The sequence below is a fragment of the Gopherus evgoodei genome, chromosome 1 (assembly GCF_007399415.2).
Source record: "Gopherus evgoodei ecotype Sinaloan lineage chromosome 1, rGopEvg1_v1.p, whole genome shotgun sequence".
NCBI lineage: Eukaryota > Metazoa > Chordata > Testudines > Testudinidae > Gopherus > Gopherus evgoodei.
Genome location: NC_044322.1, coordinates 157,491,981 through 157,636,159, shown reverse-complemented (window position 1 = coordinate 157,636,159; position 144,179 = coordinate 157,491,981). Strand labels below are relative to the sequence as shown.

Sequence of the window (144,179 nt, the reverse complement as noted above, 5' to 3'; positions counted from 1 at the left end):
ACAAAATACTCTAAATAAAAAACACTCTGTGCTCTGAAAACATGACTTTTCTTGCTTTGAGTTTTGAAAATTCAGTCTTAGTGCTGTGCCATATTGCCAGATGATCCAGTAAAGGTAGTATCGTCACAAATTTCAATTAAGGCATCATAAATGTTTCCAAGTTCATAGTGAAGAGGCTTCAAAGCATCAATGAGACTCTCCCATCTTCTCTGACTAAGTGGTTTCACAGTCAGAGAATTCACATGGCAAGTCAGAATCTCCCAATGGTGTGTTGAGCCTGAGAAAAACACACAAACACATTACAAAAACTGCTTGCTTCCAAACAGCATCTAGCAGCATCATTGACAACCAAATTCAGAGAATGCACACTGCAAGGAACAAACAAGGCCCTAGGATTGATTTCCATCATTCTCCTTTGCACACCATTGTCTTTACCCTTCATATTACTCCCATTAGCATAGTGTTGGCCACGTAAATTTTCAACAGATTATGACGTTGTTTCAAGCTCTTGTAGAATAGTTTCAGTCATAAATACTCCAGTCATTTCCTTCAGTGATACAAAACCAAAAAAATGTTCCTTTATGAGCACTTCAACATTATCTTCATCTGCAGATTTTTCCATATCCACCAAATGAATGATCATCCTCATTTGTTCAACATGACTCACATCTGGTGTACAGTCCAGTATTATTGGAAAGTATTTTGCAGAATGGGGAGCATCTACAATTTTCTTTTTAATAGCATTTGCTTGGATTTGAATCAGTTCATTCTGCATATTTTTTCCTAAGTAATGAACCTGTGTTTCATGATCAGTTATTTTACATAGATGCTCCTTCATGACTGGATCAAACAAAGCTAGGTATTCAACAAATTTTAAAAAATTTCCATTACCTGGAGTGTATAATTTTTCACTTTCACTTCTAATTTTTCAATTCTTCATTTTCCCAATATCACATTTTCATTGATAGTGTTTCCTTTTTTCAATCCTAATTCAAGTTCTTTCCAATTTTGAAAACTTCCAAATGTTCTGTGCTTCTTTCATGTGAAGAAAGAATTGAAGATATGTTTTTCCCAGTCCTTCAAATCATTTTCAGTAAGTGATGTACCAATTGCTTGATTTCTAAACAGCTTGCAGCAATAGCAAAACAAAAAGTCCTTTAACACTGAATATTGTAACCAGTTTCAATGAATTTCTTCCCCATTAATGAGTTTCCTCTTGTAATCCTGAGCAGAGAATTTTCTTTTATTTCTATCCTTAGGGAAGGGAAATTCATGAACTTGGTGGGTCCATGTTCCATGAGAATTTGCCACACACTGTCATCACATCTGGGCCATGAAGCTGTGTCCCCATACTGTAACTTGTTTAGGATGACCAGATTACATGAACAAAATATTGGGACACATGGGGGGGAGCAGGTCCGGAGCGCCGCCAAAACCAAAAAAAAAGGCCCAAGCCAGAATATCGAAACAAATGGCATCCCGAACATACATCTGTCAGGATGTGGGACAAACGACTGAATATCGTGACGGTCCCAATTTTATCAGGATGTCTGGTCACCCTGAACTTGTTTGTAACTTCCTCATCCTTTCTTCTTTCTACTTAATTTACTTCAATTTCTGCATTTGTCTCTAAAGGTGAATACATTTTCTCCACTTCCATATCAGTCTGATGCTACGTAAATTTCCATCATCTTGATGTTCCAAACTGCTTCCATGCGGTTGTGAGCTAACCTCCTCTCCAAGTAAAATTCTTTTATCCGGATGCTGTGAACTGCTTCCATCTTTATTTCAGGATATTTCAGGAAGGATCCTGCTGTTTTGCTTGGTCCTTTTCCTTCTCAGCCTTTTGTTTACAATACTCAGCTCCTGAGGGTTTTCTTTTTCCTCTTTCTGCCATGGGGCAATTGAATATTGTTATGTACTGTGCTCCCGACTGCAAGCATTATAGCGTTAAGGATGGCTGACACACCCACCACATGGGATTGGCAATATAAACCACATTGCAGCCATCCCAGCACGTCTTTTCACTTCTTAAAGGTTCAATTATTAGTAACATACACACACTAACTAAAACAGTTAGTTACAGCATTTACACAGAAACAAAATGACCTTTTTCAATGTTACAACCCGACACCAGTTGCTTGGAAAGTAATCCCCTTCCTCACAGCTACCTGCTTGGAGTGTGATGTCATCACTTTTGTAGTCTATTAAGTGTTAATGCTGTTACTTTTCTTTTATGTGAACCAGTTATAATAAAGAAAAGTTCATAATTATACAGCCCAACAATAACACTTAAAGATACTCACGTTTTGGATTTATAATGCTGAAAGACATTATTCTTTGACACCAAGAAACACAATTTTCCACAGTATTTGTTCAATTTTTTAACCATCTACCTGCAACGTGTGTTAAAATGACAGTTTGACATGTGTCAACTTGCTATATCTCCACTCTACTTGAATTTCCGGCTATGCAACCTTGTATATTCGAGTTAGGTGTCATTAGCATTGCAGCTCTCGCTGCTGGTGGATGTCTTTCATTGTGGCTGAGTTACTGCTTATCAAAATTGCGGAGTGGGTCATCTTGACCCTATGTCACAAACTGAAGAAAAAATTAGCTAAAATATTAATTATTTTTGCAGTAAATAAAAGATTTAACATACTAATTCTCAGAAATGTAGAGAAATTAATTATAATTCATATTCCATCCATACGCACACGGGAATTGAAATAATGACATCTTCATTATTTTACTTGTATTTTTTCATCTTTTTCTTTTTTTTTATTTGATTTTTTTCCTAGAATTTTGTGCCCCATTTAACTTGGCACCTTAGGCAACCACCCAGTTCTCCTATATGGGTGGGCCTCCTCTGAATCTTATCCTCCAAACCACTTTGCAATCCCTCCCAGCTTGGTATCTTCCACAGACTTTATAAGTGTACTCTCTATGCCATTATCTAAATCACTGATGAAGACATTGAACAGAACTGGACCCAGAACTGATCCCTGTGGGACCCCATTTGATATACCCTTTCACCTTGACTGTGAACCACTGATAACTACTCTCTGGGAACAGTTTTCTAACCAGTTATGCGCACATCTTATAGTAGCTCCATCTAGATTGTATTTCCCTAGTTTGTTTATGAGAAGGTCATGCGAGACAGTATCAAAAGCCTTACTAAAGTCAAGATATACCACATCTACCACTCCCCACCATCTGCATGGCTTATTAACCAGATCAAAGAAAGCTATTAGGTTGGTTTAACAAAATTGGTTCTTGACAAATCCATGCTGACTGTTATTTATTACCTTATTATCTTCTAGATGTTTGCAAATTGATTGCTTAATTATTTGCTCCATTATCTTTCTGTGTACTGAAGTTAAGCTGACTGGTCTGTAATTTCCCGGGTTGTCTTTATTTCTCTTTTTATAGATGGGCACTATATTTGCCCTTTTCCAGTCCTCTGGAATCTCTCCCCTCTTCCATGACTTTTCAAAGATAATTGCTAATGACTCAGAAATCTTCTCAGTCAGCACTTTGAGTATTCTAGGATGTATTTCATCAGCCCCTGGTGACCTGAAGACATCTAACTTGTCTAAGTAATTTTTAACTTGTTCTTTCCCTGTTTTAGCCTCTGATCCTATCTCATTTTCACTAGCATTTCTTGTTAGATGTCCAATCGCTATTAAGCTTTGTGGTGAAAACTGAAACAAAAAAGTCATTTAGCACTTCTGACATTTCCACATTTTCTGTTGTTTTTTCCCCACTTATTTAGTAACGGACCTCACCTGTCCTTGGTCTTCCTCTTGCCTCTAATGTATTTGTAGAATGTTTTCTTGTTACCCTTTATGTCTCTAGCTAGTATAATCTCATTTTCTGCCTTGGCCTTTCTAATTTTGTCCCTACATACGTGTGTCATTTGTTTATATGCATCTTTCGGATTTTAACATAGTTTCCACTTTTTGTAGGACTCTCTCTCTCTCTCTCTTTTTTTTTTTTTTTTTTTGGATTTCAGATCATTGAAGATTTCCTGGTTAAGCCAAGATTCATATGAGAAATTTAGCGTTGCCAGTTACTGTGATGTAACACGAGTCTCATGATAATTGATATCATTTTTTAAAAGCCCAGATTTTGAAGGCTTGTGAATACAAGAGAATCTCAGCTTTCATTTCTGAAACGGTATGTTTCTAGCCCTCTTGTATTTTTCCTATATACAATGTATGCTTGACCTTTTTTAAACAATTATATTTGAAAACTTATTTTAAAGCAGGGATAGAGGGTGACTTTACTTTAGTGGAGGAAGGCAATTGAATTTCTCTATCCTGATCCTAGTAAATCCTGACAGCAAGTAGCTGCCTTGCTGCAGTCTCTCCCAATAGCTGGCCATGTAGTCAACAATAACAAATGAGACCGTTCATTAGTTGGATGTTTCTGCTAAACTGATCAGCTGTGAAATAGTTAATGCTGACATTTAAACAATAAGCTATAATTAGGCAGTCATTCATGTGGCTATGCAAACTCATTGTACCTGGGGCCAATGCCAACAGCAGAAATGAAATTTTTTCGGAGGCCTTTGTACCAGAAGCAGGAGGGTATTTGAAGAATAGGTTTCAGGAGGGTGTTCTATCCATAGGAACAACATAGAAGAAGTCATCAAAATGAGAGCAGAAGAAAATGAGGGAAGAGTCAAGACTCTCTTTGGTGGAATGGAGAACATGTGAAAATGACCAGGGGTGAGACCCTGACCCTTGCTATGGCCCCTTTATGCCAAGTAAAAGGGCTGGATCACAGTGAAGGGCTCCGTAATACTCTAGTTCCAGCTGTGGTATTCCCCTGGTGAAGGCATTGTGGAGGACAGCCTACCTTCCAAGGACCTTCTTGCAATGTGTGGCATGGGGGCATGCTGGGGCAGGACTAGTGTGTAGCACACAGCACTGTGAAGATTACAGGCAGTGCTATGTGACATAGGGTAACCCAGAGAGGCTGTCTTAATTTAGACAGGATTATAAATCATGAGGTGCTAGCTGTCCAATCTTATCTTTTCAATGGTTACTAAAAGACAAATTTCTTCTTCGAGTTCTGGTCCCTATATTTGTTCCACATGTGGCATGTGTGCACCTGAGTCATAGAATCATAGAATATCAGGGTTAGAAGGGACCTCAGAAGGTCATCTAGTCCAACCCCCTGCTCAAAGCAAGACCAATTCCCAACTAAATCATACCAGACCAGGCTTTATCAAGCCTGACCTTAAAAACCTCTAAGGAAGGAGATTCAACCACCTCCCTAGGTAACCTATTCCAGTATTTCACCACCTTTCTAGTGAAGAAGTTTTTCCTAATATTGAACCTAAACCTCCCCCACTGAACTTGAGACCATTACTCCTTGTTCTGTCATCTGGTACCACTGAGAACATCTAAATCCATCCTCTTTGGAACCCCCTTTCAGGTAGTTGAAAGCAGCTACCAAATCCCCCCTCATTCTTCTCTTCTGCAGACTAAACAATCCCAATTCCCTCAGCCTCTCCTCATAAGTCATGTGCTGCAGCCCCCTAATCATTTTTGTTGCCCTCTGCTGGACTTTCTTCAAATTTCCCTCATCCTTCTTGTAGTGTGGGGCCCCAAACTGGACATAGAACTCCAGAGGGGGTCTCACCAATGTCGAATAGAGGGGAATGATCACGTCCTTCGATCTGCTGGCAATGCCCCTACTTATACAGTCCAAAATGCCATTAGCCTTCTTGGCAACAAGGGCACACTATTGACTCATATCCAGCTTCTCGTCCACTGTAACCCCTAGATCCTTTTCTGCAGAACTGCTGTCTAGCCACTCGGTCCCTTATCTGTAGCGGTGCATGGGATTCTTCTGTCCTAAGTGCAGGACTCTGCACTTGTCCTTGTTGAACCTCATCAGGTTTCTTTTGGCCCAATCCTCTAATTTATGTAAGACCCTCTGTATCTTATCCCTACCTGGAGTCTGGAGATTTTAACAAGCAGTGTCTGTTGGCCTGCACATGTGCAGGAGCTCTCCTTATGCTCCAAAGTGAGAGTATAAGCAGCAGTGCAGGCCAACTGCCTCTCAGTTCCTTCGTACTGCGGCATGCCTGAGTCGGAATCAAGTGTCCTCTCTTGCTTCAGCCTTTCAAAAAACCTGCAAATAAGATTGTAAATAGTTATTCTTTAGCTTAGTTCAATTAATTTTTAGTGTAGTTTGTTTCCACAGACCAGGGACTCCCTCCCCACCTTTGAGAACAATGCCCAGACTCCCAGCTTCAAAAACAGCATCTCCTGCCCTTGATCCTTCTCTTTCAGTGATGAACATCATTGCTGCAGCATTTGTTGCTTGTTTCCATTGAGAACTTGCAAAGCTTGTGACCTTCGTTTTAATGGAGAAGGCTACAAAGGCCCTCTTCAATCTGGGCCAAGAAGCCCCCCCCAACACACACACATCAGCCTCACCAAATGAACAGCGCCCCTCCGAGCACATGCTTAGGAGTAGAGCCCCACTTTTCTAAACTCAAAGACTCTTCCTCCAGGTCTTCCCATGAGAGTAAGAGACACTCTTATGGGCACAAGGACAGATCCCAATTGAGGACTATCCATAAGAAATGTGCTCCTTCCCCAAGCCCATTGATGTCAGGTGAGCCCTTATGCACAAAGTCTAAGGAACAGGCTCCACAAAAAAACCCAGGTTGGAGGGTGAAGTGCATAAGAAGAAGGATCCGCTGGTGCCATCGGTGATTCCGGTACCAGAGCACAAGGATCATTATCCACTGGTTCCATCCACAAGTGCAGCTCCAGACTCTGAAGGATCAACATGTCTGCCCAAAGAATGCATTACAGAGGTGCGCTGTTTCTGTCGCTGCTGAGCACTGGAACTCCCCACACACTGGGGTGCACAGAGGTATGCTCCAATGCAACACTGGAGCATATCTTCCTTCCCAACTACAGACTCCCCTTTTCTCTGACCCTGCCCTCCTAAGAGCCATTACTACATTGGAAGATGATACTACTTCAGTGTCCCAGTAACCATCTCAATTACAAGTGTCGGGCAGGATTTCCCTGGTACCAACGGTGCCACCATTACAGGAGCAATTTTCAGATTCACGCTAATCTGGTGAGCTGGTCTGTCCTTCAGCCCCATGGAAAGGGCCAAGCAAAGATAGGTGGGCTGGGACTTACAATCACTATCCTTATGAACATAACCCCCTAGAGACCGATGGCTTCCCGTCGGGTACCCCTCAAACTGTTGTCCCCTCTTTCTGGTCCAATTGGAGACTGTGAGATTCCTATACCAGACGTCTGAGACCCACACAGGAGTCTTTTCACTCCTCCACCTTGTGCCAACAACTGGTTCTATCAGTATATAAGGAGGAGAAAGATGTTGAACAGGAACCACAGGTACCAACTGTTCCAATGGGAATCTCCTCCTGTTCCCCAGATGTGGGAGTCTCTCTTTCTTCCCCATCCCCACTAGATGACCATAAGTAATACCAGGACTTACTACAAAGAGTGACTAGTGATCTCCACATATCTCTGAAGGAAGTTCAAGATCCACACCACCAACTGTTGGACATTCTGCAGGCTCATGGCCTGTGTAAAGTGGTTCCCAGTTAATGAGGACATATTGGAGCCGGTGAGATTGGTCTGGCACACCCCAGCATCCTATGTCCCCACACATAAGTGGGCTAAGGAGTGCTATTTCATTCCAACAAAGGGAGCTGAATTCCTGTTCTTACATCCTGCTCCCAACTCACTTGTGATGCAGGCTGCTACCGAATGTAATAGGTTTCAATCCCCGAGCCCTGTCAAACAAGGGCTACATGACTCCTGACCTTCTGAGGAGAAAGACCATGTCCTCTGCAGGCTTGCAGTTCTACACTGCCTGTTACCAGGGGTCTGCTAGCCAAGTGTCACTTTAATAACTACACTAGGCTGGTGGCCTTTCAGGACAAACTTTCCTCTGAGAACAGGGCCCAGTTCCTCTCCTTATAGTGGAGGGCAAGCTGGTAGCAAACATGGCTCTTTAGGCTGCAGGTGATGCATCAGATATTTCAGCGGTTCTCAACTGGGGGGGGGGGTCCATGAGCCGTTTCTGGGAGGCTTCAAGTCCCAAGCCCCACTCTAGCACTATGAGCTAAAGCCCTGAGCACCCCAGCCCCACAGGATGAAATCCTGGTGCCCCGTGGGGCAGAAGCCCCGAGCAGCCAGCCCTGGGGAGCAGAAGCCCCGGATTCCCCGCCTCTGGTAGCTGAAGCCCAAAGGCCCCCTCCCTGCTAGGCTCTGGAATTTTTATAGCATGTTGTGAGTGGGGAGGCTGAAAGAAAAATGTTGAGAACCCTTGATACAGCCTCCACAAGCTTAGCTGCTGGTATTGTCATGAGGAGGGGGCTGTTGTTGCAATCCTCGGTCTTCACCAGGAAGGTGCAGAATACTGTAAAAGACATTTTTTTTTAGTCCAACTTCTTTTATGAGAAGACTGATGTTCTCTACTCATTAAAGGACCCAGGGTCTACCCTCCTCCTCCTGGGGATCTAAACACCAGCCCCAACGAGAAAGCACCAGGACAGACCTTTAAATGAACACCACTGCTGCCACCACCGCCACCTCCTCATGTGTTCTACCCCCAGTGTTCTGCTGAGCCTCCCTGCAAGCAACAGAAGACTCAGAGGCCCCACTTTTTGGCCCCTTCAATGTGACCCATTCCCAGTTTACTGCTAGGAGCCACTTTTGATGTTTTATCTCTTTATCTGCTTATCTCTGATGCCACTTGCCCCTTCTTCTGTCACTTTTGGAGGCCGTCTCACTCTATTTCCCCAGCACTGGGAGCTCATCCTAATAGACCATTGAGCCTTGGAGATTATTCATCAGCAATACTCCATAGAGTTCATCCCCACCCAGGTCCCCCTTCGGGGAACCATGCTAATGAGGTAATTCTTCAATAGGAAGCCTCTTTTACACATAGAGGCAATAGAGTACGTTCAACCTCAGTATCAAGGAAGAGGATTCTATTCTCTGTATTTCCTAGTTCCCAAAAAAGGTAGAGGGTGGAGACCCTTTCTGGATCTTTGGCAACTCAATATCTTCTTTCAGAAGTCAAAATTCAGGATGGTCGTGTTGGCGTCAATAATCCCCTCTCTTCATAAAGAATGGAGTCCATGGCTCTCAGCATGAAGGACATATAGACATTCACCTCTCCCACAGGACGTTCCTCTAGTTTATGGTGTACTGGGAGTACTTCCAATTCTGAGTCCTCCCTTTTGAACTAGTGAAAGCACCCAGAGTGTTTACAAAAGCTTTCTCCTCAGTGGCAGCCCAGATAAGGTGTCAGGACCACACAGTCCTTCCATATCTTGAAGACTGGCTCCTGGTAAATCGCTCTCAACAGTAGGTGAGATCAACTATTCAATACCTCATTCAAAGTCTCACAACTCTGGGAATTTGCATGAACAGAGAAAAGTCCATTTTATCCCCTATGAGGCAATTAGCTTTATCAGGACAATGATGGGCTCTGTTTCTGCAAGAGCCTTCATCCCTGGAGAAAGGTTTCAAACAATGCACAACCTAATTTCTTTAATTTCTGGCAGACCAAACACTACGGTGTGGATGTACCTATCATTGCTAGGTCATATGGCAAAGTATACTTATGTAACACCTTCTGCCAGGCTTCATCTACGATGCACGGCGGCCTAGCTCATTTCGGTTTATTTGACCAGCAAAGACTGCATCAACTCCAGGATGACTGTCCCCACCAGGTTCATCACCTCCTTCATCATCACCTAAACAAGATACAGGTGGGACTTCCTTTCTCCACTCCCACTGCCACTAATGTAACAGATGTGGCCCTTCTGGGGTGGAGGCCCACCTGAACAATCATACTGCACAGGACACATGGACCACAAATCAACATCCTGGAGCTGCGGGCAATTCACCTTGCATGCAGGGCCTTCCTCTCATTCATTCACTCCTTCCACATCCAAGTGATGTCAGACAATATCATCACTGTGGCCTACATAAAAAATAGGGAGGAGTGAGATCCATCCCACTTTGTCTGGAGACAGTTAGACTTTGGAACTGGTACATCAGGCACAACATCAGCATCCAGGCAGCATACCTCCTAGGTATCCACAGATCCTTAGTAGACATCTTCATCAGGCATTTCTCAGAGGACCACGAATGGGAAATCTATCACTCCATTCTGACAGACATCGTCATGCTTTGGGGGGACACCTCTATGGAACCCAAACGAACAAGAAATTCTCCCTATATAGTTCTAGGGGAGCCAGAGGCTATGACTCTCAAGGTGACGCTCTCTTACTGTCGTAGATGAGTGGTTTCAGGTGTGCCTTTGCTCCCATCCCCCTGCTTCTCCAGTCCTGAAATAGATATGTTGCAACAAGGCAAGTGTCATTCTTCTAGCACCATACTGGCCCAGGCAGTTTTGGTTCCCAGAGAATCTGTCAGTGTCAGCCCACCCTCCAATCAAGATCCACCCCTTTCCAGAACTCCTGAGACAGGATAGGGGCAGGGGAAAACATCCCAACCTGTCCTTTTTCCAAAATCCCATGCTTCTCCTGAAGAGCAAAGACTTCACTCACTGGGCGGATAGTATTAGCTGACATAAAAAAATAGTACTGGGTGGCCATAGTTACCAATATTTCATTCTTCTAGAAGAGGTTAGAACGGATGTAAGGAGAGACGGTGCATATGGATATCTGATGGCATGTTATTAAATAAATGATGATTTTTTTATCATATTATTGAAAGGATTGCAGTGTGATTCAAATGGCAGCTGTCTTCTCTCTGAGCCAAAAAGAGAAGGAAGGTTCAAGTGTCAAATTCGCTCTCATGCAGAGGTGAAAGTAATCCAGTATGGTCTGGTACGGCATACTGGCAAGAGCCAGTACACTGTGTCGGACTGCACCGGCTTCTGCAGTGGAGATTTAAAGGGCTCTGGGCTCCCTGCAGCTGCGGGTAGCCCAGAGCCCTTTGAATCCCTCCTGAGGCTCCGGTGGGTGGCCAGGCTGGGGCTGGGATTTAAAGGGCTCAGAGCTCCCCTGGCTGCGGGCAGCCCAGAACCCTTTAAATCTTACCCGCAGCTCCGGCGGCCGGACTGGGACTGGATTTAAAGGGCTCAGAGCTCCAGCGGCTGCAGGCAGCCCAGAGCCCTTTAAATCCCACCTATGGCTCCGATGGCCGGGCTGGAGCCAGGATTTAAAGGGCTCAGAGCTCCCCACAGTGGCAGGAGCTCCAGGCCCTTTAAATCCCAGCCCCAGCCCGGCAAGGCGCGGGGCAGTGGGGATTTAAAGGGCCCAGAGCTCCACGGCAGCTGGAGCCAGGGCCCTTTAATTTGCCCCTGAGCCCCGGGTTGACTGAAAGGCCCTGGGGTTCCCAGCCACAGCCAATGCCCCAGGGCCTTTAAATCACGAGAGGCCACGCCTCTTCCTGTTGAGGCCATTCCTCTTCTGAATGAGGCCATGCCCTCTCAGGACTCTGGCAGTACCGGTAAGTCCTGTAAGTTACTTTCACGCCTGCTGTCATACCATTTTTATAGCGATGCTTGTGAGACATATGTTGGGTCCATTCCCACGTGGCATTCTCTTTTGTGGCCCCAACTCTAATTCAGTTTCTGAACTGAAGATGAGCCACAGTATGAAACTTTATCAGATATGTACTTTGAATAGACTTCATCTATTGGGCATTGACTCCTTAGAGCTGAAATGGACAATGGCTGTCAACAGTCAGTCAACAGCCTTGGGGTGTATTTGCACCTTGTTTGATTCAGATTCCTATTCTAAAGGTTACAGGGGCTGTGAAGTGAATGGGGTAGGGGCTTGGGGACAAAGAGAAGCTAACAAAAAAAAAAATCTGAAAATGTGGACTTAAATAGCACCTTGCTCCTGGCCGGCTATTTTCAGTTCAGTTTAATCAACTTACATTGGTTACACAGACAATTACACATACTGAACCGAATTCAGCAAAGCTGTCATCGGGTACAAGGAGAACCAGCATTGCTCCTTGTGCCCAGGGGAGACTCTCCTTTGTGGAGGGAAGGCAGTTTAAACTCCATGTTTCTGCCCCTACCATGAGTGAGTTTTCTGCTTACGTGTGGAGAGCTGGCAGCTTTAACTCCCAGTAGGACACCATAGAAGCTCCACTGGTGGCTGATTCCCAAAAGAGGGAGAGGCAGCTAGAGGGTTCCTGGAAACTGCAGTTCCCAACATGCCCTGAGGGAACGAGAGAGTAGGCACAGAAAACTTCATGTAAGCCTGTGTCATAACTTTAGTCCCAGATTTGGACCTTAGCGTCCAAAATATGGGGGTTAGCCTGAAAACCTCCAAGCTTAGTTACCAGCTTGGACCTGGTACTTGCTGCCACCACCCAAAAAATTAGAGTGTTTTGGGGCACTCTGGTCCCCCTGAAAAACCTTCCCTGGAGACCCCAAGACCCAAATCCCTTGAGTCTCACAACAAAGGGAAATAATCCTTTTTCCCTTCCCCCCTCCAGGTGCTCCTGGAGAGATACACAGACACAAGCTCTGTGAATCCAAACAGAGTGACTCCCCACCACCGTTCCCAGTCCTGGAAACAAAAGCACTTTCCTCTTCACCCAGAGGGAATGCAAATCAGGCTAGCAAATCCAACACACACAGATCTCCCCCTGATTTCTTTCTCCCACCAATTCCCTGGTGAGTACAGACTCAATTTTCCTGAAATTTCCCAGTAAAGAAAACTTTAACAGGTTTTAAAAAGAAAGCTTTATATAAAAAAGAAAGAAAAATACATACAAATGGTCTCTCTGTATTAAGGTGACAAATACAGGGTTAATTGCTTAAAAGAAATATGAATAAACAGCCTTATTCAAAAAGAATACAAATCAAAGCACTCCAGCACTTATATTCATGCAAATACCAAAGAAAAAAAACCATATAATTTACTATCTGATCTCTTTGTCCTTACACTTAGAAACAGAAGATTAGAAAGCAGAAACTACTTCTTCAAAGCTCAGAGAAAGCAGGCAGGCAGACAAAGACCTCAGACACAAAATTCCCTCCACCCAAAGTTGAAAAAAAATCCGGTTTCCTGATTGGTCCTCTGGTCAGGTGCTTCAGGTGAAAGAGACATTAACCCTTAGCTATCTGTTTATGACAGCCTGGGACTGAGCATCAGGCTGTTTCTCCCTTTGGATCCCTGGGCTCAGAGCTGGGGGAATATCTGGGCCAGAGAGGTACCATGGTTGGGCTCTGGTCAGGGGAATGGGATGTGAGTATCTGGGCTGGGGGGCCTCCGTGGCTGGGCTCTGGGGAGGAGGAGGTTTGCGTGTATTGGCGGGAGGGTGCACAGATCGGCTCGGGGGGGGAGGGGTTGTAGGTATCTGGCCCCTAGGCTGGACTCTTGGGGCATGTGGGGGAGGGAGGGGAGCAGAGAAACAGGAACTGGGTTGTCAAAGGGGTTTCTTTAACTCTCGACTCCTGGGGAAATGTTGTGTGTGTGTTTGTATTATTATACTTACTGACAGGGATTTTGAAATAAACTACCAAAATAATTGAAACTGGTGTGATTATGTAGTGTTATTTTGACAAATAAAATCTGCAAAATATTGCAGAATTTAAAAATATCATGCACAGAATTTTTAATGTTTTGGTGCAGAATGCCCCAGGAGTAATATCTGCCACTGCATGCAACAATGAGAGATAAGTATAGTACCTTGTTGTTTCTGCTGAAATGCTCAACAGTGGAAATAGATAATGTTGACATTTAAATGACCATAATTAGGCATCAAAACTAATACTCTGCTGAGATGAATGGGAGCAGTTTACAATCATTGTTAGTGTTATTATTTTAGGCTGTCTGCAGACTTGAGCAATCTTCACTGCATCGGTTTATATTCAGTTCACATTTGGAAGGTTAGCTTCATAATCATAAAGTTTTGTATCTACAGTATTACATAAATGAAAGCTTAGATTCCGGTGCATAAACATGCAATAACATTTTAAAAATCAGCAATTACATATCTACTTACATGGCTGCATAGGCACATTTTACATGGATGGAACTGCTAGTGTGATCCTTGTTATAAGCTAATGTTTCCCAGCTTTTTGCTGGTAGAGTCCTCTTTTGCAGAGATTGGTAGATGGCACCCATGTCCCTGGTGTCCCTTTAGGCAGTACCCGAGCACAGTTGCTATCACCTTTCTTTCTGTCCACTTTCTCTCTGTGCCTCTCTTCTTTTTTCCTTATCTTGTTTTCTTCAACTCCGTTTTTATGCTTCCTATTTTTTATTCTTTTCTTCTCATTTTGTGGCTCCCTTTGCCTGTTTTCCACTCGGGAAAAGGATACTTGGCCTGAGGATGTCCATTGGTGGACCTTTACGGGGCTCAGTCACATATGTTTTGGGGCCTTAGGCCTTGTCTACATGAGGAAACTTACCAATGTTACTATACCTGTATAAATATACCACTATTGCTTCGCTGGTATAACTCCCCATGTTAACATTGTTATTCAGAATACTAATGGTCTTTTTCAGTTTAGCTTATGTTGAAAAGCATTTCATAATTATTCCTTACAGCATTTCTGTAAGATATGTGAGTATTCTCCCTCACCTTACAGATGGCTAAAGTGAGGCACAGAGAGTTTAAATGACTTACCCGAAGTCACTCAGCAAGAGTGTTTCAGTCAGGAATAAAGCCTAGATCACACGTATTTTTTTTTATAGACAATACTTCTTCCAATGTTTTGTGTCTTATTTAGCACTAACCCACATTTTAAGACTCTTTTAGTATATATTATCTTGAATGATCTTCACATGCTCTCATGTGGCATTTCCCAGAACACTGCAAAGATACTACAGAAATCTTCTTACATGCTTTTATGAACACACAAAATCTAAGCCCACTGTAGTGTACAAGTATGATATAATGAGCTACATTTATCCCTGGTGTAACTCCACTGACTTTAATGGAGTGAAACCTGGGTCTAGTTTAGCCCACTACATCTAAGTAAAATAATATAGGTTTCAAAACCAAATTTTCAACACATGCATTTTCCACAATGGAAACAGTAACACCTTTGTTCACTAAGGCCACGTCCAGACTAGGTATTAAAATCGATTTTAGATACGCAACTTCAGCTACGGGAATAACGTAGCTGAAGTCGAATTTCTAAAATCAAGGTACTCACCAGTCTGGACGGCGCGGCATCGATGTCCGCGGCTCTCCGTGTCGATTCCGGAACTCCGTTCGGTTTGATGGAGTTCCGGAATCGATGTAAGCGCGCTCGGGGATCGATACACCGCGTCCAGACTACACGCGATATATCGATCCCCGAGCAATCGATTTTAACCCACCGATGCCGCGGGTTAGTCTGGACATGGGCTAAATTACAGCACTTGAATGAAATAAAAACACAAACAGTTTGCGTGCAATGAGGATAGTAAGTGGTAAACTACCCACAGATTTGACGGAAGAGTGTTTGTTACAGCTGAGGAAGATGGTCTAGCCCTTCAAAAGAACAATTTAGTAACCTATTAAATTGATCAAAGAAATTAAATAAAGCAAATAGTGAGCATCACTGCATAAATTAAAAGCATCAGTGAAGATAAGGTTCAATTAAATGAAACTCCATTCCAATTCTTCCTTCCCTCTTCCTTAGTTTCTCACAGGATAGGATAATATTCAAACATATTCCTATTGTTTTAGTCCTGGATTGGATCCAAATCTCAGACCTTGTTTTCAAATCCAGTTCAGATATGCATCAAGATATAAAAAAAATCTCCTGTGAACAGCTGTTCTCATGAGATCTCAGATCAAGGTGGCAGAAATCTCATAAGAAACACAGGCATTATGAGATTTCCACCTTTCAAAACTAGTGAACTTTGAGGCCAAAATGTTCACTCTGGTTTTTCATGTTTTGCTTGAGACTTTATAAATAACGACACTATCTTCAATTTGGCATAATAAAACTGACATGATGCTAACTTGACATAACAAAATTGTAATTGCTCTGGTCCAATCTTTAGGCTGTTTTCTCTATCCACTAAGTATAATTATTTGTTTACACATTCATTTCTGTTTGGCTTGAGACATGATATTGTAAATGAAATATTAAATGTATCAGAGCTGTGCAGTAGAATTTTATTTGTACTTTATGTGATCTATTATGAACTGTAAAAGCAAAACAAATCAGTAAATGTATATAATTCCTCAATTTAAACACATAATGGAAAATAAGGTAAATAAAAACATACTTGACAGTAAATATGTCCACTGGGAACACTCCCTTGTGTTTTACTTTATAGCAGCTAAACATTAAGTCAGACCCTTAACTTGATTTTAATGTATTAATGCAATAACAATCAAGCACAAGGCATTTCCTGGGAATTAATGACCGACTGGGAGAGTTGAAGGAGCAAAGTGAAGCCAAGGGCTATTAACCTCAGCTAGTCATTAATTCCCCAGAAGATGCCCTGTGCTGAGGTTGTTATTGCTGTTTATAATCGTCCCATATATTAAAAAATATAAACTTTTTCCCTGCTGTCCCAGCATTTCAAAAAGCTCCATGGGAAGGAGGCATTCACTGCAGCATTAGGCTTTTCTGAGAAATTAAAAATGATTAGCAAAATTAAAAAGAACCAAACACACACTACTTTAGTAGTAGGATCTGAGTTCCGTGAATAAACACTGTCATTTGAGAACTTCAGTTCAATAATTTACGCATTCTGGGGCAACATACATCTACTGCTGATATCATACTATTGCCCCTTTATCAAGCATTAGCGTATATATCAAGGTCCTTCCAGGTTAATTTCCCTCTTAGAACAGATATCAGTGACAAAGAATCAGGTATCTTTGGTGGATTTTTCCCACAAAGGGTTTATTTATTTGGTACTCACCAAGAAATCCCTATGGATAACTACCACAATATTAAATAAACTCTGATTGGAAGGACAGTAATTGTTGGCTGATAGATTCATGGGGCCAGATTGTCTGCTGGCCCATGGATTTTAAACCAGAAAGAACCATTATGATCCTCTTATCTGGGTTTAGTTCATAGGTACCCTATACATGTACTCCTGTGTCTATATCTTAACAAACCCACCATCATATGTTTACTATTGGTTTGTTTTAAAGGTCATCCTCTCATTTTGGATGGTTGATTAATTATGTTTATTACACAGACCAGGGGTCGGCAATGTTTGGCATCTGGCCTGTCAGAGTAAAACTGCTGGTGGGCCAGGCCAGTTTGTTTACCTGGAGTGTCCGCAGGCACGGAGCCCCGCAGCTTCCAGTGGCCACAGTTCGCCATTCTCGGCCAATGGGAGCTGTGGGAAGCATTGGCTAGCATGTCCCTCGGCCCACACCACTTCGCGCAGCTCTCATTGAACATGAAAGGCAAACTGTGGCCAGTAGGAGCTGCGGGGCTCTGTGCCTGCAGATGCTCCAGATAAACAACCGGCCTGGTCTGCCAGTGGCTTTACCCTGTCGTGCAGGGTGCCAAAGGTTGCCAACCCCCGAGCTAGTCCCTTGTAACTTGGCCAACCAGTTTTCAGTAATTGTTCCATTTTGTCTTATAATTCCACTTCTTACTGAAGCTTGTTTAAAAATTACTCATTGCTAATAACAAATGAAAACTCAGCATGTGGAAATATATGAAAAGGACGTTGAACCATGTATTGGGGTATGTAGTGGCCATGATATTTTTGTGCATCTGTGAAGTACTTTAACATATGAATCCTTGATGAAATGAAGACAGTAAAGTGTTTTCAACCCAACTGTTGACCTCCCTATAAAATTACTATAATCTAGTGAAGAATATCCTCTGGATTAATATATTTAAAATATAACCCTCCAGCACTGATCAAAAAAGCCACCATTTATGAAGGGCCTACACAAATTTAGAGCTCTGTTAACACAGAGCCTGACAGCCAGTGATTTATCCTTAGTTAACTAACATGCTCTTTTCCATGAACCATGCCTATATCATCTTTGAGTCAAGGAAGGAAATGAAACAGAACCATTGTTTCACATGACACATAACAAAGCAGGAAACAAATCAGTTTTTGACTGGGAATTGTAAAGGACAAAACTAGATAAAAGCCTAAACCTAAGCCCCAGATTCAAGCATCACCAGACTTTGGGAGAATTTTGATCAAATCATGATCTGATCCTCATGGCTGATGCCTTCTGATCTTAAAAGGCCAAACATCTCCAGACATAACTGAAAGGGAAAAAATGCTATTTGCAAATATATTAAGAGAGTATGATAAACAACAGAGAACGAAAACAACATAAAACTATGAAAATGTTCTTCAGTGCCTATTTGACATGTCTATTAACCCAAAATGAGTTTCATGAAAGTGATGTATTTTATAATTTGAACTGCCATGCTCAACTATTATAGTTCAACATTCTATTAGATCATCTTGATTTAGTGTTTTATATTCTTTCCTACCACACAGTCTCATCAAGTTTACATCACTTTGAAAATGTCTATGGAAAACACGAGTGTTAAATTCAAAAATATTAGTCATTGTTTGAGTATTGTCATTAATAATTTTCACACTTTGGAAACTCAGGGAAAATCCCAGAAAGAATTTTGAGGGCTTTATTTATATCAAATTGAGCAATGATGAATTTCTAATAATGCTAACATAATATTTGGGATTTATGTAGTATCTGCCCTGCCAGGATCTCTAGAACTTTACAAGCACGGATTAGTTAGTTAAGCACCCCATTACCCATAGTATTTAGGTCATTATTACTAGCCAGTAGTAGTGTCATCAGAAACAGAATGTGCAAGAGTCTCAACTTCTAAACACTAGAGAACACATTCAGTCAATTAGTAGAATAGCATAGTATAGTTTTAAATTATCATGGCTGAAGAGGTGGCAAAAGAGAGTTAGGATTAGGGATTCTAAACAATTTCCTTCCCAGTCAGAGGGGTTACAGAAGAAGTGAAGACAGCACACAGCGGGAGATGTTTTAAAGAACTATAGTGATTCATTATAATGTTGGCAGTTAAATATTTAGTATGTAGGAAAGTATATAGAGAATTAATGTGGAACATAGTTTTCAGACATGCACACTATCTCCATTACTATTACTGTGAATGGTAATCATAGCAGTGTAGGGCTTGAAGGGACCGTGAGAGAACATCTAGTCATGTTCCCTGTGCTGAGGCAGGACCAAGTAAACCTAGATAATCTCTGACAGGTGTTTATACAACCTGTTCTTAGAAACCACTTGGGATGAGGACTCCACAACATTCATTGGAAGTCTATTTCAGAGCTTAACTACCCTTATAATTAGAAAGTTTTTCCTAATATGTAACCTAAATGGCCCTTGCCGCAACTTAAGCCCATTACTTCTTGTCCTACCTTCAGTAGACATGGAGAGCAATTGATCACAGTCCTCTTTATAACAGGCCTCAACATATTTGAAGACTATTATAAGGTTCCCCACTCAGTCTTTTTTCCCTTGAGACTAAACATGTCCTTTTTTTTCTTTAACTTTGCCTCACAGGTCTTAAGATATGGGTATACCAGGAAAATGCACTGCATTAGAAAAACATGTTAATTAACGCAAAGTTAAACACAGCTCTTAGTGTGGCCTAAGACAGCAACATTTCAAAATGTATTAGCTGGTCATAGAATCATAGAATATCAGGGTTGGAAGAGACCTCAGGAGGTCATCTAGTCCAATCCCCTGCTCAGAGCAGGATCAACACCAACTAAATCATCCCAGCCAAGGCTTTGTCAAGCTGGGCCTTAAAAAACTCTAAGGATGGAGATTCCACCACCTGCCTAGGTAACCCATTCCAGTGCTTCACCACCCTCCTAATGAAATAGTGTTTCCTAATATCCAGTCTAGACCTCTCCCACTGCAACTTGAGATCATTGCTTCTGGTTCTGTCATCTACCACCACTGAGAACAGCCTAGCTCCATCCTCTTTGGAACGCCCCCTTCAGGTAGTTGAAGGCTGCTATCAAATCCCCCCTCACTCTTCTCTTGTTCCCTCATCTTCTCATAAATTATGTGCCCCAGCCCCCTAATTATTTTCGTTGCCCTCTGCTAGACTCTCTCCAATTTGTCCACATCCCTTCTGTAGTGGGGGGACCAAAACTGGATGCAATACTCCAGGTGTGGCCTCACCAGTGTCGAGTAGAGGGGAATAATCACTTCCCTTGATCTGCTGGCAATGCTCCTACTAATACAGCCCAATATGCTATTGGTCTTCTTGGCAACAAGGGCACACTGCTGACTCGTATCCGGCTTCTCGTCCACTGTAATCCCCAGGTCCTTTTCTGCAGAACTATTGCTTAACCACTCGGTCCCCAGCCTGTAGCGGTGCATGGGATTCTTCCTTCCTAAGTGCAGGACTCTGCACTTGTCCTTTTTGAACCTCATCAGATTTCTTTTGGCTCAATCCTCCAATTTATATAGGTCATTCTGGACCCTATCCCTACCCTCCAGCGTATCTACCTCTCCCCACATCTTAGTGTAATCGGCGAACTTGCTGAGGGTGCAATTAATCCCATCATCCAGATCATTAATAAAGAGGTTGAACAAAACTGGCCTCAGAACCGACCCCTGGGGCCCTCTGCCTGATACCAGCTGCCAACTAGACATTGAGCCATTGATCACTACCCGTTGAGCCCGACAATCTTGCCAGCTTTCTATCCAGTTTATAGTCCATTTATGCAATCCATAGTTTTTTAACTTGCTGGCAAGAATACTGTGGGAGACTGTATCAAAAGCTTTGCTAAAGTCAAGCTATATCACATCCTCCACTTTCCCCATATCCACAGAGCCAGTTATCTCATCATAGAAAGCAATCAGGTTGGTCAGGCATGACTTGCCCTTGGTGAATCCATGTTGACTGTTCCTGATCATCTTCCTCTCCTCCAAGTACTTCAAAATGGATTCGTTGAGTACCTGCTCCATGATTTTGCTGGGGACTGAAGTGAGGCTGACCATTCTGTAGTTCCCCGGGTTCTCTTTCTTCCCTTTTTAAAATATAGGCACTATATTTGCCTTTTTCCAATTGTCTGGGGCCTCCCCTGATTGCCACGAATTTTCAAAGATAATGGCCAATGGCTCTGCAATCACATCAGCCAACTCCCTCAGCACCCTTAGATGCATTAGATCTGGACCCATGGACATGTGCATGTCCAGCTTCTCTAAATAGTCCTTAACCTGTTCTTTCACTACTGAGGGCTGCTCATCTCCTCCCTACACTGTGTTGCCCAGTGCAGCAGTCTGGGAGCTGACCTTGTTTGTGAAGACCAATGCAAAAAAGTATTGAATACTTCAGCTTTTTCCACATCATCTGTCATTATGTTACCTCCCCCATTCAATAAGGGTCCCACACTTTCCCTGAACTACTTCTTGTTGCTAACATAGCTGTAGAAACCCTTCTTGTTACCCTTCACATCCTTGCTAGCTGCAACTCCAATTGTGCCTTGGCCTTCTTGATTACACCCCTGAATGCTCTAGAAATATTTTTACTCCTCCCTAGTCATCTGTCCACATTTCCACTTTTTGTAAGCTTCCTTTCTGAGTTTAAGCTCACCAAAGATTTCACTGTTAAGTCAAGCTGGTTGCCTGCCATATTTGCTATTTTTTCTGCACTTCAGGATGGTTTGTTCCTGTGCCCTCAATAAGGCTTCATGGCTAATCCCAGTGTCCTCCAGAACAAGGTAGCATGTCAACCTGTAGCTAACCACAACCAGCTAACATGTTTGTGTAGATTAATACACAAAGAATGCAGCTTCCATTTAAATGTATAACAAGACAGGAGACTTACAACTTTGTTGTAAGGTAAGCTCTCTTTTATTTTGTAGGAAAAAACATTTCTTTTAAAAACAATGGTAGTGTATTAAAAATGATGTATAGTGTGGAATGAATACAAAAATTTAATTTTTTAAGTCATTTGGCTATTGAGATGACATCTTGCGTCTTCTGGATGCTCCAAAAACTAAATGGCAATGTTGTCTGCACTTTTCAGCATATGTGCAACATGCCTCAGGTGGCACACGACCAGGATTCATCACCAAATTTTGGTCCACTGTTTGGATCATTAGCTCCCCTGGTCTGGGCTGGGTACTAACGGGAAGTGGGAAGTTCACACTGATCCAGGCCCCCCTTGTCTGCACTAAAAAGTTATTTAGGCTCTGCTGAGATCTACTGATTGAAGAGTATTGTGAAGTGATTGGGCAGACTATGATAGAAGGCCATAAACTACTGAAAACATTCTAAATAAGCATTTAATTTAGAAGCCAGAATAATTAAAAACCTGCCATATATGTTCCACAGGCAGAGATTTTAATGGCCAAGAGTTGAATTAGAACAATATTATTAAACAGTGTGTCTTTCTTGAATTGGTACTCTCTCTTGATATTGGATGAAATGCAATCGCTGTTGGTATGCTCATATCAATTATGCAAGGATGATTATTTGGACTATAATGGAATGAAGAGATCAGAAACATTGAGCAATAATAATAAAAAAAAAAACCAGAAAATTAAAAAAAGCAGAAGGGGAGTAAGGAGAATAATTTTCCTCTCTTCCTTGAAATATGACTGGTGTGTTGAAATCTTTGAAACAATATCTTTAGAAGGATTATAGTTTAAAACCAAACAGACAATTTCACTGAAGTCTAGTCTTTTAACATTCTGGTCTAGTTTCTGAACTTATAACTAAATATGTAACTCACATACTTGGTTTTAAAAAAAAAAAGAATAATAAGGCTTGAAAGATCCTATTAATAGAAGAGTAAAAATTTGACCTGAGAGGAAATATGCAGCCTGTGATGATATCAGGTGTTATAGGCAACTGTTAATTTGTCTGAGGGATTTCAGATCAATGAAATCCTTTGAGGGGGAACTTGATCTGTGGAAGCTGATCATTCTTCTTCTACATGGTTGTGTAGCCTCAGAGTGGAGCACAGGCCCTGTACTACACTTTGTTAATATCTTATAATGTAAATATGTCCTCTTTCTTCCACCTCTACCCAGGAGTGGCCATTTCTCCCATCGTTACCCACACAGTGCCCTCCCAGTTGCCACTAATTCATATCCTACTTCTGAATTTTGTGTTGAGGGACTTGACCTGTTATTGACCTATGCAATTCACTGAGATGAATTTTCACTCTTCATGCAGGAACAAATTAGTGGTTCTAAATATTAGATATTTAGATGTTAGAAGAAAATTAATGGTTTTTAACGAAAGCATTATTTTTACTTTGGACTGGTATAGTTATCTTCCTTTTCTTTAACCATCATCTCTGTGCTCGTTCTGGCAACTTAACTGACTACAAAAGTGGAAGCTTTATTAGGGGATTCAAAAATATAAATGTATCCTCTTCAGATTATGTTGATTTTCACAGTGAATAGCAAAAAGAGCCAAGGTGATTGTTTGGAATTAGGACTATTTTTGAGCTGCTCACAAAGGATATGATGATATATAGTCCATAAGAGTTATGTAATGTAGCTTTCTTATTACCATCGTAGCATCATACTTCTGAATTTTCAATATTTTATACATTCTTTCTATAGTAGCTAACTGGCAATAAGTAAAATGACTTCCCAATAAAGAATTGTATAATTTAATTTACTTGTAAATTTTTTTTCTTACTTTAATCCTATTACTCATGATTATACTTCCATAGGGTGCCCTAAATTTCTCTCTGTCTTTGGTGTGTAAGCTTTTCAAATAGTTCTAAAAATTAACGGCCATCACTATCTTTCCCCAGTCTTTGTTTAACTTTATTGTGCCAAATTCTGCTTTCACAGTGGTATAAACTGACTTAAATGGAGTGGAGTTTGTCTCATTACATGTGCTTAGGAACTTGTACAGGAATTTGGGATGCAGAACTTGTGCTGGAATTTGGAGTAAAGAAAGCAGCAAATAATTTCTCTAAGTAGTAATTTCTAAATTCTACATGTAATTATAATTTGCTGCACAAGTATTTGGGGAATCAGAGCCCTTTGTATTTTGGAATGAGAACTGTAGGAAATAAAAGGTCTAAAGTAAAGGCTGAGAGGTATAATATACATGGCAGACAGCAAATATCCTGCTAGGTATATTTATCTGGAGATACAGACAGAGGCAGCAAGGGACAATTGAAGCAGGAACTGAGGAAACAGAAAAGGAAAAATAGAATGACTGGAGACACTGATATTGTTGAGGCTTGGCTGAAAAATGAGAAGGCTGTCCAAGCTGGAGAGAAGAGGAAGAGGGACAGATTTAAGATGTTCTGAATCTTCAATATTTTTGGGAAGTAAGCAGAATTAGCCTATAGAGGGTGACTGGAAAAGGAAATCAATCTAGGAAAGCCAAAACCAATCTAATTAAAAAGAAGAGAAAAGAAAAGAAGGTCTAACTGCATCTGTCTCCACATGGGCAAGAACTGGGATAGAGTTTCTCAGTAGGAAAAGTGGGGATTGTAGTGAAAGTCAAAATGAAGAGCAAATTAGCTTAAACAGTCTTTGAGATGATGAGAACATTATTTGGGCTAATTCCTCTAATTCCTAGAGGTTGCTTGTGGATCAGATGTTAATATGTGAGAATGAAGAAGAGAAACTGAAAACAAGGTGAATGCTGCAATAGACTAGATAAGGAATCACTGGGTTGGTTGCACTGAATAGGTTTTGGGGGAAGGAATTACTGTCCTGATTTAACACTGTACAAAGTAAATGGATGCTGAGGTGGAGACATTATATCAGTAGGAGTGTTGAATCACAACCCATTGTCTGGAAAACTGAAAATTTTCACCCCTGAAGAAACTAAACAATTGCAGTATAGATTCTGGTGGGATTGGTAAAAGCAGAAAGGAGCCTTTTTTGGTGCAAATATGAAGAAAGTGGAATTAACTACTTGGTTTTTTGTTTTTGCCTACACTATGACTCCCTCCCAGATTTAGAAGAAGAATGGTATTTTATCTGACTTCTCATTTTGGTTCTGAATTATTTTAGCAACATCATTCATTCTTTCTTTCAAATCTGAAATGCTGGTAAGAAGCAATGCTATCTGAAAGAAACATGATATTCTTTGCACAGACTTGATTTTATACAATTTTCTGTAGCTCAAGAACTCCAGGCAAATAGGGTAGTGTTGGATTAGTAATGAAGTGGCCAAATGCTTGTTTACTTTATTTAAGAATCAGAATAAAGATGGAACCTCCACCTGGTTTCACTTAAAATATCTAGATTTTTAGGGAGGCTTCATGTAAGACCTGAACGACTGTTGACTTTTTATAAGGAAGGTAAAACCTGGGCAGATAACATGGTTCAGTGAAAGAACTTGCTTCTACAGATTCACTGCATTTGTAGCAATCAGAACTATGATGCTTTCAGACAAAGCAATATATATATATAGTGGACTGAATGGAAAATGGCCTAATACTTCTGGAGTGGAGACACGTCTGTACTGTCACTACTCTATAGCTTTTGGTTAAAGAGATGCAGCTTAGCAAGACAAAATGAAGACACTGACAGACCTAACTTCAGGTAATTATTGAATTTCCAAATGGTACTCATTAGTTAATAAAAAATGTAATAACACAATAAGATTTTAGTAAAAATTCAGTTGGAGAGGAAAATTGGAAAACCTGTCCTATTTGGGACACATTGGATGGTTTTATAATTTTATGTAGATACATTGACAAGAGGTCAAACTTTAAGTCTAAAGTCAAGCCCCTTCAGATTTTTTTTATTATTTATTTGAATTTTAAAATTATGATATATTTTGAAACAATTACTTTTGTAAGCAGAATTATAAACTCAAAACTGAATGATGGTCATATTATCTTCTAAAATATTGTACCATTAAACAGTCAGGTTGTTGCATCCTGAGAATGAAAGATCAAAAGGATTTGCCTGGTAGGAGTAGGGTAGAAATGTTATTTCAAAGTGTGCAAATCAGTTACTGTCCTTTTCTCAATAAGCCTATTCAAATATTTTCCTTGAAAAGATGCTTTATTTGGCTTTGATTTTTCCCATTTAAAACATGCTGTAGATATGCTTACAGCTTGTTTTTTTTTAAAGGAAACAAATACATGTTTACACTATACCAATATTTATTTGTATCTATGGATAAATGTTTGAAAGATAATAGAAAAGATTCTAGTTTTATGAAGCCAAGGTTTTTTAAAATGGCTTTCAAATAAACGAAATTGCTACATTCCATATTAAGAAGCATTATTATTTTATGCACATGCTACATACAGTCTTCGAAAAATAAATACTTCTTATCCAGTATTCATCTTTTTTAGAATAACAAGGTTAACAGCAATTTTTGGAGTTCACTTCTCAGGCTAAAGAAGAGTACCCAAAAACTAGGTGAATGTTCAGCAGACTAGACAAGGGTCAAAGGGTTAACAGTGATCCTTTTAGCATGCTTCACAGTATAAATAGACTGTAGCTTGATTTGTAAGAATGTATGGATTTTTGTTTTCAGATACATTGGTTTTAAAAAATATAAATCCTAAAATACAGGATTAGAGTAAAAGGTTGGTAAAACATAATTTTATCAAACAAAAAACCCTGCCCTTGCAAAACTTGAATGTATAGTTGGGACGGATATTAAAATCATGGATTTTTATTTTATAAAGCCAAAAAATAAATTCCATATTACTCAGTACAAACCTATAATTATGCAGTAAAAAGAATTCTTGTAACCCACTTGGACTGCTGGGTCATGCAAATATATTATTTTGAAGTCAGTTTCACAGTGGATGAAATCTGATCTATAGGAAACAAAGACAAATAATTTAACTAAAATAAATACATCATTTATTTCCAAAATTTTAAACAACATACAAAAACCATATCAGTGAACTATTATTTAATAAGACAGAGGGGCAGATCCTGAGCCAGTGTATAAAGTATGAAAATTTATCCCTGAGGTTCTCCTCCATTCTCCACCTATAATTACAGTAATTTTTTTCCTAGATTTGTTTCCAAATGTTAAAAAAAAAGTCCATTTAGTTAAGTGGGTAAACATTGTGTAAAATCTGATGACTTGCAGCTATGGCATCTTCCACCATCAGATGCCTGAATGTAATCAAACACTGGACTTTGAGCATGTTCCTAAAAGCTATGTACATGATTTTTTTAAAAAATGCGCTAAGTCCACTTGTTTCTTTTAATTACATTTCAGACATGCATTCCCAGGTCCTGAAGTGCCTTCCAAAACACAGCGGTTCCTGTCGGGTTTTCGTTGTTGCTTTAACGATCTAAAGATCTCTGAGGACAGAAAGATGGGGAGTTAATGTATACATTTAACTTATTTCATCTTTTGGATTCGTTTGCCTTGTCTGCCGAGCCGGAGAGTGGCTGTGCTGCTGGCCAACAGACCCTGGGAGCCAACGACCACTATCTTCTGACTGGTCAGTGAAAAGCCACCAGTACCTGTACTGGGGAGCATACAGAACTCAACTTCCTCTGCTTTGGCAGGGACAATCTCTGCTGCTCTCAGTGCCCCTTTGCGGGGTGGTGGTGTGGGGGGAGAGGGGGAGTAGCTGTGCTGCGCGGAAAATGTGTCAGGGGCGGGGGGGGGTGAGTCTCCCCGCAGCAGGGCTGTGGGTGGCTGCCTTGGCACGGGCAGGTGGGCTGGCCGCGGGCGAGGAAGGGGAAGGGGAAGAGGCGCGCAGCGGTGAGTCAGGTGACCCTGAGTGTGGCAGGTTGGGCGGCGGGGGCGGACACGCTGCGGGCGGGCGGCAGTAGCAGCCGGGCTGGCGAGCGGGCTGCGCCCCAAGCCGTGGCGGAGGCGCCGGAGCAGGGACTGGGCCATGTGATGCAGGGGAGGCCGGCGAAAGGAAGAGGAGGTGGGGGAGGAGCAGGCGGGTAGGTGCTGCTCGCTATAGAGTCGCTGGGGCTCCGCAGCCGCTGTTGGGAGCTGAGCCGGGCACCAGCAGCAGCAGCCGCTGCCGCCGCGGGAGAACGTGCCAGCGAGCCGGGCTGGGGCAGAGCCGCCGCCGTCCGTCCCTCCCTCCCTAGGAATCCCAAGCGGCCGGAGGGTGGAGCCGCGGCCCCCGGAGCGAGCTGCTCCCCCTGGCTGTGTGGCGCGGGGAGGAGGAAAGGCAGCGGCGGCAGCAGCAGGGAGCCCGCGCTGCAAGGAGTCGCCGCCGCTGCTTCATCCTGCGGCACCGGGAGGCAGCGAGGAGCCCGGGCGTGCGCAGGTGGGCAGCCCCCTGCCCTGGGGCGCGCCGGCTGCTGCAGGGCAGCCGCGTGGCTCCAGCGTCCCCCAACCCTTTGGCGGGTCTCTGGTTGCATGCGTGACCCTCCCCTATCTCCCGGGGTGGGGTCTCAGACACAGGGTCACCTAGTGCTGAGCGTGTCTGTTCCCAGCTGGAAATAGGGGTGTGTGTGAGAGAGACGCATCATCTCGTAATTTCAGTTAAATCTTTTTTAGATCTTCAGATTCATCCCATGTGTATGTGCCTTCCAGACAACGTGTGTGTGAGTGACATAGATTGGAGTAGTTTCCTTGTATTGCTTACTTGCCATTTAGTTATTTATCCTACTTGCATGAAGGAATTGATAAAGCCAAGCTGTGCAGTAAGGTTGCCGAAGGTGGCTGCATTTGTACGTTTTGACAGCGGAACGATTGGCTTTTTTAGTGAGCAATGTGGAAAACGCAATTCCCTTTGAGGTGAAATTTTGGCTAGTAACTTCAAGCGAGGCAGAGCTTAGGTGCAGTCAAGGATTTACCTGGCTTTTCCTCATATGCTCTGCACGACACAATAAAGCACCATCAGTCTTCTTTGTTTTAGAGAAATTTGCTGGCAAATCATGTTTAATCTCTGTTTGGGATAAATATGTTTCTCTTCAAGTTTGTGATTTTGTTTAGATGTTTTGATCATATGCAACACAAAAAGCTTTTATGATTTCAGATTTCAAATATGAGGACAACCGTTGTCATGCATGTGCTGCAGTGGCATGAGGAAATGATTTAGTTTCAGATAGTTAATGACTTGATAGCATTTTTCCAGGTAGAGAAGCACTAGAGAGAGGGCTCCTACAGTTACTTGTAGACAGAATATCAAAAATTAATAAGTGGAGCCAAGAGAGGGTGTGCACATGCAAAAAACCATGATCTTTCAAAAGCTGATTTCCCCTTGAAACTCAGTCAGTTGCTGAATGAAACAAATATGCTAAATACAAATAGACATTTGCTTTTACAAGTAAAATATTCTTTTCCACCCAGAATATATGATGACTGAGGTCTTTGAATACCCAGCATGCATTTTTGTTTGACCGATGTGTAAATGCTTGAATCTGGAGAATGTGGCATTTTGGAGTAAAAGTTATTTTCTAATTTATTACAGTAAATTTTAAATTGACTTTTTTATGCAATAAGAAAATTATAGGGTTCAACCTAATTTATTTTTAATAAGACATTTAATTATTTCATGTTGTCATTAATTTTTTGTGCATATCATTACGAATTATGAGTTAACCAAGTTATCCTTGAAAAGTACATTTTTGTAAAATGGTGATGTTTAAATGGAAGTTGGGATAGAAAACTAAGTACAGATATTTCTCTGTGCCTGAAAAAGTTATAGTGTTGGCTTTCAGGGTTATAAAGTATCCATTAAACAACACAGAAGGAGCTGGTGGGATACAAGGTTGTTGTTTTTTGAAGAGTCTTTAAATATTCTATTGAATTAAATTATGTTGGAATCATGTATTTCCTTACCAAGAAGTTTACACATAACACAATATGAGTATTTTAAGTATCCTGGCACAGATGGGAACATTTCACTAGTATGGTTGTGTAGTAAAATAAACTAGATGAAATATTTTGTGATGGTAGGCTTTACAGGATAATACATGACTAATTTCTCCTATATAACTACAGGTGGCAGTGTAGAAGCCAAGAACAAAAACTGACAGAAGTTACTATTCTCTATAAGAAAATGAAGAGAGAGTATACATGACTAAGCACAGGAACCTGAAAAACCACAGGTATGTGACATAATTAATCTAACTGCCTATGATACTCCGAATATTTACTGTATCCTGATTTTACTGATTCTTTAGATATTTTTGGACCAAAGTTCATTTGAGTTATCTGAAGCATTCAAATCAAGATCCTAATCCAGATGGCAGAAAAATCATATGCAATAACTAAAGTAGAAAAATGATCTGAGGTGGTTGTAAGGGAAAGGGAGTATTTCAACATCTTTCCCCAGTTTATTTTAGCTATTTGAACACGGTATACTTTAAATAACTTGATTTCTTAAATAAGTACATGGTCTCACATTGGTCATACTGTCATCTTTCCTAAACCAAATATGACTTCTTTTAACTAAAACAGACAAATTTCAGTTACAATAGGAAGTTTCAATTTCTAGATGTTCTAGGAGTCTTATTAATACTTTTAAAATTTGTGCAGAGTCAAAAGCTTTAGACGTGAGATAGAGGAACTTCAAAGATGTTTGTCCTCAAACTGTCCAGAAGTGGTGTTAATCTTTTAGTTAAATATAGTATTTTAATCTTTTTAAATAAAAATAAAAGTGTGTACTAATACTGACAGATGACAGTTCAATAAAGAAATCAGTGAAGAGATTCCAAATACATGTAGTACTCAGTAATAAAATAACATCACTAATCTTCCATGATAAGGTTATAATAAAATACCAAATCAACAAATATCTAAAAATAAGCAGTCTTAGTAGAGGTGCTGCATGGAATCTTTTTGTGTATTATAATAAGGGGGGAAATCAGAGTAATTAGCAGTGAATTCTGGTTGGTTAACAAAAATGGAATAAAGCATATAGCCTTTCCACAAGGCTACCCCTGGGTCTTCAGTACCTATAGAAACTATTTCCTGGGACCAAATGATCTGACTATTTTGAGGCTGAAAGAATGTACAGACCTGTTGCTTGAACATGTGTTATTTAGGGCAATTTGTAATGTAAGGTGTGAATTTATATCACTCTAGTTATACACATATAACTCCCACATGGATACTCTTATTTTCATCTAAGAGGGCCTTCTTTTTTTTAGTTTATGTTGCTTTGAAACTAAGCTGAAAAAAATCCAGTCTTATTCCAGAGTAAGAGGTCCACATGGAAAGCTAAAGTAATTTAACTGTACTAGCATAATTGTACCAGGATAACTTCCCATGTAGAGGAGTCTTTTGATTGTAAGCTTTTTGAGGTAAGGACAATTTTTTTGTTGGTGGAGTGCCTAATACCATCAGATCCTGCTTCATAAGTGGGGCTTCTTGGTGCTATCGTAATATATGTAATTAATAATATCCTACACCTGTGATAATTCTGTAGAATACATATAACCCACATAAAAATATTAAAACAAACGAATCTAGAACTTAAGAAGAGTTATGCTGGAGAGGACAGTTCTCTCAATTATTTTCATGGGATAGCCAGGCTAACCCTGGCCACCTTTTGAGTCAGCAGTTTGCCAGTCACCTCCACCCCAAAGGGAGCATTTAACCTGTAGCTTATAAGAAAAGGGAAATTAGCTAAATAAGATGAAAATCAACACAACAATAAGTATTGTGATCCTGATTTAGCAAAGCAGGTAAGCACATGAGTGCGTTAAGTACTTTAGTAGCCCTATTTCAAAGCAAATGGGACTACTTGCGGGCTTCATGTTAAGCACATGTTTAAGTGCTTTGCTGAAATCATTAATTCAATCTGGTACCAACATGTGTAGATGAGAAAATGGAAATAAATATTTATATTCGTGTCAGGAATGTAAAATTCTAGTAGGTTATTCTATTATAGTAAGTAGTCACAAAAATTAAGCATAATTTATAATGTAAGAAGAGCAGTAACTAAGCAGAGTGCTGTAGTTAAAGATTCATATTACAGAGTTTTTGCTATGTGCACCTAGTACTGTACACTATGAAGTATTATTAATAAACTAAATTATAATTGTAAAATTATCAAAGTATATTTTATGGTATTTAACCATTGCTTTTTGTGTATGAGAATTCACAAAATTCAGCAAATTGTAATGAGTCAGTCTGCCACTAGTGCAAATTGGTGAGGATCAGCTGTATTTGCACTGCATTGGGCTATCTAAATTGGATTTGATAGTGGCAAATAGTGCAATCTGATATAAAATGAAAATGAATAAAGCCTTCACTATGAATCAGTTAAGCAGTATATGGCTTCCTTCCCTTTTCTGTACACCTCTCACTGCAAGATAAAGTAATCATGATTCTTTATCATTCTCTATAAATACTGCAAGAGAAACAGATGAAAACTTTAACATGTCTTTTGTTGTTTCATGTTGTATACAATATAACTAATAAAGAATAACTTAGTTCTGACATTTAAAAGCTACAGTTGTAGTGTTAGATTTAATTTAACTTAGATTTATGATTGATATGGTATAAATCAGAATGTCTTGGTAATAATAAAATATATAGAAATGTTTGCTTTAATGGGAATTACCCCTATAAATCCATCATATGTCAATGGCACAATAAATCTCAAATCTTTGTAGCAGGGAGAACCATCTCATGATACCATGTGTTTTAACTGAAAATTCATTGCTGTCCATGCATTCTTTCTTCTTGTCATAAGTGTCTGCACAATGAATCATTTGATGGCTATCATAAAGATAGTTAAAGTCAGCATTACAACTGCTATGGAATCATGCTAGTATGAAATAAATGTAGTCATCTGTTATGGTACTGTGGTTTTGTACAATAACATCCTATATTCTCTGTGTTGCTAGAACTTTTATGAGATTGCCTTGGAAGTCTTACACGGGGAGTGGGAGAAAAGATGAGCTTTGTGGGTCATTGTTAATGAACAGTGCAGTTGAGCCAGTATAATTGCTGACATTCAGGAAGCCTAGCTGAACGGTGGAGAAAAGATTGCAGATAGGCATTTTGGAGAGAGTATGGTGCCTAGACCATAAGTTTCAACCAGTGAAGGGCCACTACTTCAGTTAAGAAGCATAAACTTAAATATAGACTGGTTATCAAGGATCAAAGGCAGTTTTATGTGAGACATGTAGAATGTCTTCGTTTCTACAAGAGCATGAGGGCTTGAGCTGAAGTCTCTGGCAAGTGAAAATTCCAGATGGAATAGACAAAGAGTAAGAAGATGGAGGCATATAAGATGGAATTGAAGAGTGTGTTTGGAGACATACAACTGGACACCCTGGTCAAGGTTATCCTGGGACAGCTGGAGCCCTACTCAGAAGAAGAGAAAATAAAATGTGTATCCATTTCAATTCTGTGCATAGGTCACCAATGCTAATTTAATGGGATGGCTATTCCATGTGAAGGGCCCACCTGTTGTGGGAGATGGTCATTCCAGTGCCCAACTTGTAGTACAAGTTCCTGAAGTAGGCACTAAAGCAGAAGGAAGAATACAGCCTTCAGCCATGACATAGCACTGAGAAGTATTCTTACTTAATGAACATATGTAAAGCTATAGCAAGTTAAAGTGCACCACCTAAAATTTTGACCTAGAGACATCCTGGTAGATAATGGAATGATCAGTGAAGAAACAGAAAGTACTGAAAGGGACAAGAGGCAAGTGATCCTGATCAGGGAGTCCTTGGTGACAGCCTGACAGAGCCATACCCTCAGAACGGGAGAATCTGCTCTTTTCCTTATGCGTGTTCAAGCTTACAGATTTGACAAACAAAGACCAAATAGTGTCCTGAAAAAGTCTGAGAAATTTCCTTTTATTGTAGCTGCTTATTTACTAGAACTAATCACAGTTTTTCAGCCATCAAGATTTTTGTCAAAAAATGTTTTCTGAAAATAGATTTTTTTGCAACATATCGTACGTCTATACTTTTTTAATGAAACTGCTCACTATTTTTTATGTTGATAATTTTTCTTTTCCCTTACCACCTTCTCTCCTTTCTTGCTTTCTCCCACTGCCTCCCAAATCATATTTGAAAATTGAGGTTTTATTTTGAAAATGACTGGAGGGGTGAGGAGTAAAGGAAGAGAACCTGAAAAATGGGAGAAGAGAGGGAATCAATGATTTACTGGTGAAATATTTCAAAAACACCAAAAGCTAGTCCATTTTGAATCCTGTCAAATGAGAACAACTTCAAAATTTTCACAAAATTTTTTCTATGTTTGACAATCTCTATTTACTTTTCCGGAAAAAAAATTACAGTATTCCATTAAGTGTGGTGTCTTTCAGGATGTCCTAGCCTTCTTCCACATGTATCAGCCTTTTCAAACTTAAAGTTAGGCACCCAAATCCATACTTTTAGGGTATGTCTACACTACAATCTAAGCCCAGGGTTAGTAGGTCCCAAGTTAGGGTCCTGGGTTAGCACAATTGCAGCGTAGACACAAGGAAGGTTGGGAGTGAGGCCAGACTCAAGCGCAGGCTTACATTGCAATGTAGATGTACTGTAAGGCACCTGAAAAAGTGACTTGATGTTTCACAGCCCATCTGTAGGTTTCATTCTACAATCTCTCAATGTAAACTGTAAGGCCAATAAATGGCAAGTATATCTTGAAGTGGACTGTTCAAAGATTTTATAGTGAAAACAAAACATATATTGGAAAAGCAACAAAAATAGTGTGATATGGTAATGAAATAAAAACAAGTATGTTTTTTAACAGATGCATTGCATCATGGACTGGAGAGGTGGTAGTTTATGTAAGGCCCTGGGGACATCATGTCTCTAAATAGGATATCTCCATTAATGTATCTATCTCCTAGAACTGGAAGGGACTTTGAAAGGTCATCGAGTCCAGCCCCCTGCCTTCACTAGCAGGACTAAGTACTGATTTTGCCCCAGGTGCTTAAGTGGCCCCCTCAAGGATTGAATTCACAACCCTGGGTTTAGCAAGCCAATGCTCAAACCATTGAGCTATCCCTCCCTCGTAATGCTCCCCCTACACCTAGAATATTGCATATCATTCTAGGTACCTCATGCCCAAAATTGTTTTTTGAAAGGAATGCTGAGAAAAACTGTGAAAATTACTAAAATAGAAAGCTATTTTATTCTTAAATCAATCTAAGTATGTTCTGGCTAACTGATGATTGAGTTGGTAGATATGAAAATCATGTAGAAGTATTTGCAGAGTATAAATGTTAAGAAGGGAGAAGAATTGTTCATAGTGGTTCAAGAAACTAATGAATGAAGTTAAGGAAAGGAAAATGTAATCTAGCTAGGAGGAAAAATGTCCCAACTGTGAAGTTTTTTTAGATTATAGAGTAGTGTGACAATGGAAGCACCTTTGTTAGTCATCTAGATGACTAGACCAAACAGTATAGAATATACTGGAGGGAATGAAGCGGACTTTGCTAAATGTCTTAAGTTATTCTTCGACTTCTGAAGGCAATATTAGCTAAGTGAGTTTTCAAAGTTTGCATAAAGGAGAACTGGATACCTAAATTCAGTCAGTCCCACTGAGCCATTCAAGAACAAATGTTTTGAGAACTACAGCATGTACACCTCTTAACTTTTGTAAGGAAGTTAAGAGTTTTATTGTAACGTTGCATCACAAATTCTTCTTTTAATGATGAAAGAAACTCTTTTTACAGTGTAGAGGGATTATGTAGAGTTCTCTGAATGGGAACTGCCAATGTGGATTGTTTTTTGTTTGAAATAAGAAACTAATCTTGTAACTCACGGTACGTCCAAACTATCCCTTGCTTCAGTGGAAGAGCAGCGTGCATAAGGAATGGGGGCTCAGGCCCCAAACAACTAGCCTGATTTAGAGCCAGATGATGGTCCTGTGATGGTTCTCGATAACCCAGGGCTTTGAATCACCTTGTTACTCTCCTGCCTCCATCAAGAGGATGCTTAACTGTGTGTCAGCTCCCTGAGACCACGAGTTTGTTAGCCACCTAAACAATCTCCTATGAGGTAAGCCACCCCTTCCTTTTCCTTGAAGATTAACAATAGGTGTACACTTGTCCCCCAGCCCTTAGCAGTGTTCCTATGTAGGGTCCAGCCCCTTATCCACAAAACACTTGCAGAAAACCTGGTATTTCTGCTTTCCCCAAAGGAACAGTGTGCACATCAGCTCAAATGATTCATCTCAGTATCAGCTCCTTGTGTAATACCACAGCACTGAGATTTATTTGTAGTGTAAACAACAAGTTTATAATCAAAGGTTCAAGAGATACAGAGAGAGGATAATGAAAACAAAAGAGCTACATATAAAACAAAATCATAAAATGATTTCTAAATACTAAACTTAACAGACTAACCTTGTCTATAAAGAAATTTACTTCACCCAAATGTCCTTTGCAGCATTTCAGCCAAGGTTGGTTGTGATAGCAATGCCTGATTACTTCCTAGGGGCAGGATAAAAGGGTGTCTTCCTTGTCTTCTCCTTGTATTCCCCAAAGTTCATTGTTTGTAGCCAGAATCAGGATATCCTCTGCATTAGTCTCTGATGTGCTCCCCCCTGTTGATTTTTATATCCCCTGCCACACTGTGTATGTAAATGGGGCTTCTCTTGTTTTGGCTTACAATACTTAATTTACATGTCTACATAGAGACAGGTGAATACACATCTTTGGCAGAAAATCTGTTTGTCAACTCTGTCTTGGCATAGACCTTAGGAACATATTTTCGGTATACATACATAACTCCTTACATAGTATCTGTACATACATTTCGTAATGATTTAATGACCTGTATGACCCTGGCTTTCATTTAAGACCTCACATGATATTATTTGGTGAAACAGAATGTACATAGCAGAATCAGGATTTTCTTGTGACCCCAATTGCCAAATGGCATTGAAGAGTTCTTAGAATCACAAGTCCCCTTGAGTGCTTTGAGAGGGTTGCCATTGATTTTAGTGGGGCCAGGATTTATGCTTAAAAGACGAGTCCATGTTTTAAAAAAAAAAAAAAAAAAGGTAAAGATTTAAAATGAAATATTATTTTGAATAAAAGCACAAGAAAAGAATATTCATGAAATTTCTTGTCAAAAATTGAAAGAACTAACTTATCTGTTAAGAGGTTAGGGTTTCACACTTATTTGAAACCTCTCAGCATCGTTGGGCCCACATGCACCAGCCAAATGCATCTCTGCAGAATTTCTCCTAATATTGTGCCAATTAAGTAACAGACATTGGTATCCATTGTCATTAGATGAAATTCAGCTCCTTGGGAGATATACCTATTAAGCAGACTTCCTAATTAAAAATGTCTTGATTAAATGGAATGGTCTGTACTATATTAAGCTTCTAAGCTTCTGTGTGTGCGCTAAATCTTTCTTAAGATCCATAGGCTTACTGTGTTTCATTTATTTTTTAGATATACTAAAATGTTCTCACTAGGCAAGTAGCTTGTTTTATCAACATTGTTTTTGTCTCTGAACTGTGTTTGTCCATTATAGCTCATTATAAGAAGGTTGCTTAATACCAAAAAAAAAAAAATCTCCATTTTGAAATCCGAGTGAAATTCTATTGCTATTCATTACTCAAAACTTGTTTAAGTTGTCTTTGCTTGAATATATAATTGTAAGAAACTTCACTAATTGTAATTTAAAATAGTACCCAGAGCTCAAAAATCTTAGCAGTACCTGCTAAACCAAGGGTGAAGAATACTTGCGATGCCACACACACCTATGCCATGCCCTGTACCTGCCACCCTCAAGAGTCCCCCACATGCAATTCAAATTATTAAAAATATTGTGCACTGCTTTTCTAACTTATTTACCTCCTCCTCTTTCTTCTGTTTTTCTGTTTCTATGTTGTTTTCTACCTTTTCCTCAGATCCTGAACAGACACAGGCTTTGGAACTCTTACCAGTACAATAGACCTAACATCTACTCCATCCCTCCCTTCCACTCCCTTCTGCACAATTTCTAATGAGAATTACTATTTAACTAATTATAGAACCGGGCAAGTCACTGGCTTCATCACTTACCAGCTCTGGTCTTCCTCTGAAGTTTCCGGAAGGTTATCTTGTTTATTCACATGGATTATGAAATTGTTAAGATGTAAACTCCTGTTAACCAGGTGTGCAACACTTCTGAACAGGACAGTCTTCGTTTACTAAGGCTGTAGTGCAACTGCCATTGCTACTAGGATGCCACAACAGTTTATCTAGATTTGGGATCAGCTGAAAATGTAGCATGTTTATTCTGTACCAGGCACCTTGATCAGTCTTGACAGCATGTGATTTTGAGGTGCAGCTAAGTCCAGGAACAAAAGCTGGTTTTGGCTAATGTATTTCCTCATCAAGTTCTAATTTGATTAAATTCTCGGAAGACCCTCAGTTGTCCAAGCACCACAGTTCGAGTACTGTGGGTCTAGCTTGGGGTTCCATTCCCAGCTCTGCCACAAACTTCACATGAGATTGTGGGCAAGTCTCTTAATTTCTCTTGCCCAGGGGCTGCTCCAGGTACCAGCGCAGCAAGCGTGTTCCTGGGGCGGGAAGCCGCGGGGGGGTGATGTGTCGGTCGCTGTGAGGGCAGGAGTCAGGTGGCCTTTGGTGGCATTTCTGCAGGAGGTCCACCAGTCCTGCGGCTTCGGCAGCAATTCAGTGGAGCGTGCCAAAGGCGCGGGACTGTCGGATCACCCGCAGGAAATGCCACCGAATCCATGTCACCAGCAGACCGCTCGCAGAAACGCCGCCGAAGACTGCCTGACTGCCGTGCTTAGGGTGGAAAAAACATAGAGCCATCTCTGCTCTTGCCTCATTTACTACCACTAAAAAATGGGAGTTATTTACTTCACTAAGTAATGGTTATGAATTACAGATAATAAGAAAAGATAAGAATAAAACTGCTGACTCCTAACCTTGCGCACATTCTCCTAGGCCAGTGGTTTTCAATCTTCTTTCATTTGCAGACCCCTAAAAATTTTTGAATGTAGGTGCAGAGTCCTTTGGAAATCTTACATACAGTCTTAGGCCCCCAGGTTGAAAACCAGTGTCCTAGACCATGGAGGCATTGCAGAGGGAGGCATCAGAAAAATTGTGATCTCTTATTTCTGGAAAGTTTTGGAACGTTGTCCAGGCTAGCACAGAGAAATTCAAGGGACTAGGCAATTCACTGTGAAGCTACGTAAGTACTGCATACATACATAGAACACCATTTCTTAGGTGCACATTTAGGTCTGAACCTGCAAAGTTCTACACTCATTTAACTTAATGCATTTGAGTTTTACCATTGAACTCAGTGGGATGTGATAATTCACATGTTTAAAGATAAAAATGTGCATAGGTTTTTGCAGAATTGGGTCCTTGAACTATACTGCATGTGTTCACTATGTGATTGTTTTAAACACCCAGGAGTCAGGTTTTGGTTTGACAGTTTCCTCTGGACTAACTATGTTGCCTTATCACTGAGGACTTCTTCTTTGCCAGGTTGTAACTTTCAAACCTCAGCTGCTGGATTGTACCAAAAAACCAAAACTAAACCACCTTCAAGAACTTCTTAAAATGGGGAAGATTGTGGGTCTTTTTCTTCCCTTAGTTCCTCATCTCAATAAAATAATTTTGGGGGGGATGAGGGGAAGGTTTGAGCGATCATCACTGAGTAGAGACAATGCCTGGAAAATTTTAGCCCTAAAAGTGACTGCTTCACAGTTAAGAACATCTGAAAAAAAAATTGGTTCTGGTGTTTCCTAATTACAGTTTTGAGACTTGATGTAGCAGTCACTCCAGGGAGACTGATGTAAGCCTTGATTCAGTGAAGTACTTTACTCTGAAGCCAGTGAGAACTTGGAAGTCAGTTGGACTACTGATGTGTTAAATGCTTTGCTGATTTGGTCATAATACCTGATTATTTGAAATAAAATCAAACTCAAAGTAATTATTTAACAGTTTGTTAGGAGGAGATATTGACAAAGGTCCCACAGGGGTATCTTCTTGGTTCAGTTCTAGTTATTAATTCATTTAGTATCTTGGAATACAGTGAAGAATGTACGCTAATCGACTTCTGGATGGTACAGAACTAGAAAGGATTGCAGATATATAGGAGGCTAGGATGAAAATACAGTATGGTTGCGATGCCTTGGGAAATGGCCTGATGTAAATAATATAGGGTTCAGTAAAGAAAAACAAAGTGGTTCAGTTACTGTAGGAGGGAATAATCAAATTTACAAATATTGGGTGACAGAATAGAGAGAGGTAAGTAGTGGTGTCCCCCCAAGGTCTATACTGGGACCAATGCTATTTAACATAATCATAAATGATCTGGACAAAGGGGTAAATGGTGAGGTGGCAAAATTTGCAGATGATACAAAACTACTCAAGATAGTTAAGCAGACTATGAAGAGTTACAAAAGGATCTCTCAAAACTGGGTGACTGTGCAACAAAATGGCGGATGAAATTCAATGTTGATAAATGCAAAGTAATGCACATTGGAAAATATAATCCCAACTCTACAGGTAAAACAATAGGGTCTAAATTAGCTGTTACCACTCAAGAAAGAGATCTCTGAAAACATCCACTCAGTGTGCAGCAGCAGTCAAGCAAACAGAATGTTGGGAATCATTAAGAAAGGGATAGATAAGAAGACAGATAATATCATACTGCCTCTATATAAAGCCATGGTACGCCCACATCTTGAATACTGTGTGCAGATATTGTCGCCCCATCTTAAAAAAGATATATTGGCATTAGAAAAGGGCAACAAAAATGATTAGGGGTATGGAACAGCTTCCGTATGAGGAGAGATTAGTAAGACTGGGACTTTTCAGCTTGGAAAAGAGACAACTAAGGGGGGAATTGATAGAGAACTATAAAATCATGACTGGTGTGGAGAAAGTAAAGAAGGAAAAGTTATTTACTCCTCAGAACACAAGAACTAGGGGTCACCAAATGAAAGTAATAGGCAGCAGGTTTAAAACAAACCAAAGGAAATATTTTTTCACACAACACACAGTTAACCTGTGGAATTCCTTGCCAGAGGATATTGTTAAGGCCAAGACTACAACAGGGTTCAAAAAAGAACTAGATAAATTCATGGAGGATAGATCCATCAATGGCTATTAGCCAGGATGGGCTGGGATGGTGTCCCTAGCCTCTGTTTGCCAGAAGCTGGGAATGGACAACAGTGGATGGATCACTAGATGATTACCTGTTCGGTTCATTCCCTCTGGGGCACCTGGCACTGACCACTGGTGGAAGACAGGATACTGGGCTAGATGGACCTTTGGTCTGACCCAGAATGGCTGTTCTTAGTGGCTAGACAGTAGTACCACAGGCATGTGTCTGGAGGTTGTAGTGAAGGTTAAATTGTGTGGGAAGAGGGAAGCAGATGCCTTATTGAGTTGTATTAACAGGTGTTTCATGAGTAACAGAATAAAATTGTAATTTGTAATTATTGTAATAATCACTGTAATTATTGCACTATATTCGTGACTGGGTAGGTCACACTCAGAGTCCTGTTTTCTGTTCTGGCCACTACATTCCAAAAAGACAAACAGATTGGATTGAGATCAAAAGGTCAGAAATGCTAAAAGATTTAGAAAATAAGACCACCGAGGAAAGGTTAAAAGTGAGGGGCATTTTCAGTCGAGAGAAAAGATAGCTATGGGGAGGCATAACTATTAAATATGTAAAAGATGTTGTAAAAAGGACAAGTATCAATATCTTTCTCAAAATACTTTATGTATGGCTTCTGTTTCTTGTGTAATGAACTATGACTGACTTCTATTCTCTGGTCTTTCTCCCCCTTTTTTCTGGGGTAGTAGGCTTCTTGGACTTGGCCCTCAAATTGTCCAGGTTCAATTTGTTGTTGTTTGTGTGGTATTTTATTCATGAGAATCTTTGGGTTTTGACCAAAAAGAGAGAGAGTTCATATTCAAGACACATAAAAGATATAGGACAGAAATGTCTGTCCCTGCTTTCACCAAATATTTTTTTTTAATAAAAGGGAAGCTTCCTGACTTTTAATTGAGTACCTGCAAAAGTAATGATGTTGGGAAAGAAACCCTGCTCTGTTGGTATCGAATCTCAGGTTGCTATTTTGCTTGTCTTACTATTTTGGCCTCTTGGTAGCACAAAAAATTAATGTTATGTCCTCCCTGTCATGGCCACCTCAGCAGTGTCAGTTATGTCTCCCACAAATTCCACATACATTAAGCTATTTCCCATTTTCAGTCTCAGTATGAATGGTACCCAGCTTTCTAAGAATCTTACAAGCAGTCTACTTCTTTGTTCCTTCCATTAAACTGAGCACACAATTATTATATAAAGAAACTGATTTTTCCACAAATTCTACCTAGTATAAATCTAAATTACATACTTTATTTGATAATACACTTGTTGATATTTGATTAGTTTCTTTAAGCCTGATTGCATTGAGATGTCCATTGCTATAATCTGTTTTTACAGCAGATCAGTTTTACGTTCCAAGTTTGTAACTGTGGACGTCTTTTCTCTCCTTTAGGCATTTATTATCTATTTTCTGCTTCACTAGTAGCTGTATAAAGCCCAGCATGGCTTTGCTTTATGAGGCACAGACCAGAAGATTGGCATAATGAGGAAATTAGAATTGGCCAACCAACCAGCAGCTGGTAGCTCCTTTTGCAGTTGGTTTTGAAAGGGGAGAAAGCCAGTAGCTCCTAAAGCTAGTGGCAGTTGAAGTAATCTGCCACTGCTTCCCAGTCCCTGCTGCTGCTTCTGTCTTTGAAGTGAGTGGGGAAAGCTGTGGAAGGAGAATGGCTTCTTTCTTGTCCCTACAGCTGCTACCTCTGCCTCCTGGAGAAGAGGGGATAGGTCCTAGAGAAGAAATGTAGTTGCTTATGGCCATGTCTCCCCAGTCCTTGCCATTAGGGGAAATTTAAAAAAAAAAAGGGGGGTGGTAAAATGAAAAGTGATGTTAGGAGTGTTTGTTTTTTTATTTGTTTTTTTTAAATATTAGGGTGTTCATATAAATATATTGGCTTAAACTACCTGTGTGTTTTTTGCAAGAAAAACTCACGCTTGCGTCACTCATCAATTCTTAGAGAAGTTTACACTTGGGATTATGGACACTAAGGAACACAGATCAGTAATTTAGTAGTAAAGGAGAATTTCTAAAGGCACATCTCTGTTTCAGAAATAACTAGGTTGTAATATATTTGCTAAATTGAATTGCTGCTTTCATACTGGAGTAATTTGTTTTTAAACGTGCTGAAATACTTACCTGGTTTTAGCAAGTAGAAAAATGTATTGTTATTCCTTATGGAACTGAGCTTTCATTTGAAACCTGCAACTGTGAAAATACCTTGCAATGCTATTACCACAGGAACCAAACTAGAGTAGGACTATTGCATTCACGGTTGGTATCCGAATACAGGAAAATTCAAATGTTCATTTTATCCCTAATTTGGTTCCTTGTGGGTATTCTATCAGTGGGACTGTACTTTTGTTCCAAGTCTGGAGATGTTACAGAATTCAGCAGCGCTGGTGTTGGGCTGTCCATAAACAAGTAATGAAATCTCAAAGCTTTCCTCTTTTTCACATGTTAGTACTGAACTTGCTTACATTGTATTAATAGTATTAATGATTAAAAATCTACTAGGCTGCTATAGATTTACAAGGCATTTCACTGTAAATGATAATATGGAGACATAACTTAGAGCAAGACACTTTTCCTGTCCTGAAAAGCTTATTCAATAGAAAAGACAAAGGCCAACAGATGAATTGAGAGAGGCTGTGGATTATTAGTGGTGTGTGTGTATGGCTAGCTTTATTTTGCATGCTCTTTTGGTTCCTTTTTCACTTGTTTTCAATATGTCCCCTTATATCAACTGCATTTGAAGGCACATGAGTGTTTGAATTATATATTTGGGATTCTTTTATACTCTAAGGCTAAATTCAAACCCAGTGTATTTGATTGTAACTTTTATTGTTGCCTGTCCTTTGTATAGACATCATACGATTCCCCTGGAAGCAGCTTTAGAGAAATCAAATCAGATTTCTAAGCCATTTGTCTTCATCATACTTTTTAATGTGGCATGGCTCAATGCATCATTTGAACTTCTGATGCTAGTTTATTTAATGTCATACCCAAAACAGGGGTAAGGAAGGATGGGGTGGGAGTGGGGGAATTCCTTCAAAAAGAAGTACAAGTTGGGGAAAGAATACTAAGACAAAGATTAAGTAGAATGTGGTACATGATGAGGTTTCTGTGTCTTCTGTTGGTTTGAAATGAGTGCCACATGGACAGAAACAGTGTGGTAGATCACCTTCCTAACTTACTGAACCATAATACCAGGAAATAACTTATCATGGGGAGTTTACCTAGCTAACCACAACCTTTCACTAATATGTGTATTATGTCCTCACACACACATTCTGAAAAAAAAACAAAACCCAAAACAGAACTCATATGTTACTGATGGGAAAGTGAAGGGAAATTTCATCTTAATTTGTATGTAGGAGACCATGTCAAAATTTGCATGATCTTTCCCAATTACAGAATAATTCAAAATATTTCGTAGAAGTGTAAGAAATGATTTCATAATTTTTTTAGAAATATAAGTTGGCTTTGGAAATGCTTAGTTTCCGCACTACTAAATGTTTACCAAAAATATATTCAAAATAGGAAATAGTCAAATAAAGGTTTAAATAATAGATTTTCTTTTTTTAATTTTGAACTTTGAGTTGGAGTCCAGTAGCATCATTAGGTTCCTTTTATAGGTTTTAAGGCTAGAAGGGACCATTGGATCATGTACTCTGACCTCCTGTGTAACACAGGATGTAGAGTTTCACCCAGTAACTCCTGTATTGTGGACAATAACTTGTTTGACTAAAGCATATCTTTCAGAAAGGTGTCCAGGCTTGATTTGAAGACTTCAAGAGGTAGAGAATTACCACTTTGCTTGGTATTTTGTTCCAGTGGAACAAATTAAATTCAATAAAGACAAGTGCAAAGCTCTACATGTAGATAGGAAAAATCAACTGCACATAAAGAAAATGGAGACTAATAGAGTAGGAATCAATATTGCAGACAAGGATCTGGGGGCAGTGGTGGATTAACAAATTTGCCGCCCCAGGCCCTCAAAAAATTGCCCCCCCCCCGGGTTACTCCCTGCACCCGCGGGCCCCAGCTCACCTCTGCTCTGCCTCCTTCGAGTGCTGCTGCTTGCTTCTCTCTCCCTCCCTCCCAACACTTTCGCGCGGCAAACCTGGGAGGGTGGTGAAAGGAGGGAAGCGCAGCGTGGGGTGCCTGGAGGAGTAGGCGGGCCAGGGATTTGGGGAAGGGGTGGAGTTGGGGAGGGGGCATGAGCAAATTTGCCGACCTAGGCCTTGTTGGCCTAGGTGATAATACGCCACTGTCTGGGGGTTTCAGTGGATCACAAATTTATTGTGTGTAATGTTGCAAAAAGGCAAATATAATTTTGGAAAGATGTGAAGAAATTGGAGAGAATCCATCAGAGAGCAACCAAAATGATAAAATGTTTAGTGAACATAACCTATGAGGAAAGGTTGAAAGAATTGGGCATGCTTATCTAGAGAAGAGAAGGCTGAGTGGGGACATGATGATCAAATCTATCAAAATCTGTGAAGAGGATGGTGATCATTTGTTTTCCAATTCCAGCAAGTATAGGACAAGAAGTTATTGGCTTAGTTTGCAGTAAGGGAGATTGACTATTGGAAATTGTTTCCTAACTATAAGGATAGGTAAACATTGGAACAGGCTTGCGAGGGAGGTTGTGAAATCTCCATAGATGATGATAATCATAGAATATTAAGGTTGCAAGGGATCTCAGGAGGTCATCTAGTCCAACCCCCTGCTCAAAGCAGGACCTGGAGAGTTTCAAGGACTGGTTAGAAAACACCTGTCAGAGATGATCTTTTTGATCTTTTTGTACTTAATCCTGCCTCATCACAAAGTGATGGATTACATGACCTCTCAAAGTCCCTTCCAGCTCTTCATTTTTGTGATTCTGTTAATTTTAATTTTTACCTTATTTCTGATTTGAATTTGTTTCACTTTGACCTGCAGTCATTAGTTCTTGTTATGCCTTTCTCGGGTACATTAAAGATCCCTTTAATACTCTTTATTTTCTTCCGGAGAAGGTACTTAGGCACTGTTATCAAGTCACCTCTCAATCTTCTTTTTGATACACTAAGCAGATTCAGCTCCTTAAGGCATTTTTTATCCCTCTCCAATTTTCCAGTATCCTTTGTGAAATGTGGACACAATAACTCTGTGCAGTACTCCAGTATTGGTCTCACTGATGCCAAGTACAGGAGTAAAATTGCCTTCCTATGTTTGTTCTCCTGTTATGTATCCAAGGATGTCATGAGTCCTCTTTGCCACAGCTTTGCTCTTGGAGCACATGTAAAGTGGTTTGTCTACTATGACCTCCAGCGCCTTTCAAGGGTACAGTCCCCCATTCTGAGGTATAGTCTGCATTCTTTGTTTCTAGATGTATAACCTGGCATTTGACTGTGTTAATACCCATTTTGCTTTTATCTGCATGGTTTTTAATACAGTCCAGAACTCTGAGAAATACGATATGATGTAGCATACATTCACTAACTTATAGTGTGTCTAAAAAATTTGCTTCAACTCTTTAGTCATAGTCATGTTGATTGGGCCATAAAAGTGTCTAGAACATTTTCTAATTTGGATATGGCCCGTGATGTTCACTTTACTTATTAAAGTGAATGGGATCACTCGGGGGGGAGTAAGGTGGTGAGTCTGTAGCAAGGTAGAATGACAGTGGCCAAATTAATGGGATGCCAGCCTGCCACTTGATAAGACTTGCCATGTGCCAGAACTTCCTCTTTCTTTGTCATCAGCTAGTAACTTAGGTTCCAATAAATGTTTCATTTATTCGAGATAAATGTAAATTGCATCATAGATGGCCAAAAACTAGCTTTTATTTATGTGGCAAGTGTGAGTTTCAATAACTCTTTTGTCATTTAAGCTGCACAGGTGTGGTTTTTGGCATGCAATTTTAGGCTCTTTGCTTTTTCTTCATGCAGTGAAGTGAAACCTTTTTTTCAGTAGTACAATTTCTTAATAACTTTTTTCATTTTTTTTTAAACACTCAACCCTTTAAATCGCTTATATGCAGATGAGTTGTTTTGCATTAGGGGTCCAAATGGCCTCTATGAAGTTGATAATCGGGGGGTGAAAGTAACCTCACATTGCCACAGAGACTGGAAGATAGGAAGCAGGTTTTCTTCCTGGAACAGGTAGTGTCACAGAGCTAACTGCATCTCTATCCCTTTTCTGCTCTCTGAGTGCACCCTCCAAGGTATAAGGCTTTTTACCTGTTCTGGAGTGAAATTTTTATTTCTCCCACTCTTAGGCCAGGATTTGGGCACAACACTTCCTGCCAACTGTTCATAACCAAATAGGCATGACCAGATTCAGTTGCTTGCTTGAGCCTCTATTCAGGAGCCTGTGATCAGCAGTGTTTTTAAAACAAGTATATTTATTACCAAATGAAACAAAGATTTAGAGAAAATTATTTCAAAACAAATAAACAGCCTATACATAATTAGACTCATTTAATCTTATGCTTCACTACAAACTAAGTTAGATGGGCTTTCCTCTTAAGTTACAGGAAAAGAATAGAGTCAGGTTACATACTTTTAGGAATCCCGCAGCGCTTGAGACTGAAGGCTAGTCTAAACCAGTGGTTCTCAACCAGGGTTAAATGTACCCCTGGGGGGACACAGAGGTCTTTCAGGGAGTACATCAGCTCATCTAGATATTTGCCTAGTTTCACAACAGGCTACATAAAAAGCACTAGCAAAGTCAGTACAAACTAAAATTTCATACAATGAAATATTTATACTGTACTATATACCATACACTAAAATGTAAGTACAATATTTATATTTAAATAGATTTATTTTATAGTTGTATGGTAAAAATAAGAAAGTAAGCAGTTTTTCAGTAATAGTGTGCTGTGACACTTCTGTATTTTTATATCTGTTTATTTTGTAAACAAGTAGTTTTTAAGTGAGGTGAAACTTGGGGGTACGCAAGACAAATCAGACTCGTGAAAGGGGTACAGTAGTCTGGAAAGGTTGAGAGCCACTGGTCTAAACTACAAAGTTAGGTTGTCTTAACTACATCGCTCAGGGCTGTGAAAAATGTAATGCCCTGTGGAATGTAATTAAGCTGACCTAAGCTCTGTTGTAGACTCTGGTAAGTTGATGGAAGAATTCTTCTGTCTAGGTACAGCCTCTCAGAAGGATGGATTTAATACAGTAATGGAAGAACCCGTGGTGCCGCCTTAGTGTTTCTAGTGTAGACATATGTAACCTCCCCCTCATGACCCAGACTGTCCACTCTCCCTGTGTGACTTTGGCCCCTGGTTACCAGTTAGCTTTGTTACAATGTCTAGATTTTAAGTTTCTTTTCACTCCTGTGTAAATAGCTCCATTGAATAGCAGAGTTACTCCGTTCTTAATGCCTTGCCATCACTGATCTTCCAACAGTGGAGGAAACTGTATGTTCCCCTCCGACGTTCCAGTCCTCCATCTCAGAAATCCAGTATATAAGTATATGGGGAGGAGGGGCACAGATCAATATTCATTACCAAGCATCTCTGTGTTCATCACAGGCATCAACCCATTCATTACCCTAGACTTTAGTGGGATTGTGGGAGTGTCTTAAGTGATCTGTAGCAGACCTTGTTGCTGTCTTGAGTTTCTCTTTCTTAGTCTTCTTAAAAAAGCACTGAGCCACTTGTGAGTCAGATAACACCCCTTTTTGTGGTCTGGTTTATTAAAGTAACATTGCAGTTCAAATGTCAACTTAAATCAAAACAGATCTTCTCCACTCTACAATTTTGTCAGTCTCGTGCTGGGTTTAACAGTTCTTTCCAAATCCCAGGTCCTGCTGCCTGGTGCTGTCTCAAGCCTCTTCCCTCATAAGGCTTCTGCTGCTGCTCCTCATGACAGGTCACTCCAGCCAGGCCTTTTCATCTGATCCCCTTTTGGGTCTTTGGTGGGTCTGTCTCCCCTTTCTTACTGATGGAACAGATTCCCTCTTATAGGAAGTCTTGCCAGTGGGCTATTCTAAGGTGATCCTAATCACCTGACCCACCGCAGGTCCAAACCTAAATCTATCATCTGGGCCTAGGTAACAAAGCACATGTGGGTCAGGCCCAGCTCCCTTTAAAAGGCCAGCCCACCCTGTAACCCTGATTATCCACTATGTCCCCAAATCTCAGTGAGAATGGCAGGGGTAAGTGGTGTCACTACAGGAGGCTTTGATATGCCCAACAAGAATTTGGGCATTTTGACTGTTCAGGTAGATCTGCCCAACAAGAAAGTAGAGAAAATCTGACACAGGCAAACAGAATTCTCTTTTTCACGCAGCATTGCTGGGATTATGGTTCTCTGTGGTCTTAATAAAATTGCATCTTAAGTTATTTTGAACAATTAAGACATCTATATAATCAATCACGTTGGTCAAAAAGGTGGGGGAAATTGTAAAAATGGTCAGGTTCCCCTCTCAAATTTCAGAGTTTTGGAAATAGCAATCAACTTTGACAGTCTGGGATCTTAATGTGGGGCTGACTCTGACAATCATCTTTATGGGTTTGACTCCAAGCCAAAGGATAATAGCCCTGTATCAGAAAGACTTGCCACAGAGCACTCCCTATAAAAGGGAAGCTGTTCAGTTCCTGTATCAGTTTTCTGTTAGATGAACAATTTCTGGGAAAAGATAGGTGATACAAAGCTATGCATTACAAACTCTTAACTTTTGGAGTGTTAAGCCCACATCAAGATAAAAAGTGCATATTGGTGTTGGGTTATGCTGTCGTGTCATTCTGAGGGTAAAGTGTATATTGGGAGTTTCTAATTAAAATCCTGTTTGGAAAGCCTTTTAGATTGAATGTGGATTTTTCCAGTGGCCTAAAATTATTCCACTAAATAAAGACCAATTTAATTAATCTCTCCAAAAGGTTGGCTGAAGTAGCCATGCAAAGGGAGGCCACTAGAGGGCTGATCATGGAGAAACATACTGACAGAATTCCAGCCCCATTATCCATATTTCAGCTTAAAATATGAAAATGCAAACAAGACTTCAACTTGAAACTATGCTTGAAATGTTTAGTTTTCCTTAGTGACAAGTTTCTAAAAAATAAAAGAAAAAAACTGTGTTCCTCCAACACAGGAAGTCCTAGACTTCAATGAAGGCATGTGTGTGTTTTTTCTCTGAACACACATAAGCCAGTCATAGCAGTTGCAGAGGAAGCTGCTGAAGATTTTACTACAAAGACCCCTCCAAGCACTCAAATACTGCTTGCAGAAATCTGTGCTGAAAATCTAAACACTGGACAAGAATTACTGCAGTCTATTAAAACTTTACTCTAAAAACTACTACTGCAAGAATTGTGGAGCAATTGAGGTGAGACTATCTTCTTTCTAAAGAGTTTTAAGGCCTCTGCTAGCAGAAAACTTCAAATTATTTATTATTTTGAATGTTTTCATAACAAAACAGAAGACCTTTCTTCTTCAGGATATTTATTAACACCTTTAATTCCTTTCCTCATTTACTGGTCTCTCTTTTGTTTGTTTTAATTTTCAGCTGTAGAGATGTGTGTATTCTCACTTTAAATTTGGCTATGAAGCCCTTTCCTCAACCCCTTTCTCCTGCTCTGTCTTTCCCCACCCCCAAATTTGAGTATGAAATCATCTTTCCTTATAAGTTACAAATCTAATCACAATAATGCCAAAACAACATTCTATCAAACTATGGAAGAGGCTGAATACTGCACTCTGTGTAATGAGTCTTGGAAATAATAAAATATGTGGGGCAAGTTTCTGAGCAATTGAGGATGGTGGCTGTTTGCTTTGTTAAAATTCTTCATATGAGCTGCATATTTCACTTGCAGTCCCCATTTAGTCTGAGAGAAAAGGAGAAAGAGTATTCTAATTTCTTCTGGTAGTGCAACTATACAACAGCAACAACTTACTTTGGAAAAAAAATAGATTAATTTATAAAAGGAGATCAGTATGTAGGAAGATGCTGATAAAACGTCTCCCTTGGTCAAACGTTCGTATAGTTCCCTCTTAAGTGGTAAAAGAAATGCTGAAGGTATTACATTTATTGCACTGCAATTTGTTGCACTGTACTGTTAATAGTTTCCCTAATGGCTCCCAGACGGTATGGGGAAGAAAAGGAGGTAGTAACCAGACTGAAATATACAGGGAGCGGAGTAGAGGGAATGTGGCAGTCACGAACAAGGCAAGAGGGGGCAGGGGAAAAGAGAAGACAGGCTGGGAGAGATGTGCTAGGGGGCAAAGGGAGGAGGAGCAGAAGGATCTCTAACCACCAGCACATACTCCTCTCCAGAACCCTAATTGGAACCCAAGAGTTCCTGAGTCTCCTCATTCTTCAGCTATCAGCAAATATCTGTGAAGCCCACCTGCAAATTATGTCCTCCACCCCCTTTTAGTGCTTGTCCACACAGAAGATGATGACCTGCTATTGCTAGTGGTTGCTCTGTTAACTCAAATAGCAGAGGCCTGTGTGACGAATCTAAAGATTTTAACTCTGCTGATGACCCACATGGGCACACAATTAAACACTGAAAATTTTTTTAAGGGCTTGTATACAAATACAAGAAATCTAAATACTAAGATGGGGGAACATGAGTACCTGTTATTAAATGAGAATATTGATGTAATAGGCATCACAGAAACGTGATGAATTGATGGTAATCAGTGGGACATGGTAATACTAGGGTATAAAATATACAGGAATGACAGAGTTGGGGGGTGGCCACTCTAGGTGCAAGAAAGCATAAACTCAAATATAGTAAAAATCTTAAATGAATCAAACTGTACCACAGAATCTCTGTGGCTAGAAATTCATGCCTGAATAATAAGAGTATAGCAGTAGGAATATACTACCAACCACCTGATGGTTATTGTGAAATGCTCAGGGAGATTAGAGTTACTACAAAAACAGAAAACCCAGTAATAATGGGAGATTTAAGCTATCCTCATATTGACTGGGAACATATAACTTCATTATGGGATGCAGAGATACAATTTCTAGACACCATAAATGACTACCTGGAGAAGCTAGTGCTGGAACCCACAAGAGAAGAGGCAGTTCTTGATTTAGTCCTAAATGGTGCACAGGATTTTGTCTAAGAGATGTAGCTGAACAACTCTGTAATAGTCACTATAATATAATTAACATCCTTGGGGATGGGGGGATACTAAAGAAAACTACCAAGTTGCATTTAACTTCAAAAAGGGAAACTAGATAAAATGAGGAGGTTAGTTAAATGGAAATTAAAGGAACAATTGCAAAAGTGAAATGCCTATGAGCTGCATGGAATCTTTTTAAAAGCGCCATCATAGAGACTCAAACAACTTGTATACGCCCAATAAAAAAACAAAACTGTAAGAGGACCTAAAAAACACCACTGTGACTAAACAACAGAGTAAAAGAGGCGGTTAGAGACAAAAAGGCATCTTTTAAAAATTGGAAGTGTAAAAGTATAATTAGATAGGCCAAGAAATAATTTGAAGAGCAACTAGCAAAAGACACAAAAACTACCTGCAATATATTTTTTAAAGTACATCAGAAGCAGGAAGTCTACCAAAAAATCAGTGGGGCCATGGATGATGGAGGTGCTAAAGAAGCACTCTAAGGAAGACAAGGCCATTGCAGAGCAGCTAAACGAATTCTTTGCATCAGTCTTCATAGCAGAGTATGTGAGGGAGAGTCCCACACCTGAGCCATTCTTTTTAGATGACAGATTTGAGGAACTGCCCCAGATTGAGGTTCCAGTAGAGTAGGTTTTGGAACAAATTGATAAAATAAACATTAAGTAATCAGGACCAGATGGTATTAACGCAGGAGGTCTGAAGTCGCTAAAATATGAAATTGCAGAAATAGCAACTGTGGTATATAACCTGTTACTTAAATCATCCTCTGTACTAGATAACAGGTGGATAGCTAATGTGATGCCAATTTTTAAAAAAAGACTCAAGAGGCAATAATGAGAATACAGGCCAGTAAGCCTAACTTCACTAATAGGCAAACTGATTGAAACTATAGCAAAGAATGGAATTGTCAGACATATAGATAAACATGATATGTTGGGGATGAGTCAACACAACTATTGTAATGGGAAATCATGTCTTGCCAATCTATTAAAATTCTTTGAGAGTGTAAGCAAACATGGACAAAGGTCATTCAGTGGATACAGTGTATTTGGCCTTTCAGAAAGCTTTTGAAAATGTCCCTCGCCAAAGGCTCTTAAGCACACTAAGCAGTCCTGGGATAAGAAGAAAAGTCCTATCATGGATCACTAACTGGGTAAATAGAAGGCTCCCCCAAAGATCTGTATTGGGACCAGTGCTGATCAGCATATTCATAAATGATCTGGAAAAAATAGTAAACAGTGAGATGGCAAAGTTTGCAGACAATACAAAATTATGGACCAAAGCTGAGGGAAAAAAAGGTTACAAAGGGATTTCACAAAACTGGATGACTGGGCAAGAAGGTGGTAGATGGAATGATGGAATTTCTGGTTTTTCTCCTTGATTTTTTTTTTTAAAAGCCTAGGAAATCACACATGCAAAAATTGTTAAAAGAATATTTAGGTTGCGTAGTCAAGGATTGAAAAGTTAAGAAATGCCAGAATTAAGGTTTCCTTTATAACATTAATTTGGCTTCTATGAATGCATGCATTATGATACTGTCATTGCAAGATCAGACTAATTTTTTCTCTGGGAAGCCTGCCTGAATTAAATGGATGGAACTGAGGAAATGAGTCAGGATTAAGTAGTAAAGGCAGCTGTTGCCTGTAGGACCCCTGCCTCACTTGTTGCAAAAGTTGGAATGTGTGTAGTGAAATGAGGCAGGGGATTTCAGGAAGAGGAAGACTCTGATGGCTAAGGTATTTGAATGCTGCCCTGGAAAATTGGATTGTATCCCAGCCTTTGCCATTGAGGTCATATGTGGTACTGGACAAGTCACTTAAACCAAAATTTTCACCATTGGTAACTATTCTTCATTTTCTGGGTGCCCAGTTTGAGACATCTGAGGTCATGAGAAAATTAGGGCAGGGTTTGAGCAATGTGCAGTAAGTAATTTAATTGTGTGACCCCACACCTTATAAGGTAAAAAGGAATATTGAGTAACTATCCGTTTGGTGAACATGGGCCTTCCTGTTCATTGAGTGATGCAGAAAAAATGGAATGTGATAATTTAATTAGATATTATGCATACACACAAGGGGGCCGAATTAATGTTGCATGGGCAACCTTCATTATGCCATTTGCTAACTTTTGAGTGTTTGACTTTGTAACCTTCATATTTTACCATAATTACTTAACATTTTGAATATGTTTTTTTTGTGTGTGTGTGTGTGTGTGTGTGTGTGTGTGTATATATATATATATATAATGTCGATATTTTCTAACATGATACACACTTAAGTAAAGAATTGACAGATTTCAAGGCGGATGGATCTTTTTCAGTAGAATTGTTAATGCATGGTCCTTCTCTGGGCTTGTCTACATCAGAAAGTTGCAGCGCTGGTGAGGGAGTTACAGCGCTGCAACTTTGAAGGTGTACACATCTGCAGGGCATCACCAGCGCTGCAACTCCCTGTTTGCAGCGCTGGCCGTACTCCCGTTTTGTCTCGGGTGTAGAGGATCCAGCGCTGGTGATCCAGCGCTGGTAATCCAATGTAAACACTTACCAGCGCTTTTCTTGACCTCCGTGGAAGGAGGAAGCCTCTGGTAATCAAGCTGGTCTCCTTCCCCGGTTTGCTCTCTCGTTCCCGGAACCCCGAGCAAGCAGGTCTCCTTCCCTGCGGTTTGCTGGGTGGCTCCAGGAACGCGAGAGCAAACCGCGGCGAAGCTGGTCGCCTTCCCCGGTTTGCTCTCTCGGTCCCGGAACCCCGAGCAAGCAGGTCTCCTTCCCTGCGGTTTGCTGGGTGGCTCCGGGAACGCGAGAGCAAACCGCGGCGAAGCTGGTCGCCTTCCCCGGTTTGCTCTCTCGGTCCCGGAACCCCGAGCAAGCAGGTCTCCTTCCCTGCGGTTTGCTGGGTGGCTCCGGGAACGCGAGAGCAAACCGCGGCGAAGCTGGTCGCCTTCCCCGGTTTGCTCTCTCGGTCCCGGAACCCCGAGCAAGCAGGTCTCCTTCCCTGCGGTTTGCTGGGTGGCTCCAGGAACGCGAGAGCAAACCGCGGCGAAGCTGGTCTCCTTCCCCGGTTTGCTCTCTCGGTCCCGGAACCCCGAGCAAGCAGGTCTCCTTCCCTGTGGTTTGCTGGGTGGCTCCGGGAACGCGAGAGCAAACCGCGGCGAAGCTGGTCGCCTTTCCCAGTTTGCTCTCGCGTTCCCGGAACCCCCCTTGAAGCCGCCCAACAGCGCTGCAGTGTGGCCACATCTAACACCACTTGCAGCGCTGGTTGCTGTAAGTGTGGCCACTCTGCAGCGCTGGCCCTATACAGCTGTACTAATACAGCTGTAACGACCAGCGCTGCAAAATTTTAGATGTAGACATGGCCTCTCTTTGTTTAGTTTTTAAATACAATTAAAGGCTCCAGTTCAGCAAATCACTTAGCAAGGCACTTAACTGCATGCTTGAATTGGGACAGGAATTGCTGAACTTGTATATTGTATGATAGCACATGCTAATACAAACAATATATTCAAAATGTCTAATATTTATCTTCTAAACATGGACAGGTCATGTGGCTTCTGGGATTTATTTTTATAAGTTGCAGAGTTACAGTATCCATATTCATTAGTAAGAGGTTTTTAACCTCTATTTTGCAAGATAATTTAGAACATTCCTCCCATATTATTAGAAAATGTGAAGAAATTGTATAAATTATAAAATATAAATCCAGTAGATCTGTTACGAGAACACATTCCCCTCATTCTCCAAGATATACAATGTACATAACTGAGCTCACTCGAGGACTATTTGTTTCTCATTCCCAAGTCATCAACACTTTATTCCGTCTCAGTGATTATTGGATCAGTTACTCTTGCTGTACAGGCTTCAGTTATAGCTGAGCAAAAAAGTGAAGTGTTCTAAGATATTTCAGAAAAAATATAAAGGAATAAGTAAACTCTATGAATAGACTAATGTTGATACAGTAGGTTGTCCCCAATTTATGGGGAAGTGCTTAAATAAAATCTAAGGGATGACCATCATAGGATTCACATTTAAGAAAAGCTTCAGACTCTTTACCAATTAGAAAAATATATATAATATAAAGAGAGGTGAATTTTCATTACATGGTATCTAAAAGGGTGTCATCAGGAGGAGGGAGAAAACTTGTTCACCTTAGGCTCCAATGATAGAACAAGAAGCAATGGGCTTAAACTGCAGCAAGGGAGATTTAGGTTGGACATTAGGAAAAAGTTCCTAACTGTCAGGGTAGTTAAACACTGGAATAGATTGCCTAGGGAAGTTGTGGAATCTCCATCTCTGGAGATATTTAAGAGTGGGTTAGATAAATATCTATTAGGGATGGTCTAGACAGTATTTGGTCCTGCCATGAGGGCAGGGGACTGGACTCGATGACCTCTCGAAGTCCCTTCCAGTCCTAGAGTCTATGAGTCTATGTTGGCAGTTTGCCTCTGAAAAAAATGTATTAAAGAAAAAGCATATGAATGAGGTATAAGAGAGAGAGAACTTAATTCTTGGAAATTGAGGAAAGAATAAACTGTGTAATTAATGATCTATTGGATAAATAAGGCAAATTACAGATACAGAACATTAATAAAATGTTCACTATTTTGTTATAGGATTGGTAGAATTTGATTTTTATTTTATAATTTTGATGGACAATATAGATGCTTATATTTAAGTATTTTTTATTTGCATCGATTTAAATGTTCACAGTTGTGGGAAATTATGGAGTGTATCTGATAATAGAGGAGGTCAGACAATAATTATTTAACGACAGTAGATATTGACAATCAAAAAGGTAAAACTTTATAGCTGTCAAAATACAAATTGTCAACATCACATCAAAATATACAAAGTAAATATCCTTAAATTAAACTTGAATAAATTCTCAAGCAGCATTTTTCTTTCTTTGCTTATCTATAAATGTAGATTATCATTGATAGCAATATTTTGTGTGTGTATACTGTGAAATGGATGCATACTGACATTTACTGATTAAAAATCTAACCCTTCCAAGCCTAGTTACATATATCTAAATCTCAAATATCCATAACAGGAATCAAATACTTAGGCATGTTGAATTTACTTATCCTTACAGAAGACGAGTAATTGGAGCTAATTTTTTTAACTCATTCCAAAGTTTCTAAAGCTATATTTCATCATGGCTCAGGGAAAGCACCGGGGCCAGTTCATTTTACATTAAAATTTACATTTAAATTTACTTGTCTTCATAGGTATAGGTATAAGATTTTTGGCCTGAAAGACTTAAAATACATAATTGAAAAATAAAAACACTTCTCAACAGCTCAGTTCAGCTGCTCTCCTGACATTCTTTTGCTTTCTTAAACCAAATAAAGAACCAACAACATCAGTACTACTTTGGTGAATTAAAATGATAAAACTTGTCTCCCTGACCAACAGAAGTTGGTCCATTAAAAGATATTACTTAATCCACCTTCTCTCTAAAACCTTCCAAAAATTCACCTTTAAGGCATGAGAAAATATTAACTAAATGTTCATGCTCAAGATGAGAGAGCTGTTATGGCAGGGAGGGATTTATGAGATAGTAGAATAAACCATAAATGAGACCTGTTGGACTACTGAGTCATCTGACCTTCAGAAGGTTTTTGATAGGGTGAAATGCAGTCTCCTTATAAAACTAAACAAAAACACAAATGTGTATGTTGCTTATTTTTTTCTATTGGATTCAATCAATATATAAGAAACTTGTGGCTAGAATTTAACAAATGTATTGCCCTGTTTCAGTTGGGTAGAGAAAACAGGCACAGTTGTCCACTTTCTTCCTTGTTGTTTATGATTTTTGTTCTGCAGAGGATTCTAAATTGAAGTCATGCAATAATATTGAGTATATTCATTGATGGAGCTCAACACAATATTTTTTGATATGCCAGTGATGTCCTGTTCCACTTCATCTGTTATAATATCTGAACTTTTATCAGTCTGAAAGATTACAAAATTAACATGGACATAAAATAATTGTTCCTCTTTGAACGGTGATGACAAAGCCATAGAAAACAATTTAAATTTTCTTTAAGAGACTTCCCTTATCCTTCTTGGGTAGAAGTAATGTTAAAAGTGACTGTACTGTCATGCTTCCTTTTTCTGATCCAAGTAATTTACAATACCTAATTTGTTTAGGTCTTTTTTCAAAAACGTTAGCTGTTTATGGCTCCAGAGAAAGTAAATACATGATGACCAGAATGAGATTATATTCATACAAAGAAGTTGGTATTATGCTATGAGATTTTCAAATCTATTAGGAGTCCAGCTGATTCCACTGTATGGTAGGCCTAATTCAGAATCTACAGGATATAAACCTAGTTAGTTGAAAGTTGTGGAAGAATGAAGTGTATTTTAAAATTGATAGGTGTATAGATTTAAAAGGTGCCTGTAACACTATATGTGCTGAGGCACTTTAAAAACAAACTGGGCATGCAAGAATAATTTCCTGAAATCCCTTTGTGAGAAAACTCTGTAATAATAACAGGGATTTTTAAATGGTATTTCAGGTTCTGAGAGATGGAAAGTAGATGACATTGATTTTATAATTTAAGTAAAATAATTTAAAATCCTTTCAGCAGCTGAAGACGCAATTTTGTCATCTTGCTACAAGTTTTTACTAGTACCTACAAATACAATATTGGACCACTTCAATCTTTTGACATAGGGTCGTTTCCCCCCATTTCCTTTGAATATATCACTTTTAGTTAACAGGACAGAATACTTTCTTCAGGGCATTGCCTGTCTCTTGTGTTTCTACAACACATAGCACAGTGTGACCCATCCTGCCTGGTTTGTTCAGGCACTGCCACAGCACAAAGAATACTAATAGATTAAGCACTACACAAACTTATTGATAGACCTGGGGTAAAACCCTGGCTCTGTTATATCAATGGCGAAAACCCCATTTGCTTCAGTGGGGCCAGAATTTCACTCAGAGAAGCAATCATAGACTAAGAACGTATAAACTTAAGCAAAATGTCAAAGGTGAATTTATTTAGTTCGATCTAAATGTATTTAACATATTCTCCAAACCCATTGACCAGATGTCCTAGCCTAGCTGCACTACCAACAAGAGGGAAATCAGTGGGCGAATTTGCTCAATATCTTAGATGTCTATTCACAAATGCAAAGTGTATGGGAATAAACAGGAAGAAGGCAAAGTATTAGTACATAAGGAAAATTATGACAACTGGAATCACAAAGAGTTGTTGGGTTAGGTCTCATGACTAGAATATTTGTACGGAGGGGTATAGCTTGTTCAAGAAGGACAGGCAGGAGGAAAAGGGAGGTGGTGTTGCATTATACATCAAGAATATATACACTTGTTCTGAGGTACAGAGGGAGTTGAGAGGCAGATCAGTTGAATGTCTCTAGGTAAAGATAAATGAAGTGAAAAATAATGGTGATGTTATGGTAGGATCTGTTATAGATCACCAAATCAGGAACAGGAGGTGATGAAGCATTTCAGAACAAACAGAAATATCCCAAACACAAGACATGTTAGCAATGGGGGACTTTAACTACCCAGACATCTGTTGGAAAAGTAATATGGCAAAACATGAAATTTCCAATAAGTTAGTGGAATGTAATGGGAGCAACTTTTTGTTTTAGGAAACGAAGGAAGCAACCAGGAGAACTGCTATTTTTCTGACCAATAGGGAGGAATTGGTAGTGAATCCAAAAGTTCAAGGCAATTTGGGTGACAGTGATCCTAAGATGATAGATTTCATGATTCTAAGGCAAGGAAGGAATGAGAGCAGCAAAATAATGACAATAGACTTCCAAAAAGCAGACTTTTAAAAATTCAGAGAACTCGTAGGTAAATTCCCATGGGAATAACATCTAGGGAAAAAGAGTTTTTCTCAAGGAGACAATATTAAATTCACAACTGCAACCTTTCCTGATGTGAAGGAAAGATAGGAAGAATAGTAGGAGGCCAATATGACTCCGTTGGAAGCACTGTAATGACCTGAAAATCAAAAAGGAATTCTGAAAAATTTGGAAACGGGCAAATTTAGAAGGAGGTGTACAGAAGAATAGCACACGTATATAGGGACAAAATCAGAAATGCTAAGGCACAAAATGAGTTATGCCTTGCAAAGAGCATAAAAGGCAATAAGAAGAGGTTCTTTAAATACATTAGGGGCAAGAGAAAGACAAAGAAAAGAGTAGGTCCTCTACTTAGCAGGGAAGGAGAGCTAATAGCTGATGACATCAAGAAGGCTGAGGTGTTTGATGCCTGTTTTGCTTCAGACTTCACTTGACCAGATAATCAACACAATTAATATTCACAAGAAGAGGGAAGGAACACAAATCAAAATAGGGAATGAATAGGTTAAAGAATATTAAGATAAGTTAGGTGTATTCAAATTGACAGGGCCTAATGAAATTCATCCTAGGGCACTTAAGGCACTAACTAAAGTGATCTTGAGAGAGTCCAGAGGGGAGCAACAAAAATGATAAAAAGTTTAGAAAATCTGGTCTAGGAGGAAAAGCTAAAAACAAAACAAAACCTGGGCATGTTTAGACATGAGAAGTCAATGGAGGGGGAACCTGGTAAGGTCTTCAAATATGTAAGAGCTGTGAGGAAGAGGACTGTAATCAATTATTCTTCATGTCCACTAAAGGTAAGACAATAAGTAATGGGTTTAATCTTCAGCAAGGGACAGTTAAGTTAGATATTAGGAAAATCTTTGTAATTATAAGGGCAGTTAAGCACTGGAATAGGCTTCCAAGGGAGATTGTGGATTTCCAATCATTGGATGTTTTTTAAGAACAGCTTGGACAGACACCTGTCATGGATGGTCTAAATTTACTTGGTTGTGCCTCAGTGTGGGGGGCTGGACTTGATGACTTCTCATGGTCCTTTCCAGTCATACATTTCTGTTATTCTATGATCCACTGTTTCCTTGATGCCCCCCCATACAGAACTAGATTCAGGTTTAGTGTGTGGGACTATGTGTGTGGTTAATTAAAATCTGATGTTAATAATTTCATTATAACAATATGTAATGGGAAAAATCTGGTTACTTCCAAAATATGGTTAGAATGGGAGAATTTTTATTCAATAACACACTATACCAATAAATATATGAGTACCAAGTTACTTCTTGATTCATGATCTTTAGTGTACTGAAAAAAAAAACCTATCTGAGATAACCAAATGGTATAGAGTTAATACAGAAAATGCTAGTTCTAGTATATATGCTGTGGGATTATATAAAGCTACTTAAAAAAATCCAAACAAGCTTAGGAAAATGTTCAGCAAATAGTAAAAATACTGTTGGAATAAAATGAAAAATGTCCGTTGGCTCTAAAGATGAGTCTTTTGAGAATTTTGCCAGAAATGTCTCCTCTTCATAAGCAGAAATTTCCCATGTTTGCTTTGACAATTTTATGTATTGCATTGCAGTGGAAGTCAGAAAAGTTCATTATAGTACTGAAGGGATTTCAGAAGTTTCATGGTGCCCCATCAACAAAGGGTTGGTTTTACAAATTGAGGTGTTATAAGACTTTTAAAAAGGTAGGAATCCTTGACTAGATACAATTCATGACTAGATGATATGGACTCTTCATTGTACTCCCTCTGGGCCGCATCCTGCAAAGAATTATACATGTGAGTAGTCTTAATATGGCTACTTACATGGGTAAAGTTCATCATATACATAAGTCTTTGCAGGATCATCCTCAATAGCCTTAGTCCTTCAAATACTTGAATTTTGACTTAATGGGACTTCCTGCATGCTTAAAGTCAAAGCACGTGCATATTTGCAGACTCAGAACCTATGTTTGTAAAGCTGAAGTTCTGTTAGATATAGCAGGAATCTGTGATACTCCTTGTAGGTTGACTTCAGTAAAATCATAGCCATGCACTGTGAACCAAATGTTTTAGATGTAGGTTTAGTAATAATGAGAGGATATAAACACTTAACTACAGATTTTACTAGTTACTTAGAGAGACTTAGATGCATTACTCTGTAGCAAATGAGAGATACAGGTTGGATACTGATATTTCAGATTTCAGGCTACCACAGACTAATTTTATAATTTAAATGCTTAAAGTATTTATTCAGAATATATATCATATTATTAGTTTTGTATGAAGCTGAATAGTTGATAGTTTTCAGGCACGTTTGTTTTGCTAAGAGTTGCCAAGAAGAGGTTGATAGTTTGGAACAAGGATATCTGTGGTTGCTATGTGCAAAAACCTAGAACAAACCAGCGGGAAATAATATCAGGGTGGGAAAGCATTGCTATGGTAACCAAGTATTTTATTTTAAAGGTGAGATGGATAACACAACAAGAATCAATGAGACTTTGGTAACAAAGTATTTAACACAAAATGTAGAAGACTAAAAGACAGCAATTGTGTTGTGCTCTTAACTGCATTTTGTTTGTTAGTCTCCAGCTAAGAGAAATTTCTGTAAAGTAGGAACAATTTATGCTGAAGCAATATTATAAAATATATTTTGCTTTTATTTTTTTAAACAGGAATGCTAGAACAGATTTTTGCCTCCCCCCCTTTTTTTTTTTTTTACTCTATTCTTATTTATAGAAGGAGGAAGATTTTCCTTTTAATTTGTGGATATAGGTGAAGAGTTCCCTTTTTCAAAAATGCAAATTGTGAATATTAAGGCATATGCCAGATCTGTGTATTTAAATTATATTGTAAATGTGAAGTGTAAGTCTAATTTGTAAATCAGCTATTTACAAATAGCTGAATAATAATAATAGGTGCCTCAAAGGACCTGATTCTGCTCTCCCCGTGACTGATTTGACTTTGAAAATCAGAGGTGCAAAGTCATAAAAGCTCAGCTCTGTTCAGCTGCAGCTCACAGTTGACACTCAAATTTGCTTTGCTGTTGGGGTAAATCTTCCTCCTCTCCCTCACTTGATGGAAACAGGGACTGAGCTAGGGCCCAGGCTGAATGGGCTGATCAGTACTCTACTGACCTTCTCTAATCAGCTGAATCCCAGCCAGCTATTGAGGAAAGGCAACAAGAGGAATCTGCAACAGGGAAAGGGAGGAATATGGATTGAGCAGTGGCTGTTTACTGAGCAGTAGGAGAGGAGAGCCAGGGAGGAAATGTAAAGGCAGTATTCCTGAGCCAAAAGAGAGGCAGATGCAATAGAGAAATGTCTTATTTTTCTTGTTTGTTTATTTGTCTGCCAGCTCTTCAGTCCCAATGCCCTGTTAAGCTGCATAGTTTGACTGTACTGTAGTCCATGAACTAACAAGATTCTAGCTGATGGAATTCCATTCATAAGACAATGTTTTGAGTTAATTAGCCTTGTTAGAGATGGGGCTGGTAGCTCTGCCTAAATATAAGGCTGCCAGGTGTCTGCCTCAGTAGTGTTTTCCCTGCCCCACCTCCTGAAAAAAACAAAAACAGGTAAAATAGTTTAGAGAAAAGTATTAGGGAAAAATATATGTTTTCCCAAGATTAAAAAAATTTGCAACCATTTTCTTATGAAACTCTAGCAACCTCATGCATTGGAACAGGGACTTGAAACTTGGTAGGAAGGTTGTACTTGTGTCAGGGATATGCCTTTTGACATCTGTGAAAAATCACCCAAATTTGGCCTAAGTATAAAGCCTTTGAAAAATTGCACCTTGAACTTGTTCAGTAGAGACTTGTTAGAGTTTGGCAGCTAAATTCTCCAAGGCTTTCATCTGCAGTGAGCGTTCTCCAGGCCAGGACTACAGGGGCTGAGAAAGACTTTCACAACAATTAGTGCTCCTGTCTGCTGTGGGTCATTGTGGTGCTGAACACAGGAACTGAGAGTAGGGAGCGTGGCACTCAGGCAGCGTGGAGGAGGAAGCTGTCTGCCCTTGAATATAAAGGTGACAAGAAGATGAATCCTGGAGGGGAGTGGAGGAGGCTGAAGGGGTGACAGTGTTAGTAGACTGGGACTAGGAGTTGCCAGAGGGGGACAGAGGGAGGGGGAAAGACTGAAATTGACTGGACAAGGACACTGAGACTGGGACAAGGAGTCTAGGATAAGAAGTTTGGGGAGAGAGACTGGGAGCTGGGCAGTAGGGAAGATTTAGACATGGAGCCCCAAGAGGGAACCCAGGACTGCCTGTGCAGGGAGACTGGGACTGGGATGGGAGTCCTGAGGGGGTGGAGTCTGGCACTGGGACATGTAGCTGTCAGATTGTGAGGAACTGGAGTGGGGGAACACAGAACTGTGACAGTGACAGACTGGAGGGGATGAGGCAAAGGGGGTCTGGCTTATTGGAAATAGGGGCTGAAAGGTCTGTGATGACTAGAGCATACTACTCTCCAGAACCTTGAATGGAACCCAAGATTCCTAAATTTCTCCATTCCTCTGCTGTCAGCACATATCTGACAAAATCATTCTCTAGTGCTGGTCCACTGGGAAGAAAATAACCTAAGTTTCTATCAGTTACTCTGTTAGCTCAAGTAGCAGATATCTATGCAGTGGATCTAAAGGTCCCAGCTCTGCTGATGACTTATATAGGTGTCAGTATGGTTCCACCTGATGGAATAGTTATTTTCAGCTTGCTTTTTAAAAACCTAGGAAATTAAAAAAAAAAACTACATTAACAGAACATTAAGGTTGTAAAATCAAGCACTTAGAAGTTAAGAAACAGCAGAATTAAGTTTGCCTGTAACATGTTAATTCATGTATACATTATGATTTAGTATTTAATTACATGATCACATAGCACTTTTTCCACAGGATGCCTGCCTCATTCAGTGAATAGGATGGACCTACACTGGGGACGAATCAGGTATGCATAGCGAGCAAGGCTGCAGTCTGTAGGACTCCTGTTTATTATAGAAGTTGGAAGGTGTTTAGTGAATGAGAAAGGGGATTGCAGGAAAGAAAGTATGACCTCATGGTTAAGATGGTTATCTGATGCCCTGGAGAACTGGATTTTATCCCAGATTCTCCCACAGTGTTCCTATGTGGTGCTAATCAAGTCACTTAAATCAGGATTTTCACATGCTGTCATTAATTATATGTTCTGCTTTTTCTGGGTGACTAAGTCTGGTTTATAAAAGTGCTGACCATTCACAGTTGCACCTAAAGTCAATGGGATCTGTACTTGAAACATATAAACTACTATGGAATGCTAAATATTTTGAAAATCAGATCCTAGGTGTTTCATATTAAATACCCAAAATTAGCGGATACTTTTGGCCTTAATCTGTCTGTGTGTCCGTTCCCCATCTGTAAAATGGGGATAAACCCTTCACTCCCAATCTCATTCATTAATGTTGGTAAAGCATTCAGATAGAATAGGGAAGAGCACCACAGAAAGCCTGTGAGGAAATAATTCTTTGTCTTCAGAGCAGTAACTGAGGCATGGGGCCACCCAAGGATTTAAAAAATAAATAAATGAACAGCTGCTGAATAAGTGAGCACTACCCATCTTGCACACTGAATGAGGTGGGAGTCCTGTGGAAAAAATGGTTTGTGATTGTATAATTAAATACTGTATCATAATTCATTCTCACAAGGGCCAAATTAAGGTTTCACTGGTAATCTCAATTTTGTCATTTTCCTAATTTTTGAGAGCTTGACTTTTCAACCTTGATAATGTATTTTTAATGTAGTTTTGTATGTAACACATATTTAGATTTCCTAGTATTTCTTGAATCATGTAGCCTTTTCCCTTACAAAACACAATGTATGATCTCAAGAGAGTCCTCAGAAATATTAATTTAAATTATTGGCATGTGATTTATACTATTTATGCAGGGACCAAAATTTAATTCTCATGGTTCAAATAAATTGACTAAAATTGGTTACTAAAAGCTGGTTGTCTGGACTATTTATGTCATTCACATTTTGACTACTCCATATTTATGTTCATTTAACTAGCAACTTGTCAAGACCTAGATTGGAAGTAGTAGAGTTTATCATACACTCTATAGGAAACATAGCTTTCAGTCCTAGTATTTACATATGGTGAATGGATTATATTTAGTTAAAGATTAGAACATGCAAAATTTGCAGTCTGCATTTGTAGGGCTGTCAACCCCCACTTACGTAAAATGTTCTGGCTTTCATTCAGTTTGTCAAGGTTCCTCCTTTTCTTTCTCATTCCCAAGATTCCCAGATAAAACAGGAAACATTGGGCTTCTAGCCATGAAAACTGTGAACAAGCTATTTGATTGAATTTTAATTAACATTTCCCATTCGTCAAGGAACAAACTTTTGAAATAATTCTTTCAAAATTTTGAGATAGAAATTAGTGACAATGTCTCTAAGACCAGAAAACTTTAACTTTGAACATTATAAAAACACACATTAATTTTATGTAATAAGGTTATTTTTTTAGATACGGTTCCATTACATTGTATAATTGAAGATGTAATTCTCATCCAGAATTTTGATGTTTATAAATTGTAGCACTTAATAAGTTAATAATTTGGGGCCAGATAAATCTGTTTACCTAGATTGCATGTTAGACAGCCTGATTGCCAGTATTTGGCCTGTGTACATGTCAGTCATCTGTGGAATTTAAGTCATGAGCTGTCTCACCGAGGTAGGTAGCATTGAATGAGAAGAGGAGGTATGGGGCCCCTAAAAATCCATTTTCTTCTCTGTCTTCATTTCGCCTCCTTGGCATCACTATAGGACTTTCACTTTCAGGTTTTACTGTGTAAGGGTCAGTATGAAAATGATAGCATCGAAGAAAACAAATATTCCTTCAAACAATTATGGCACAATATTTGTTCCTGGATTCATGCATTTGGAACTTCCATTCACTTTCATGGGAACTGTGTATGCAATCCTGACAGCAGAATTTGGCCCTTTATAAAAAAATTTATATTGTCGCATGGGAGAGAGACGTTGCTTTTTTTTTTTAAAACAATGTTTATTTTCTAAGTATTCTTAAGATCTTTTCAGCCGTGGTGTTAAGACTTGTATGTAGGAAAGAATTGGAGCTTTCGCAGTCTGAGATTTTTATTTTGGGTCTATCATGCAAGATCCAGTGTCACACTAGCAGTCTTATAAGACCCTGTTCTTCGAGTGCTTGCCCATGTCCATTCTGTATGAGGTATGTGCGCTCATCACATGCACCGGTGCTGGAAGTTTTTCCCTCAGCAGTATCTGTAAGGGATCGGCTCTGGCACCCTCTGGATTGGTGCCCGCATGGTGCAGTATTAGGGGTGCTGCTGGCTCCCCCCACTGTCAGTTCCGTCTTGCCACCAGTGACAGTGCTGGAACATATGCTGCTTCTGCTAGCGTTGATTCCTTCTCTGTTCTTGCAGACTTTGAAATCCTGTAAAATAGTTATACTAGTTAGTAGTTTTCTTAGTTACCCTTACTAGTAGTTCTCAAACTCTCCATTAGTCTGGAACGGGACCCAGCCGGGCTCGGGGCATGCCCAGGCTTTAAGACGGCCTATGTCCGTCACCAATCCCCATACTAGCTGCCTAAGATGCTTAGGCGAAGGGCACATAAGTGACTTGTGCCGTATCTGCAAGTCCTTCAAACCTAGGGCGAAGAATGAGCGTGATATCTAAGAGTGCTCCTAATGGAGTCAGCACTCACTCCGGCACCAAAGCAGCAGTTGGACTCTGCACCGAGCACTGCGCCTCTATGCGCAGTGCTCCCCTGGTGCCGTCCATGAAAAAGACTGGGAGGGGAAGATCTCCTACCTCCTGCAAGAGAAAGGAGAGGGCAGGGAGTGAGCCAGGACCCTTGTCGGGAAGCTCAACATTCCCCTTGGGAAGTTGGGACCCAGCTCAAGTCGGGCACTTCAGCCTGTCCCATGCCTTGCCTCCAACTCCAGACGGCAGTGCAGGCCCCGGTCAGCTTCCGGTACTGTTGATGCCAAAAGCCCTTCAAATAGCTCAGGAGATCCTGACACTCCCAATGCCACCCTCACCGGCTCCTGTGGTACCCCTGTCTCAGGGAAAACCTGCGTTGGGACCTATGCATGTGTCCTCACCAGTATCGTTCCCCATTGAAATGGACGTCCTGCCAGTGTTTGCCACGGCCATCATGCCTCTGGATGGGAGAGGCAGGCTCAGCGAAGCCGTCTTTGGTCCGCACACCAGAGGCATCGATCAAGGGACTTGAGGAATACTTTGCAAGTAGATTGGCACGGACCCTCTAAGGCACGCACCAAGCAGTAAGAACTCCGGGATGGTGGACCGATCGCAGGACAGTCTTGAAAGGGATTCTGTTCGACAGTCCCCCTCACTCCACCAAGTTGGTATTGGATGCCTCAGACCTCAGCTGGGGTGCACATCTCAGCGATCTCCAGACACAGGGGATTTTTGGTCCCTGGAGGAGGCGAAGTTGCACATAAATGTCAAAAAGCTCTGAGTAGTCCAGCTGGCATACAGAGTCCTCTTGCCCCACCTGTTGGGCAAGGTGGTACAAGTCCTGATGGACAACACAGTCTCGATGTTCTACATCAACAGACAAGGGGAAGTGTGCTCGTTGGCTCTCTGTCAAGCGGCACTCTGTCTATGGGACTTCTGCATCAGCCACAAAATCCATCTGGAAGCTTGTCATCTTCCCAGCGTCAGGAATACACTGGCAGACCAGCTCAGCAGGGACTTCTCCTCTCATCACAAGTAGTCGCTCCATCCAGAGGAAGCCTGCATGATCTTCTAAAAGTGGGGAACTCCCCAAGTGGACCTGTTTGCTACCAGATAGAACAGGAAATGCCACTGGTTTTGCCCTCAGCAAGGTCTGAGCAAGGTGTCCCTCTCCGATACCTTCCTCCTGTCGTGATCAGGGAGCCCATTGTACATGTTCCCTCTGATTCCAGTCACTAACAGGGTCCTGGCAAAGATCAAGAGAGACAAAGCGCAGGTTGTTGTGATTGCCCCAGTGTGGCCTTGACAACGTTGGTTCAGCACGCTTATGAGCTTGTCAGCGGTCCCTCCCTTGGACCTGCTGTCACAGGACCACGGCTGCTCCTACACCCTAACCTTGAGTCCCTCCACCTCTTGGTGTGGATGTTGCGTGGCTGAACCCGAAGGAACGGACCTGTTTGGAAGGAGTCCAACAGGTCCTCCTGGGGAGTAGGAAGCACTCAACCAGACTGATTTACTTGGCCAAATGGTTGAGGTTTTCCTGCTGGGTGTCCGAGCGTGGCATCTCTCCCTAGCTTTCTTCCATAGAGGCTGACCTGGACTACGTGCTCCATTTGAGGAACCAGGGCCTGGCACACTCTTCCATTAGAGCACATCTTGCAGCCATCTCCACTTTTCACCCACCGATCTAAGGACAGATGGTGTTTTCCCATGATTTGACTGTCAGATTCTTGAGAAGACTCAAGAGACTCTTCCTGCAGGTACGGACTCCTGTCCTGCAGTGGGATCTTAACTTGGTCTTCTCTAGGCTCACTGGCCCACCCTTTGAGCCGCTGAGTTCCTGCTCCCTTTCCTACCTGTTGTGGAAGGTTGCAGTCCTGGTGGCGATGATGTTGGTGAGATGGGTCTCTGAAATTAAAGCTTTGACCTCATAACTGCTGTGCACTGTCTTCTACAAAGATACAGTTCAGTTGTGGTTCAGCCCAGCCTTCCTGCCAAAGGTGGTCTCCACCTTCCATATTAACCAGGACATCTTCCTCCCAGTGTTCTGTCCCAGACCGCACAAGACCAGTGAGGAGAGGTGTCTTCATGCCCTGGACATCCGGAGAGTCGTGGTTTTTTACTTAGAACGTGCCAAGCCTTTCTGAAAATCAACTCAACTCTTCATCGCTAAAGCGGATAGGATGAAGCGGTGTCCCACAGAGGATTTCTAATTGGATTACCTCATGCATAAGGACCTGTTATGACCTGGCAGGGGTTCTGCCGACAATGATTGTCAGAGCCCACTTGACTAGAGTGCAGGTGTCTTTGGCAGCCTTCCTGGCACACATCGCTATCCAGGACTTCTGTAGAGCCTCAACGTGGTCCTCTGTTCACTATGGCATCGCTCAGCAGACCAGAGACGACACTGGGTTCAGCAGAGTTGTATTGTAATCTACATGTCTGTGAACTCTTATCTACCTCCAGGGGTACTGCTTGGGAGTCACCTACTATGGAATGGACATGAGCAAGCACTCGAAGAAGAAAAGACAGTTACCTTTTCCGTAACATGTTCTTCGAGATATGTTGCTCATGTCTATTCCACATCCCACCCTCCTTCCCCACTGTTGGAGTTTTGGGCAAGAAGGAACTGAGGATGGAGGGAGCCAGTAGTGCCCCTTATACCACGCCATGCTGGCACCACTCCAGAGGGTGCTAGAGCCGGACCTTATGGATACTGCTAAAGGAAAATTTTCTGGCACTACTGGCTGTGGCGCGCGCACACACATAATGGAATGGACGAGAGCAATGCATCTCAAAGAACACCCGTTACGGAAAAGTAACTGTCTTTTACTTATTTTTGTAGTACCAGTTACTGAAAAGTTTTCAGTTAGCTGGTACTATCAAAATAGATATTAGGTTTTATACCTTGTTTCCACTTACATAGATTAGCATAGCATCATATTTATGTCAATAGTGCATTACGTATAGTTTTATTGTATTAATATAGGTAGCATCACTTTGTGATGGAAGATTCATATATTTCTCAGGTGCAAACAACATCTTTGTCTCTCTATATGAAGGGAAGGGCACACTGAAAAAATGTAGTGCTGTGAATTGCAGTTAATACATGCAATTAATGCAAAAAAATTGATTAAAAATAGTTGCGAGTAATTGCAGTTTCAATAGTGCTATTAAACAAATACCAATTTACATTTATATTTTTGAATGTTTTTCTACATTTTCAGATATATCTGTTTCAATTACAACACAGAATACAAAGTATACAGTGCTCTCTTTATATTATTTTTATTACAAATATTTTCACTGTAAAAAAATCCAAAAACAAGTAATAGTATTTTTCAGTTCTTCTCATACAAAGACTGTCCTTCAATTTCTTTATCCTTAAAGTGCAACCTACAAATTTAGAATTATTTTTTTACATAACTTCACTCAAAAAAACCAAAACAATGTAAAAATTTAGAGCTTACAAGTCCATTCATTCTTCCCTCTTATTCAGCCAGTCGCTAAGACAAACATGTTTGTTTATATTAATAGGAGATAATTCTTCCCGCTTCTTACTTACAGTGTCACCTGGAAGTGAGAACAGATGTTCACATGGCACTGTTGTAGCCAGAGTTGCAGGGTATTGATGTGCCAGTTATTTTAAATATTTGTATGCCCTTTCATGCTTCGACTTGTAGGTTCTAAAGTTTTACATTGTTTTGTTTTTTCGTGCAGTTATGTATAAAAAAGTAATAATTCTACATTTGTAAAATGCGCTTTCATAATAGAGATTGTACTACAGTCGTATGAGGGGAACTGAAAAAAATACTATTTCTTTTGTTTACCTTTTTACTGTGAAAATATTTAGAATAAAAATAATATAAAGCCAGCACTGTACACTACTTTGTATTTTGTATTGTAATTGAAATTAATATGTTTGAAAATGTAGAAAGCATCCAAAATATCATAAATTTAAATTGGTATTCTATTATTGTTTATCAGAGCTATTAAAATTGTGATTAATTGTGACTATTTTTTTTTAATCTCACATTTAATTGTGATTTTTTTTAACTCATTTGACAGCCCTACAAAAATTATTTGGGATTTTGAGCCTATAGCTTGGGTGTGCTGAACTTCTCTTGCTGGTCTTTTTGGGAGTCACAAAATGCCCTTGTTGGTCAGCCTAGCATAAAAGTATGACTAGGACTCTGGGCACATTCCGCCCACATCTCATTTGAGTAAATGAACAATCAGGCCCCATCACAACATTGACACTTACATCTGATGACTTGGTCGCATATTTTGTGTATCAGTTAAGTTATTTTTCTGACCCTGTTGCCAAAAGGTCTAGTTAATAACAAAGCTCAGTCTCTAAAATGTCGGACATGATGATGGAAAAAGGGAAAATCACATGAGAGAGTTAACCACAACTTTTCCTGTGGGTCTTGCTATCAAAGAATATGCTGCTACTGGTTCATCAGTCAAACCCAAATTAAGAAGAATGCTGCTGCAGTCACTGCTTCTGCTGTTCTGCGTGTTGTTATTATGGGGCCATCCAATAAACACATGCTTAAACAACTTCAGTATTTGTAGTTATAACTGTGAACAATATTTTAAAAATCATTTTTGTCAAGCTTCTCTACATTCTCCCTTCCCAACCCTCTTCTTGAAATGCCAAGTAAAGCTTGGGAGCTTCTTACATTGTGAGGATAATGAATAAAAACATGACAGCGTTGCACATGTAGTGGAAGTGCACTAAGAGTTAATTTACCTATATGTTTCTAATTCTACTCCAAAAATAATTCTGGTATTTCAAAGAGACAGTAACAAACCTAAGCATCTCTGAGTCAAGGAGGGATAATAAAACGTAGTTAATCAAGTCTAGTGGAATGAAAGTAAAAAGTAAAAGGTGCTGATAATGATGTAAAAGTTCACCTCCATTGAAGTGTCACCCAACTTCACTCACCTTTTTAAAATACATGCTTATATTGTGAGTGAGAAGGGGGTTAATATACGATCTTTCCTGCTACGAAGATAGTGCAAATTACTTTTATTTTGCTAAGCCAGCCCCCAGTAACTACACCTCATTATTTCCTCCAAATATAAACTACTTGAAGTTACTATTAATTATTTCACAGATACTGTGTAATAGCATAAAGTCTGTACTAATTCCTCTATTAATGTTGCATTCCCTGCTCCATGCAATACTGATTTGGGACTGAAAAAACAAGAACTGAAAGAGGTTTTAGAAATAAATTTGTATAGAAGATTTAGGACAGTATTCATGTTTAAAATGTTGGAAAACTACTGAGAGAGAACATGTCAGACACACCCTGTCTAAAAGTCTGTAAACATGCTATGTGCATAACTTGTGTACATTAACGTACATCCAAGAGCTGAGATTTGCAGCACCATTCAATCAGACTTTTAAGTATCTTTTTAGTTAGAATACAATTCAGAAGATAGATCAGTGTACTTCAGAACTTCACCATTATGGTCAGAGATATAATGCCTGGATTTTGAGAAAATTTGGTTTTCTTCCATTTCTTTGACTTTTTATCTTGCTGGGTCAAAAACAGATTCTTTGGAGACAGTGTTCGTTTGTGCCCTGTTACATGTTAGACTGCATATGCTTAAAAGTGCTAGTCATTTTTGTTTAGAACTATAGTGTGCTTTTAAGACACTGCACTCCACAGCAATCCCAAGAGTATAGTGGAACTGTACTAGCCTTTAAGAGGATGCAGCACACACTACCTTCTTTTCAGCTATCTCTGTCTGCTATGGAGGTAGCAAAATCCTCATGAAGTCCTTGTACTTCATGAGAGGAAGACACACATTTTGCCCAGCCCCTGCTTATGTGCAAGGCTCCTTGAATTCTTCATTTCCATCCATCTCCAGATAGAAGTAGGGGTCTTTTTTTTTTAATCTGCCACTATTTCTCTAAAGCCATTTATTTAAGACGATTGCTCTTCAAAACATATATTCATAGATTCCAAGATAAAACGGACTATTGTGATCATCTAGTCTGACCTCCTGTGTAACTCAGGCATAGAACTTCCCCAAAATAATGCTAGAGCGTAGCTTTTAGAAGAGCATCCAGTCTTGATTTTAAAAATTGTCTGCTATGGAGAATCTTCTGTGACCTTTGATAAGTTGTTCCAATGGTTAATTACTCAATGTTAAAAATGTACACCTTAGTTCCAGGCTGAATTTGTCCAGCTTCAACTTCTAGTCATTGGATTGTGTTATCCTGAGGTTCTCAAACTGTGGGTTGGGACCCCAAAGTGGGTCATGACTCCATTTTAATGGAGTCTCCAGGGCTGGCATTAGATTTGCTGGGACCTGGGGCTAATGCCCCACCGCATGAGGCCAAAACCGAAGCCCTTGGGCTTCCACCCTGGGTGGTGGGGCTGAGGTTAAAGGCCCCGCCTGGGGCTGAATCTCTTGGGCTTTGGCTTTGGCCTCCCCACTCAGGGCAGTGGGACTTGGGTAGGCTCAGGCTTCGATCTTCCCTTCTGGGGTTGTGTAGTAAGTTTTGTTGTCAGAAGGGGGTCATGGTGCAATGAAGTTTGAGAACCCCTGTATTATACTTTTCTCTTCTAGACTGAAGAGCCCATTATCAAATGTTAGTAATTTATCAATATTTTTATTGAATTGTGGACACCAGAACTGGACACGGTATTCCAGCAGTGGTTGCATCAGGTGGTAAAATAACCTTTTTATCTTCTAAGGATCGCAGTATCCCTTTTGGCCATAGTATCACACTGGGAGTTCCTGTTCAGCTGATTATTCACCCCACCCTCAAATCTTTTTCAGAGTAACTGCTTCCTATCCTGTCAGTGTAGTATACATTCTTTGTGCATTTTTACATTTAACCATATTAAAACACTCAGTGTTAGCTTGCACCCAGCTTACCAAGGGATCCAGATCACGCTGAATCAGTGACCCGTCCTCTGTATTATTTAACCACACCCCTGATTTTTCTGTCATCTGCAAACTTTTCCAGTGATGATTTTATATTTTCTTCCAAGTCATTAATAAAAGTGTTAAATAATTTAGGGCCAAGAACCGGTCCTTGCAGGACCCCCCTAGAAACTCACCATTTCAATGATGATGCCCCCTTCACAATTATTTTTTGAGACCCATCAGTTAGCCAGCTTTTAATCCATTTAATGGGTGCCAATATAATTTTATATCTTTCTAGTTTTTTAAATCAATGTGTCATACTGGACCATAGACTTTTATCAAACAAACTTGTAATCTTATTAAAAAAATCATTAGTTTGACAGGATCTGTTTTCCACAAACCCATGTTGATTGGCATTAATTATATTGTACTCGTATAATTCTCATATCATCGGCTCCATTATCTTGCCCGGAACCAATGTCAGGTTGACAGGCCTGTAATTACCTGGGACATCCTATTTACTCTTGTTAAATATTGGTACAATATTTGCTTTTTTCCAGTCTTTTGGAACTTCCCTGGTGTTCCAAGACACACTGAATATCAATATTAATGGTCCTTCTACATTTAGGTAGTGAATTAATGGTCCAAATTCTCCACTGATATAAATTTGGTGCAGCTATCTCAGTAAACCTGCACCAGTATGCTTCAGAAGAGAATGTATCCCAAAATGCTGATTCTAGATAGATATTTTGAAGAAGGTGAGTTCTGAAAAATTTGAATATTTCTGCCACATTTGTCACTCCTGTGGTGCAAGCTGAAAATTCTAACGTTCAAGCCTCCTCACCAATTCCCAGAATTGTTGTAACAGCCATATCACATTTTGTTTCTCTCCGTCGCTCACTCCCCCTGCCATTAGTTTACCAAACCATCAGTAACTATTTATGTCATAATAGGACCTTTGTTATAGTAAATCGCTCAATATGAAATGAAAACTGAACTGTATTAGTTATATATCAATAGCTATGTGTTACTTTCTTTGTTTCTTGTTTTAATTAAATAGTCCAGTCCTTCTCAGTCCCTAGAGGGCTCTAGAAATGAAAAATGTGTTCTGCTGCACAGGTTATTCTAGCTACTAAAGAAGACTTGCTTATTCTTGTACAGTCTTGTTGTAGGAGTAGCTTTAAGGGGAGGAAAGGGTGAAGTATCTGCCAAAACAGAAGTCTTATAGCCCAAATTGTATTCGGGAAGCACCAGCCTTGAAAACAGGATACAAGAAAGAAATATGCCCATCTGGGTAACAATTGCCTAAAAGTCACTAGAAAAGTATCTACAGGGACTGGGGAAACAAGCTGACCAGTTAAAAATATTCCCAAAAGACTCCGTATGTCTTATTTCATTATACTTCTTTAGATGAGTTTTAATTGGTGTGTCTACTGTTATCAACACCAGGAAAGACCTTATTAACTTATGCTCAGTGTTGTGATTTCTGTCACAGCTTCTACATCTACAATTTGTTATGCACACCAATTTTAACAAATTTGCTACCATTTAATCAAAGACACATGCTCAGCCTGTGACACGTATGGATTGAAGTTGGAAGAATTGAATTTGAGCTCATCCAAGGAGAGGCGGCTCTAGACATTTTGCCGCCCCAAGCATGGAGGGTCTGCTGGTCCCGTGGCTTCGGCGAACCTCCCGCAGGCGTGCCTGTGGGAGGTCCGCCAAAGCCGCGGGACCAGCGGACCATCTGCAGGCAAGCCACCGAAGGCAGCCTGACTGCTGCCCTCGCGGCGACTGGTAGAGCACCCCCATTGCTTGCTGCCCCAGGCACATGCTTGGAGCGCTGGTGCCTGGAGCCGCCCCTGCATCCAAGTATTGTACTGTACCAAAGCTCCTATAGAAAGAGTTGTTTACTAACATGTCACTGCTTGGGAAATGGACAAACATGAATAACAGTACCTTGCTGCGCTGGCATAAACTCAAAAACTTGTTTGTTGTTCAGGACTTCTTTAGTTTACCAATTCTTGTGGCATGAAATCTGGGGTACATGGTTGACTCCCAGTTTTTCTTAGTCTTGCACCAAATAACTTAACAGTTACAATTCTTACAGGGTTAAAGTTGGTTTCGGCTTGCAGTGATATTGAACAGTATGCTGCTACTTAATAATTTGTTAGTGAAAAGAAGGAAGGGTGATTTTGTGATTGAGGCACAGGACTGGGAGCCAGGAGATTCACTTCCTGGCTCTGTGGCAGAGACTGTCTGACCTTTAGCAAATCATTTAATATTCCCGTAAACAGATAATTTCCCCACTAATAAAGGGATAATTATATTTGTCCCTAATACAGAGTGTTGTGAAACTTAATTCATTAACATTTGTATAGTGATTTGAGATTCTCAGGTGGAAGTGCTATATAAGGGCAAAGTATTTATTATTATTATTAGTAGTAGTATTAGTATTAGTATTACTATTCCTGTTCCAGGATAGAAAATGCAGTTGAGTAAAACCTCTTAAGTTCAATATTTCCTAAATTTTGATATTTCTGTCATAATGAAAGCTTGATATAGGCTGTTTTCCTCTAGCTTACTTTGTAACTTCCCTTTCTTTCTGCTCAAAAACATCAGTATCATGAGGTGAAATTGGTCCAAATGCTGTTTCTGACAATTACTAGTTAATATTACTATAGAGAAATGAAGAATAGTTAAGTATTTAGAGGAATTTGGGTATGAAAGGGGTATAGCTTTAGGACAATTCATGAAATAGTTGGTTCCTTTTAATACTAGGGCTCTTCCTCCCCTCATGAATTATTCATTTGACTGCTTTTGTTATAATGGACAGTGTTAAATCTGTGAGGCTGTTCTGAGATAGCTTTCCTTTGTTGAAATGCTGCATATCAGTAGCTGCCATTTGTTTTGGAAACCAATATATTTTGAAAACATTTTAAGAAAATGTTTCCCTGCCCTCTTTCTTGGTGCTCCCCTCACCTGTATTACAAAAATATGGCATTACAGGTGAGGAGGTCTTCCACTGAATACTTTAATTCTCATATTTAATGGTTAACTTAAATTACATGTAACCATGCCAAATTCATTATTTTTGTTTATATAAATGTGTGCTGGGGAAATATTGAAAAATATTGCTGCTTGTAAATAAATATATATAAAGTTTTTCTTAAAGATGACTCTTCTTGTAACAGTTTTTTCCCCAAGATGAACATAAAATAACATCCCAGCCCACAGAGAGATGGTATTCTTTGTGATATCTAATATCAGTCTTTCATACTTCAAGTATGGACTTTCCTAAGCAGAAATTCCAGTGCTAACGGTTAAGGATTTCCCCTGGCACTCCCCCTTCTGACTCTGACTTAAGTTTGTGAGTCTAGCAGGATACGTTAGGGACGGTCCCTGTGCAAAGTGGGGAATTCAAGGCTGGGGGCTGCAGGGTATTGTTGTGAATGGACAACAACATGTGCTCAAGTTCTTTCTGAAGAGGGTGATAAAAAGTGGCATTTCCTCCTAAACTGGTATGTGTGTTGCTGAAATGCCTTGAAGCAATAGATAAGGGAAGGAGAGGGGAGAGAGTTAAGCAGTGAGCAGATGGATGAACGATTAGATCATTTGGATTAGGAATGGGTTTTTTTTTTACACTGAACTCTCTTTTCTCATTCCTTTCTGATCAGATTCTCTATAGACGGAGAGAGTTGAAGCTGCTTAAAATAGAAAAAAGAAAAGTCGTAGCTGGATTTAGTTGCAAACTATGAGTACTGAACAAGACAAAGGTTAGAATTGGAAAGTATATGTGGTTTAGGAGAATCTGAATCATGCAGTATTACTTTCACTTTTTCTAGGCTTCTATTTCCTATGAACAAACCATAAGGGAGATAGAAGTTCTGATTTAGATAATGTCTTACAGTCTTTGGAATAATACATTCTGTTGAAGGGGGAGTTATTTACATAAACTATAGGCTTTGTGAACAGGCAGTGTTTAATGCTTTTTAACGTTAAGCAAGACCATTTGCTGTGGATGTCAGCTTTCTTTCTCCCCCCTTCCCTCAATATTATTCTTATATTTAAGGAGAAACTTTATGGAAAATGAAATCACTCATGGGAACCCCTCTTTTCCTTTTTCCTGTAGCTTAGCTCAGACCATTCTCTCTGAGCATGGTAGTGGTACAAAGTGTGTGGTCTTTCAGCTCTGACTAATGCATTTTGTGCTGTGTGACTAAAAATGCCTCATAGCCTGCCAGGGCTGACTGAGGGTTGTGGAATGTGGTGCCTTTTCTCTGTTTCTCTAGTGTTTTTTTGTTTTTGTTTTTCTTTCTTTCTTTTTTTTTTTCTTTCCAAAGTGTATAGGCAGCTTGTGGAGAAACCTGAAGATAGGGGGAAATGCTTATGTGTTGTGGAATGTGGCTTCCCTTGGGAGACCCCGGCCAGTCAGGCAGTGAGTGAGCAAAGTTGAAGAATGGAAAGGGGAGGGGGATTGGAGAGAGAGAGGAAGGAGGTGGGAACAGAGGGGCCCATTTCCCTTTTTTTCTGAAGCAGTGACAGCTGGTTCTGTCCTGACTCACATGACAAAGTGCTATGGAGACTAGTATTTAAGCTGAAGCCAGCTAGCAAAATGGTCAGCTGATTTTTTTTCAGGCTTTAGTCAGGTGATCAGCTGATGACTAATCATTTATCCAACTGAGAAGGTACTTCAGAACACAGGTAAGGGTGAACCTATCTACTCTGATGCAGATTTTGCACCAAAAAAAGTCTGGAAAATGGCTGTATTTGTTTTTAATCCTGACTGATTTTTGGCATACAACATATTCAGACAGTCTCTTTCAGTGCTACCACTTTTGCTGTTCAGACTTGTTCAGTATTGTTAAAATCTGTCTTTAATTATAATTCCTACAAAAACTTTTTTGGGAAAAAGACCTATTGTATGTTACTAGATATAGTTCTGGATATTGCATGAAAATTGCATGCTATTACATTTTTAATAACATTACTTGCTGTACTGCACGTTTGTCAGAAACTCGTATTTAGAGGGGAATTTCCAAATACTTGAAATTTGAATCATTAAAAAAAAATTACAGGAACAGTGCAACAATTTAGGAGAAAACTCCATTCCTTGTTAGGAGGATGGGTTTTTTATATATATTTGGGGTTGAATGCCTCTCTAGAAATAGCCAAGCATTTAAGCATGTAGTGAGAGTGTCTTTCCACCCATTTTGGAATACTGGAAAGCATCCTTGTTCCTTAGTTCCCTTATATGATGACTTAAAGGGAAAGCCTCTCATTCACTTCAGTGTCTCTAAAATGATGAATACAAATAGCTAAGTATGTGACAGATGAACAAGTCAATCTTGGGATGAATGCCTCGTGGGCTAGGTTTCTCTTGTGCTTTATATCTGAGTTCTGTTGGCCTTATGCATAGTTATTAGATTGTATTCCTTAAATTTTAAAGTTAACTGTATACAATGTCTTCTTTACTATTTCCCTCACTTTTTTTTTAAAAAAGTGTGTGCTGCACCATCGATCACACTTTTTTTGTTTTTTTAAGTTTAAGGGAAAACCCTTTACGAAGCCACCAGTCAGCTAGATTTCTCAAATATTTGGTGACTGCTTAGTGTACTTGCACCAGAATGCATCAAGTGTGAAATTGACTGCAAGCACCATTTAGCGTAGTGAATTTTCACACTGTATCAAAATTACAGAAACACCTGTGCTAAATACTTTGATCCCTTCCTTTAGTTTTTCATTCCTTATCTCATGGAGGTGACCAACCAATCAGTCAGTTGTGATATGAAACACATAATCAGATGGATTTGACATCTTAAATAATCAAACTGCAATGAGTTCTTCAATGTATTTTTTTTTACTTCAGTATTTAGAGTCTAGTATTTTAAGAATAGTCAAAATTGGTAGTACCTCCAAAACTGATTTAACAAAAGCCACTGAAGAGACGGGAGGGAGTGGAGTGATACACTACAGTTATGTGACAGATGGCTGTTATGATATCAGTGTGTTACGATATTCAGGAGTTATGTTATATGCCAATATGAACTCGATATATGCCAGATAACTTTTTTATGCTAACTAAGGACTACCACGTACCTTTCCAGTCCAAACCAGCAAGGAAAATGCCCAAATGAGTCTTAGGTACTTCCATGGGACTTGTGACAGGCTGCAAGATTGAAAGACATATGGGGAGATGTTTAAAGGCATGACAGTTAGGTGCCCTATGCCTACTTGGGCCTTTGAAAATCTCCCTGCACTGTCCTTCGGGTAAGAGAGACTTTGTTTTGTAGTTAATATTTCCATACTTTACTGGGGATCTTATTCTTATCTAACTATTTATTTTGTAATATTAGATCAGTTACCTACCTGAGGCAGGCACCATGTCCTGCCTGTGTTTTGAGTGCCTTGTAAGGTTGGAGAGGTATAACAACAAAGAGGGTTAAAATGATAATATTCCCAATTTCTCCTGATGTTGCCCATAAAAGTTGCTTTTATTTGTGAGAACCTGGCTGGGATAATGGAATCTGTTTGTGATGACACATGATGTTTGGATGCCTCAGAGAAACTAAAGTCTAATAACTGAGAAAGATGGTTTAGCATGGGGTAGTGGGTAATCATAAGAAGTGTCTTGGTGGTTCCATGTCCATTAACTATTAATCCCTAATGGAATTTTTGTGTCTCATATAAATGTAAAAGCGAGTCATCTTCTTCCCACCCAAAGCATATGGGAGTACAGCTACGTACTGCCTCCGCAGTGTTCCTAGTGCTATAGAAGTCCTACTGGATGTCAGTGAGGGTTTTGGGTGCCTAAGGAATCAGGCCCCATGTTTGAAAGTAGTCAAAGTTCGTATAACCAATTCTACCTCTGCTTAATCCTCACCAAAGTGATGTAAATTCTGTTAGACTTCATGTTCTCCTCCTTGGGGGAATTCCTGGCAGGTGGACTTGTCTGTAGGTTTTATGTGTTGGAGAAATTCTTTTGGCACACAGGTATAAGCAAGACTGCACATCGTTATATATGTGAATTGCATTAGTAACATAAGAACAGAAGTGCAAATCTAGAAATGGGTAAACATGAAGATATTTCAAAGGGTTAACAATTTCTTTTCCTTGCTGTATTTTCTTGTCTACTTGGCTTAAAGCTTGTTATTGTAGGTTGAATTTTGAACTATGCTATGTTTTTAATGTCCTGATTGTCCATAATCTCAGATTTGTTTGATTTGGGGGATGATAGCCTATCTTGCAACTGAGTAAAATTTAGGTACCACATCGTATAACTTTATTCATGTTTTAATATTAATGTGCGTGTCTGAAGAGAGCTATCCTCCTTGAAGTATTTCTGGTGAATGACATTCTTTAATCTTCTATTAAAACTAGAATAGAGCTTGTAAAATATTTTACCTTTATCTTGTGGTTTTGGACAGTTCAGTTTTCTGTAACCTATGTGTAATTATCATGGTTACTTTAGTTTAAAATTATTTGATTTTAAAAGAACTTGTTTAAAATTGAGAAACTGAGTCCGTATAAGTATATATACACACACATAGGAAGCTCTTGGTTTAGATTCAGATTAGAAGTAATGGAGAAAACAATGTTTAATAGCTGTATTGAGTAAGCATATAGTTTGGGTTGAAATAATTTCTTAATACCTTTCTATATGGAGAGATTAATTTTCATACGTAGAAGCAGTATAACATTTTTAATATAAAAAACCTCTTTATAGAGTCTCTCTCTACCTTTGGATGATTTGTTTTGGTTTCTGGTTATTATAACAGGTCAAGTACCTACTTCTGTTCATATTGTTCTCTAAATCTATCTTGGAGAATGTCTAATATAAAATGTATGCTCCTCAAGAGCCAGATCCTGTAATCATTGATTACAGTGGGAGCAAAACTGGTCTCTATGCATGTCTCTTTTGAGGGGGCAACTTCACCAGTTGTATTTGAAAGGAAAACTATAGTAATGTAGGGATGGATGATAAGCTCATTTTGATAAAATAAGAGTTAACTAAAATCCGTTGTCCGTTTCAGTTGAATGTTTATTTTAGTTAAAAAAAGTTTGGGTAACTTTTTACCATGATATTTGTGAAAAGTCTGCTTCTGCCTCTTTACTAGTTCCAGTATGAGCTGCAAACAGAAATACAAGAAATCTGGGTTGAAATTTCCATTCCAATTTTCTGGACTACCCAAAGAGTCAGGATCAGATATTTTGGTCCAATTTAGATAAACCTCTAAGCTTTGTTGTGTTTATCCAAAATGCATCAAACCTATTGGAGGCTTTCCTATCGCCACGAAATATTCTTATTTTTTAGTTTTTAAATTCCTTATAAAAAATACTTTGAACACACAAATCCATTTTCTTTAACTATTAATCCTGTTGGCTGTATTAATGTTAATTAAATGTGCTTAATTATTTTATCTTTTTCTTGGTATAGCTTCAAAAATAACTAGTAAAAGGGGAGTCAATCTAATTTTTTGACAAATAAGTATTTTGCCCTCTTTATGCCTTTGTGGAAGAAAATAGAATGCCATCTAGCGAAGTATTTGCATTACTGCAAAGTAAAAGCATTTCATTTTATTAAACTTACTTCTAAATTTACATTAAGAGGAAGGTTTGAAATGTAATATTTAAAATTAAGCCAAGAACTTTTAAAATTAGTGAGGATCTATGTTCTAGATTTCTAGTCAGTTTGGGGATTAAATCAGTGGCAGTTTTAGCAATTTAAATGTTCTTTGAATTTAATTTTTACCTCCTTTTTCCACAATGGTATGTATTATGTCAACATTTTCTATGGAAGTGTATCCTGCATGATCCTATAATATCCTAAATGGAGTATTGAGTTACATGTAAACTTTTATTAAAAATATATTTCACAATGAAAACTGGCACTTCCATACTAAAACAATAAAAGATGTCTTTTAAAGAAATCTGTTTATACCTATTGCTATACCGCATTACTACTCTTGTACCAAAATTAAGATTGATGCAAAAGTATACCAAAGGAATGTCTTTTAAGATAGATGGTAGAAGAACAAACAAATTTTTCAGTTATAAACTACCAAGAATGTACAGGACTGTAATGTATTGTACAGCCCTCTAAAGCTTTCTAACTGAACAGTTTTAAGTTAATGTTTAACACGAACATGTGTTAAACAATTTCTGGATTAATTTTGTTTTACTCCTTCAACATTTGAGAAGGGAAATACTTAACTAGCAAAATATAATTAGCAAAAGAAAGTTCTCTTCCTCACATCTACATTATGGGAGTAGGAGAAAGCTTCTGAAATGGTGATGAGCTCTGATATTTAATCATTGTTTATGACAAGCCATTAATTAGAAGTGAGAGACTGATTCCTGCCACAGCATGCTTATATTTCTATGGAAAGTACTCTTTGCACATCAGTTATGCAGTCAGGATACTCAGTTGAGTTTGGGAAGGAAAAAATGAAACTGAATTTAGTATTAATAAATCTTCATACTTCTGCAGCACCCTGGAGATGGAAATCTTAAACTTTCTGTAATGCTACTCCATTTGCATTGCTTGTATAGGATTTCTCTTTGTTCTCTTTCCATCATTTCCACCTGTCATGGTATGCAACACCTTGACACGAGTTACAGTAGTAACAACAACACTTAGCTTTTACATAGTGCTTTTCATCAGGAGATCTCAAAGCACTTTTGAAAAGAGGTCAGCGTAGTGTAGGCTGCTGTGGTTTATGTAAACTGAGGTAAAGGAGGACTGCACAAACCGCAACTCCACCAAACACATAAGGTGTGCTCCCAGTGTCTAAGTACTGTACACTAGGGCAATATAAATTGTCAGTGATAAAGACAAAAAGATGTAACAATGAACATATTTTCTGACCTGTATGCTCAGGGTTTCAACAATCATACACCCATTCCTCAAACTGCTTATCCTCTATGAAATGTTTGGGTTACTTGTAGTCTCTGGCACCCCTGATCTCAAACACTGTGTGACGTATAGAAATAACTGGCAAAAGTTAATATAATCTCACTGACATTTTGATAAGAAAGGAGATCAATATAATACTGTAAAAGACTTATCTTGGTGTGTCTATTTTTTTTAAGTATCATATAATAGAATTGTAGGACTGGAAGAGACGTTAAGAGGTCTTCTGTCCTGTCCCCTGCACTCATGGCAGACTAAGTATTATCTTCTAGACCATCCCTGATAGGTGTTTGTCTAACCAGCTCTTAAAATTCTCCATTGATGGAGATTCCACAACCTCCCTAGGCAATTTTATTCCAGTGCTTAACTACCCTGACAGGAAGTTTTTCCTAATGTCCAACCTTAAACCTCCCTGGCTGCAATTTAAGTCCATTGCTTCTTGTCCTATCTTCAGAGGTTAAAGAGAACAATTTTTCTCCTTCCTCATTGTAACAAACTTGTAATAATGCCCTAGGATGGGGGCATTATTGATTATCCTACACTTAATTTTCTTCAGTTAAAAGTGTATTAATGAAAATGGCCTACAAAAAAAGAAAATGATACTTCATATGCTATATAAAAAGAGTTGAAAAGCGCTATTTTTCCCTTGAACTTTTAAACAAACTACTGCAGTCATTGAGATATTATTTTCTCTTGCTTTCATTTCATATATTTCTTAGGATGCTTGGTTGAAATTTGTATCACTACTAACTACATAGCTGGCCTTCAGTGAAATACCATTGATTTCTGCTTTCAATGTAGTTCTGATTTATTTTGATCTGAGACTAATGTTTGATTTGAATAGGGAGATTCAGAAAATTCCCAGTACTCGGGATTGCAGAATTCCTCCACAAAATGAGATTTGTGTGTATGCATACATGCTCCATGCTTAATAATGTAAGGCTGAAGAAGTGTGTAAACGCAAATGAAAAAATTGTTGCAACTGAAATGGAGCAGCCCTTAGATATCAATATTTACTTCTATGCATTCAGACCACTGCTCATGTTATGGTAAAGTTCTGGCTCACCTTCTGACAAGGAATTTACTTCTAACTCTTTCTCTTTAAATGCTGGTAGTTTGTCAGAGTCAGATAATTTTCATTTTAATCTCTTTTTGAAGGAGAGAACAGGGAAACCCCCAAAATAGGGACACATTCTACATGTTGGAGCTGATTGAGATGACATCTTAATAGAGGTGATGAGAAACCTCGCACTTAGGACCCTTTTCTAAATCATGTTTCAAGTTTTTAATCAAGCTGAACATTTTGGAAATCATGCTCTTTATTGTTCCATTTAAACTTAATGACAGAAGAAACAATACAGTGTTGACATGTTAATATAGTTTGTTTAAATATAATATTCTGTATGCATACCACTTTTCAAGCTCTTGTTTACCTAAGGAACCTGTTTTATAGCAAATTTTCCATTTTGTTGCATTGGCAAGAACATTTTGTAACAAATTCTGAAATATGCAGGGATTCAGAATTTAAGATTTTTTTAAAAAATTATTTATTTATTTTGAGTGGGAAGAGGTGGGATTCCACTTTCTTCTCATTCTTACAATTCCTAAATACCTGGGAGCTCATTTGATGATACAGTTCAGGAGCATAAAAAATTAGTTCAAACATTTCATCTTCTGCTACTGTGTTTTAATAAGTTAATGAGTATGTCAGCCTGAAATTTGTGTACCTTCATCTGTGTAGTAAAAATTGTTGCTCTTACGCAAATAAGACAGGGCTGCTGCTCGCTGTTCAGGAGGTTCTTGGTGGGAATTGTTATTGTATAGCTTAATGTATGTGCTCTTGCTCTCTCATCAATCCATAGGAAGATGGCTCATGGTGAGAAGCCAGATCCCAAAATTGACTATGAAAATCTTCCCCAAAATGAGCAATTCTATTTAATTGCATTTTTAATGCATTTATGCTCAAACTGTGCTCCTGGATACGAATAGGGCTATATCAAACCAGTTAGAGATTGAAGAAAATAAGACAATTTATTCAATATTCAACCAGTTCAATTCATTGATTCACTTTGGATACTAAATTTAAAAAGGCACTTCGTTTGAATTTTGTATTGACCATTTTCACTAGTAGTAAATTATAAATATGAAATGTATGCCATGTCCAATTATACTTTAACAATTATTGCCCCTCGTCAACTTCCTCCTCAAAAAGCTCTCTCATTTAAACTATAATGTAAACTTCAGAGTTAAAGCGCTGCAATGTGAGATTTTGCATAATGTCAATTACTTTAGCATGCCAATGGGTATCTGATACAATATGAGGTGCCGAAACTAAGCATTTTCCCCTTTGACTTAAAGTAATCCTTTTACAATTGTTTATAAGGATCTTTTACTAATAAAGATAATGGATAGATTTTGTTCCAAGGTTTTCAGAAAAGACTTAGCCAAAGTAAAGAACTATTTCTTAGCAACAGGAATTCTGCTCAGCAAGTAAAATTGGATTCTTTACTAAAGATTAGGTGAATTGTTAATGTAAGCAGTTGTCATGCACAAAACTTCTTAATAGAGAACTTCAGTGTTAAATATGGATTGCTTTCATAAGTAAGTGTGTGTGTAAGTATACTATAAGCATATAGGTTACCAAAGAAACTGAATGTGCCTTTAAGGGAGGTAAAGTTTAAGCACTGTACTAAATAGCTAAATAGTTAAAGGTGTTACCAGGGAGGAGAATTATATTGAAAGACCTGTTGTTTGAAAGGGGAGGGGAGCAGGAAACCCTGCTGGTGTTAGAGGAGAATGGAATGTTTAAAAGAACGGGGTTTGTAATTTCCAGGATAAGGGCGGTTTCTGCAGTCTGGTAGAGCTGTGGGAAGCACTGACTCCATTAGACAGCCCACTCACAGGATATAACGGGGAAGTATGACCAAGTGGGTAGAGGTCACAAAAATGCTGCGTGGTACACTGGCTACAGACTTCTCGGGGGCCACTGTGGTTGTATATCCTGAATTTCCATCGCCTAATGCAGTAGGTTTGTAAAGAAGGGCGGATTGCAGGATGCTGGGTGTGTGGAGTGCGTAGGCAGCTGTTCTTAAACGACAGTGGGTGGAGATTACAGCATTTCATCTGCTTTTCCTCTGACACCTTTTAAAGATACAGCCCACAATGTTGTTCAGGGGTTTGTGCCAATTGCTGCTAGTAATCTTGCATTAAATCTAAAAACTTATAGTTTGCCTCTGTGTAAAAATAGAAGTAATTTATAAGCAAAAACTATAGGTTGTTGGAACATTAAATCTTAACTCCTATGCAGAAATGAAGTACTTCTGTTCTCAAATCCTTTCCATTGCAAATTAACTTATTCTGGTTTTATACATAAGTACTTTCTGGGGAAAAAAAGCTTTAAAAGTAACATGTTGGGGTAAGATTTATCCCTTTTTAGTTTCATTCAAAACTTCACAAATGATCTTTTTCTCCTTTTCAGTTTTCTTCTCTGTGTCTTGGTGCAGTTAAGAGAGGATTCTGTGTTCAGTATTTTTTAAAGTATTTGTCTCAAAAATGGTAAACAGCTTGTTCTTACTAATGTCTCTTTTTTTTCTCCCCTGAAGCACATAGCATTTCTCATTTTAAAGGAGTAACAGGAATTTGCTTCTAACTAGAGGAAATAATCTTCCTATTTAAAACACTTTCCAGATATAAGTTTACCCAATATTGTTGTTTGTCTGCTGTTCATTATTTTTGATCTCTAAAATATTTGAAAGCTGTATTAGAAACTAATAACAGAGTGTTTTATCCATTATTTCTGTATCACTGAAGTGTTTGCAATGCACCATGGATTTGAGAAAAGTGAAACTAGGAATACAAATGATTCTGTATTTTGTTTTTTAATAATAGTTCACTCAAGTCTATCAAAATGGAGAATAAAGTCCATTTAGCCAGCTACTAGGCAGGCAACCTGAATAGCTGCCAACTTATAAATGTTAATGCATATCATGATCTCTCTTGAGTAATAATGGATGAGAGTTTATGCACAAGGGGAGAGGGAGGGTATTCTAACAACTCCTGTTGAACTTGTACTGTGTATTTTTTGGGAAGCACATATTTTAAATACGTGTATGTTATAACTAGTAAGTTGTGTTAATGCTAGAAGCTGTTGGTGAATCCACACTTATTTTTCTATGAAAAAATGTAAAACAAAATAAAAAACGTAGAGATGGATTTTTTTTCTTGATTGTACACTCTGATCCCTTGCTGTTTTCTGTGAAACCTGTACGTTTCCCACCTTTCCTGAAATTCAGGGGGGAAGTGTACAAAGAGTATATGCCTGAAGTTTGATTTCATATTAATACTCCTGTTGAAGTATTAAAATGGCTGATCTAAATCTAAGATTACAGAATAGCATGGCATTTTTGTAGGATTTAGTTTATTTTAGTAAATCTTGTTTTGTGTGTGTGGTTTTCCAGTAGGTAGCCTGCTGCTTCTTTGGGAAGGCAGTGAAAGAGTCACTTTTTAAGAGAGGAACTTGTACAAGTAATAGGAAACTTACTTCTGAGGTGGAGCAAGTCAGACTTTCTTACTTGAGCAGGGCATGGTTGCCAAAGAGTTTATGACAAAGGACAAAATTGTACCTAAGTCTTTTGTACTCTGACAATGAATTGCCATTTCTTTGACATTTGGAAAAGGAAAGTGGTAACCATTTATAATATGAGTTGAGATATCCAATATGTAATTTGAGTGTCACTAAATTTTCATCAGGCTCCTAAATATTCTTAGTTTCCATATAGCAGCAAAAACTTTGAAAGCTATTGATGAGTATTGGAAATATACAAATGCTGTGAAATGACTAGACATTTCACAAAATACACCATTACTTTTTAGATACTAAAATAAACATTCATCATTTAGGTGAGATTGCAAAACTCATAGAGGTTGTTGTATTTGTGTAGGAGTAACGTCATACAGTAAACCTAAAATCTGAGCTGACTGAAGCTAAGCAATCGTTACTGGCTATAGACATTGTTTTAGCGAAATAATATTCTGTTGGACATGGGGATTTCAGATATATTACAGCTAACTAGGGAACAGTATTACATTTAAACATTAGGATAAGCTTGTTTTAATAATTTAGTGAACATACATATTTAAAGAGAAGACTTTTATGGTGGTAGACTGTATGTCCAGCATTCTTTCAAGAATGTCTAATATATGTTGGAAACAAATCCCAGTGCAGTGAAATCTCTAGAGGTATCGTCTGCACTGAAAGCAAAAGATTCTTGAAGTGCTGGGATATATTTTGCCTATATAACTAACTGACTTTAGTTCACCTCCGTTGTTAGAAAATAAATGACAAGGAGGATGGAAATAGAAATATATTTTAGTTAGAGGCATGGGTTGTGAGTGGGGTCGTGTTTTATAAATTGTGTGCCTTCAGGATTGTTGATATGGGTGAATGCTATGTATTACCTTGATGCATTTTACTTTAACTTGTATGTCTGCTATTCAAAGGCTTAACAACCGTTATGCCTGGAACTGCCTGACTTAAGTTTTTATACCTGGGGGTAGAGTCTATGGACAATATTGAATAAACTAGCATCCGTAGGGGTTGTCTAAGGTGGCAGTGTTCAAACTACCAGCCAAATTAATGCTTCAGAGGATTTGTATTATTTTGGTGTGCTGTCTCCAAAGGTTTAAAGACCTTGGGGGCGGGGGGGATAGCTCAGTGCTTTGAGCATTGGTCTGCTAAACCCAGGGTTGAGTTCAATCCTTGAGGGGGCCACTTACGGATCTGGGGCAAAAATCAGTACTTGGTCCTGCTAGTGAAGGCAGGGGGCTGGACTCGATGACCTTTCAAGGTCCCTTCCAGTTCTAGGTGATAGGTATATCTCCAATTATTTATTTATTTTAGTTACGACTATTCATTTATCCTGAAATACAGTAAACTAGGAATATTGCAGAGGGATGTAATTAGGCATTTTTCCCTCTGTTTTGTTTTGACTTTTTACCATCAGTGATATTACTTTGACCAGGGACACCAAGCTAGACAAGGAGAATGGTGACTACATGGTGGGGGGAAAAAACAGAAAATAATATAGTCATTGTTTTACTCCGAATTTATACATTATTCCACAGTTTTATTTTCCGATTAGACAGCTACACAACTTTTTCACATCTCTTGTATAGTTGTATATTTTCGGTAACCTCTTAGATTTTAATTTCATATATATTTATTGGATGAAATGAGAAAGTTATATTAAATGTTGTGGCTTTGTTAACTTTGAAGAACAAGTAAGATCTTGTTCAGTAATACAATTCAAGGTAATGCAATCCAATATTTTTGCAGATATCCCTTTTTATCATTCATCTTAAAATATGGATCTTTATAGCATTGTAGGTAGCACCTCTGGGACAGCCAGTAACATTTTCAAACTAATACTTTGGTTTCAAAGCCCAGTGCTTGCCACTTTATCAAACTTGACACAAAGTCAGTTTCTTTAGCCACTGCAATCATGCTCAAATCTCAGTGAAGTTCCCACTGTCACCAGAGGATTCAAATGTTGTACCTAGATAAAGGTACTTTAGTGGTAACCTTAAGCCAAACCTTCATCCAGTAAGATTGGGCTCATCCGTGGTGGGGTGTTTCTTCCTTATTTGCTATATGATGACGATCTATGTCTCTAAAACTCTTCCCCTTGTGTGCGCCTTGTAGAGACCCACTCACTTTCGAAGTATTGAAGAAAGAGCAAATGGAATCCAACTATAGCACACAGGACTCATGCCTACCAGGTGGGAATGACCAGTTGCCCTGAACAAAACACATTGCCACCCCTACAGTCACCCTTTAACACAATTGCTTTAAGATTCAAAATCAATGAACTGATGCATTTTACTCCACTGAGCCAACAGCTAATGCTACCTGATAATCCATGCAAATTGCACTCAAGGAAAGTTGTCAGTTAAGTGAGTGGGAAGCAGGTCTTCATGACCCCATTAGGCTAAACCTTGTACATGTAAGTGAGCATTGCCATCCGAAGACTTTAAATATGCCCAAATAATCAAATCCACTGGCTTCAAAGTTGCCCTCTGTAAGAAGTGGAATTGGGGGCAGGAAATGCTTGGTAAAACAGTAAGTGTTCCCTCTTCCCACCCATCCCTATCTTCCCCCACCCCTCGGGCAGAAACCACCTTTGGGCAAGTGAGATCCTTGTTTGAAGCTGAGATCCCATTATCAATTATTTTCCCATTTCATGCACACATGCTGGTGTACTGTTGCTGATGAGTGGGCTATATTTTTCATTTCTTGCAAGGGAAAGAACTGATATATTTTTTGTTTTAATAAGAAAGAAAATGCAAATATATGGACACTGCAAACTTGAGCACCATAATTTGACAGTATCTCTTTAACAGTTGCGAATTCTACAGAGCCTTTTAACCCTTGACATTCTATGCCTCACTATGTCCTAAGTCACATCTTTCAAGGGTAGATCTGTGCTTTACAAAGTAGCACTCAGATATGCATGGATCCACACACAAGTGGCTTTTTCTATGTACTCTTGGGTGTAAATACAGTGTAGGGCTGTCGGTTTAAAAAATTAAGTTATATATTTCTAAACAAGTTAATTGGATAGGAAATAGTGTTTATATATGGAGCCAACAAACTAGGCATTTTTCATACACATACTGTTAGAGGAAGCAAAACTATATTTTCAGAAAAGTTGGGTTGAGCAGTGCTTAGCCATGGGTCTTTTAAATGTATTGGTATTGTATTGTTGTGACAGAATTTTTCATAACTTCTCTTCTTGTATTAAGCAATATAGTTCTTTAGCTATAGTAAACTTCAGACTTCTTCCTTTTTTAAAATAAAATCTTTACTAAACTTTATGAAAGACACAAAAAATACAAAAAGATGTTGAGATAGATAATGAACGAAGAACTCATGCATAATGTACAGTACCCCGATGGAACCCGAAGGAAAGAAGTAAGGCACAGTATATTACTGTACATACAGGGTACTTTGAACGTGAAATTCAGGTGATTGCAGATATTGAGGAACAATTCCATCTTGTCATGCCTCAGGGAATAACATTCTCAGATTTTCAGTTCAAGAAATTAAGACTTTAAGACCGAGCACTAAGTTTTATGCAGTTTCAGCCCTAACCTGCTTGGACTGTCAATAGTTGGAAGAGGAAGAGATCTGCCATCCCATGTCATTTCTCAGTATACAGAGATGTACACAGAATTACTGCCGGTTGTATATTCTAAACTTTTTGTTTAGATCATTAAAGAACAAATTTGACTAAATTGCGTAATTTGTGTCCTCTTAAATCATTTTAGAGATTTGGGTATTATTTGGTTTTGATACACTTGTTTACAGTGTTGTGTTGGTTAGGATTCCACATAAACAAAATGCAAACATTATTGCTAGTACTCACAGTGCTGCTGCATACTTGCGGTTTAGCTTTTGCCAAATATTTCAATGTATAGCCACAGACTCGGTCTGGGTGGCATAATCAAAAACAAAGTCTTTCTGTTTCTATGATGACTTGTTTTTTAAATTAGGAGCATCACTGTATCATTTGAGAGTGGTGTCTGTGACTTTTATATCCCAAAGTGGCAAAGTACCACATCAATAAACAGATCTGAATGTATCTTCTTAGTTATAAGAACCCCACAATATGATTGCCAACTTACAAGAGGCATGGAAAAGACCATCTCTGCCCCAAGAAGCACCAACAGGCACAGATAAGACTTACTGCAACCAAGAGGACGCATTGACTTGATTTTGGGTTGTTTACTTTATCATTACTCTTTCCCTTTCTCTCTTTCACTTACTTGCATTTAATGTTGAGGTAGAGAAGGCATTTGACACATGAGTTAGTCTGTATGGACCTCACTAACCAATATGAGTCAAATGCTTTCTCCATTCATCTCAAATAAAGGGAGGCATATCATAACAGGGTACAAAACGTATCTTTCAACTTAGGAATTCTCCTGGAACATGCTTAAAATAAAAGTTCAAAATAAGTTTTGCAAATGTATTTTGGTACTTGTATTTGCACTCCTGCCCAACAACCCCCCAAAATCATCATAGTAATCAGAGTGCCTTTTAAAGTTAACAGTTAAAATGTATGGAAAAGGGTAAGTGGTGGTGTTTACACAGCAAATATTGTATTCTTGAATTTTGAAATAGAATTTTTTACATTGAATTGAGTTTAATAATAAATTGTGTTCTTGAGTTCTATTGTGGATTTCCCCCCCAGTTTCCCATCATGTAATGGGAGAAAATAGATGTACATTTATAGATTTTCATTATGCTCCCATGTGATCTGTGCACCCTTTCAAATTCAATTTCTATTGCATTTGACAGTGGAATTTCTCATTGCATTTTCTTGAAGTATTTCAGAAATAGTAGAAAGTAAAGCATATGTGATTTGTAAGAAACTGGAACAGAATTTGAGTTTTGAATCTGACATGAGTACATAAAATGTCTTAAATTGCTGAGGTAAGTAGCTATTGGTAACATAGGACCTGATCCAAAGCCTATGAAGTCAATAGGAGCCTTTCAGTTGACTTCAACAAGCTTTGGATTAGACTGATGATTTGGTAAGCAAACGAAGGCATCGTTATTCATTTAACTCAAATGCAGCCTTATGCTTTAAACCTGTTTTTATTGATAAAGGAGAGTGTTAGCTTTAATAGCAGGCTCTTCAGTTTTTAAAAGTACTGTTTGTACTTGGCACCAAGACAGTTGACAGAGATAGACAGCAGTGCCTCCTTTTTTTTTTTCTTTTTTTTTTTTTAACAGCCAGTTTGAAGTCCAGTACCTCAAAGAGTGCGGAGGCTGTTGTGCGAGATAATTGCAATTTAATACTTTTCTGGGTCCTGGAATGGGACTCGAACTTAAAAAGCTTTCTCTCCAGTGGGTAGAATACTACTATTCTGAGATATACTAACACAGATTGATGGAGCTACTGAAACTATTCTGTATGTACAGGAAGCACTATTTTTATTAGTCTACATTTTGCAAAAATGGGAACTGCTTTATGATTTGACTTTGGTGCTGGTTGACATGCTTGCATGCACTTTACCAAACAGTATATATTTTGTTGGGAGCTACCATTCCTCAGTTGTGAATGAAAAATAGCCATCAGAAAGTTAAATGTTTGGCTTATGCATAGCAGTTGTGGAATAATTCAATTGGAGACCTAAACAGTGCTGTGGTGATACAAATTCCACAACAGGAAAAATATTGACCATCGTTGAACTTCGGAGATAATAAAGATGCTGGTTTACTCCTGAATGAGAGAGGTACGGTGTCTTCTATGGATGCATTTTGGCTGTTTACACTGGTCTACAAATTAAAACTGTCCCCTGAGTCACTGGTGAAAGTTGTTAGAAATTATCAATATTTCCCCCAATTTTTTGGTGTGGATGTGGCCTCCCTCAAATGAGTTTTTAAGCCATGGCTTAAAGAAACTTCTTTTGACAATGAAAGTATTGTCAGCTAGAGCTCAAACGCTAAACTTTTTTGTGGAACGTTAAGAAGTTTGTGGTCTGTCTAGAGTCCTCAAGCTTCCCTGAGTCCTGGTAAAGAAATGATTTTGCATTAGACTCATTGCTTGATTATCTTCTGGTGATGGACCGAAGTCAGGTGTGCATGCTGATTCTTTTAGATCTCTAAGCATCCTTTGATGATATTGACCACAAACTGATGGTGCACTTCCTAAAGACCCTTCCAGGGAAGACGGCTGGAGAGTGCTTCTATTATTTATTTTTTTGAGAGATTCCAGAGAGTGGCGTGTGTTGACTGCATATCAGCTGCAGGTGTTCTATTGTAGTGGTGACGTTCTGTGTTCTTTTGTCAACCCTCCATGTATTGTGTATGTGAGATGAGATTGTGAGGCATTTTTGGCTATGATGCTTCCTGTACCTTCATGACATATCTTCCTATGTCTCTCACCAGACCTAGATAATAATTTCCCTCTGCCTGGCAACATTTGGGCCTTAGGTGGGAGTGAACTGGTGAAACTCAGTCCTCCTAAGACTGAAGTGATGCTGGAAGGAAGAATATGGACCGGTTAGCAAGGACAGTGTCTGCCCCATAAATTGAATGTCAGTCCATCTTTGGTCAAGACAGTTTATATGCTGCGGATTGTCCTGAATCCCCAGGTAATGTTGCTTATAAACCTTCTTGACCAAAGGTGCGCAAACATTCAATTTACTGGGCAGATACCATCCCTGACACCTTCAAATTGCCACAGTCATCTGTGCATTCATGACATTTTAGTTTTGTAATGTTGTATCATAATTTACTGGTTACTGTTGAAGGCCAGTTTCTCAGCTGGTGTATACTGATGTAAATAAACTTCAACAGAGCAATGCCAGTTTACACCAACTGAGATCTGGCTTTTCAGCTATTGCACAGCGGCCACTTCCACTAAGTTTGGTGTCAGTCTTAGGAAATGTGTGTATAACATCTATACTCTAGGCTGCACTAGCTCCCTGTTTGTTTACAAATGCAATTTAGGGTATTGATTTTGATCCCTGTGTAGTTTGGACCTTGCGAGACCCTCCTTTTCTCTCCCTCCCATCATATCCCCTCAAGGTAATTGAAACAGCAGTGGTGCTTCATTAAAAGTTCTGATATAAATGTCTCTCTGGAATTGGGCCTTTATATTACAGGGCCCTCGACTCTGGAACTTGCCCCCCTCTGGAACTTGCCCCCACAAATTACGCAATTTAGTCAAATTTGGTTCTTCAGCCTGCTGACCTCCAGAGTACACTTTTTTTACACAGATTTTTTGCTTGAGCATATGAGAGAGCATGATTGAAGAAACGCATATGGAACTGTTTGAAGAGAGGAGTCAATTTAGACTGACTTTCTTTTAATGTAGTATATTCACTTAGAGCTTGTTTGATAAGCACAGTTTTATAAACCGAACATAAATGTGTGCACAACGTGTGTAAAACACTATCTAATGTTTTGCCTAGAGCAGTAATACTCAGACTGAGGCTCAGGAACCACAAGTGGCTCTTCAGTGCGTCTCCTGCAGCTCTTTGCAGCACATTATATTAAAATACTGTGTGATTTTAGTTACTAACCAATCAGAATGCTTTTGCTATGTTATTAACCAATTGTAGAAAACTTGGTCAGTCATTTTGCTGTGAGAATCTCTCGCACATGCACAGAGAGAGAGAGAGAGTAGATGAAACAATGAATTCACACTATTGTGGCTCTTTTGGATAATGTTTATCACCAGTTTGGCTCCTGAACCACTGAGGTCTGAGTATCACTGGCCTAGAGTGTTTCTTTCATTATAATTCAGGTCTCAAAGTAGTATATCTGGAAAGAACCTATTATAGCTCAAATAGACTTGTCTTTACAAAACACTAGTAAACAAAACCAAAAAACATCAGAATACTTCTGCTTAACTGTTTGAATTGAAAATACAATATGGAAGACACACAAAGAGTAGAGGGGAAGAGAACTTCCTCTTATCCATCATTTTGCCTGTTTATTTTTAGGACACTGCATTTAGGTTAAACAAAACTTTCCCCATATTATAAGCTTAAAAGGCAAATATTTCAACATTCTAGAATACTGAAATCTTAATAAGTCATTAAAAAATAGTTTCCTACATTAATGGAAAGAAAAAAATGCAGCCTAAAGTTTGGTTTAATTTCTTGGCTGTCTACTGTATGTTGATGGTGCTTTTTGAGTTTTTTCTGTTGCAAAAACAGTACTTGTCCTTTTTTAAAAAAAGAGGTTTCACATTTTGAGGCTCACTATATCTTTTGGTATCTCAAATTTAAAAGTAAATAGTAATCAGTTTTACCCCAGTATTATAAGAGCTAAAATTCTAAAATGGTCTTTTCAGGATTTCATCACTCCCAAAGAAAAAGACCAAGCCAAAGGATTATTGAGCATTTTCTGTTTTGTGTACTTCATTAAACAGATTATCTCCATTAGAATGACAAGCTGTCTGCTCTGAAGTTGTAAAACCTGTACTCCACATAGCTTCACTTGCAAGCTAGTCTTGAGTGCTCTGATCAAAATGCTAATGGCAAGATGAAATGCAGCCCTGTGTTTTCCCTTCATTGCCAGTAGTAGTACTTTTACTTCAAGTGTGGGGCAAAAGGGCATCTACCAGAATGTCAAGCATGCTCCTGTTCATACAGGTCAACCTGTAAAAGAAAAAAATTAAAAGGAAGGAGGGAGATATTGAAAAATTCAGCTCCTGCGAATTTGTTTTATATTGATTAACATAATTGCTACATCTTATGGCAGAAACTTTGTATGAAAAGGCATTAATTGTAATTAATTTTTAGTCTATCCGACATATTTGATGGTAGCTCTGATTCATGCTATTATATTCTCTCTTCCTTTACCCACAGCAAAACAAACTTAATTTGATTCATAGCCTCAGAAAAAAAACAACTTGAAATTACTCACATGGTTATGATTCAGCTTGACATGGAATCCTGTCCTTCTCTATCCTCCCCTTCTCCCACCCAAACCACCTCCATCCTTACCCACAATATATTTGTCATTGCAGTCTAAAAACGTGAGTGGCACTTTAAAAACAGGGTAAAAGAAATCCTTTTCCAAAATGCTGTATAACTTATGTCTACATGCATTTAACAAGCTTTTCCCTGTGCTAAGTGATATGGAGGCAGTAGCAGTATTCTGTTTGTGTGTTAAAGTAACATGAAAAGCAGTACTGTATTATAGTCTGGAGATTTACCTGGTTTTAGAAGTAGGCACAGGTAAAGCAGCTTGCAGTACTGTATAAATATGCAGCTATTCTCACATTTATAAAGCTGATATTTCAGAAAAGGAAATATGGTTATTTTAAAGGGGATCCTGTCTCATGGGGATTAGTGATTTTAAACAAAAACAAACAATAAGAATGTGTCTTTCACTAGGGAAAAGTAGAAAAAATAGTTAAGATTATTTGTTACAATCTAAGTTTTAAAACTTTTTTTTTGAAATGTGAAAGCTGTCCTATCATGAATTTATAGACGTATGCCCTGTTTCCTACAACATGCACCAGATATTCTTTTCCTCTAGATGATCATCACATTGTTGAACCCTATCCACGACTGGGAGTGTGAACATTAAGCCCTGATCCTAGCAACCATCACCAAAGTTATCTGAGTGCCTTCCATTTAAAACCAACAGCAATAGTTCACATTAGTTACAATATGAGCTGAAAGTAGAATTTAGCCAAAGCTGCAATGAATGGCTTTGTGGTAGGTGAGATACAAAAAATTATTAAAAGTACTATTTTACATGAATCCGGGTTTTGCTATTCACAGGTGCTGAGCACCCACAACTCTGGTTGAGATCAGTAGTTCAAGGCCTCTGAAAATTGAGCCCTACAGACATATAGCAATAAGCTCTAGAGACTTCATTCATGTTGATGCTATTTACCAGTCATCGTGTGTACAACATCTTGCACAAGTTGGAGGGAAAGGAAATTAGCCAGGAATACTGGGATATCCTCATACTCTTCAATGAAGACTGAAATGCTGCCACCATAAACTTACTGTCACTGGGATGAGTGTATGGGTATCCAGGACTTTCTTTTGTAACAGCAGGATCTGCAGTGCAAGCATCAACCACCTGATGTTTCAGATGTCAGGCTTTTTTTTAAATGGCATGTATATAATAGAGCCACAGATTCCTCAACCAAATGTTAGTTTGCATGAGAGGCACAACGTGTGTTCCAGTTGATTCAGCCTGAGACTGAGAGCCAAGGACTTCTGAGTTTTAATCCAGGTCTACCACTAACTTTCTCCCTTGGTCTCAGTTTCTCCATTTTTAAAAGGAGGCTAAAGATATCTATTTCATAGAGATATTGGGAAGATTAATTAGTTAATAAGCAGTTGGAGGTATAAATTAGCTCTCATCTTTTTGTGTGTGTGTTCTTTGACTGACTTTTCTTGTCAGATAATTCCCAAACCAACATATTTACATTTTCTATGTAAATACCATACATACCAAATACTACTATGGAATATTTTGGTTTTGTGTCATCTGAGTCACATATTCTTCATCCTCAAAAAAATTAAAAATAAAGATTGGTTATTTAATTTCTTATGAACTTTACATAAAAATATTCCAGCTATGAAACATATTTTTATGTGAAGAATCTCATAATAAATGTTATGGGGCAAGGCAGAGAAATAATCCAGATTTTTTTAAAGGAGCTTCTTCAGGTAAATCTATTACCCTAGATCTCTTCTGAAAATGAACTGAGATTATAATCTGGGATTATTGACTAGGTAAAACATCTGTAAAAATCTGTCCCTTTTTACTTCTTATGTTGTTATGCACTTGGCTTTAAAGAAGATGGAGGTACCTGTTAGCAGATATAGAAGGAGTCTTAAGTTTTTCAGTAAATTAACTTGGTATTGCCTTGTTCTACTTAATATTTGCCCGAATAAAGCTCATTGTAGGATTTGGGCCACAATATAGAATATACTGGTAGTTTTGCAACATGAATATAAAAAACTCAAGTTATAAAATACATGGAATTAAAATAAATTTTCCTTCATTTTTCACAAATGGCAGTCAGTAAAAGATCTCGGGTATTTGTGGGAAAATTTCAAAATGACTAAATGTACAGTATGTGGTGGTGTCATAGCCATGTATGTCCCAGGATATTAAAAACAAGGTTGATGAAGTAATATCTTTTTTTGGGCCAACTTCTCTTGGTGAGAGAGACAAGCTTTCGGAGCTACACAGAGCAGAAGTTGGTCCAATAAAAGATATTACCTCACCCACCTTGAATATAAAGTATTATTTGCTGTGTATTGCAAATCTTATTAGATAGACTGATTCCTATTTAAAAACATTAGGTGTCTTTTGTTATCCAAATGCTTCACCACTAGTTTGGGTGAGGGTGAGGGGTTAATAGAAAGATTTTCTAGGATAGAATTTTGGCATTTGGGGATTTAATATTTTGCTGGAAATATACCAAGCAGCTTTTAACATTGGATTAATTATCCTCTGTTGAAATACATTTTAGTACTCAACTGCGGTGCCTACCCAAATAGATAGCTAAATGTGGCTTGAGGGCTACATAATAAATGTAGTTCCTAGGTAGAGGACTTGGTGAAGAGCAGTGGTGGCCAGCCTGTGGCTCCGGAGCTGCATGCGGATCTTCAGAGGTTAATATGTGGCTCCTTGTACAGGCACCGACTCTGAGGCTGAAGCTGCAGATACTAACTTTCCAATGTGCTGTGGAGGTGCTCTCTGCTCAACCCCTTGCTCTGCCCCAGGTCCTGCCACGACTCCACCCCTTCCCCCAAGGCCCCTTCCCCAGACCCTGCCATGTCCTCCCCTCTGCCCCCTCCCCACCAGAGCCTCCTGCGCACTGCAAAACATCTGATTGCAGCGGGCGGGAGAGTGGGGAGGGAGGGGGAGGCACTGATTGGTGGGGCTGCTGCTGAGCAGGAGGGGCTGGAATGGGGTAGCGGATGGGGGGCTGCTGATGTATGACTGTGGCTCTTTGGCAATGTTCATTGGTAAAGTCTGGCTCCTTTTCAGGCTCAGGTTGGCTACCCCTGGTGAAGAGTGTTACATTCAGAAAAACTTGGGTTAATTTTCTAAGGGATTTAGTAGATTGAAAAAAATAATTATGATAATCCCTGTATTCTTAGAAGTTCCTTGTAATTATAGGTTTACACTGAGGCAAACGTTCTTCAAAAAAGTATGTTGTTCTGGTCTGGGCAGCGGTTCCTGACAGATGATGTTGACATACTGATGTTTTCTGCTATAGAATATGGGCCTTCTTTTTCACCTGGAGGAACAGCTCTTTTAGATATCCAGAGTATGCCGGAGAACTACTGTAAGTCTAAGGCTCTGAATCATGTCTACAAAGGATCCTACTCCTCACTGCTAAAGAGGCTTTTTGTTCTGTGGAACAGGGGCGGGGGGAAGAGGCAGTTTGAGTCATCTTAAATGGTTTGTCCTGGCATACATTTCCTACCCATAAATTGGGATTGGCAAAAATCAACAGTGGCAAGAAGCCTTGCATTTGTCCCAGACTAACAGCAGTTACTGCAGTCATGTAATGTTCATACCCATGTGCAGGGGGCAAAAGTGAAAATAAAATAGGGTACAATTCTGAGTGTTAAAAGACAAACACTGATTCTTTTCAAACATGTGTTGTCCCTATGGCCTGTACATTTTTTAAAGAGTTATAGATAGCTATGATCGCCAATATCTTTTGCGTTGCCAATTAGACTTGTAGATTTCTTACAAACTATTCCTTTTTTGTGGAACAAAACCTTAAAATCACAATAAATGAAGAATTAATTGGTAGTGTCTAGTCTTTAAGTTGTACGAATAATAGAAATTGTACTGAACGAAGACAGGAGGAGTAGAGTTGGTTGTCACTGGTTATTTTACATATTTAAATTACTCTGTATTTTTCGAGTTGAGATGAGTGAACCAATACATAAATCGAGGAGGGGTTACATGTTTTCCTTTGCTTTGAAAATCTCAACTTCAGAGTTGTGGGGTGGGGGGGTAAGAGAGAGATTTTATTTTAGAAATGATATTTAATTACAAGTCTCACAATTGACTGGAAAAGCTTGTTTTAATTTTATTTTAGAAAATAGACATTGGTGGGGGCAAAGAATGAGTTGAGATAGTGGATATGTAAACCAAATCTCAATATGAGGATTTAATTGAATATGTGACAGACTAGTCTAGTTCTGTGTGTCCCTGTGAGGCGAGGGGGTTTCCTGCTGTAAAGCACTTGCAGTGTTCAGCCTGGGCGTTTTCGATTTGAGCTTGCTGCTTTTTTTTTTTTTTTTTTTTACTCAATGAGTGTCCTTTATTTAACCCCGTCAATTCATAAAGTTCTCTGCGGTGCAGTTCGGACTGCCCTGTCATATGACTAAGACTGTGATTGGTCAGCAGCTAATTGGCGGTTCTCTATAAGAACTCCCTGCATTAGAGCTAACTGAAGCTTTCCTCTCTTCCACTGCTGAATTACATGTAGATTGTAACTCTGAGATTAGAGTGATTCAGCAACATGTGATAACAAAGTTATCAGTGCTGTGGGTTTGGCCAAGCTGTTGACAGACAATAAAGCCTGCTGAAGCCAACTTGGATTAATGAGCGTCACCTATGAACTGGTAACTGTCACATTGAGAATGTTTACTGTATAAGAAGAATGCTGTTTAAAATCTTTGCCAGGAACGTGTATGGACTTATTATCCTTTTTATTTCTTCTCTGTTTTGTCACAGGAATGAAATGCTGATAGCTCCTTACTTTGGAGAGTGACTGAAAGAAAACAGATCATTCATACAGTTTACAACAAAGGCATTTTATAATCTGATTTGTCTAGCTGTGATGAAGAATTTTAGTTAATGGAAGCTGCAGCAGTCTGTCACCAGGAAATATACGACTTTATTCAGAATGGGTAAGTGTGAAATGACATTACCTACTAATGGATATCATCTGGTCCATGTTATAATTATAAAATTGCTTGCAGATTCCTAGGAGTGTAACTCAGATAACTTGGAAAAAACACAAACCTGGTTACTCAGTCTAAAGTTAAATATAGATTTGAAAATGGCTTTTTGGGGCTTGGAGGGAATGTTTAACTCACTTTTATTTTTTTCTAAAGGGAGAAATTTACTAAACAGTTCTAGAAACTATGGATAAAGTGAATTTAATGCATATGGTTGTGATGTTCCTTTTAGATAGTTACTTTAAACAATGAAATCTTTGATTCTTAATAAAGAGTGCAAATAAAAACTTTTCATCAACATAATGTTTAGTAAATGTAGAGCTTGATGACTCAGGTGAAATGGGGAGGCTACTTACCTCAACTACTGGTTGTATATTTTTACCAGGAATTGATATGTATATAAAATGAGATTTTTAAAACTCTATTTCATTAGTTACTGCTTGATTAATTTGGTATGAACATAACACAAAATATGGTGTGACTGTCTAATTTAATAAATAAGAAGACATGACATTCCATACCTGTCACTTGATTAATTAGTACATACTCCTTTTATTTCCTAAGAGAGAACTAAAATTTAGCCTGAACAAATTGAATCCTATGAATCCACCTAGTGTTGTAATAATCACAACCTGTATTTGAAAAAAAAAAAAAAAGTTACTTGTACTTTTAAGTGTTTTCAGAATGTCCTCAAATGAGGACAAAAATAAAAAGCTACAGTGGGATTTTGAGACTGGTTTCACTTCTTTCAGTGGCTATCAATGCCTTCTTAATACTGCCTTAAAAAAGGGGGGCAGAGGGCGTTAGATGGTAGAAGGATGGCTATTTTATTGTCTAAATTGTTCAAACGCTTTTCTTTATTCCTAATACAATGTTCGGAAGCTCTTTGAACAATACTTTTCATAAAAATAGAACTCAAGGTTGCTGAGTAGCTAAATTTATTGCAAAAATGAGCAGGAAATGTCTAATAAGAGGAGCAATAAAAAGAATAGACTTTAAGATAAGAATGTCTTTTAAGGGCAGTGTTCCCTAGCGAATAAGGAAGAATGTGACCCAACCTTTGCAATCAGATTCTTTTTCTTAGTTAAGGTGTGGCCAGGCAACACCTGGGAAAATGCTAGTTGTTAGCCATAAGCAATCTGTGTTTAGAGGTTCTATATACTCTTTGAAAATCATGAAATATCTATAATTAGGAACATTTCACTTATTAATCTGCTAATTAATATTTCATAATAATCCAACAAATGCAGGAAGTTAAAATTCTGCCACTAGTACTCTTCCCCCCCCCCCCAAATAACTCATACTAAAATATTTGAAGTCTAAAAAATACTATTTTAATGGATTTGTCTGTCTTTAACCTAATGACCTACCCGCATCCCTTTTGGTTTCATCACCTGTTCTGAAATACTTGTGAGAGTGAAGACTGGCTGACTGATTCAAACAAAAGGGAAATATCAGAAACTAAATAAACATGTCCTTTAGATCATGTCTATTACTTTTCTTTTGTTTTGTGACATACTGTCAACTCTTTCCAGTTTATTCATAAAAAGCTTACATTTTGAAGTGTGAAATCTCTCACACAACCACATTTTACCCTACTTCTGGTAGTGTATGTTTACTGTCTAATTTTCGTTAAGGTAACTAAACTAATGAAAATATTTACAGATGCTATAAAAAGAAAATCCTCTGGATGGTTGTATTGTGCAAAACTAAAAAGAGCACTTCCATCTTGAAAATAAACTTTGCTAAATATGTCAATAACTACATTTGTAGGTTAAATTCTCCCACAGGTGCTTAGGTACTGTGGGGAGTGGATAGAAGTATCTACATACATACAATTATTTGTTTTTTAGTTTTAAGATTCTAATTGACATATGCAAATATAAACTACTAAAAGTAATTTTTTCTGTGGGAAGGGGTGTATAGAGAATAAAGAGAGGGCATTTCCATCACAAGCATAAAGATTATTCGGGGCATCCAAAGAATCAAAATATTGTTTCCATGGCAACAGTGTGCATCTAAAGTACTCAGTTTGGCAATATCACTAAAAACTACAGACTTCCAAAAGTAGTTTGTCATTAGATTTGGGGGAGAGAACGCAGTGCTTGCCTAGGATGCATGCCATAGTGCACAGCTCTTCTGAATAGTGTTGTCTGGAAGTGCCAGGTCAAAATAAATTCTGGGCTGCTTCCACCCATGTAACTTCATTATTTTGTTTAGTGTCATAAAGCATGTGAGTGAACTCAGAATTTGGCCCCTTTTTCACTAGGACAAAAATTGCTTTCCTTGCACTTTCAGTTTGCAAGGTGGGGATAGGGGGAGTCATTTTAAGAGCTGGAAGTTTCCACAGGTCTGGTGTGTGTGTGTGTGTGTGTGTGTGTGTGTATGTGTGTGTGTGTGTGTGTGTATACACAGACATATACATATACATTTTATATATATAATATTTCCAGTGGGAACAACTTGAACTGGTTAGACTATGTAAGTCATTTCAACATCTCAATAGATTTTCCTTAACATATGGTTGTGGAGGAATGTTCTTGGTAGCAATATGGTACAGCGCTTTGGAGAACATTAGTCATTTTCCCAGAAATGACATTAGAGGTTCCTGTGCATTTGTAGATAGTCCTAACTCAAGGAAACTGTATAGGGAGGTTCCATCCTTTCTAGCCTTAAAGATCTCTATTATTATTTTTTTTTTCAAAAAGAGAGAAGCTGCTTAACCCTAGACTTGTTCATCTGTGCTCTTGTCCTCAGTAGCAAGGTCCCTTTTTAAAGTTTTCCCTCTGTTTTAGATCTGAAAATCGTATATTCTTAAGTGAAAATAATTCTGTATAAATATAATTTCAATACAGAAATATTTTGTTCACCCAGCTGTAAGCTGAATACTGTAGACTATAGTTATGCACCTTTAACTGTCAGCAACCCACTATAAAATAACTGAAGAGGTTCTCCCTTGGGGGTGATTATTCCATTGTGTTTGGTTTGATTTGTTCTGAAAAGTTACTTATCATAGCAAGAGCTCAAAAGCTGACTTAGTGTCACTTCTTTGCTTGGGGATATGAGAGAGGAAGAGAAACCCATTTCAAACTTAGAATATAAAAAATAGTTGTCTGTCAATAAAACATAACACATCTCAGCATTGCATATTTAGATTTTAATAATTTGAGTTAAAAACAATATCAATGTATTGGGGAAAATCTGTGTTAAACACTTCTGAATCTTCATGAAATTGCTGATGTTCTAATTGTAAATATGGACACTTCTGTTTATAATGCTAAAACATGTCAGGTCTTATGTTGACAGCTGTCACACACACACTGCCCAATGCTGACAAAAATTGTCCAATGGCATAGATTTCCAACTGCTTGATTCATTGTTAGAGATAGAAGCATGTATGAAAAAAAGTCCCTCAGAAGAGGTTTTTACAGAAAATTGAGTAGTCACAGGTAGGCAAGAGATAAAGATCTTTTATGGATGGAGACTGATTGTTTCTCTCTCTCTCTCTCTCTCTCTCTCTCTCTCTCTCTAAGTTCAGGAATAAATGAACTGTAGAAGTTTAGTATGGTGCCACAAGTATCTGTAGTAGCTTAGGAAATGATGGTCAATAATTTGATTGAGCCTGAAAAAAAAAGATGAATAATGAGGTGACAAAAATTTGAAGAGCACACCATTAGTTATATAAATTGAGGCTAGTAAGGAACTTCTGAAGGACCGAACCAAAATTAGGTGCCTGGGCAACATATCAGAAGAAATTCAGTATAAACAGGGTCAGGTAATGCACTTTGAAAAAAAACATTGAACTATTTGTTCACATAGTTGGGTTCTAAATTAACTACAAGCAGGGAGGTGCACAAAACAGATAAAGCTCACAGAAGGACAGTGAAAGGCTGAAAAGTAAAAATATTAGTACTATATAGGTTAGAACGGGTCAGCAACCTCTGGCACATGGCTCGCCAGAGTAAGCACCCTGGCGGGCCAGGCCAGTTTGTTTACCTGCCGCGTTGGCAGGTTCAGCCGATCATGGCTCCCACTGGCCACGGTTCTCCGTCCCAGGCCAATGGGGGCAGCGGGAAGTCACGGCCTGCACATCTCTTGCCCGCGCTGCTTCTCACCGCTCCCATTGGCCTAGGATGGCAAACTGTGGCCAGTGGGGGAGGGATAGCTCAGTGGTTTGAGCATTGGCCTGCTAAACCCAGGTTTATGAGTTCAGTCTTTGAGAGGGCCACTTAGGGGTCTGGGGCAAAAATCAGTACTCAGTCCTGCTAGTGAAGGTAGGGGGCTGGACTCAATCACGTTTCAAGGTCCCTTCCAGTTTTAGGAGATTGCTATATCTCCTATTATTATTATGGGAGCCATGGTCCGCCAAACCTGCCGATGCGGCAGATAAACAAATTGGCCTGGCCCGCCAGGGTGCTTACTCTGGCGAGCCGCGTGCCAGAGGTTGTCGACCCCTGGTTTACAAGAAAGGCAAATGAAGTGATAGAAATATATAGAATAATCAATGGTAAAAGGTTTACTAGGGAATGCTTATTTCATTGTGTCACAATACAAAAGACATAATACAACCCCTAAGTGCCTGGGATTAGGAGAAAACTTCTCCAGTAAGTGTAATTGTCCATTATGGGGTATTTATACCTTTTAATGAAGCAACCAGTACTATCCACTGTGACGCAGGATATTGGACTATTAGGCTGATCCAATACGATTCAGATATTTGTGAATTTGGAATTTAGTTTCTCTCCATAAAATGACAATATTTACCTACTTTTGTAAAGTCCTTTGGACATTTCTGGTTGAAACATGCTAGATATACATGAAGCTATTTATTGCTATAACAGCTATCATTGTTTCAGTGTTTATAATTTCCATTTAAATGACTCTGGTCATTGACACTTTAGAAATTAAGCAGGTCTAGCATGATAATGAAGTTTGGTTGCTATTAAAGTTATCTTGGCAAGAGACTACTACTCCCATTAAGAAACTGTACTTTTCCATAAATGCCACGCGTGCACAGAGTGAAACTGAGCCTTTGGGCCCTGTCTTGAAACCGATCCAGACGCAGCTTTAGTCAATGGGATTTCTGTGTGGATCAGTGATGGGACTGGGCCCAAAGGATTGGTTTTTTGACTGGCATTCCCAAACTATTTTGGAGAAAGAAAGCAGTTTGGTTTCTGAATGTGTGAATGGTGGGTTCCATTACTAGTGGTAAGAAAACTGCTATCTGTGTTCCTGTATCAGATAGTAAGTGATGTACCTATTCACTTGTATTTCTGTAAATGGTAGTTATTCACTATCAAACTGTTGATTTCAGATCTGCTTCATATTATGTAAAAATCACACTGGCCTTCTTTATGGTAACTTTATATTTAAACTACATCTTTATAAATCCTATACTCTATCTAATACACATTGCAATGGCTTTTTGCATGTTTTTAGGTCTCTCTCTGCGCATTGAAGTGTGCTTTTTTGAAAAGTCTGTAGCTATTTGCCTTAAGACTTATCTGTTTCATAAGTATCATATATCAGATGATTCATTTTCCTTCTCCATCAGAAATATCTACTAAAAATAGGTGCATAATGCACAAACCTTTCCAATTACCTTTGTCATGGTGAAACATTGTAGAAATTATTGCTTATTTTAAAAGCAGCATCTGGTCTAAATTTTGCTGCCAACTGTTCACACTTAAGGTAAACTTCGCAGTCTGGGTAATTTGTGAATAATCAAATATTTGTATTTTAATAGTCTTCTTTTGCTGACCTTTCTAGCAAGCACTTGATTTGGCACTGAATATGAAATGGTTTCTGTCAACAAAAATGTGTCTTGTTTCCCCCTTGAAAATAGTTTTGTGTTTTTTTTCAACTCAGATTGGCAAAAAAGTTTAAGGTAAAAGCAAATTATAATAGAGCTAAGGATGTTTAAATACCACACCACTAATAGTCTTCCAAGAATAATCAATATTTTCACAATACTGGAAATAGTATTTGGGGTAAGGAGTGTTTCTTCCTGACAGATGCAGCATGATATTCTGACACTGAAAGTCCTCAACATTGTGCACCCAGGACAGGAGGGACGGATAGCTCAGTGGTTTGAGCATTGGCCTGCTAAACCAGCATTATGAGTTCAGTCCTTGAGGGGGCCACTTAGGAATCTGGGGCAACAATCAGTACTTGGTCCTGCTAGTGAAGGCAGAGGGCTGGACTTGATGACCTTTGAGGGTCCCTTCCAGTTCTGTGAGATAGGTATCTATCATTATTATTTTATTTAGACATATATGCTCCAGAATGAGATAAACAGCCTTGATAAATGGCAGCAGCAAGACAGTCTTGCTGTTACATAAAGGGCAAATGTCTCCCCCACCCTTCTGAAAATACAAGGGAAGAAGCAGTCCTGCTAGCTGGACAGCAGAGATGAGGCATGACCCATTATGTTGGGGGAATTCCCTGCCATTGCATACACACAGAGTTTGTCCCCCACAGGTTTCTTTTCTTTCCCCTGCAGAAGATGACAGGGAAGCTGCAAGACCTGTCGCATGCCCCTCCCCAGGAGCACGGGTGCGTCATTTCAGGTGCCCAGCCAGCCAGTGGGTGAGGAGGTGGTCAGGGCTGGAGATGCCCTGGCCGGTAGTTCTTACCCTGCGCTGAGCTCAGCTGCTTGTCCTGGTTAGGCTGGGGGCAGGAGAGGACAAACTTCCTCTTCCCCTGCAAATAGCAGCCCATCCCCTGAAACCTCCCCAGCTGCAGGAAGTTCTGTCCCCATCACTCGTCAGCCGTGGGGGATGGGGGTCACTGTATGGGGAGCTGCTCTGCCATCCACCCAACCCCTGTTCTTCTGGACCTCCCCATATCCAGACCGCACTCTGCCAAGCCATACCCCACCACTGAGTCCCCTGCACCTGGAGCCCCCCTGCACCAAGCCCCTCTCCCAGCCCTGAGCCCCTTCCCCTGCATCCAGACCCCATCCCCTGCACCCAAACCACCCACTGCACTTGGATCCCCACCCCACTGAGCCCGAACCAGCTCCACCCCTTCAACACCCATTCTCCCACCACCTGAACCCCTCTATTGAGCCCCCCTCACCCAAACTCCTCCTGCCGAGCCCCATCTCTCCACACCCAGATCTCGCCCCACTTGATGAGTCCTAATCATCGTCACCTGTAACCCCTCTGCAAATTCCCATTCCCCCTGCACCCAGAACCTCCCAACAAGCCCCTGTGCACCTAGAGTTCTCTTCCCTCCCCCCCCACACCTGGACACACACTGAGCCACCCACACCCAGACTGCCCCACACAGAACCCTCTCACTCCACACCTGGATCCCTCCACACTTGGATTCTGCCAGGCTGAACCTGCCTGGCCCACACCTGGATCAGGGGGCCATGGCTGGGCATGAGTGCAAGAATCCATCCCTGTCGCTTCCTATATTGGTGTGTCTGGGGCAGAGGTGCAGCGCCTTGGGGTGTTTCTGGGGTGGGGCAGGCCTGGCACAGCTTCACCACCATGTCCAGTGTGGGGGCTGCAGGGTGATCTCTTCCCTCCTTGTAGCCAGTGGCCTGTGCTCCCCACTGCTGTGCTGCAGCCTCCACATTTATTTATTGATAAATAAAATATGCAGAACTTTGAAGAATTTTAAAATATTGTGTGTAGAAATTTATTTATTTGGGTGCAGAATTTCCTCAGGAGTGACCTTAGGAGAAGTGGAATACCTAGCCAACTCAGTCCCCTCAGTAACTACATAAAGAACTGAGGGACTAGGATAGAAGGCAGACAGTTTGGCCTTGTAGGAATATGTTTCACTTCCTTTAGAGTTTCAGATGAGTCCAAAACGTACAAGCTAAAGGGAACGGTGAACTGAGCTCTTGCAAACCCAAACTCACTAAGTTTAGTTAGCTGAAGAATCGATAAAAACAGTAGATTTTTCATAGGTTGAACTGCACATGCATCATCAAATAATCTCGTTCAGTTCTTGAAACTTGTTGCTCTTGTTTGTTTTATCTGAATGCTGCAAGTCATATGATAAAATAATTGGCTGTAGATATAATCCACATAAATATTGATAATAAAGGCAAGATTTCCAGGACCATTATTCATTGTTTTAGAAAGTGGATGTATACATACACCTCTTCCTCAATATAATGCTGTCCTCGGGAGCCAAACATTTTTACCATGTTATAGGTGAAACCACATTTTCTTCTTCGAGTGATTGCTCACATCCATTCCAGTTAGGTGTGCGCGCCGCGCGTGCACGTTCGTCGGAAACTTTTTACCCTAGCAACTCCAGTGGGCCGGCAGGTCGCCCCCTGGAGTGGCGCCGCCATGGCGCCCAATATATATCCCTGCCGGCCCGCCCACTCCTCAGTTCCTTCTTACCGCCGTGTCGGTCGTTGGAACTGTGGAGCGCGGCATAGCTGTCCTCCACGTCCCTAGCTCTCCTAGTTTCTATCGCTTGTTTATCGCTTATCTCTAGTTCTATAGATAGTTGTTAATTAGTATTGTTAAGTAGATAGTTTAGTAAATAGCTGTTAAGTAGTTCCTGGCCGGGGGGCTTAGCCCTTCCCGGCACCGGGCGCCAGGCTCATGCCTGTTTCGCCAGGCTTCAAGCAGTGTGCGGCCTGCAAGAAGCCCATGCCTACCAGCGATCCCCACGAAGCGTGCCTGAAGTGCCTCGGGGAATCGCACAGATCTGACAAGTGCCGCATCTGTAAGGCTTTTAAGCCGAGGACAAAAAAGGAGAGGGATCAGAGGCTCCGAACTCTCCTAATGGAGGCGGCACTTGACCCGTCGACTTCGCAGACCGTGGTTTCGGCACCGGCACCGGATCGCTCCGGCACCGAGAAGACTCCTCGGCACCGACCTTCTCCGGCACCGGAATCAGTGCCTAGGCCGTCGAAGTCTAATACTCCGGCCAGGCAGACCCGGCTTGAACGCCCGGCCTCGACATCGGCCGCGGCGCCGCCGGCACCGTCAGCACCGTTGACTCCGGGCCCGGCGGGTCTGTTGAGTCCGGTGCCGCCGAGCTCCCCCATGAGATCTGGGGTTGAGATAATGGTCCCATCCACACCGGAGACCTTCGCCTCGGCTCGGGACCTTATTGCCCTGACGGAGCCTACTCGGCTGCCACCCCCGGTTCCTCCGGTGCGGGTCACGTCCAGAGGCAAGCCCATGATGTCGGCACCGCCCACGGACAGTCGTTCGCCATCCAGGCCCCGACGTCTTGGGCGCTCCAGATCCCGACGCCGCTCGCAGTCCCGGCACCGCTCCCCTCAGCGGTACCGGTCGCACTCGCGGCACCGGTCGGCATCGAGACGGTCGCGGTCAGGCTCCAGTCGACACCGGCACCGCGACTCCAGGAGCAGGTCCCGACGCTACTCGCCGCACCGGTCGACCTCCCGGCACCGAGCTGGTGGCAGGTCCCGGTCCCGATCTCGCTCGACCTCCCGGCACCGAGCTGGTGGCAGGTCCCGGTCCCGGTCGATCTCCCGGCACCGAGCTGGTAGTAGGTCCCGGCACCGAAGCGGCGCCCGGCACCGTGACAGATCCCGGTCCCGAAGCAGCGCCCGGCACCGTGACAGATCCCGGTCCCGAAGTAGCGCCCGGCACCGTGACAGATCCCGGTCCCGGTCCCGGCACCGTTATGACTCCCGGCACCGGTCCCCGGCACCGAGACGATCCTCCGTGCCGGCCCGCGCAGACCCGTACCATCCAGGGTCGGCCCCGCCGTGGCCCTCCAGGCAGCCGTCCGTGTCCTCCCAGACGGACAGCGGCTATGCGCTGGGCACCGACCGGCAGGCGGCGCTGTTTGCTGATCCGCCGCTGCAGGACCAAGGCCCCCCACAGTGGGGATTCTGGACACCCTGGGCGTACCATCAGGCCCAGGGCCCCCAGCAGCTCCCTGCTAGGCCGGCGACTGCGGAGCGTAGGGCCCCTGAAGCCTCTTTGTCTCGCCCCCCTCCCTCCCCGGAAGGGGACGAAGGGTCCAAACAGCAGGACTCCGCTGCGGCTCCGGAGACAGAGGCGAGGGCTGAGGAAGACCCTCAGTTGGACACTATTGTGCCTGGGGTCTCATCATCCTCCTCCCCGGATGAGGCGGTGGCGGGTACCTCCTCCAACAGTCCCCCCCCGCTGGATCTCAGGGCGCACCAGGACCTCCTCAGGCGATTGGCTCAAAACCTGAGTCTGCAGGCAGAGGAGGTCTCGGAGATAGAGGACCCAATTGTTACCATCCTCTCTTCCGATGCTCCCACCAGGGTCGCCCTGCCGTTTATACGGACCATTCAGGCCAATGCCAATACTATCTGGCAGTCCCCGGCCTCCATCCCTCCGACAGTGAAAGGAGTCGAGAGGAAGTACATGGCCCCTTCTAAGGGGTACGAATATTTACATGTTCACCCGACTCCCGGTTCACTGGTAGTGCATGCGAGTCCATCTGGCAGCTATCTCCACCTTTCACCCGGGTGCGGACGGTCGCTCCGTTTTTTCTCACCCGACGGTGTCGAGATTCCTTAAGGGGCTGGAACGGTTATTCCCTAACGTCCGTCCCCCTGCTCCAACCTGGGATCTTAACCTGGTGTTGTCCCGGCTCATGGGGCCCCCCTTTGAGCCGTTAGCTACTTGCTCCCTGCTTTACCTCTCTTGGAAGGCTGCCTTTCTAGTAGCTATCACCTCAGCTAGACGGGTGTCGGAACTCCGAGCCCTTGTGGTGGACCCCCCATACACGGTCTTCCACAAAGACAAGGTGCAGCTTAGACCACACCCTGCCTTTCTACCCAAGGTGGTCTCAGCCTTCCACGTCAACCAAGAGATTTTCCTCCCGGTTTTTTTCCCAAAACCTCACTCCTCAGGCAGGGAGCAGCAGCTCCACTCGCTGGATGTCCGTAGAGCTCTCGCGTTCTACATAGAGAGGACCAAACCCTTCCGCAAATCCCCCCAGCTTTTCGTGGCGGTAGCGGACCGTATGAAAGGGCTTCCTATCTCCTCCCAGAGGTTATCCTCGTGGGTTACGTCCTGTATCAGGACCTGTTATGACTTGGCCCATGTCCCTACGGGCCGTGTGACTGCGCATTCTACCAGGGCGCAGGCGTCGTCGCTGGCTTTCCTGGCCCGTGTGCCCATCCAGGAAATCTGTCGGGCAGCGACCTGGTCATCGGTCCACACCTTTGCTTCCCACTACGCCCTGGTCCAGCAGTCGAGAGAGGATGCGGCCTTCGGAACTGCAGTGCTCCATGCCGCGACTTCTCACTCCGACCCCACCGCCTAGGTATGGCTTGGGAGTCACCTAACTGGAATGGATGTGAGCAATCACTCGAAGAAGAAAAGACGGTTACTCACCTTTGTAACTGTTGTTCTTCGAGATGTGTTGCTCACATCCATTCCACACCCGCCCTCCTTCCCCACTGTCGGAGTCGCCGGCAAGAAGGAACTGAGGAGCGGGCGGGCCGGCAGGGATATATATTGGGCGCCATGGCGGCGCCACTCCAGGGGGCGACCTGCCGGCCCACTGGAGTTGCTAGGGTAAAAAGTTTCCGACGAACGTGCACGCGCGGCGCGCACACCTAACTGGAATGGATGTGAGCAACACATCTCGAAGAACAACAGTTACAAAGGTGAGTAACCGTCTTATATCGAACGTGCTTTGATCCACTGGAGTCCGCAGGCCTCCCCCCCTCTTCCCCCCCCGGAGCACTGCTTTACCGTGTTATATCTGAATTCCTGTTATATCAGGTTGTGTTATATCGAGGTAGAGATGTACTTATATTTTCAATATTTATTCTAAAATTATGTTTGAAGGTAACCATGCTAGAGTTACTTGAGTGAAACATTACCATTTTCTGTTCTGGTCAGTAAAATGTTGTGGATCTGAGAAAAACCAAACAGTATATTCTGCTAAAGACTATTGGCACTTTCGAATGCTTACCAATATTAACTAATAAGCACTTCAACTACCAATAATAACGTGCTGCTGAACGAGCTGAAATTGTTGATGAGGGGAAAGTCCACCAGAATAATTTGTCTAGGCAAAGGGACAGTGTAGCAGAGATCCACCTTCCTCACAAAAGACTGTTGGGAGTTAAAAAAGCAACTCTCCTTAGATCTTCAAACAGCTATAGGAAATGTAGCTTTAAATTAATCACATCTACTAACAGGAAGTGTATATGAGGGCTGGAGTCCCCTGGTAAAAATCCTAGCAACCTTCCACTTCTTTGAAGAAAGGGGTGCTATGGAGTGTGGAGATGTTGAACTGTCTTATCAAGACATTGTTACTGAATCTCACTTGTGGGGCTTCTACCTTTGATTATAAATCTATCTCTGTCTAGAGAGTTTTTCTATTAAGTTCCTAATACACTTTTTGGGTGCTTAAGAATAGGTAACAGTAGGTTTAGTCTTTTAGTTAGTAGGTGTCTGGTAGAACTTCCAGTGCCTGAGGTGCAGTCCCATTAGCACATCAAGCTAATTGTTGGTAAGTCTCAACAAGTGAGCGTGTCTTGTGGCTTGAACAGGGAACTGGAAGTCAGGTGATCTGAATTCTGTTCCCACTCCACCACTGACCTGTTGTAGTATTGGGGGTAAATCTCTTGTTGGACATTAGGGTGGGATTTTTAAGGGAATGGGGCACTGAATTCCCATTGACCTTCAAGGGCTGTTGGGTGTCTACCTTGCTTCACTATTTAAGATTAGGATTTTCAAAAGAGAACAAAATGGCCTCTCATATCGAACCCTCTACTGATTAAATCAAGACCACTAATTTATTTTAGGTAGATTATGTTGGATGATTGTATTATTTAGATACTGTATTTAGTTATCAGCACTTAGATTCTGACTTAGAAATATTTAAAATAGAATCTCTGTGATTCATTTTCCCCATCTTCAGAATGGGGAGAATTCTGCTAGATAGCATTTTGAAAGTTGCTCAGCAAATGTACAGTAACTTCTCATGTAACTTTGTCGTTATGTTCCTGAAAAATGATACTTTAAGGAAATTGATGTTAAGCAAATCCAATTTCCCCATAAGTATAAATGTAAAAAGGGGGAGGTTAGATTCCAGGGAAATATTTTCTCCAGACCCCCCCCCCCCCACACACACACACACACTTTTAAACAAACAATACTGTGCACAGCAATGATGATTGTGAAGCTTGGTTGAGGTGGTGGAGTGAGAGAGTGGGATATTTCCTAGTGAATGCCTTACTGCTAAATGATGAACTAGCACTCCGCTGAGCCCTGAAGATTTAACACAAATGCTTTTAAAACAAAGTTTTTTGCTGGATAAGCAACAAAATGGAGGGAGGAGACACAGCATGGCAGTGGCTGCAAACATTCCCTGTGGAAACTGAATGAGATGATGAACCCATGCTATCCCACTGGAGCGCACCACTCTCTCCACTTTCCAAAGTGAGGGGGGAGGGATGAGAGAGAAACAGCGACACACACTTTGTGTGTGTAAAGAGAGAGATGCGCATTGCCCCTTTAGGTACACTGACTCTACTCTAAGTACACTGCCTTTTTAAGTAGATAAGCAAGCTGACAGCAGCTGCTGCCAGCAAGCTCCCTCCATCCTGAGCTCTGTTATGTCCTGCCCCTGCTCTGTGGAGATGAGGTACAGGAGCAGGGGGGAGGGAGACACCCTGACATCAGTACCTTTCTTCCCCCACACTCCCTGCACAACAAGCAGGAGGCTTCTGGAAGCAGCTCCAAGGCAGAGGGCAGGAACACCACATGGCAGTGTGGGGAGGGACACCTGAACTGCCTGGCAATTGATAGCCTGCTGGGTGATTGCCGCACAGGAAACTCAGAGGGGCTGCTGGTCCACCCTGGTTCCAAGCCTTGACCAGTTAGCTCCAATGGGCTGCTGCTCCTGCAAGCAGTGGACAGCAGGTGGCTGCCAAACAATGTTATAAGGGAGCATTGCGCAACTTTAAACGAGCACGTTCTCTAATAGATCAATAACGTAACAATGAAACAACGTTAACTGGGACGAGGTTAAGTGAGGAGTTACTGTAGTTAGTTATTGTCATGCCAGTTAAACTACACTGTTACCAGTCTTTTTTACAGTTTAGAAACTGCAACTCACAGAATGCTGCAGGTCTTGTACAATGCAGTGGTTTTGTTGCTGTTACTACTGTAACCTGGGCAAGAGGAAGTCTGGACTTCGTATGCTGAAACTGAACTGTTTTCTCACAAATGACTGTTGTGCATAACAGGGCAGAAGTGAGCCTTTGTGCCCGGTTCCGCCTTTAATCTCTACACAACTTTAGTCAATGGAAATTGTGTGTACTGATGTCAACATCAAGCCCAAAGGCATGGGGGCCTTTTACTGAACCTTTCAAACTTGTTTTTGTTTTTTTTCTTTTTGGAGGGGAGTGAAGAGAGAAGAAAGCAGTTCAGCTTTTAAATGTGAAAGGTGAGGTTTCTCCTTGCCCTGGTTATACTAATACTAATAAAACTACTCTGGAAGTTACCTTGATGGTAAGAGAGCCAAAATGGCCCCTTTGTATTTCTCTTGCCACAAAAGAAATCTGTTTATGACCATTGTTCTCTCTAGACACTTTCTTGTTAATAATAAGTCATTTGGGGAGCTACTTATGTCAGAGATTCCTTTGAAAAAGAGCTTGCATATAATGAATGGCCTGGGTGTTTTACAGAGCACTATACTGAAAAACTTAAGTGCAAAGGAAAAAGACATTTTAGGTGAGAAACCCATAAATGGATGAACAAACAATTTTGCTCCTTTTTAATGTAAATACAAATGAAGGTTTTTAATAAGTTGAACTATGTTAAAGCTACCTTAACAGTTGTAATATGATTTATTGCATTAATTGCGACCACTTTGAGTTGTGTACTTTCAACTACTTTTTGATCTTTTGTCACTTGTTAAACATTTTAGTCTGAAGTGCAACAGATCCATCCAAATTAAGGATATGCAATCCTTTGGGACAATATCAGCATCTGATTCTACAACATGAGCATACACATCAACTAAAAAGTACCCATTGCGGACCAGACTATCAGGCGAGAAGGTCAGGTGGGAAAACCAGATAAATGTTCATAAAGTGAATAAATATTTTAAACAAATCTGGTCAAAAACCTTAACAGTTCCTTTTGAAAAAGGCTGGAGGACCAAAATCATCAAGATTTTATATTTCTGTTATGCCAGAGATATTTTTAAAGATGTATATATTCTTAATTCAGATTAGACTCAAGCAAAGGGGGATTGGTGAATATTTGGGTGGCATGAGTTCTCTTAAAAAATTAGTTTCTCTCCTTGAACCTGGTATTATTTGCATCATACAATTGCTTTTGGATCTTTCTTATGGCATATGTTCAATCCTCTGGAGTTCTATTGGTGTTTAAAACAGGAATATGCATTTTATGTTTTTAGACTATTCAAGTACAAATTCCTATAATTTACATGGTTTCTTCTAGAAAGTAGGCAACAGACACCATGATTAAGAACAACACACCCTCTCCATTGTGATGCTTTCCAGGGAAATGATTCAGTGCTCTTTAGTGGCTTAAACAATGGATTAATGGCACACCTATTTTGTGGAAAGTAAATTTTAAATGGGATGCCTGTTTTCTGCAAGTCTATAAAAGATGTGAATTGATATGTGGTAGCATACGTTCTCCATTGTATGGAGATTTTTCACTGCATGGTATTTCCTTGCTCCATTATAACTACTAAATGAGTCACCTTAACAGGGATGTGATTTGTTAAATACATAGTTTTAAAAAAAATCAGGAAATGAAAGTGCACCTAGCAGCATAATATATTCCTAGGAGTCTCTCTGATAATCTGAGCAACTGTTGAAATGGTAGATTTCATTTACAGCATGCCAGTTAAGTGAACTTCACTGTATATACTTTTTTTTTTCATATTAGGCATAGCTACGTAGGCAAAAAAGCTAATTTCTCCTTATCACTGGGTTTGTGGTATCCTCAGTCCATGTATTCAGTTGCTGCTCTGATGTGCAAATACAATAATAAAAGAAAGAGGTGATTATACTCTCCTCCACCCTCCATGTGTTGTATAAGAGCTGCTCACTGTGGGGAGGGAGTTGTATGTTCACATGGGCACATAGAATGTTGCTATATTGATGCAGAATGTAACCTGTCTGTGCATAGAGTATCTTTGTGTACTTGATTGGACAGTTGATCAGTATAAATGCATTTTGGCTGCCTTATATTCCTGCCCCATATCCTGGGCTGTACTCTCCAGACTGATTATGCAGTGAATGGGGCATAGCAAAATGAGTCAGTTCCTGTTCTTTTGGCTGAAGCTTCACTAGGAGTTCTCAAGAAAAAATTTAGAATGTGGATGTGGTCAACATAGTCATTTTCCAGGCATCTCAAAGGAAACCCACATCAACTGTGAATGTGAACTTTGAACTTATAGCCCTCCAGTAACAGAAGTGGGGATGCATTTGATGGGAATATTCATTTGTGGCCCTCACCCTATGTCACACACTGCAGATTTTATATAGAAATAATTCTTAATACCTGATCTAGATTGTAACTTTCAAGATAGGTATCAACTACATAGCATTATCTCTTTCAAAAACACAAATTTGAGGTGGGAATGAATAAGAAGAACAATGCTTTTCATCAGCTGCATATCCAAGCAAAAAACTTTTGTTTTAAAAGCATTTGTGGAATATGTTCAACATATGTTTAAATAATATTAAAAGCAGTTAATGCTATGATGTTACTTTTGACAGATTTTTAGTTTTCATTGTAACTACTTGCTGAACTACGTAGAAATCTGAAACCTGCTCATCAGTTCCACACTTAGTATTTGTATAGTTTTGGCTAAATATTTTAGATTAAAATGTCACTGTCCAAAAAAATCACTCTAAAACTCAGGATCTTTACAACAAAGCAGCTTTTAATTGTGAATTGCAACAGATTGAATTTCTGGTAGGAGATGCAATAGTCATATTCCAAAGAAGTCATTCTAAATACACCTCTACCCCAATATAACGTGGTCCTTGGGAGACAAAATCTCACCGCGTTATAGGTGAGACCGTGTTATATCAAACTTGCTTCCCCCCCCGCCGTTCCTTGTTCCCTGACCACCCCCTCCAGAGACCCCCATCCTTATTCACTCCCAGGATCCCACCCCCTACCTAACCCCCCTGCCCCCTGACTGCTCCGACCCCTATCCACCCCTCCCCACCCCCTGACAGGCACTCACCAGCAGCAGCGGGAAGCGGAGCAGCCTGGCCCCAGTCCGCTCCACCCTGCCAGCTCCCAGCCGTGGCACTCTGCTTCCCGCCACAGGTGAGTGCAGGTAGATTGGGAAAAGAATGCCCCCTGTACTCACCTGCGGCGGGGAGCGGAGCACTGTGGCTGGGAGCTGGCGGAGTGGAGCAGGCTGGGGTCGGGCTGCTCTGCTTCCGCCGCTGCTGGTGAGTGCAGGTGGAATCCCTTTCCCCAAGCCCCCTCCCCAGAGCAATCTGGCTGGGCTCAGGGCAAGGGAAGCAGAGCGGGCTGCTCCCGGCCCCCTCCCCCAATCCCCTGGGCCACTCTGGGACTGCAGGGTCCCCAAAAGTGCCCTCTCACATCTCCTGTCCCCCAGACCCTGGGAGGGAGCCCCTGACCACCCTCAAGACCCTCTGCCTCTTATCGAACCCCTCAGCCCCGGCCTGGCCTGGCCCGGCCACTATACATGCTGCTCAGAGCAGCGTGTCAGAGCTTTGCCATGTTGTATGCGAACCCGCATTCTATCGGGTCGCATTCCATCGGGGTAGACATTTAGTAAGCAAAGATTATTTTTAAAAACCTAAAATATATTTTAACATTCTTTCCCTGATTTTCTTACAAAATACATGTATTAGATGTGGGTTGCTAAGTATTCTGCCTTATGCACTCGGACCACAGAAACAAGCATGATATAAATACCTACAGAGAAGTACTGCATTGTATGTTCAACATTTCATCACTATCTTGACTTGTTGTTTGTATTGCAGTAACATTTAGAAGTTCTACTCATGGACCAGGGCCCAGTAGTACTAGAAACTGTACAAGCGTAACAAAAAATATGCTCCTTGATCTAAAGAGCTTATAGAAGAATACAAGAATGGCCATACTGAGCTACCAGTATCCAGTCTTCCAACAGTGGCAATTTATTATGAGTGATCCATTATTTATTATTGAACAGAACAGGGCAATTTATTATTGAGTGATCCATCTCCTGTCATCTGGTCAAAGGTTTAGGAACCCCACAGAAATGAGCATGATATAAATGCCTCCAGAAAAGTACTAAATTATATGTTTAACAGTCAGAGGTTTAGGAACACCCAAAGCACGGAGTTGTCCACCTGACCATCTTGGCTAATAGTCATTGGTGGATCTATCCTCCATGAACTTATCTAATTCTTTTTTTGAGCCCAGTTATACTTTTGGCTTTCACAACAGCCCCTGACAACAAGTTCCGCAGGCTGTGTGTTGTGTTAAGAAGTACTTTCTGATGTTTGTTTTAAACCTACTGCCTATTAATTTTATTTGGTGACCCTTGGCTCTTTTGTTATGTGAAGGGGTAAATAACACTTCCTTATTCACTTTGTCCACACCACTCATGATTTTATAGGCCTCTCTCATATCCCCCCTTGGTCGTCTCTTTTCTAAGAACAGTCCCAGTCATTGTAATCTCTCTTCAAATGGAAACTGTTCCATATCCCTTGACACTTTTTTTTGAGCTGAGCAACTAGAACTGCATGCAGTATTCTAGGTGTGGGAACACAATAGATTTTTATAGTGGCATTATGATATTTTTGACTTACTGTCTCTCCCTTTCCTAACATTGTTCGCTTTTTTGACTGCCATTGCACATTAAGATGTTACCAGAGAACTATCCATAAAGATCTTTCTTGAGTGATAACAGGTAATTTAGACCCATCATTTTGTATATATAGTTGGTATTTTGTTTTCCAAAGTGCATTACTTTGCATTTGTCAACACTGAATTTCATCTGCCATGGTGTTGCCCCATCAGCCAGTTTAGTGAGATCCCTTTGTAACACTTCACAGTCAGCTTTGAACTTAACTATCTTGAGTAATTTTGTATCATCTGCAAACTTTACCACCTCACTGTTTACCCCTTTTTCCAGATCATTTAGGAATACGATGAACAGCACAGGTCCCAGTACAGATCCTAATTAACATGCTTTAATTAAATGGTAAAGCAAACTGTAACTGTACAAATATATAACTTTTCAACCTTGTAAATGGAGACAGATATTTTGTGCAGAAGATGTGTCACTCTACATCAGATGGCAGGAAGCTGCTTTGGCAGCCATGTACTTGTATTGGAAAGCTAACGCTTGAATCTCCAGGTAGAAAATTGTTGCAATGATCTATTGGACTAGTTTAGCTTCTGTAATTAATAGCAAATAATGATGAAACATCTGTCATTGGTACTGATACCAACAACTTTTAATTGTCCTGTCCTGTTGGAGTGAAAGTCCAGTTCTAGCTATCTCATCCAGGACTAGGCCTGAAACATTAATGTAATTCTGAGAGGCACTGCATTACTTTGTCAGCTCTTTCAGAAGGCAGCATAAAGGAAAGAAAAAAGCCTCCTGCAGAAAATACAAAATGTGAAACCTGCTGTACCTGAACATCACAGATTGATCTCACTCTAATTTTTAAAAAGCGGTTGTTGCTTAGAAAAATGTTGCCATCTTTGCAGGGATTTTTCTTTCTCCTTTTTTGTACAGAAGGAAATTGCAGGAGTAAGCTATACAGAAGTTTGTAAACTGTCCAGGCAGGGCGGTCTGGGTTTTAGCACAGTGGGGTTCTGGTCCATGATGGGCTCCTAGGCTCTACTGCAGTATAAATAATAAATGTCTCCAAATCAAAAATAAGGCTATTAATTGAGATTTCCCCTGGAAAAACTAGTAAAACCTGTACAGAGTGCTAGACTTCAGGTAACCTCACTGACTCCTGATATCATCTAGACTATCTCTGGAACTCTGTCCCTACTACGGTGACCAGAAAGCAAGTGTGAAAAATCGGGGGCGGGGGGGAGGGAATAGGCACCTACATAAGACTAAGCCCCAAATATCGGGACTGTCCCTATAAAATCGGGACATCTGGTCACCTAGTCCCTACTGAGATAGTTTCTGCATGTGGTCTGAAATATTAACATGGGTTTTTTTTGTTTACATTTTTCAATCAATGCTGCTGAATAATACAGCATGCCGGTATTAAGTTTACTATGTAACAATTTACAGTATTAAACAATGGCAATACATTAAACTTGCCAGACAAATTCAGTGGGGGTAATATCCAATTGTAATAATCTGCTACTTTGAACGACAAACTTTTTCTTATGAGAACTAAAGAAAAGACTTCTTACGGCTTAATATAAAAACTGTGCAACAGTGCACTAGTAAAGAACAATTTTTTCTTTGATTGAATGTCCAATTTTTTTGTTTGCATTATTAAGGCTACAGTAGTTTGAAGACTGACGACAGGCTTGTTTTTTCAGTAGAGCTTTATGCATTCAAAGCATTGTACAAACATTAATTAATCCTCAACAGCTCTTCTGTGAGTTCTCATTTTATGGGTGGGTACAGAAAGTTAAGTGACTTGCCCAAGCCCACAGAGTTAGTCACTGGAAGAGCCAGGATTAGGATTCAAGACTTCCAGGCTCCCAGACTTTGTGCTCAGTATGTATCTGGTTTGCACACCAAGGTATATCTTTAGGAAAGAGAGACTGAATGGGACTGAAACTCTGAGGTTGTCAATTCAGTTGTTACAGCAACTGTCGATGATACAGCAAGAAGTTAGACTCGGCTACGTTTTAAGTACGCATCTATGGATAATGAACCAAAGAACTTGCTTCCAGAAAGGCAGTTGAATCACTGATTATGTTGAATTTGTAATGTCCAACGGTACATTTAATAAGGTGGCCTCAAAGTACTTATTAGCAAGGTTAAAATCCTTTCTCTTCTCGTATATCTAGTAGCAACAATGAAAGCATACTATATAAGAGCTGAATTGTATACAGTCAGATTCAACAATCTTTTCACATTTTCCTGGACTGTGATATATAAATCTAATTTGGGGTTCTGTCTTAATTAAGCATGCTAGTAGATCTGACGGGCATTTCCATTATATTTGTGTCCAAAGTGACTTAAATTCTTTGGGGAGCATTATACGGTTTCATTTTTTATTACTTCATTTGTTATTTTGTCTGTTAAATATTTTGTTATATTTTTTATCTATTTTTAACACAAAGGTTAGTGATAATAATGTTTAATTATGTACACAATTAAATATATCCCTGTACTGTAATTAATTGCATTTCTAAGAAAGAGAGTAACAGAAGGTGTTTTTCAATTACTGCTGATGGAGGCAATCTTCATCTTCAGGAGTGCAATTTTCTTCCTTGCCCCTAATTGCAAATGAATGTGTGTGTGTGTGGTGGGGGGGGGAGGTTCCCAGTAGAAAGCGACACCCCCAGGCCATCCATTTAATTTTGTTCCCTTCCATAGGCTTTCATTGATTTTTTTGTGCTTTTAAAAACCATTTTGACAAAGTTCAACAGCACATTCTTTCCTCGTGTGGCCATTCTGCATATATAGCTCAAGCACTTTTTCCCAAAAGTTTAGCTTCTCATGTTTTTCTCATTGATAAAATTGCCATCCTCCCCCGCCCAGGGTGACATAAAATGGTGACGTTTTGGGAGTTGTTCTTGCGGTAGTCTGACTCACCATGTACTATGAATAAAACTTACAACTGTTTGACTGAGGTTTTAAGGCAGAGATTTTGACCCTGAGTTAGAACTCTGTGCACCTTCATTGAAGTCACCTAGTGTTTTGTAATGAGAGTTTGCAATAAGTAGGAATAGATAAAATTCACTCAAATGGACACGTGTTACCAGAGATGATGATTCAGAGGTTTTCAGGTTTAATATAAGGAGAGACGATAAACTGCTTAACTAGTCAGTGGGTAGTGAATATGCCACTACGCTATAAAGTGGCATTGGCCAAAGAGTCGCCCACAGTCATACTGATCTTTAAATCTGAAGAGGCAGCCTTTGGAAATTATAAGCCCCAACATGTTGTTGTTATTTCTCCATCTGAGTAGCTTGTAATCTCTCTGCAGGCTACATTTCTGTTAAAAATGAAGATGGTTCAGTCTTCTCTGCACCAAGAAGTTGTGTCCCTTGGGTACCTAGCTAGTTTCTAAAGTGATCCTCCTCAATTGGGAAAACTTTGGGTGCTCCAATGGCTGTTTAGCCAATCCAGTTGCTACTTTGAACATTTTTAGCTTTTCAGTGTTGAGGGTGTGTCATGCTGTAGAACTCATTCATCCTGTATTTCCACAGGAGTGTTGAAGTGTTGTTGCAATGTTCTATTTTTTAAATTACATTGGAGAACATTTAATATGTTGATGTATGTCACTTGTTTTGTTATCTTGCAGTGAGCACACCTAACTACATATTACTTTGGATCAGCTGTGAGGTAAAACACTAAGGCCTTGGCTACACTGGCACTTTACAGCGCTGCAACTTTCGCGCTCAGGGGTGTGAAAAAAACACCCCCCTGAGCACTGCAAGATACAGCGCTGTAAAGCCTCAGTGTAATCAGTGCCGCAGCTGCAAGCTACACCCGTAGAGGATGTGGTTTACGTGCAGCGCTGGGAGAGCTCTCTCCCAGTGCTGGCGCTCCAACCACACTGACACTTCAAAGCGCTGCCATGGCAGCGCTTTGAAATTTCAAGTGTAGCCATACCCTAACTAGAGGCTAAGTAAATAAGAAAGTGCTATTTACTCCTTCCCATAACACAAGACTCAGGGGTCACTTAATGAAATTAATAGGCAGCAGGTTTAAAGCAAACAAAAGGAAGTATTTCTTCACACAATGCACAGTTAACCTGTGGAACTCATTGCCAGGGGATGTTATGAGAGCCAAAACTGTACCAGAGTTCAAAAAATTAGAGAAGTTCATGGCAGATAGGTCCATCAATGGCTATTAGCCAAGATGGTTAGGGATGTAACCCCAAACTTTGGTTGCCCCTAGCCTCTGACTGCCAAAAGTCAGACGTGGATGATGGATCATTCAATGATTGCCTGTCCTGCTCATTCCATCTGAAGCTTCTGGCATTAGCCACTGTCAGAAGATGGGATAGTAAGCTAGATGGACCATTAGTCTGACCCAGTATGGCCTTTATGTTCCCTTCCCTGTGTAGGCAAGTATGAATAGTTGTCATCTGGGCTAAGATATCCTATAATATAAAGGTACCCATAGGTCACCATATAAATGTAGACTCTAAATGTTGTTGACACCCTCATCAATCTAAGATTTCAGCTCTGTAATAGCAAAGGCTTTTCCCCTCTAAGAGACAAATCAATGAGCAAATTATATTTTTTTAAAGACCCTCACATGTATCACTGAAATCTCAAATTCTAATTTCCTTCATTTCTAGACATGCTGGTATGATAATCCTCACTCCTTCATCAATTCCATTATCTCTTCACTACCAACCTTTCCACTGCCAGGTATGAATAATTTGCTTTTTACTTTCAAACTGAGAGTGCTGTAATCCAGGACAACATTTCCTCCCATTTGATTATCTTCCCTCCAGACTGCCTTGTGATCTTAGAAATTATCAAGCCCCTTGAGTAAGGTACTTCTTTCCATTACCATTATTTGAGCTTCTTTTCCCCTCATTTGTCTCTTCTATTTTCTAATCTTTTAAAAATCTGTCCTCTCCATTCCTTTCATAAATTTGCCACTGACATTGATACTATCGGCAAAGTTCTAGTCTTCCCTTCTCAGCAACGCACTTGAAAGAAGGCTACTTTCACACATTTCCAACTACTTCTCACATAACAGTATCCTAGACCAATTTTTATGTTGTTTTTTTTTCCTTTCTTTTTCTGGAGCTGAAAGCGATTCTCACTGTGGCTAGAGAACTGTTTTCTGTCTCAATCTAATTTTTCCTCCCTGCAGCCTTTGCCATTATGAGCTGTCTATCTGAGACTATCTTATAGTTTGTCCATTATCTCTGTCCAGTTCCTTTTATAATAGTTGCTCCACTTCTACAAGCAGTATTGTAAGGTTCATTCTTTTGTCCCATTTTCTCATGTGCCCTCCCCCTTTAAAAAAAATACCCTCTTTCTGTAGCTGTAGTCATCAATCTTACAATACTATTCAATGTTTACATGTTTTTGACACCTTTAATTACAGAGTATTCACACAACTGAGTTCTGACATAGCCAATTTGTGGCTTCATTTCAAGTTCCTTTAGCTAAAGGAATGTCAATCTCAAACCATTTACCTTCACTGTCAAATCTTGGCATCATCTTTGCCCTTGAGTTCTTCTCCTCACATGTTTCAGGTGGCTTCTTATCTCACTACTACCCCTCTGCCCCTCATAGCAATGTCTATTTATGTCACTTCCTTGATTCTACCTTAGCTGAAATCCTATGCCGTGACTTCATCTCTTCTCACTTATATTGCAGTTCCTTCTGACATCTTCCCAGATCAGAACATGTCACATTTTAGCATGAGCAGAATGCAGCTGTCGGGATGTATCCAAATGAGTTTGACCGCATTCCTTTCTTACGTTTGTACAATGCCTAACACAGCAGGGATCCAACGTGATTTTGGCTTTCAGGTGGTGCACCTATAAAAAATGTCAGTAATAACTCTATCAACCAAACAACTCCACTGACTCACTGAATTACCTGGAATCCAGTCCAAACAGTGCTTGGATTTTTGAAACCTCCAGTGATTTGCTCTAGTGCACTCTGCCCCAGCATTGGTCTCTGCTGAAATTTTACAGTCTCATACAAGTGAGCTTTTTTCTCTGTAGCTTATCTTCTCTAGAATACTCTGTATTCTTTCACATCATCAATTCTCATCTTAAAACATACCGCACATGGCAAACTTTGTTAAGCTGGAATTGATTGACATCAAGTTTTCAGGGGACAGGATTTCTTTTAATTAACATTGCTGTTAAACAGAAAGCAAAATGTTCTGGAAAGTCAGGGAATCTCAAATTTAAAATAAATTAAGATCACTCAGACCCACCATAACGATGACTCCTATAGCACTTAAAGCCTCCCTTTTTCCACCCAACAGTATTTTTCATAGCTAGCTTGCAAAATATAGTCTGAATTTACAAGCTCTGCAACATAGTGTGTTAGAGAGACACGGTGGATGAGGTAATATCGTTTATTGGATCAGCTTCTATTGCTGAAAGACACAAGCTTTCAAGCTTACACAAAGTTTGTCTCTTTCACCAACAAAAGTTGGTCCAATAAAAGATATTACCTCACCCACCCTTTCTCACTAATATCTTGGGACCAACACAGCTACAATAATATGGCAGGTAATGTAGTAAGCATGTACTACAATCTGGCTTTATATTCTCCAATATTATACAGACTTCATTCTTCTAACAATGCTCTTCCATTTGGAGACACATTTTACCTTTTGGAAATGGTTTGCGACACATATCCCTAGCATCCTTTTTGATTCACAAAGTATATTCCTCTAGACCAGGGGTTCTCAGTCTTCAGTGTACCATGACCCCCTTCTGACAACAAAAATTACTGCATGACCTCAGGAGGGGGGACTGAAGCCTGAGCTCCCCCTAAGCTCTGCCCCCCCTTGGAGGTGGGGCAGGGCCAAAGCCCAGAGGGGACCTATAACCTGAGCCTGCCTCCCAGAACTGAACCTGAAGCTTGAGACCTACCACTGCTCTAGACGGCACATGGTCCAAAAAAAATTTAGTCATGTAAAGTTTGTGATGTAAATACAGATGCAGTTTGATTTGGATGGTGTAGCAGTGTGTTGTCACCATAAATAAGGTAGTCTTCTGGCAAGTTAAGATGTTGCTGATTTTCAAAGTCATAAAGACTTTCACAACCCTGTGCAGAAATTAATCCTATTTACATGAGATTGTGTCTCAGCAACTGTGACCTCCCACAACAGCTGCATTCCATTGGGAGAGTGATCATGTTGATCAGTAGGGTTAGGGTCATGATGACAGGAGACGGACCAAGAATATGAGACCGACTGCCAGAAGAGATAAGAATGACCACGAACCATACCACACTTAGAGACACAGGTAGATTCCACCTCTTCACACAGTTTTTCCCCCACTAGTACCTCCATTTCCTTATACAAAAAAGACCTCTAAGCCATCAGGAAACAGAGAGAGAGGAAGTAGGTGGGGAGAGGGATAACTCAGTGGTTTGGGCATTGGCCTGCTAACCCCAGGGTTGTGAGTTTAATCCTGGAGAAGGGGCCATTTAGGGATCTGGGGCAAAAGTCTGTCTGGGAATTGGTCCTGCTCTGAGCAGGGGGTTGAACTAGATGACCTCCTGAGGTCCCTTCCAACCCTGATATTCTGTGATTCTAAGTGTTCCAAAGGAATCTCTTTTTGAGGGAGAGGGATAGCTCAGTGATTTGAGCATTGGCCTGCTAAACCCAGAGTTGTGAGTTCAATCCTTGAGGGGACCAGTTAGGGGCAAAATCAGTACTTGGTCCTGCTAGTGAAGGCAAGGGGCTGGACTCAATGACCTTTCAGGGTCCCTTCCAGTTCTATGAGATAGGTATATCTCCCTAGAAGGATTAAAGTGTACCTGTGTGGCAGCTGAAGATCAGTATATTAGGACATTAACCCACTCAAAGTTCAAGTTTTCAAGTGAGCATACCTGGGCGTATCCATATCCATAAATATTTTGGAGGATTTGGAACATTTTAACTTTTAATTTTCAAGATTTACAAAGTTAAGGGTATCTTTGATAAAATTTGTCTTCCTTGAAGTTATATTTTAAATGTGTGTATTCATCCTTAACTCCATGTTAACAAATCTTGGTGCATGTGAATTTTCTTAGATTTACTTTAAAAAAAACACCCAGTTTTAACCCAAATACATTTTTGGAAGACGTGTGGCAAATTTCACACACAATTTTACTCAAGATCACAAATAAAATTTCAGGTGGATTAGTTTCCTTCTGGTGAAGTTAGGATTGTGGTCAAAACTGGTATTACAATAGGACTGTTTCAACCTTATCTATGGAGATACCATTGTAATACTATTACAGTATATGCATTATAGACCAGAAGTCACTTGCTCAGAGTCATGGCAAGTCATTGCCAAAATCATGATTAGAATGCAGATCTCCAAACTACTAGCTCCATATCCAATTTTCTAGATCACAGGAGCCCCACAAGTAATTTAACCTGCTTTTTCCCAACTATGAAATGAAGGAAATGATACTAAAGGCAAACTCAAAAATTATATCGGATTTAAGATGTCTATAGCAATGCAAAAGTAAGTATCATTACCCCATTTTGCCGCTGGGGAAGCTGACAAGGGACTAAATTGTCTCTTAAGTAGTGGTTTAGATTACATATTGGTAAATTGGCATAAATTTCACACTGAGCTGATAGAGATGATATATCAAGAAAGCAACTAAATGAGGGGTGAGATAAAAACAAAGGAGCCTCCTAACATCTCTCTATAGTTGAACTTTGACTCAAAGGATTTAGTTCTATACCAATATTCCTCACACTCTTGTGAGGTATTAATTTTGCTGGTAGTTAAGTGATTTGTTCAAGGTTATAGAGGGAGTTGGAAGCATCTCAAGTTGGACAACAAAAAATTGAGGCATCCAAAATCACTAGTCATTGTGAAAATTTTGGCTGAAAAACACAATTCTCAGTGGACACTACAAATATACTAGTCATTCATGTAACCCACTTAACTGAATCTGGGTATTTGAATAACATGGTGATCTAGTGTGTTTGCACCAGGCTATATTCTAAAATATGTGAAAATACTAACTTTCTTAAGGCCTGCTAAAAATAGTTTCATCCAGTTTCTTTTTATCAAGTGTTTATTATGCATGTTTGGGGAAAGGATAATGTATATCTATCTTACAAGCGATGGTACTGTACTTTAGACCAGAAACTGTCTAAGTATGCAAAAATATTTTTCTCTTTCCTTTCACTGTAATTGTGACTGCATTCTCAAATGTCAGTTCTAGGTCCCATGAGCAGATAAAAAACTGTTGCTATTCCCCTATTCGCAATAATATATCTGTTAGTACCTTAAAAGATGTGTAGATAACCTTCTATTCCTAAGATCAAAAAGAAAATGAAAGAAAGTACAGTCGTCTGACAGGTCAGTTATATCACACAGTGCAATTAAAACACATGAATTGATAACCATTTCGCTAACTTGCAGATAGTCCTCATTCACATAGATCCAGGGCGCTATAAACACTGGGTTCAGTTAGGTCCTCTTTACAACTTAACCAGTCAGTTGTGGATTACAGTTGGTACCAAAAATGTTTACAAAACAGATCTGCCAGTTGAGGTCATTAACTCCAATAAAATTATTCTGAAAACAGAAAACCTGTGTTTCAGGGGTGTTGAGTACCTGCAGCTCTGATTGTCTTCAGCACCTCTGGAAAATCAGCCCAGTACTTCTTGTTTTATTACTCACCTTATATATTCCATTCTGAGAATGTTATTACAAATACTAAGTGGATTCCTTTGGATTTATCAGTGTTAAATGTTTGTTGTGTCAATAAGAAAAGATCATATAAATCAAGATTTTTCAAACTAACTTCAAGCACCCTAAACTAATCCATGTTTAAACAACTTCATGGAAGTGATGTAAACTTTTTCACACACAGTTCCCATTTTCTTAAGTGAGGGGGACTTGGTGCTCAGTACCTCTGAGGATGAGGCCACTTTTATTTAGGTCCTTAAAGTTTGGCACGATATTTTACTGGAATTTAAATGCTGGAAAGAAATTAAATAAAATATCCACTTATGATAATCCCTTCTGAAGAATGGACTATATAGTAGTATCCATGCTATTTATATTAAATGCTTCATAGATACTGTCTCTGAGGAATTGTGACTCAAAAATATAATTTCCAAATCTTCAAGAATAATTTTTAAAATGAGCAAGGTTCAAAGGTAACTACCAAAAACATTACATTAATCAGCAATTAAAACTAGTTTGAGTCTGTATGGGAATGCCAGTGGTTTTGCCTTTAGGGAACTTGTTTTAGAAGGTTGTGCTAACCATACGCCTCCCTAGGCCTGCTCATACTAGTATAGTCTGGCAGAGCAATTAAAAATGCCTTAGACAGGAATTTCCCTGAATGTGTTCAGCCCAATCTGAAACTTCACTTAACAGAGCAATTTATTAAATAGTGAGATGAGGCAAGTGACCATCAGCTGGTGTGAATGTGTTTGATCAACACAGTCACAGGGTGTCAGGTATGCAAGAGCTGGAATCACTACAAACATATGGCCTGCTCTGGAGATAGCCTGGCTCTAATGTAATTAATTATGTAACTCAGCAGGAATTCAAGTTCACAAGAACGCACTTTAATTAGATGCCCCTATTTCAAATGTTGGTTTTACCTCTGTAAAATTACACCTTGTTGCACAATGTGTGTATTGGAGGGGTGTGTGTGTTAGTGTCTATACAATTAGCCTTTTTGGAGTCCCCCCCCCCCCATATCAAGTCAGCATATTGCAATATGTAGCTAAACCACTATAATTCTACATAGTAAGTACATAGCTAATTCAAACAATCTACTAAACTGGTTAGGTGAAGTTACAACTTAAGACATAATCATTAGTATGACTGTTAGATGAATAAGTAATGAAAAGATGTTGACGTGTGCACTGAACTACAGTGCAGATGGCATTATGGCTCTAAGCACAGAGGCATATCCCTTAATTTACAATGCCAATGCACTACTGCAAATTTTCAACTACATTTGGTGGTTGGTTGGTTGGTTTGAAAAACCCATTCAGATGTGACATTGTCACCAACTTTGAACTTACAAAGATCAGACTTTGTCATGCAGGAAGCATAGTTAACATTGTGGAATGTCTCAATATTTAAAGCTTTCTATTCAGAAATTACCACTCCAGCCACAAAATTTGAGCATCAAAGGAGCAAATAAAATAACCATACTGACATCTCTCTTTCACCAGCATTCCCAAATTAACTGACACCTGGAAAGGCAAAGTTGTCCCAGTTAAATAAGTATAGAATACCATCCTTTTTATGCAACAAACAAAGATCATTTTCTTTTTTCCTAAGACTTTACAGTGGATTGATTTCTCCCCAATGTACCGAGGGCTTTGACCCAGGGCTGATCAGAGCCATTCAAATAAGATCATTTTCATAGAGTGCTAGCTTACCGTATGAATTGCTTCCATTCCAAAACTAAAAAAAAAAAAAAGGACAAACCTGTCTGTTTATTCTGTTTCCAAACAGTCAATTCAACAGCAGGTGTCAGGCTTTTGATTTAAAAAAAACTGAATTGTTGGCCTTGTTCAAACTGAAAAATGTACTTGCGTATGCATCAGTATCTTTTACCCTGATTGATCTACTCTAAGAACATTAAATGATATTAACTAAGCATGTGTCTTGATTCAGGCAGGCACAGGCATGAAATATGTTAGGCTGTGACTCACAAGGCCTCTCCTCAGCTTCTTTCATATTTGTTGCACAATAAAGATGCAATATTTTCCTTAATTTTTTATTTGACCTTGTCTTACAAACAGTCTCCTTTTGTGTTGGTTAACAATTTGTCTTCCCATTAGTGTAGTTAATCAGTACAAAGATTGTTTCACCCTTTTAATAACAGATTGGTAGTTTCTTTCATTTGACTATTTTTTTATTTTTAAGCAGTAGTAGGAAGCCTGACTCTAGAGCTAAGCAAAACATTTGGCTTAAACCTTAGTTGACCGTAGGTTTGATGTTGGTGCTCCTGACCCTTGGCCTGTGGTCGCAAAGTTTGAGACTTGCTTTGCATGTAGGAGAGAAGGCAAGCCTTATAAAATTAACATTATCAAGTTCTCCCATGTTCACAAACCTCCCTCTCCTATAGGTAACACTTCTCTTTTCCCACAAACCTTGCGATTTCACTCCTTACCTTTTGATGTCTTCATGGTAACCCTGATGATCCATCTTTTCTCCACGCCTCTCCTGTTGTACCGTGGGAACAGGTGATCACCACCTTTGTGTTCAGAAGCTGCTGCTGTGTGACTACCCCTCTACAAGCTCATTTTTGGGCAGGGGAGATGCCCAGTTATCAGCTTGTTTCACACTCTGTAGTCTTTATATAAAAATAATCATGAAGTACCTATCTGAACATTCTTGGAAACACTAAGAATTACTTAAAAAATAAAGTAAATCAAAAACAGAAGCAGGAACCCCATAACACATAATAATAATTAAACTGGCAGCATAAAAATTAAAAAACGCTCCATTTTTCTCTAAGCTTCACGCCCAGCTATATTTACAAAAGTCTCCTGTGAGGCAAATGTAGAACAAGATTGAATTCCACCATCCAGCCATGCCAGCTCCTACTTCACAGAGCAGAAGGAGAGACACACTCTTACTGGCAACAAGCAGTGACCCAGAGAGATGTCTGTAGTTAAACAACCCCTCTTCCTCTATACCAGGGGTAGAAAACCTATGGCACGCGTGCCAAAGGTGGCACGCAAGCTGATTTTCAGTGGCACACTGCCCGGGTCCTGGCCACCGATCCAAGGGACTCTGCATTTTAATTTAATTTTAACATTTTAAAAACCTTATTTACTTGACATACAACAATAGTTTAGTTATATATTTTAGATTTATAGAAAGAGACTTAAAAACATTAAAATGTATGACTGGCACGCGAAACCCTAAAGTGAATAAATGAAGACTCGGCACACCACTTCTGAAAGGCTGCCAACTCTGCTCTACACTATGAGATGGGTTTTATCTTGTGTCCTCCACCCAACCTCCATGCCAGTTAATTGAAGGGAGAGCCAACAGCACCACTTCCCCTCTCTGGGGAATGAATCAACCTGCCTGAGGAAGGAGCATGAAGGAATCCCCACAGACTCTGCGTGAAAAGGGAAGGGGTAGCTGATGTAGCAAAGGGTGGGCTAGCCTGGCTGACGAAGTAAAAGGGAGTGGGGTATTCCTCTTGGCAATCCACGTTCATTGAATTCAAAGGCAGTCTAATACTAGAAAAGCTGTATATCCATTTCCCAGCACTGGTGCAGCTGCACTGGTACTAGCAACTGTACGAATGCCGCTCTGGGCGGGGTCCTATAAACCTCTACAGCAGTGGTGGGCAAACTACGGCCCGGGGGACGCATCTGGTCCTTCAGATGTTCTAATCCAGCCTTCAAGCTCCCGCCGGGGAGTGGGGTCGGGGGCTTGCCCCGTTCTGTGCATGCTGTGGCCTCCCACACCCTGAACCCCTCATTTCTGGTCCTACCCCAGAATCTGCACCCCCTCCCACACCCCGACCCCAATTTCATGAGCATTCATGGCCCACCATGCAATTTCCATACCCAGATGTGGCTCGCAGGCCAAAAAGTTTGCCCATCCCTGCTCTACAGAGTGAACTGCAGGATCTTTATTTGCAATCTTTTATTGTGAGCCAAACACTGCAGGCCACATGTGCTTCTCTAACTCCTTTTTTTTTTTTCAGTATTACACAGCAGTTGTGTTTGTTTGCCATATGCACTTTTCAGACAAAGTGAGGAAATGTATTATTGTATATGGGGTTTTAAGGCATCCAGTTGGCTAAACGTAATTTGCCTTCAGTTACACTATGCTTGTACTTTGTTTTGCAAGACCTTTTTGTTCTGGTATTAAGCTTTTTTCTAGAGGATTTTACTTAAAATGCTGCAGGCTGTTTCAGAAAGCCAATTAAGACAAAAAAAATGTTATCTATCAGTCATAAAAACTTAAACAATTGTGTTTTTTAAATGAGTCTCTTGGGACTAGCAAATATCTTGGCAAGACACACTCAATCTGTTTACTGTGCAAAGTGGGACACCTATTTGTAATATTACTTGTGGTTGAAACTTTAGCTACAGAATTATTTATACTGTTTTTTTTTTTAATTTTATTTCTACAGGTCATGTCAGAATAATGCTGGGCATCGATCAGTCTGGAACTTGTAGTTGCCTATCAGTCGCTCAGTAGTCAGTGTAGATTCTGTCTTTACAATCAGCAGCTACATCTGGCTACTGGGTCTCCGATGACATCTTGTAGCTTCTTTCCATGCATTTTGTAACAGATTATTTGGCATTCTTTATGATAATGCAAACTTCGTCATGGCTCCTAGATGCAAAACATTGCTACTAAGTTATTTGATATCATTTGGGGTTTGGAAATCGTAAATGTCTAATAAGGAATGAAATATTTGTCTGATTTACTTTATAGAATGGAGTGGATTAAGTGCATCTCTTTGTTTTTCTGTTAGAATGCTTCAGTATATTTTCTCATCTACACACATAGCTTGTATCTAAATTTTTTTAGTAATGTAAATATAGTTCCCTATGATGAAAAATGTAATCTAGAGTTTTAGTTTTTGATTATTGCTTATGCTTGCTAAAACCCAACGTTCAGATCTTAAGCCAAACCCAGTCTTTGTGATCCTACCATTCATTTCACTGTAGCATGTGATGGGGAGAATAAGCACCATAGATGGTAGTGTGTCCAGCCGTTGGAAGAGGTGTAATGATCAAAATACTGGAAGACTACCCAGGGTTGGGGCATGAACCTGGCATACAATGTAGAATTCTGTGTTTGTTAAGCAACAGCTACATTGTCTGCTGGGTTTCAAGCTGCCTGGAAATGCAAAACGAATTCCAGTCTTAGTGCCCATGTTTTCTGTGTGAGCCTGTCCTAGGTGCTTAACAAGGAAAATAAGCTGATCATCATCAAACAAGTGATCATCCTGGAGTCAGCAGCACTCTGCTCGCTTGGAATGAGGCCATCAGCACTTGACTCAAACTGAAAATCTAAGTTTCAAGGCACTGATGCATCGTATGTGTTTAAATGTTGATATCTTTTTTGTTTATTTGTTTGTTTTATGAGTTTATTTTCAAAGAGATTGGAGATGAGTTATGCTTTCCAGTTTAAAACATGATGGTTCCTGATATTAATGCTGTCCCTTTTATTAAGATAGAGTAAGAAAAGATCAATAAACGTATGAAAAATCTACCTCTGGATTCACATTAAACCATTATTACATACTGTGTAAGCAACCCACTGAAGATGTTTATACTGGTGGGGAGGGAAAGGGTTAGTTATCATAATGGGTTGGTGCGCTAGCCTTTCGCTGCAAGAGACTCAACTGCTGTTCAAAATTGTGTCATAAATGAAAATGAACTTGACCTGCTGCATTTGTGTATATCATAGAGCCACACCGCGCAACAGAACTGGCAGTTTCAGAATGAGAGACCCAAGATTGGAATAGCAGAGGGCTATTGTAGATCAGGCTTGAAAGGGCTAAGGCAAAGCTGTGTGGGGAAGCTTGCACAGCATGTGCTCAGTAGTCTATGCCTGTTTCCCGTCTCTGCTGTTAACTGTTTACTGTCAGACTTCAAGTTCACTTGCATCTTGGTGAATAAAGATCACTCTAAAAAATTATAGGAAGATGACATTTTATTTGTGAGGTACACCCTTTGGTCAAGGGGGTCACCCTTATTTGTGTGATGAGACAGGTCTAAATTAATAATGCAGGAATACAGAGCTTCTTCTATTTGAATGCAGTACTCTAAGAGACAAGTATGATCTTACCATGCAAATCTGCTCTTTCTTAAAGTTCAAATAAAGCTGCTAATTGAAAATGCTGTGTGAGACTTCATATTTGCTGTTTTGAAACTGAGTAATTCTAGATTTCATAGCTAAATTAAAGCACCTGCTCATTAAGCTAAGTAAATATGGACTTTCTACAGAAAATGTATAACACCACATACGACATAGATGACTTACAATTCTTTACATTCTAAGCACCAGATGAATAGATGAAAAGACTCTAGAAAATGCATGTACCCAATAGTCATAATGAAAGTCATTCCCCTCTTTCTTGAGTTAGCACCTGTACAGCATTATTTTTCCTCCTATGGACTTGTTTATGTCCCTTGGAAAATTATTGTCCCCAATTCATATCTTTAGAAATAATGTTTATTCATCTGACTTTTGGATGTTGTTAAACACCAGCAGTTGTTTCTCTTTATTTAACTAATTGAACATCCTTGTATAATTGTGGTTACCCTAGCTTTTCCCCTTCTTGAAATCATCTTTATGAAAAATTGACTTGACTTATGCATCGTACTCTAGTAATGGCAATATTGTTTCTTTAAACAATGTTTTGTCAGTTTACTCTGACATTCTGACACTTCTGTTGAACCCAGACTATCAGCTTCTTTAAAAACACACTGTTGCCAAGTCTTACCAACATAGAAACATTATCCCTTTAATTATGAGTTTCTCCACTGTTCATACAATTGGAATAAGAAAATGATCAGGGTAAAGAAAGTCTAAACATGTTGTACAGTAAGCACCATATAAATTCACATCAATGCAGGATTCAGTACTGAGCCCTCTCCTCTATTCAGTTTCACTTCCCCACCATGTTTCAGTTAAACTCATGGTGTTGAAATCCCCTTTGTGGGCAGGTACTTCTGGTTCCCTTATTTTTCTTTGTCATGCTACTTACATTTGTGTACAGATACCTTAAAAACTCCCCCTTAGTTACCTTGTAAGTTGCTTGCTTTATTTTCAGTGTTTGTCTTAAGCTTCGTCAGATGCCTTAAGCATGTATGTTAGCCCTTCATAACATTTACCCACCTATCTACTTACTTTAGTTCTATGTTCCTTCCACTGTTCATTCATTGACAACATCCGTATGGACTATCAGGAGTGCCTGTGCCTTATCCCCCCATGATGAACTATTATTATTTCTACTTAAACTATCAAAATGATAGGGTGCAAGTCTGACTCCATTGAAGCTAATAGGAGTTTTTTCATTGACTTCAGTGGAAATGGGATTCCACCAGTGTTGTTAAAGAAAATTGCTTAAACCCACAATTCAGCCCATATTTTCCAAAAGAATCCACTGAGTGAGTTGCTAAGGACCACTAAGGCCTCGTCTACACTACACGTTTATACCGATTTTTAGCAGCATTAAACCGATTTAACGCTGCACCCGTCCACACGAGGCCCTTTATATCAATAAAGGGCTCTTTAAACCGGTTTCTGTACTCCTCCCCGACGAGAGGAGTAGCGCTGAAATCGGTATTACCATATCGGATTAGGGTTAGTGTGGCCGCAAATCGACGATATTGGCCTCTGGGCGGTATCCCACAGTGCACCACTGTGACCGCTCTGGAAAGCAATCTGAACTCGGATGCACTGGCCATGTAGACAGGAAAATCCCCGTGAACTTTTGAATTGCATTTCCTGTTTGCCCAGCGTGGAGCTCTGATCAGCACGGGTGGCGATGCAGTCCCAAATCCAAAAAGAGCTCCAGCATGGACCGTACGGGAGATACTGGATCTGATGGCTGTATGGGGAGACAAATCTGTTCTATCAGAGCTCTGTTACAGAAGATGGGTATGTCTACATCTACAATTTTGCAGCGCTGGTTGTTACAGCTGTATTAGTACAGCTGTATAGGGCCAGCGCTGCAGAGTGGCCAGACTTACAGCAACCAGCGCTGCAAGTGGTGTTAGATGTGGCCACACTGCAGCGCTGTTGGGCGGCTTCCAGGGGAGTTCGGGGAACGCGAGAGCAAACCGGGGAAGGAGACCAGCTTCGCCGCGGTTTGCTCTCGCGTTCCCCGAACCCCCCTGCAAACCGCAGGGAAGGAGACCTGCTTGCACGGGGGTTCGGGGAACGCGAGAGCAAACCGGGGAAGGAGACCTGCTTGATTACCAGACGCTTCCTCAGGTATGCTGGGATACCTGCTTATTCCACGGAGGTCAAGAAAAGCGCTGGTAAGTGTCTACACTTGATTACCAGCGCTGGATCACCAGCGCTGGATCCTCTACACTCGAGACAAAACGGGAGTACGGCCAGCGCTGCAAACAGGGAGTTGCAGCACTGGTGATGCCCTGCAGATGTGTACACCTCCTAAGTTGCAGCGCTGTAACCCCCTCACCAGCGCTGCAACTTTGTTATGTAGACAAGCCCGAAGAAATGCCAAAGCATTTGAAAAAAATCTCCAGGCTATGATACAGAGTCCACAGCACAGTGCTGTGTGACAAGCATAACGGAAAGCCAAAGAATCAAATGGACACTCATGGAGGAAGGGAGGGGGGACTGAGGACCAGCTATCCCACAGTCCCCACAGTCTCCAAAAAGCATTTGCATTCTTGGCTGAGCTCCCAATGCCTGTAGCATCAAACACATTGTCCAGGGTGGTTCACGGTATATCTTGTCAATTTACTCCCCCTCCCTCCCCCCATGAAAGAAAAGGGAAAAAAATCATTTCTTGACTTTTTTTCAATGTCACCATATGTCTACTGCATGCTGCTGGTAGACACGGTGCTGGGGCACCGAACAGCAGCATCCTCTCCCCTCCCTATCCCGGTGGCAGACGGTACAGTGCAGTAAGACTGGTAGCCATCCTCGTCATCATCCCATGAGTGCTCCTGGCTGGCCTCAGGTGAGGTCAGCCAGGGGCGCCTGGGTAAAAATAGGAATGACTCCCGGTTATTCCCAACAGATGGTACAGAACGGCTGGGAACTGTCCTCATCATAGCAACTGGGGGCTGAACTCCATCAGCCCCCACCCTCCATGTCTAAAGAAAAGATTCTGTACTGCCTGGACTATCATAGCAGCTGGAGGCTGCCTCCCCCTCATTTTATCTCACGAAAAAGTCAGTGTTTCTTATTCCTGCATTCTTTATTACTTCATCACACAAATGGGGGGAGCCTGCAACGGTAGACTAGAAGGGTTGGGGGAGGAGGGAAGCAACGGGTGGTGCAGCTCATCATTTCTGTGGGATCTGACACAGAGCGGCTGTGCTCTCTGATACACTTGCCCCATATTCTAGGCAGGACTGACTCTATTTTTAGATACAACATAAAGGAGGGAATGACCCGGGGGTCATTCCCATTTTTGTCTTTGCGCCCCCAGCTGACCTCAATGAAGGTCAGCCAGGAGCACCCATGACAGCAGCGGAGGCTACAGAACGACTGATAACCATCATCTCATTGCCAATTTACTATGGCACAGCAGACGGTACAGAACAACTGGTAACCATCTCTGCTACCTTGCGAAGGCAAATGAATGCTGCTGTGTAGCGCTGCAGTACCGCCTCTGTCAGCGGCATCCAGTACACATACTGTGACAGTGACAAAAGGCACAACGGGCTCCATGGTTGCCATGCTATGGCATCTGCCAGGGAAAAAGGACGTGAAATGATTGTCTGCCGTTGCTTTCACAGAGGAAGGAATGAATGATGACATTTACCCAGAATCACCCGCGACACTGTTTTTGCACCATCAGGCATTGGGATCTCAACCCAGAATTCCAATGGGCGGGTGCAACTGCGGGAACTATGGGATAGCCACCCACAGTACAACACTCCAGAAATCGATGCTAGCCTCGGTACATGGACGCACATACCAAATTGTGTGGCCGCGTGCACTCGACTTTATACAATCTGTTTTACAAAACCGGTTTATGTAAAATCGGAATAATCCTGTATTGTAGACGTACCCTAAGTGAGTTGGGCTGAACGAGAATTAAACAAAAGTTACTAGTTCCCCATTTTGTTCTCAATCCACACCAATAAACAATACATCAGACCGGAATTAAGTCAGTTATGACTGCACATCCTGCTACTCCATGCACTGTGTAAATCCCGCCCTCTTTCCCTCATGCTCAGTTTTTCTAGCATCCTAGTGCCCAAGTAGCACCTTTCTGTACCCTTCACACACTCACTCCCCCTGCAGTATTTACTTGTTACCCTGTGCATTAAATAGGCAATCTTCCTTCATAGTTTAGTTATCCTGCTTTTGTTTTCTGGCTCCAGACAGCCAACTGGAATTTCTTGATGCTTACAATTTGCTACTTCTGTGCACTATGAACAATGTGTTTCTGTATTCAATGAGCTATATTTTCCCAAATATTCAGTAGTTGACTGGCTGTATTCTGAGTTCTGGGCACTATTTTCCCTTGCCATATCTACCTTGATGCATTTGCAGGACATATTGGGCATAATTTATAATTTTGGCATTAGTAATAAAACAGTATTATATAATTTTCCTAGAGAGTCTTTATTGCAGTGTTAACAGCTTCATCACTCAAGAAAAATTCCATGGTGTAGAGGCCAATTCATTATAGGGATGAACATTTTTTACACACACAAAAATCCATATGGCAACAGCTGAATCAGTAACTGAACCAGTTGACTTCACTCTCAAATATATATAACATGATCTTACCTGCATTTAACTGGAGGCCTACATTCAGTATGTAAGCAAACGGATTAGTTTTAAGAAAAATCTTGTATAATTTTAAAAGATATTGGTACTGTAAAGGCCTCTCGCGGCCATCCTGTTTGAACAGAATCTGTACAGACATTATAGATCTGGGTCACTAGACAATTGCCTGTTCTGTTCATTCCCTCTGAAGCATCTGACACTGGCCACAGTTGGAAGACAGGATACTGTGCTAGATGGACCTTTGGTCTCACCCAGTATGGACATGATGTTCTGTATTTAGTACAACCTTGCCCTCTTCCTGGCTGTTGGAATTATTGTTAACTCAACATAAACACAAGCCTGGCTATGCCTAGGGTTTCCCTGCAGCAGCATCTCTATTGCAGACCCCAGTCCCACCTTCGCAAAGAGCCAATCCAACACCCTTAGCTCCAGGGTAGAGCCAGTGAATCGCTCCTGCTACAATGAACAGCATCTCTCCAAACCTGCTCACAGGATGGGTCAGCAAAAGAACTCTACCATCTTATTACAAAGTACCATGACAATTGTATGTTTTGACCTGTTTCATGTATTCCCTATGTTGATGTCACTCAGACTCAGAGACTTTAAGGTCAGAAAGAACCATCGTGATCATCTAGTCCAGGGATCTCAAACTCAAATCACCACCAGGGCCACATGTGGACTAGTACATTGCCTCAAGGCCCCATCACTGACACCTTTTCATGTAAAGGTACAAAAATCCCCTGCCCCCACTCCACCCCTTCCATGAGACCCTGGCCCTGCCATACCTCTTCCCACTGCTTCCCCACCCCTTCTCTAAAGTCCACACCTCAACTCCACTCCCTCCCTGCCCCTATTCCAACCCCTTCCCTAAATCCCCACCTCTTCCCCCCTGGAAAGCACTAAGCACCACCAAACAGCTGTTTGGCTGCGGGAAGCACCTGGAGGTAGGCAAAGGAGCTAGGACGCGGCACACTGGGTGTGAGGGGGTGTGGCGGGACCTTGGTGGCCACAGGAAATAACTCCGGGGAGCTTGGCGGGCCGCAGCAAATAACTCCCCGGGCAGTGTGTTTGAGACCCCTGATCTAATCTGACCTCTGGCACATTGCAGGCCACAGAATCTCACCCACCCACTCCTGTAATAGACCCCTAACCTCTGGCTGAGTTACTGATCTTGATTGAAAGACCACAGGTCACAGAAACTCCACCATTTTCTCTGGTTCAAACCAGCAAGTGACCTGTGACCCATGCTGCAGATGAATGTGAAAAACCTCTATGGTCTCTGCCAATCTGACCTAAATGAAAATCCCTTCCCAGCCTCAAATATGGCAATCAGTTAGACCTGGAGCATGTCAGCAAGACCCAACAGCCACACACTGGGGACAGAATTTACCAGAGTAACTCAGAGTCCTCCCCAGCTACTGTCCCATCTCCAGCCATTGGAAGTATTTGTTACTACCAGTCGCCGATGAGCCACATGCCATTGTAGGTACCCCGTCATTGTACCATCCTAGCCATAAACTTATCAAGCTCAGTCTTGAAACATGTTATGGTTTTTACCCCCCCCCTACTCCAGAGCTTAACTTCTCTGTGATTAAAAACCTTCATCTAATTTCAAGCCTAAACTTGTTGATTGCCAATTTGTATCCATTTGTTCTTGTGCCACCATTGGCCCTGAATTTAAATAACTCCTCTCCCTCCCTGGTATTTGTCCTTCTGATGTACTTATAGAGCTCCACTGTAGTCTGCAAATATACTGCAGAACTAGAAGTGAAAATTCCTTTTTGAAATTGTTTTCAGACTACGTGGAAAGTCCTTTGAGAATCTGTACAGTGTGCCTCTACAGATGCTGCTCAGATAGGCCCTTACACTGATTGCATTTATACACGCAGCGCCATTGAACTCAAAGGGCCTGAGTGCTCACCAGTGTGATTCAGGGTTCTACAGTTTGCTCCATCTTACTACTAATAATAAATTAGGGGAAAAGGGGCTTCATTCTTTTGGACAAGCTATTTGGTATGAGTGAATGACCTATGCACGACTTAAGACTTTGACATGGGGCTCAA

General features: G+C 40.2%; 1 long non-coding RNA gene across 1 annotated transcript; it reads left to right on the top strand.

Moving 5' to 3' along the window:
- The first annotated feature begins 29,864 nt into the window (after positions 1-29,864).
- Positions 29,865-137,500, top strand: LOC115646371. Its single transcript, XR_003999002.1, has 3 exons — positions 29,865-29,962; positions 102,640-102,815; positions 135,788-137,500. It is a non-coding gene; the product is annotated as an uncharacterized LOC115646371 (long non-coding RNA).
- Positions 137,501-144,179: the final 6,679 nt, after the last annotated feature.